Source organism: Leptopilina boulardi, unplaced genomic scaffold, assembly GCF_019393585.1.
Source record: "Leptopilina boulardi isolate dan_hultmark-lab unplaced genomic scaffold, ZJU_Lbou_2.1 LbouV2_248, whole genome shotgun sequence".
Classification (NCBI taxonomy): Eukaryota; Metazoa; Arthropoda; class Insecta; order Hymenoptera; family Figitidae; genus Leptopilina; species Leptopilina boulardi.
This window is the reverse complement of record NW_026137805.1, coordinates 295,057-423,863: the sequence shown is the minus strand read 5'-3', so window position 1 is coordinate 423,863 and position 128,807 is coordinate 295,057. Positions and strand designations below refer to the sequence as shown.

At 25.3% G+C, this 128,807-nt stretch overlaps 8 protein-coding genes across 18 annotated transcripts; 7 read left to right on the top strand and 1 right to left on the bottom strand.

Moving 5' to 3' along the window:
• The first annotated feature begins 13,712 nt into the window (after window positions 1-13,712).
• Window positions 13,713-48,595, top strand: LOC127280454 (follicle-stimulating hormone receptor). Of its 3 annotated transcripts, none has more exons than XM_051303431.1 (14): window positions 13,713-14,216; window positions 41,891-41,962; window positions 42,307-42,378; window positions 42,528-42,596; window positions 42,787-42,930; window positions 43,068-43,208; window positions 43,333-43,398; window positions 43,679-43,822; window positions 44,485-44,556; window positions 44,655-44,947; window positions 45,588-45,704; window positions 45,786-45,980; window positions 46,049-47,111; window positions 47,185-48,595. In XM_051303431.1, exons 1-14 carry the CDS (start codon window positions 14,002-14,004, stop codon window positions 47,537-47,539), a joined length of 3,018 nt encoding a protein of 1,005 aa, XP_051159388.1. In that variant the 5' UTR covers window positions 13,713-14,001; the 3' UTR covers window positions 47,540-48,595. The 3 variants fall into 3 exon arrangements, with proteins under 3 accessions (XP_051159388.1, XP_051159387.1, XP_051159386.1); XM_051303430.1 differs by having other exon boundaries at window positions 45,528-45,704; window positions 47,203-48,595; XM_051303429.1 differs by having other exon boundaries at window positions 45,528-45,704.
• Window positions 48,596-50,083: 1,488 nt separating this feature from the next.
• On the top strand, window positions 50,084-51,421 carry LOC127280458 (DNA-directed RNA polymerases I, II, and III subunit RPABC2). The gene is made up of 3 exons (XM_051303440.1): window positions 50,084-50,329; window positions 50,855-50,998; window positions 51,085-51,421. The coding sequence occupies exons 1-3, from the start codon at window positions 50,301-50,303 to the stop codon at window positions 51,293-51,295; spliced, it is 384 nt and encodes a 127-aa protein (XP_051159397.1). The 5' UTR covers window positions 50,084-50,300; the 3' UTR covers window positions 51,296-51,421.
• A 1,430-nt stretch (window positions 51,422-52,851) lies between these two features.
• Window positions 52,852-54,514, top strand: LOC127280457 (transmembrane protein 60). Its single transcript, XM_051303439.1, has 2 exons — window positions 52,852-53,181; window positions 54,318-54,514. The coding sequence occupies exons 1-2, from the start codon at window positions 52,963-52,965 to the stop codon at window positions 54,501-54,503; spliced, it is 405 nt and encodes a 134-aa protein (XP_051159396.1). The 5' UTR covers window positions 52,852-52,962; the 3' UTR covers window positions 54,504-54,514.
• LOC127280456 (uncharacterized) lies at window positions 54,399-56,974 on the top strand. 5 transcript variants are annotated; one of them, XM_051303437.1, is made up of 5 exons: window positions 54,399-54,547; window positions 55,713-55,958; window positions 56,151-56,279; window positions 56,352-56,457; window positions 56,546-56,974. In XM_051303437.1, exons 2-5 carry the CDS (start codon window positions 55,713-55,715, stop codon window positions 56,740-56,742), a joined length of 678 nt encoding a protein of 225 aa, XP_051159394.1. In that variant the 5' UTR covers window positions 54,399-54,547; the 3' UTR covers window positions 56,743-56,974. The 5 variants fall into 5 exon arrangements, with proteins under 5 accessions (XP_051159394.1, XP_051159395.1, XP_051159392.1 ...); XM_051303438.1 differs by lacking the exon at window positions 54,399-54,547 and adding an exon at window positions 55,040-55,204; XM_051303435.1 differs by lacking the exon at window positions 54,399-54,547 and adding an exon at window positions 55,140-55,255.
• On the bottom strand, window positions 56,747-62,450 carry LOC127280455 (anaphase-promoting complex subunit 4). The gene is made up of 7 exons (XM_051303432.1): window positions 62,232-62,450; window positions 61,244-61,620; window positions 60,910-61,110; window positions 60,500-60,781; window positions 58,239-58,462; window positions 57,554-58,131; window positions 56,747-57,480 (listed from the first exon to the last, which is right to left on the bottom strand). The coding sequence occupies exons 1-7, from the start codon at window positions 62,335-62,337 to the stop codon at window positions 57,083-57,085; spliced, it is 2,166 nt and encodes a 721-aa protein (XP_051159389.1). The 5' UTR covers window positions 62,338-62,450; the 3' UTR covers window positions 56,747-57,082.
• Window positions 62,451-63,080: 630 nt separating this feature from the next.
• LOC127280484 (uncharacterized) lies at window positions 63,081-74,781 on the top strand. Its single transcript, XM_051303498.1, has 7 exons — window positions 63,081-63,454; window positions 64,295-64,385; window positions 71,223-71,426; window positions 71,580-71,721; window positions 71,847-72,046; window positions 72,398-72,550; window positions 72,803-74,781. The coding sequence occupies exons 1-7, from the start codon at window positions 63,421-63,423 to the stop codon at window positions 74,460-74,462; spliced, it is 2,484 nt and encodes an 827-aa protein (XP_051159455.1). The 5' UTR covers window positions 63,081-63,420; the 3' UTR covers window positions 74,463-74,781.
• A 2,480-nt stretch (window positions 74,782-77,261) lies between these two features.
• LOC127280649 (U11/U12 small nuclear ribonucleoprotein 35 kDa protein-like) lies at window positions 77,262-81,152 on the top strand. Its single transcript, XM_051303803.1, has 4 exons — window positions 77,262-77,470; window positions 78,265-78,480; window positions 80,398-80,611; window positions 81,029-81,152. Exons 1-4 carry the CDS (start codon window positions 77,468-77,470, stop codon window positions 81,118-81,120), a joined length of 525 nt encoding a protein of 174 aa, XP_051159760.1. The 5' UTR covers window positions 77,262-77,467; the 3' UTR covers window positions 81,121-81,152.
• Window positions 81,153-85,430: 4,278 nt separating this feature from the next.
• On the top strand, window positions 85,431-109,380 carry LOC127280598 (troponin T, skeletal muscle). 5 transcript variants are annotated; one of them, XM_051303695.1, is made up of 14 exons: window positions 85,431-85,654; window positions 89,355-89,400; window positions 91,527-91,550; window positions 100,195-100,212; window positions 102,620-102,650; window positions 102,756-102,860; window positions 103,031-103,127; window positions 103,241-103,277; window positions 103,386-103,491; window positions 103,621-103,839; window positions 103,960-104,052; window positions 105,163-105,243; window positions 105,425-105,503; window positions 108,340-109,380. In XM_051303695.1, exons 2-14 carry the CDS (start codon window positions 89,375-89,377, stop codon window positions 108,591-108,593), a joined length of 1,170 nt encoding a protein of 389 aa, XP_051159652.1. In that variant the 5' UTR covers window positions 85,431-85,654; window positions 89,355-89,374; the 3' UTR covers window positions 108,594-109,380. The 5 variants fall into 5 exon arrangements, with proteins under 5 accessions (XP_051159652.1, XP_051159651.1, XP_051159653.1 ...); XM_051303694.1 differs by lacking the exon at window positions 105,425-105,503 and adding an exon at window positions 106,658-106,736 and having other exon boundaries at window positions 85,433-85,654; XM_051303696.1 differs by lacking the exons at window positions 91,527-91,550; window positions 100,195-100,212; window positions 105,425-105,503 and adding an exon at window positions 106,658-106,736 and having other exon boundaries at window positions 85,434-85,654.
• Window positions 109,381-128,807: the final 19,427 nt, after the last annotated feature.

Here is a 128,807-nt window from a genome sequence, read left to right as displayed (position 1 = left end):
TTTTTTTATTTCCCATCAGAAGCAAGATAAATGTCATGGATGATAGGAAAATTAAAGTGTTTTATTACCCATTTGTTTTTCTTTATTTCAAATATTTCAAAAAAAAAAAAAATTATTTCTTGTTTTTTTTCTTTTATATTCTCACAAAGTAAAATATAAAAAAAATTATTCTTTAATGCTTGGGGAAAAAGTTCTTATTTTTCCGGAAAAAAAAATTTTCAATTTAAGAAAATCATCAGAAATCATCAATTTTTGATGAAATGTTACAATTTTACAATTTTTGTTACAATTTCACTTTGAATATTATTGTAATTATTATCATATATTCAAATATTTGTAATAATAATAATATTGATAATAATAATAGAAAGAGATTGTTTTACAACTGCATCCTCAAATCATCAGAAATCATCAATTTTTATAAAAAAAGGTACAAAAATTTAAGACAAATAAAATTATAAATTGTTTATCAAAGAAGAAAATTATTTCTTTACAGAAAAAATGATTTTATTGATAATTTCCAATAATCCTCAAATCATCCGAAATCATCAATTTTTAAAAAAAAGTTACAAAAATTGATGATAAATAAAATTACAAATTCTTTATTAAGAGAAGAAAATTATTTTTTGTTAGAAAAAATATTTTTTGATATTTTTCAATAATTCTCAAATCATCAGAAATCATCAATTTTTATAAAAAGTTACAAAAATTGAAGATAAATAAAATTACAAATTCTTTATCAAAGAAGAAAATTAACAGAAAAATATATTTGATAATTTTCAATAATCCTCAAATCATCAGAAATCATCAATAAAATTCAGAAAATTAAAAAAAAATTTTTTAAAAATTGAAATTCATTTCAATAATTTATCTATGTATAAAAATACAATTTTTTTCAAGAAGAAAATAATTTTCTTCCTTGTTGAACACTTGAAAAATAAATAGTAAAGTTAAGAAAAGTTCGTCGAGTTTCCGGACTGACTCTACAATAAAGTTTTGAGTTTATTGTTGGTCACGAAAAAAAGTATCAGTCGCGCGATATAATGTTTAAGAGACAGAATTGTTTTTACAGTGTTCATGGGATGAAAAAAAAACAACCCCCGTAACTATTTTCTATATAGAAAAAGAAAGAAAGAAAAAAAAAATTCTCCACAAATACTGATAAGTTTACTGTCGTGAAAATGTCGTGTTACACATACTCAAAGAAGATGTCCCCTGGGGTTCGACACTTTCTCACATTCACATCTTTTTACGTTGCAAATCATTTCCACATGCGCTTGTGTTTGCCACTATACACGAATTCGCGCTTATCGGAGCAATTTTTCTACATCTTTTTACGTCCAGAAACATTTTACTCTTCTATACACACACACATAGACATATGCTCTTATATATATTCTTAAAAATATTATGTTATTAAAGTTGAGGTATCTCAAATCATCAGAAATCATCAATTTTTTGAAAAATTAGAAAAAAAAGATTTGTACGTTTTGCCAAAGGCGGAAATGTCATAATAATCTTTTTAAACATGAAAATAGTTAAGAAATTTTAATTTTACTTTGTAACCTCAAATCATCAGAAATCATCAATTTTTTGAAAAATTAGAAAAAAAAGATTTGTACGTTTTCCCAAAGACGAAAATGTCATAATAATCTTTTTAAACATGAAAATAGTTAAGAAATATTAATTCTACTTTGTAACCTCAAATCATCAGAAATCATCAATTTTTTGAAAAATTAGAAAAAAAAGATTTGTACGTTTTCCCAAAGACGGAAATGTCATAATAATCTTTTTAAACATGAAAATAGTTAAGAAATTTTAATTCTACTTTGTAACCTCAAATCATCAGAAATCATCAATTTTTTGAAAAATTAGAAAAAAAAGATTTGTACGTTTTCCCAATGTCGGAAATGTCATAATAATCTTTTTAAACATGAAAATAGTTAAGAAATATTAATTTTACTTTGTAACCTCAAATCATCAGAAATCATCAATTTTTTGAAAAATTAGAAAAAAAAGATTTGTACGTTTTCCCAATGTCGGAAATGTCATAATAATCTTTTTAAACATGAAAATAGTTAAGAAATATTAATTTTACTTTGTAACCTCAAATCATCAGAAATCATCAATTTTTTTTATTTATTTATAGATTATTGAAAAAATCAGAAAAAAATTATTGGCATGGCTTTCCAGAGCAGGAAATGACATAATTTTGTTTTTAAACATGAAAGTAATTAGGAAATATTACTTTTACTTTGTAACCTCAAATCATCAGAAATCATCAATTTTAAAAAAAACAAAAAAAATTATTTGCACGATTTTTCAGAGACGGAAATGGCATAATTTTGTTTTTAAACGTGAAAACAGTTAATAAATATAACCTCAAATCATCAAAAATCATCAATTTTTCAAAAAATTGAAATTAATATTATTTCTTAAAATAAATTTAAATCAGTAATGAAAGAGATTGATAAAAAGGTTTTTTTGAAAAAAATTTTGTGTTCAAGAAAAAATATGGAATTGCTTTTTTTGTACCATTCTTGTATCATCAAATCATCAGAAATCATCAATTCGGCAAAAAATTGAAATTAAAAAATATTAATAATTTACATGAATGTAAACTTTTTTTTCATAAATATTTAAAAATATATGTAAAAAAAATTTGTACCCTATTTATATATTGAGGCGAAAAGGAACGTAATGTTTAGTACACAAATTAAATTTTGTTGGGTGAAAATTAAGAAATATTTTTATTTTCTGAGATAACTTGGTTGGATCGATTTTGTATAGTGATGCAATCACTGTTTTTATAAGGAGGATCAAAGAAAAGGGTAAATATTATTTTAGCACCGCTCTAGGCTTTCAGTAAGATAAATTTGACGGGGACGAAAACATGGCTTTTGATAAAACGGGGAACATCCTCTTTTCTGAAATAAATCTTGTTGGGTTTTCTTTTCTTTTTTTTTTTTTTTTTTACTTGTCAAATATTCCATAAATTCTAAAAAGAAAAAAAAATGACCAACAATCTTTACATGATGTACTCCCTCCAATTTGTGACATTTATGTGAATAAATCACAATTTCTTTTCATGTTTCAATAAAAAAAATAATATTTTCACTACATTTCATTTAAAGTTATAAATTTTTTATTTATTCCAAACAAAAGGAATTATTCAATAGTAAGTTTTTTTTCTTTTATGATAAATTTTTAATTTTTTTGTCTGAGAAAATTGTATTGTTAATTTTTTTTTGCAAATAAAATTGATGATTTAAGGCTAAGAAGAAGTTTTAGATGATGTATCCTCAAATCATCAATTTCTTTAAAACACTTATATCCTCAATTTTAATGTAAGGAAAAAAATATAATTTGTCTTATAGGGGAAAATAATACTAAAAAATAAGTTTTTTGAATCGTATCCTCAAATCATCAAAAATCATCAATTTCTTCAAACTACTCAAAACAAATAAGCAAATCGTTCATTTTTCTTTTAAAATTACATATAGTTTTTGTAAGAAAAATTAACGATTTCAATATTTTGAAGAAATTGATGATTTTTGATGATTTAAGGATAACAAAGTGTTTGAGATGATGTATCCTCAAATCATCAATTTCTACAAAACACTGATATCCTCAATTTTAATGTAAAGAAAAGAATATAATTTGTCTTGTAAGGGAAAATAATACTAAAAAATAAGTTTTTTGAATCGTATCCTCAAATCATCAAAAATCATCAATTTCTTCAAACTACTCAAAACAAATAAACAAATCGTTCATTTTTCTTTTAAAATTACATATAGTTTTTGTAAGAAAAATTAACGATTTCAATATTTTAAAGAAATTGATGATTTTTGATGATTTGAGGATACAATTTAAAAATTTGGTTTTTACTATTCATTTCCCTTATAAAATAAATTCTACTATTCTTTTCATTAATTTGCCAAAAAAATCTGTCGTTTATAAATCATTCCCCAAAAAATTGATGATTTCTGATGATTTAAAAGGATAGAAAAAAAATTACAGAATTTCTTTCAGCAAAAATATATATTTGCTTTTTTTTTATATTTGATTGAGTTCAATGTGTGGCTATATTATATGCTATATATATATATATACAACTATTGCAACTCGTAAAAAGAAAAAGCTCGCTTACTGTATTTTTATCGTGGATCGTTTGTCGCGAAGAAATGTTTTCTTCCTTATCCATAAAAATTCGCATTATGCCTATAAAAATTTACGATAGCAAAATACACATCTTTTCTATAAATCTGCAATAAATTTATGCGCGCAGTTGCATATTATATAAACATCCTTTTAACGAAAAAAGCGAAGCGGATAGTCATAACAAAAGTTAATCAAAAACTTTTTATTTTCATGTTTTAAAAAGAAAAAGAAAAGTTTATTAAAAACAAAAAAAAAAAACTCTTTCTATATAAATATGTCGGCAATTTTATTTGTAGCTTTTTGAATTTTTTATTTTAATAATAACAATAATAATAATAAATAATAATATTAAAAATAATAATAATTATAATAATAATAATATTAATAATAAAAATAATAATATTAATAATAAAAATAATAATAATAATAATAATAATAATAATAATAAAAAATTATAATAATTTTAAATAAATAATTATTTATTTATTTATAACGTAGAAAGAATTTTTTTGTTTCCCAGTCTCGGTGAAACATCGTAAAAATGTAGAATATGAAAATTTTAGTACTAAAGAAGGACAAGAAAAACAGTTTCCCTATGAGACGTCTTTTTTTGCCCTGCACGAATCAATAAATTTTTTCTCTCCATTTTCACACATTATATCTTTAAAGGTTGAATAAACTATTCTGGTCGATAAAACGATACATCTCATACATATAAAGTGTCCATATATATATATATATTGAAATTTTTAAGGAATTTTAAGGGCTCTCTATATTTTTAAATCTATAGTTCAGAATTCTTTTTTTTTTGGGTAAAATTTTATATATTTTTTTTTTGCAAAATAATAATAGATATCAAGTTTATATATATTTTTTTTATGAATTTTCCACAATCGTGGGTGTGGTCGAAAGCTTTTCATGATACATACATATATATATATATATATATATATAAAAATACCAACACAATAAGTAACACTTGTGCGAAATGGAAGGAAGTGTTACTTGTCCGCACTATCGGATTACTTTCCCACGTGGAAAACCATTCCCCTTCTTTTTTTTCTGAATTATTGGACAACCCCTTCAACGTTGCGGATATTGGTACACTTGAGAAATTTTTACTCCATATATGATGTTGCAAAAAAAAGAAAAAAAAAAATTTCTATACTACTCATTCAGGATTGAAGATAAAAATAATAAATATATTAAAAAAATTGGATATAAAGTACAAAAAAAAAAAATTATCTTCTAATGTAATTACCAATTTTAAATGTAAAACGCAAAAATAGTTGTCTAGCGTATACACTCATATATTTAAAGAGCTTCATAAAATTATACGAACAAACGAAAATCACTTTTCAAATTTTAACTATAAAATTCTCATGATCTCATTTGAAAGTTGAAATAAAAATCCCAAACTCTTTTAAACTCCCTCCAAACAATTTTATGGTTCTTTCTTATAAAATTAAATAGCAGCTTATAAGCGAAAATGACGTATGGCAAATTTGTCAGTAAAATTTGAATAACAGTGTTATATTACCAGTGATAAAAGATCCATTGTGATTATAATTAAATTCTATTTTTCTGAAAGCCACACAAGTAGAAAACAGAGAGAGAGAGAGAGAGAGGGATTGTTAAATAGAATCCATTCTTTAGGATAATAATGATTATTATTCTTTTTTGTATTCCCTATTGAAAAAAAACACGTATAATTATACGTATAATAATATGTAAAATAATATGTATAATAATACGTATAATTATATGTATTATTATATGTATTATTATACGTATAATTATACGTATTATTATACGTATAATTATACGTATAATAAGACATACGAATTTGAAACAAGAATTATACGTATAATTATACGTATAATAATACGTATAATAATACGTATAATTTTTTTTTTTTTTTTTTTTCAATAGGGATATATTTTTGTTTATTAATATATACCTAAATATTATAAAATATAGACACGTATAATTATATGTATTATTATATGTATAATTATACGTATAATTATACGTATAATAATACGTATAATTATACGTATAATAATACATATAATAATACATATAATTATACGTATTATTATACGTATAATTATAATTCTATTAAAAATAGAATAATAGAATAGAATAATTAGTAGCAAAATTGCGCTGGAAATTTTTAGAAATTTTAAAATGCAAATTAAATTTCACGAAAAAAAATATCGTCGAATGTCAATTCAAGCAGTCACCCATCCAAGTACTAACCGCGTCCAACGTTGCTTAACTTCCGTGATCTGATGAGAACTTGTTCTTTCGCCTTGGTGTTTCCGCTGTCTTGTCTTGATTAATAACTTTGTCGTATAAGTATTGTATCGCACCTCACTTTTAGTGATACTTATACGACAAAGTTATTAATCAAGACAAGACAGCGGAAACACCAAGGCGAAGGAACAAGTTCTCATCAGATCACGGAAGTTAAGCAACGTTGGACGCGGTTAGTACTTGGATGGGTGACTGCTTGAATTGACATTAGACGATATTTTTTTTCGTGAAATTTAATTTGCATTTTAAAATTTCTAAAAATTTTCAGCGCAATTTTGCTACTAATTATTCTATTATTATTCTATTCTATTATTCTATTTTTAATAGAATTATAATTATACGTATAATAATACGTATAATTATACGTATTATTATACGTATAATTAATTATACGTATTATTATACGTATAATTATACGTATAATTCTTGTTTCAAATTCGTATGTCTTATTATACGTATAATTATACGTATAATTATGCGTATAATTATACGTATAATTATACGTATAATAATACGTATAATTACACGTATAATAATACGTATTATTATACGTACAATTATACGTGTTTTTTTTCAATAGGGTTGTTTCAAAATTTGGATTTGATAGACAAAAAACGAATAATAAACGAAGCGATAAACGTATTTTTAAAATCTGATGTCAAATTCGTAATCAGCGACCATAAAAACCCCCGAGTAACAAATTTCAATCGAATTTTTTCAATTAAAAAAAATGTCCGCCATATTGGATCAGCCATTTTGAATTTTTGAAATCTGATACCAGATTCGTAATCAGCGACCCCAAAAACCTCCCGAGTGACAAGTTTCAAGCGAATTTGATCAATTTTTAAAAAATTGCTATCACCATTTTGGATCCGCCATTTTGAATTTTTAAAATCTGTTATCGGATTCGTAATCAGCGACCCCAAAAACCCCCGAGTGACAAGTTTCAAGCGAATTTGATCAATTTTTAAAAAATTGCTACCACCATTTTTGATCCGCCATTTTGAATTTTTAAAATCTGATACCAGATTCGTAATCAGCGACCCCAAAAACCCCCCGAGTGACCAGATTTCATCGAATTTGATTGACTTTTAAAAAAATAATTGCCATATTCTGATAGAGCTAAAAATCATCTAACGAGATTTAAAAATATATATCTTCTGAATATTTGGTCTTAAGGAACCTTTCCTAAAGTCAACGTATTTCCTGGAACCCTCTAAGACTTTCTACTGATAAGTCTTCTAACTTCCTGGTCAAAAATATATCTTCAGAACGTCCTAAGGATAAGTCTCCTAATTTCCGGGATGCAACGTTTATGTCTACTACGTCCTAAGAATAAGGATAAGTCTCCTAATTCCTGGGATCCAACGTAGATTTTCAAAACGTCCTAAAGAGAAGTCTCCTAATTTTTGGGTTCCAAAAGTATATCTTCAGATCGTCTTAAGGATAAGTCTCCTAATTCCTGGGATCCAACGTAGATTTTCAAAACGTCCTAAAGAGAAGTCTCCTAATTTTTGGGATCCAAAAGTATATCTTCAGATCGTCTTAAGGATAAGTCTCCTAATTCCTTGGATCCAACGTGAATTTTTAAAACGTCCTAAAGAGAAGTCACCTAATTTTTGGGATCCAACCTAATTCTTCAGAACATCCTAAAAATAAATCTATTAATTCCTGGGATACAACGTAGATCTTCAAAACGTCCTAAAGAGAAGTCTCCTAATTTTTGGGATCCAAAAGTATATCTTCAGATCGTCCTAAGGATAAGTCTCCTAATTTCCAGAGTCCAATGAATGTCTTTACGACGTCCTAAGGATAAGGATAAGTCTAATAATTCCTGGGATCTAACGTAGATATTCAGAAAGTTTTAAAAAAAGTCTCCTAATTATTGGGATTCAACGTAGTTTTTCAGAATATCCTAAAGATAAATCTTCTAATTCCTAGGATCCAATGTACATCTTCAAAACGTCTTAAAGATAAGTCACCTAATTTCCGGCATTCAACGTAGATCTTCTGAGCGCCCCAAGTATAAGTCTCCGAATTTCTGGAATTCAACGTATATCTTTAGATCGTTCTAAGGATAAGTCTCCTAATTACCAGGAATTGATGGAAATCCTTAAGACGCCTGTAGCATATCTTGAATTATTATCAGATGCATCTAAAAATCATCTGCTAGCTTAACTTCTTCCTGAATAAATCAATCCAAATTGAGGATCTTAAGAGTTATTTTTTGAATCACTGGCTGCACTTCAGCAATGCTTCCAAACGCTTTGATGACTGCCGGAGTAATATTTTCTTTAAGACCTCCGATTTTCAATCTTTTGGTTCACGTTCTTCTGGACATTACAAGACTTTAGCTTCTTCTAAACCTTCTCTACGAAATTTTCTATCTCTACTACCTTGTTCCCTCTCAATTTTGTGCAGTTTGTTGAAGACCTCCGTGTTCATCTCCGAAGGTACCAGGCTAGTAGAACTTATGTCACTGCTGACACTCAAAAGACTTGATGTACTGCCTTTTTTTCGACTCCTCCTTTCACAATGATCTGTGGTACTGCAAAAACTATGCCACTCCCTCAATCCTTAGCGCTTCCTGATGCTTCTTCTTCCTCGCTAAAGGTTTCCCAAACCCTTTTTTTATTCTATTCGTTTCACATTCTTCTGGACACCTCCTATTCGAAGTTTCCTAGGTTCCCTCTTTTGACCTAATCACCTGTCGTCAATAACATTTTCTTCATCGTCCCTCGAATCTACTCCACACAAAACTCTCTCGACTGCATCGAATATTAAAAATTTAACAAATCCTGATTTGTTTTGTCATTGATGATTTAATCCCTAGTTAAATTTTAACCGACCTTGATTCTAATTCTCTATGAATTGAAAATACAAAAATTTAAATTCCAATTTCTTGTTATTTGAAAACACTTCTTTTTTCTTATATGGGTATACCCATCAGTAAAAATGCAATTTCGATTTTTAGAGGACATTATTCTTTTTCAATCGTTTGGCAAACGCTTGGGGAATAATTTCAGTTTGAGAGAAAGAGAGAAAGAAGTAGCAGAAGTAGTAGAGAGAAAGCTTTAAGAGAGGTCTTCTAATGTCAGGTTACCCCGAAGGAGAACTTTTTCCCTCGAATACGGTCCTGATCATGTAATATGGTATGAGGGGGCGATCGATGACGTCATACTGAGTATAAGATCGGAGCATGAGCACCAAAATCAACACGAGAATAAGAAGAGAGTGATCAAGAGGAAGAGAGAGAAAGAGAGAGAGTGAGAAAGTGAGTGAGTGGTCCCACTCGACATGTCTCGGCAGTCACTGGCAGCAAAAGCCAGGCGTCAGGTGACTAAAATGCTTTTCTTCTCTAGATCCTCATATATTTCTTACACTAAAAACAATTTTTTTCTTCTTCTAAACTAAAAGTATATTTAAAATTACTTTAAAAAAAAAATTTAATACCTTTTTTCAAAATTTATAAAAGTTTACATAAGTATAATATTATTAGCCTTAAATTTTTAGGTTATATTTGTTCCTTTTTTCGGTAACATAACCTAACTTTTAAAATTATTTAACCTTTACCATGTTCTTTTTTAAAATTATCATCGACCTTTATTATAATCCTTTTTTAAATGTTTGATGTGTTTTATAAGTTTTGAGATTATTTTAATATTCAGTATTATTTAAATTTTCAGGTTATGTTTTTCTCTATCTTCAGACCTATTAGCCAAAAATTTTAGTTATGTTTGTCCTGTTTTGTAAAACAGGTCACAGAAAAAATAACCATAAAATATAGGCTAGTGAAATTAAAAGGCGAACATAATTTCAAAAATTTAGAATATGGGGGAAGAAGCAACCATAATTTTAAAGAGACTTGAGATTCAAAAGGTAAAACATAACCTCCAGAAAAAGGTCACAGCTTCACTAAAAATTAAAAGGCATTAAAATAAGCGTTGCAGCTTATTTTATAATACCTTATAATTTTCTGTGTTAAAGATTAAAAGGGGAACATAACCTGAAAAATTAAGAATAAATCAACCCACGCAGTATCTAAACTTGCTGCAATATTGCCAACATTGCATTGATATTATCATATTATTTTCTACAATTTTTCAGCAAATATTAGAATATTGAGACAATGTTGCAAATATTGCAGCAAGTTTAGATGCTGTACGAGTCGAGTTCGTCTAAATTTTTGAGGTTATGTTCCCCTATTAATCTTTAACCTGTGACTTTTATTTGGAGGTTATGTTTGGCCCTTTGAATTTTGTTTTGTCCAAAATTTTAAAATTATATTCGCCTTCTTACCATATTCTCAATTTTTGAGGTTATGTTCGCCTTTTATTCATTCACTGCGCCTAAATTTTGAGATTATGTTGGGAGTCTTTTCCCTGTCGTTAGCTTTAAAGTTATGTTTGCTTTTTGCCACGTCCTAAATTTTTGAGGTTATATTCGCCTTTCAATAATTGAATTGGCCTTAATTTTGAGGTTATGTTTGACTTTTACTCATTGAATTGGCCTACATTTTGAGGTTATGTTCGCATTTTAATAATGCAATTGGCATTAATTTTCAGGTTATATTCACCTTTTAATCATTGAATTGACCTAAATTTTAAGATTATGTTCGCTTTTTAATCATTGAATTGGCCTGAATTTTGAGGTTATATTTGACTTTTAATTATTGAATTGGCCTACATTTTGAGGTTATGTTCGCATTTTAATAATTGAATTGGCCTTAATTTTGAGGTTATGTTCACCTTTCAATAATTGAATTGGCTTTAATTTTGAGTTTATGTTCGCCTTTTAATCATTGAATTGGCCTGAATTTTGAGGTTATGTTTACCCCTTGAGCTGCTTTCAATTTCAAGGTTATACCTAACCCTTTTCGTTCTAAATTTGGAGGTTATGTTTCTCCCTTAAACTATGCTTTGAGGTTATGTTCGTAAAATAATAATAATAATAATAATAATAATATAAAATATTATCAAACTTTCACTAAAATATCCACGAAACGAGCAAAATCATACTAAATTTAGCCCAAAAAAAAAACCACTAACTTGACAACACTGAAACCAGCTGATGGTTGGTTGCTTGTTGTCGAGTTGCCAGAAGACAAGAAGACAACATCAGAGAGAGAGAGAGAGAAATGAAGAGAAAAATTGAAGGTGGAAGAGGTGGTTTGATGGCAAACCAAATGGTAGAGGGGAAGATCAAAAGGAGCGGTGAGGGGAATGTCCTCCTCACTATAAGGGGTGGGAGTCACACCAAACGCTAGACAGAGAGGGAATAGGGGCAAAAGAGATAGCAAATCAGTGCAGACCCCACGTAGTAGGTACTTCAAGTCCAGTCGGTGAATGCTCCACCAGTGTGGAAGTCCGTCTCCTTCAGTGAAGGTGCGAGTCGGTCTCTTGCCAAAAAAAAAAATTATAATCATCCAATGATTCATCATTTATCGTGATTTAAAAGAAAAAAAAAAAAATTTTCCTCTCTCTTTAAAAAAAAAAATAAATTTTTTTTTTTCATTTAAAAATTTGTTCTATTCGATTTTTTTTCCAAATTTAGTGAATCATTAAATTGAATGATCGGTAAAATTTTTTTTATCTAGTACGAAAAAAATTTTTTCACTTAATATTAATTTAAAAAAATGATTTTAAATTATTTTTATTTTTCATTTAATAAATTTTTTAATTGAAAATTGTTAAATTAGTAAATTAACAAATTTAATTATTATTATTTACAATTTTATTAATAATTTTTTTTATATTTTATAATTAAAAATAAATTCCTAATTTTTAAATTCTACTTGGAATTTTTTTTAACAATTACAATTTAATAAAAAATTCACCAATTAGCAAAATTGGAAATGAAAAAAAAAAAAATTTTTTTTTTGCAGAATTTATAAATCATTAATCAGTGAAAAATGATTTTTTTTTACTGACTTGAAAGTTTTGAAGTTGAACAATTTATAGTGATTGGTGGCAATTCGTGTGGTTGACGTTTTGTCCCCCCAGCATCCGGATTTAAAGTGTGTGTGTGTATGTGAGATAGAGAAAGATGAATTAGAGGAGTCAATGAGGCATTTTAGAATATTTCAACGAGAATTTTAGTTCAGAGAAATTATAGTTTTTTTTTTTTGTCTAAGAAAAAAAAAAATTCAAAAAATGTGTTTTGTGTGGTGGTGATGCTTGTGGTGGTCCACAATGCGGGGTCAACCCCTTGTCATGAGGTGGAACTGGGGTCAAGTTCAGAGAAAAATCAACAGCAAAACCAATGAGAAGAAGGTGTCTCATATTATTCACGAGAAGAGAAAAAATTTACAAAATTTTCATTGGGATTATCGATTTTTTCGACAAGTGAAAAATCCACTAATTTTGAGAGGAATTTTTAACGTAAATTATTATTATCATCATCATCAAATAATTGAAAATAATTGGAGTCATCAAGTTTTAGTGAATAGAGAAAATCAAATTTTAGATAAAAGACTGTTTTTGAATAAAGTAATTTTTCAGAGGCGAAGAAAAAATTTAATCCTCAGAAATCATCAATTTTTGAAAAATTGCTCAAAACGAATGAATTTTTATTTTTTATTTGCAAGAGGAAGAGATAATTTGTGTAAAAAGAGAAAATATTAAAATTTCGATATTTGGGAAATTTTTTCATCATCAATTTTCTTGTATCCTCAAATCATCAATTTTTTTTTTTAAAGAACGACTGATAACGAATGTTATTTTATCACGAGATGACGAAATGAGAAGAGAAAGAGAAATTATTTGAAACTGGATACTTCTGATGTTTTATCCTCAAAAATCATCAGATTTTTATATCCTCAAATCATCAAAAATCATCAGAAATTGTTAATTTGAGTCTGATGATGAAGAAAAATATTTCTTTTAATTAGAGAATTAATAAACCTTCAAAAAAAAGAGATGCCGTGAATTTACATTGGATGACAATTTATCCTCAAAAAATCAACAATTTTTCTAAGAAAAATCATCAACTTTTATAAAAAATACAATTTTTATTTACTTTTTCAAGAAAAGAGTCAATTAAAATTAATTATCTCGAGAAAAAAAAATAGAAGAAGAAATTACGTTCTATCCTCAAATCATCAAATTTTCAAAAATCATCAATTTTTCCGAAAAAATTGAATTAAAATTTCTCAATTTTCACAAAACAAACTCAATGAATTCTCCCACATAGAAATAATAATAATAATCGAAATAACATTCTTCAATCTCTTCTTATCCTCAAATCATCAAAAATCATCAATTTTTTTGGAAAACAGTTTAAGAAACATAAATTTACACAATTTTCAAGAAAATTCAATTTGAGTTTGATCAAGCAAGTTTGATTAATTCTATAAGAAAAAAATACTGCAATAATTGATGCTACGATCCATATCTTCAAATCATCAAAAATCATCAATTTTGGCAAAAAAGAAGTAAAAATTCCTTTTTTTTACTTGATTTCAAAAAATTAAAATTCACTACTCAAAAAAATGCAGTAAATTGAAAAAACGGAAATTGAAGAATGACGGCAATGATCTTGATGACGTCATTTTTCGTGATAGTATTGACAAGCGATTGGTGGATTTTGGGACAAGCGAAAATAGTGGAAAATTTTGAAAAGTGCAATGTGACAAACGACGGAAGGGAATTTGTTTGTAGGGGGATGGGTTTTCAATCGATTGATGATATACTCAAAAACAATGAATTAAAATCGATGGAATTCAACATCACGAAAATGTAAGTTTCATATTAATTTTTTTAATATTTTTTATTGTTATAATTATAAATTTTTATTTAAATAATATAATTATAAATAAAATTATATTTAATATTATTTAATATTATTTAATATTTTTTAATAAAATAATTTAAAATAATTATTATAAAAAAAAAAAAATGATAATTAGGTGTAAATTTTATTTACAAGAAAAAAAAATCAGCTGTCAATTTTGTCAGTAAGACGTTCACCTCGTAGTCGTATAAATACTACGAGTCTCTCATTCATTGATTACGTTTCTCTCTATACACTTTTTTTTTCTTGTTTATTTTTCTTTTTTCTTAAACTACCATGTTTATCCCAAAAAGTCTCCATTAAAATTCCACAATTTCTCTCCTAATGGAATATAATTATTTTTAAATATTTTGTGAATTCACATTTAAAGTCATTAATCAAAAATTTAAAAATATGTTTTAGAAATATTTGCCCTTTCCCTCCTTATTTAAATCACATTAAAAAAAATATTACTTTACTAATTGTCATCAATTTTTTATAATTTGATGATTTTTCATAAAATTGATGATTTTATTTTATAAATAAAATTAGTAATTTCCTTGAAAATTGATGATAATTTTATATTTATTTTAATATTAGAAATTGAACAAATATGATACATTTCATCAAAAATCATCAATTTTCATCAATAATCATCAATTTTCATCAAAAATAATCAATTTTCATCAATAATCATCAATTTTCATCAAAAATCATCAAATAATGGTTAGACATCAATGACAGTCAATTAGTAAAGCTATAATACTACTAATTCGAATTTTAATTTGATTTTATTTTTATTAAATATCATTAAATAGTGAAAATTTGATGACACTCAAAAAATTCAATTCGTGTTTCGACATTTTTCTGAGTGTCATCAAATTTTTACTATTTAATGATATTTAATAAAAATGGAATCAAATTCAAATTCAAATTAGTAGAATTATTGCTTTACTAATTGAAAATCATTGATGTCTAATTATTATTTGATGATATTTGATGGAAATTGATGATTTCTGATGAAATCTATTAAAATTTATCATATGTATTTAATTTCTGATAATAAGGGAATTTTTTAATGAAATTAAAAAATTTCTATGAATTTGATGATAATTTTTCTCTGTCCCAATTAAATGAAAATATTATTTTACTAACTATCATCAATTTTTGATGATTTGATGATTTTTAGACAAAATTTATGATTTCTTAATAAAATTGAAAATTTATCATAATATACTATTTTTCTTATTATTTAAGAATTTTTCATAAAATAGAACAATTTTTAAATGAAATTGATGATATTCAATGAAAAATTAATTATTTCTGATGAAAATTAATGATTTCTAATGAAATTTTCCATATGTAATGAATTTGTAATAATTAGGGAAATTTTTGATGAACTTTAAAGAATTCCAATGAATTCAATAACAATTTTTCTCTTTCTTAAAACAGTCAAAATATTACTTTACTAATTGCCTGTCATCAATTTTTGATGATTTTATGATTTTTGGACAAAATTGATGATTTTTTTTAATGAAATTGAAAATTTTTCATCAAATTTATCATAATATACTATTTTTTTTTATTCGTTAATTATTTTTTAGGAAATAAGAAAAATTTGATGATTTTTGATGATATTGATGATAAGCATTTATCATATTATTTTTTATTCCTATCAATTATAAATGTTTTTACTAAAATAATTACTAATGGTAAAATCAAACTAGCTTATTATTTGTTTAAAAAAAATATTAAAAAATTAAAAAATATTTGTTAAAAAGATATTAATTACTATTAAAAAAAAACTAAATACATTACAAACGAAAAATCAATTTTCACGCGTTAATTTCTCGTCTGTCCCAGTGAGTATTTTACTACTCACAGAGCATCGCTTCTCTCACTTGTCAAGTAGATAAAGAACGTACTTAGTCAGCCAAGTAGAAGAAATTTTTTTTTTACTTTCTTATTTTTCTTTACAATTTTATTATTATTATTATGTTTATAAATATTTAACAAAAACGTTGAAAAAAAAGGTAATTAACAGTCTTTGTTTTTTTTTAAGACTATTTTCAACGTAAAAGATTTTTCAATTGAAAAAAAAATAATCGATAACTATATTGTATGTGGTAAATGATAATCGAATGAGGAAAAAAAAACACACTACGAAAAGCATGTAAAATCAAGTACAATGTCTGACCTAATATAGTGTTACTACTGGGACTCGTTGAAAGTTCCCCGTTTAATTATTCGACCACCGCCGCGCATGAATAATAGATGATGTTTAAATAATGTTAATGCAAGCGTGAATCACTTTATCTGGACCTCGTAATTTTATACGTGCAATGACTTACTTTTATTATATTACAAAAGAGATTATTGTCATAATAAATTTTCAGTTAAATTTAAATTTATTATGTCAAAAATTTATATACATATGCAAAATTTTCTCTCGACTATATGTACGTAAATTATTTTCATTTATTTTGTATATATACATATTATGCAAAATTGAAATAACAAATAAAAGTTTTTCAAATAAATTCAATTCAATTAAAATGCAATAAAACAAAATTTTATTTAAAAAAATTTTTTTATAGTAAAAATTTAAAAAATTTAAAAAAATTTTTTAAAATTCTTAAAAATTAAAAAAATAATTAAATTTTTTTTTTAAATTAAATAATTAAATAATAATAAAATAAAAAGAATTTTTATTTATTGAAATTTTTATTTAATCTTTGAGAAGCAAAAAAAAAAAAATTTAAAATCATTTGCATCCTCTTTTGCGGTACTTGGAAGAACATTTTTTACCCTCCTCGTGTAATTAGAAAATACAATGCGCGTCCGGAAAATGTGTTTCGCTTTAAAGGAAAAAAAAACTGTCATAAGGGAAATTCTCTACTGCCGTATATATATATAACTAATAAACTTTGTAAAAAATTGTTCACAACTTTTACTATAAAACTAAATTAAATTTTCATATTCTTTATATATATATATATCTCTCTAAAGTCTATATAAAACACTCTATAACAAAGTAGCACATATTAAATTCTCATAATTATATTTCCTCTTAAATTAAGAATAATTTTCTCAATATAAGAATAATTTTCTTATTTATAAATTTACTTTTTTAGATTATTAAAATAATTTAGAAATAAAAAAACTTGAAAGCCACGTTTTCCTCTTAATTTGAGAGTATAAATATATTCTTTAATTTAGTATATTTTTTCCAAGTAATATATTCTATTTATGATCAGGTTATTATTTTTAGAATAAAAAAAAAATTAAGAAACGAAGAAAAATAAAAATCCTCTTAATTTGAGAGTACATAATATATTTTTTAATTTGGAAAATCGTTTTTTTTTATTCATGATTAGGTTATTCTTTTTATAATAAAGTCGAATAATTTAGAAACAATAAAAATTAAGAGGCACGTTTCCTCTTAATTTGAGAGTATAATATATATTCTTAAATTTAGAATATCGTTTTTTTGAGGTGTTATACCTCACTTATGATTAGAGCTATTCTTTTTAGAATAAATTTTAATAAACTAAATTTAAATAATAGAAACATTAAAAATCGCGTGATTTCCTCTTAATTTGAGAGGTAGGTATATATTCCTAAAAGAATATATAGTTTTTTTTAAAAAAGTGATATACACTATTTAATGACTAGGCTATTTTTAGAATATGCCTAATTTAGAACAGAAAAAAAATGTGCAACTTTTCCTCTTAATTTTAAAGTATCCTCTCAGATTAAGAGGAAAAAAAAATTTCTTTTTAAAAGGTTTTTTTTCTCAAAAATAAGTGTACTACTTTTTGATTACTGTTACATAATTGTATTCGTATAAAAATAAAAGGATTTCTCTCAAATGAAGAATATTTTTTCTTTCATGTATATTCTTAGTATAACTGTAAAAAAATTCTATTTTTTCTATTATATAATTATGAAAAAAATAATAATTTAAAAAAAAAGTAAATTCTTTTCTGTTAAAAACGACACGTTTGCTTGAAAAAAAGAGGAAAAAAAAGAGTACATTAAAATGATTAGAGTATATTTGATTATACAGTGACAATGTCCCGTGAGAGAATATAATTTTCATCTAATTTTAGTATATAGGTGTAACTTTGCTCCCCTTTTTTTCTATCACACACACACCCCGTGATAATAATTGAGCGCGAAGAGACAAATGATGAGAGAGAGAGGTGAAATATGTGGATTATAATTTTATATTATATGTGATATATAAACAACAAGTGGCATTTATAATTGAAGTGTACGAGTGTATTAGCTTTTAGAGGTGTTTATTATCGCATATAAATTGCGTATATATCTATATGTATGTTTTCTACATATAATAGGATCTATTATCGTTTACAATGAAGCTCAAAGTACTCTCACATATAAAATATATATATAGTAAATTGCGTATATGTATACCATGCGGTTATATACCCCGGTAATGACTGTTGACGTTCTGTCGAATGAGAAATGATCTTATCGTGTTACGCCCATATACATATATATAATTATTATGTGTGAACTTCCCCTGACCGCGAAGGAAAGTCACGACTATCAATCAACGTTTAACATCCTGTTATTTTTCTAACACGCGCTCAATTATTATGAGATAATAGTTTTTCTAACGCTAATTGATTGGAACTTTTTTTTTTTTGGATACATATCTCTTTTTGTTTTTTAAAATCTAAAAAAAATATTTTCCAACGTAAAAAAAAAGATAAATTTTTTATTTCTTCGAGTATCTATAAATATTGATTTATTTGCGAGCCTGTTACGATTTTCGGATTAATTTTAAACCGAAAATTATCCCTCATAACAAAAGGATATCCCTAGGATATCCATATATATATCAATGGTCGATATCCTAGAATGGTCCCCAGGATATCTTGGGATATCCAAACCGCCGATTTTTTGGATATCCTTAAGAGATCCTTTTGATATCCATAGGACATCCCTAGGATATCTGCGGGATATTATCAATATATCCCAAGATATCTTGTGTTATTAGGGTATACTTTACGGCTATTGAAATAATTTTTATTTCATTTTTGTCAAAAGTGAAAAAATCGGGTTTCATTGTATAAAGATTTAATTGACAGTGACGACAAGCGTTAAAAATTAAAAATTTACGTTATACAAGTGTATTACGAGATTAGCGTCTGAAATGTTGATTGGTGTCAATGTTGATTAAAAACATTTGTAAGTACGCAGGCAAGTTTAAGTAGGATGTTCTGCCATTTACGTTTTGACTTGGCGAAATTACGAGCTCATATTATATATATGTATTGAACACTTGAAGTTACCGCTATTCACTCATAGTTCTTTCTCTCTCTCTCTTTGAGGCAAAGATAAAGATTGCAAGCACGTATTTTTCAAGTACGTGGTGTCTAGCCATATTGCTTTGCCATGATTGTATATATGATCTTTTTGCCATTCTTGGATTTGAGCTATCCACTTTTTTTTTCCATCCCAAAGACAAATCGTAAATCACGCAGACAAGATAGAAAGAGAGATCGACAAGTACTATTTTAAATTCAAATTTGTCAATAAATTCCTTTAAATGTTATTTAACTTCATGTGAAGTTACGCATCGTCAATATAAATAAAACAAGACGCAAGAAATTTTAATTAAAAAATACTGCCGTTAATAAAAAAAAAATTTCGTTTCCATTTTACTTTTTAATCTTAATTTGAATTTTTATTACAAAAGTAATCATTTTTGGAATTAAAATACTTTATACATCTATCTTTCAAAATAATAAATTATATATTTTTTGCAACATTATATAAAAAAAAATAAATAAATAAAATTTATTTTTGTCATCGTTAAATTGAAGAAAAGAAAAATGTAATTTCACCCTTCCTGCCGGCAGTCAGAATGACGCGCGCTCACGGTTCATGTTTCCAAAGTCTTTGGGATTACTTTTAACACAAAAGTTTTGCGCAAGTAGATTTAAAACTAACTTTTACACGCTTCAATTTTCTCTAAAACTTTTATGAAACCTTCAGTAAATTGAGAAGCGATTGTGCGAAAATTCGGGCATTTCATTATATGATCCTTTATTTTTTTTGGGGAGGAGGGGAGGGAAAACTATCCACCAACTGCAATATTCTTTAAAATGGACTTTTTTTGGAAATAACCACCTTTTCACTGAACTTTGCATATTTTATTAAAAAAAAGAATCTTATTTATTACACAGGGTTTGTCTACTTTTTTTTTAAATTTTAGTTACAGAGATTTGTAACATAAAACCTACTTTTTACTAACCCAATTATTGTTGGTAATAATATTTGTTGTACACAAATCAGTTTCGAAATTGATAAAATTGTCTTTTCTAGTTTTCGAAAATTCTTTCCCTTAAAACGGGATTAACTTACCTTGTTTTCTAACTCAATAGTTAGAATAGAAACTACCATTAACTACATATGTTACAAGATTGGTAACATGAAAAAAAATTCACCTCAACTCCTGCGCCATCTACCGACAGAAATTATAGTTACAAACGACTAATTTAGTAAAGTACTAAGTTTCGAAATTGGTAAAATTGTCTTTTCTAGTTTTCGAAAATTCTTTCCCTTAAAACGGGATTAACTTACCTTGCGCTGAAGTACCTATTTTTTACGTATATTAAAAAAATATATATATATTTTTGTTGCGATAATCTAAAATTTTTTTCCATCAAACTATTTGGTTTGAAATAATTCACTGATAAATGAAACAATTTTATTTTTATCCAATTTTTTTTTCTTTCTCGAGTAGGATTAATTTTCGATTCGTTTTTCAAATTCTAAATATGAGATATGTGCGTAAAAATTGGAAGTCAACTCCGGATTAGGCATTGGTAGAGTAAATCTTGTTTGGTGCGCGATTGAGGTCGATTTGCAGTTTAGGAGTTCTCTTAAGAAAATTGCGAAAAGAGCGAATATATGTGACCAAGTGGAAAGTTTTTCGGAACATGTATTCGTGTGTGTGTATGTATGTATATATATATAAATAAATATATATGTGTTAGCGTGGACTTTGACGAAATGACCTGATAAATTTTTCGACTAAATTCACACACACACACACATAGAATGCCAGAAGGGGGGACACAAATTCAATTTAGGTTAATTTTCTCCATGAATTTAGAGCTCGAAAATTTCACGTCTTCTCTATTAATGAAAAACCCAGATTTTTGAAAAGAAAAGCAAAAAAGGGACAAGAAACAAAAAAAAACGTGAAAAATAGCACATTCACGAGAGAATTTCAATTGCCCGGCGAAATAATCATGAATTTTTACGATCATTTGAGTTTATGAGAAAGAGTATATTTGTCGATTTGCTCCGATTATCGAATTCAATTATTTCGTGTTCATAAAAAACAAAACCTTTCGCTTTAGCGAGTCAAAAAAAATTAAATTATTGATAAAATTGTCTTTTCTAGTTTTCGAAAATTCTTTCCCTTAAAACGGGATTAAACTTTCTTTCTTAAAAATTATTTCAATGTGAAAGGAATTAATATAAATTCAAGGGGAAAAAAACTAATATGAAATTCTTATTAGGAAAAAATTAATTTTTTTTTCTCTCCTTCATTTTGTCTAGCGTCTTATATTATAATACTTGGATGATAAAAAATAAGTCTTTGAAATTGGATCGTAATTTTTTATGTCATTTTTCTCGACTCGTATTATATACGTCTGCGAATCACTTTCCGGGAGAAGAATTTCATTCAATTTCTTCTTTCTTTGTCATTCAGGCAGTCTTATACTTTTTTAAAGAAAAAAAAAGCCGCGTTCAAGTCATATACGAGATTGTCAGATGAAATGCATCAAATTTTTTTCCCTCTCAAAATTTTTCTGATCAAGAGAGAAACACATTGGAAACTTATTCAACTTCTTGATCCAGTGAAAATCATTTTTCTTCCCTGGTTTTTTTTTACATTTTAACTAAAAAAATTTTCCATTAATAAATACTATTTGTAAATGAAGAAAATTAATTTTTTTAAATTTAAATTAAAAAAAAAAGTGTTGCAAAATTTGTTTTTTAAAGAAAGTAAAGTTTATGTATATAATTAATTATATCTAGATAAGAAGTGAAAGGACAAAAGTAATTAACATTACTTTGGATTTTTTTTCGCAATTTCCATGTATATATATAATATACAGATGTTCATTTTACCAGAGCGAAAATTAAATATATAATACTATCATAATCGTTTTCGTTGATCTTTTTGTGCCACGACTTCTAACTCCTTTGATTAATAGTTTCGTACGTCAAAAGCTATTAACCGGCTGACAGAATCAAAAATGTTTGTCTTTACAGAAAAAAAAATCATCCAATGAGTTATACACTTTCTTCTAATGATATATACACATTTCGAAAAATTTAATTTTAATGTAAATAACCCTCATGTTTAAATTTGTTATTTGTATAAAGAAAATAAATTACTATAAATCATTCCAAGAGATAAAAATTTCCAATAAATAAAATCAAATATGTTTACCCATTAAAGATGTTTTAATAACTTAAAAATTTCTACACAAAAATAAAATTATTTAAAAATTATAAAAAAATAGAAAAATAAATTTTTTTTCCTTTTTAATTTAGGAAAGTATTTAAGAAAAAAAATTAAGCTCCAACATTTTGCGCTGCAATCCATCTCTCGGGGAAAACGATTCAATTTACTTGAGGCAATAACATAAAAACAAACATTCTAACCGAAACCGTCACTCCCGTATAAACGATCACTCTATTCTCCGGCATGAGAAAAAAGAAACTGTTCTCCATCACGCGATAATTGTCGGTCAGCATTTAAAAAAAAAGCGTGATATTTAATCGATAACTAAAAAGATGCTTATTTTTTTAAGATCACAAAATAAAATCAAAATCTATTATTGTTAAATACTATTGTTTAATTATTATTTTAGTTATACAGAGATTTGTAACAATAGAACCTAGGTTTAACCAACCCAATTATTATTGGTAACAATATTTGTTGTACACAAATCATTTTCGAAATTGGTAAAATTGTCTTTTCTAGTTTTCGAAAAATCTTTCCCTTAAAACGGGATTAACTCACCTTGTTTTTGAAACAACTGTTTTTTTCTAACTTAATAGTTAGAAACTACAGATTTGTAACAATAGAACCTAATTTTTACTAATCCAATTATTGTTGGTAACAATATTTGTTGTACACAAATCAGTTTCGAAATTGGTAAAATTGTCTTTTCTAGTTTTCGAAAATTCTTTCCCTTAAAACGGGATTAACTCACCTTGTTTTTGAAACAACTGTTTTTTTCTAACTTAATAGAAACTACCATTGACTATGTATGTTACAAGATAGGTAACATGAAAAAAAATTCACCTCAACTCCTGCGACGTCTACTGACAGAAACTATAATTTCAAACATCTAAGTTAGAGAAATGCAGCAATTTTTTTTCCTAGTACACGAAAAATTATAATTAGTTTGCTTATTTTTGATATTTTACTTTTAAAATGTCCATCAATAAACTGTTAAAAGTAAACCAGAAAAGGCAATTTCCTTTTCAATTTATTTGGTACTTCCCTCTTCTTTTATATATATATATATATATATATATATATATATATATATATATAGTAAAAGATGAGTGAAGTATGTCGGGAATTCTGAGCATGAAAAGCCAAAGTGCCAAATTGAACTGGGTCGATCTGCGTTGTCGAGAGGGGAAAAGTGTGGCAAAGAAAATTTGAATTTCAATGAAAATCTCCTTTGTATATTATTAAAGACTTCTGACTTGGCCCCAAAGAAGATTTCACGGTGTCAAAGATTTGTAGATCAATCAATGTATATATCAAACACACATTTTTGACATAACGCAAGAAAAAAGATTAATCGGCAAGCGTTGGAGGTGAAAATTTAATTTTTCGTCTCAACGAAGTTTCCTTACAAAAATAGTTTTCACATTTTTCTTTTGTCAGGAATTTTTTGCATCTAATTCTGGTCATCACACACACACACACAAAAAATAAACTCTCAACGAAAAGTTTAGATTGATTTTTAATTAGTTTTAGTGTCACTATTTTGTTAGTTTCTGAATAAATTAGTTTTTCGAATCTAAATTTTTAACAGAAATTTTTTTTTTTAATTAATCTGCTTTATTGCAAAATTTATTTTTATTATTTTAGACCACTTTTTTAATTCTAATGGATTAATTAAATTTTGAAATAAAATAAAAATGGGAATATTTTAAGTGAGAATTTGTTAATTATTTTGTTTCGGACAAAAAAAACTAATTTGACACATCAATACGAAACTTTCATCAAAGATCACATGCATTAACTAATATTTATTGAAACAATCACCTCATGCAACTACTATTTATTCTACCAATTACCCCATGCAATAATACTATCTACACAGTAATCATCGGTTGTAATAACCATTGTAAATAATTGAACATTCAGTTCGGAATTTCATAAAATTGTCTTTTCTAGTTTTCAACAAACCATTTTGTTTCCATGAGACCATTGTTGATAATAAAAAATTGTTGTTGATTCAATTCAAAATTCCTTATAGTTCATTAAGTTTCGAACTTTTTAAAATGTCTTTTCTAGTTTTCTAAAAATCCTTTAAAAAGTAATCTGTAAATAAAAAATAAAGTTTAGTTATATATTAAAAATCTAATAATTTATAAAATACAATATTCGAACCTTTTTTTCAATTTGAAATAAATATTTTTTTATGAAGAAAAATTTAATGGAAAAATAAATTTTTAAATTGAAAGAGACATCGTTTCAAGACCATTGAATTCAATTGGGAAGCGTCTCTCGGCTCACATATATACCAATATGTATGTATATAGTGTACAAAGAAGTGCGCCGCCCGCCTTTCAATGAATCGCTTTCCCTTTCGTCGTCGTTGGTTGAAAAGTGTCCATATGAACTTGGAAGTTTCAAAAGTTAAGAAATCGCAATATATATATATATATACGAGAATTTAAGAGTTTTCGTGTTCAAATCACGAGGGAGAAAAAAATTTGACTTCATTCCCCCTTTTTTTTATAATCGAAAGTGAAGATGTCGAATCTTCCCTTTTCGTTTCTCTTCTACAATCACAGGTTTTTCTAGTCAGTAAAATTTTTCCCTTTGTTTCAATGGTCCATATATCTTGCACTGAGGACCCGACAAGATTTTACTGCTCAGCGAGCACTAAAAAAACAATTGCTTAGTCAGCGGGAGAAATCTCGTTGGTGTACTAGTGCGCTCTTCGGTGACAAAACTTGAACGCAAAAATTTTCCCAGTAATTCTATACACACTCCCTCACTTAAGGGAAAGGAAAAATCAAATTCTTTTTTTTTTCGTTTAAAATCAAATCAAAAGCAACTCCAATCAGTTATTTCGAAAATTGGTTTTTTATGGACCATTTGACAAAAGTCGGTATACCATTTGAAAATCGATGGTTATTGAAGGTTGCGGACAATTCCGAAATGTAGTGTGTGTATATATATATATATGTAAGGATGTATAAAAAGGACAGTGTATCGAAATGAAGGCGGTATATTATGGAAAGAGGGGAGACACGCCAAAGGGTCATTTTATCGTAACGTGGGTTCTTGATTTAGGTATATGAAGTGGGCGGTGAGGGTCACTTAATCTTGGCATGAGTTCAGTGATTTAGGACGAGAGTTGTACACGGAGGGGTCGCTTAATCTTTGCTGAAAAGTCCTACAATAGTGGCAACCCGGAGATTTATTCAAATCTGAACTACTACTACATACCGTGTTTCGGATTAACTTATATATATATATATATATATATAAATTCCCAATATATTCTCTCCTATTACAAATCTGATTAATTGGACCATTAAACGCAGAATTTTCCTTCTCATCATCTACTTTATCTCCTATTGTCTATTCTCTATATTTAAATTTTTCAATTCTCAAAATATTATCACTCTATTAAAATATTTAAAAATAAGTATCGAAATTAATAAGGAACGTGAGCGAAAAAAATTAATTTACAAATAAAAATCGATGGTGATAATTATCTTGAAAACGACATGAACATGTGCTCAGTTGACAGATCGATATTGATCCAAAAGATAAAGGTGGCATTAAGTATGCATAAAAAGAGTACATATATACTTGTATATTTATAAGAAGCCACCCAGTAAGATGTGTAAAAGAAAAAAAAAATAACTTTGGGGTCTTTTAATTTACCTTCACGAGAGAGTGGCGATCACATAATTTTTCGCATGTGACGTGTCATGTTTCACAAAAAAAAAACCCAAAATTTAAGAACGTTAAAATCAGATTTATATATGTTCCCTGTCAAAAAGAATCGTTTGCGATCGTAATTAAAACTGATGCCTATCTGCGGTACAATTAATTTTTTTATATCTTGATTTACAAAATATTTCTCGTTTTATTATTTTTTTTTTTTTAATTAATAATAATTTTACTAATTTTATTAATACTTTTTTTTTGAAATATCTTTTGTGCCAAAAAGGGATTTTATGACGATAAAATTTATTAGACATTTTTTATTAGAAAAAAAAAAAAAAATTTTTTGATTAATATTGAATGAAACGATTAAGGTTAACGGTGAAAATTGTCACAAGACTTTTGTTTTTCTTTTTCCTCTCGCGCTCGCTCGCTTTCTCGCGGGAAGATGAGAGAACATGAGATCACATTTACCACAATCTTTTTGACACCACGTGCTCCGAATTCGTGCACAGTCGAAATGAAATGAACGCAGTTATATACGCTGCAGAAATATAAGCGAGAAATAAAAAAGACAAAAAAAAAACTTCAAGGAAATGGAAAAAGTCGAGCGGAAATGATTCGAGTTGCGACAGTTTTGAAATCTCGTTTTTGTAAAAGGGAAAAACGTTATGAATTTAAGTAAAAAGATTTCTAACATTAAATTATCAATTTAATTTATTAATTTATAAATAATAAATAAATTATTAAAACAGAATTATTTTTTTTTTTAATAATTTAGCTAAAAATGATTTATTTATATATAAATTAAAATGAAATTGACATTTATGAAGAGCAAAACCTCTTCTTGTGCGAATAGTGTGAAATCAAATAAACGTGGCACATCACGAGGTAATAAATCAGTGAAAGGCCAATTTCCTGAGTTTATTTGCATTACGAGTCGCGAATTATCGCCGCGCTTTGTAAACATTACTATACGAATACTCGCAACAAAATTTACAATCCCTAAGATGCAAATTGTAAATATAAGTGAAAGAGAAGCGCGCGGTTATTGTGGAGGTGGAGTAAGCGAGATGTGAGATTGTAACGACGCGCAAAGATGCTTTTTCGTCTCTCGAGAATATCACTGCGGACATTCCTGAAATGCATATTATTAGCCCGATCGTAATGAATCCGTTAAGTATAGCGCACCGACGACTTTGCAAGCGACGACTCCACTTTATATAGCGCGTCCCCCGACACTTCAAAGGCAAACAGTATTCCCGAGGGCATGTATTTTATAAATCAAAAAAAAAAAAAAAAAATCGAAAACTTTTTCAAAAAATCCGAATTTTATTCTTAAAACCTGTTTTTGCCGGCAATCAATCCCCACAGCACCAAAACTTTCCTAAAGATTTATTTGAAATGTTCGGAATATTTAATTGCAATGTTGAGTAAAAATTGTGTAAAGATTTAAATGTCCCGATTTTAATAAATGTTCAGAAAAGTTTCGCGCTAAACATTTATTCAAGTGGGACATTTTAATCTTTACACAATTTTCACTAAACATTGCATAATTAAATATTCCGAACATTTCAAATAAATCTTTAGGAAATCTTAAGAAAGTGGGGGAAAAATTAAAAGAAAAAAACCGTAAATCGATTATTAACTCATGCAATTTTATATATTTAGTAATTTTTGAAATTTATGCTACATAACCTTAAAATAAATTTAATTCACGTTTTTCCTTGCACGTATTCAAGTTTTGAGATTAATGAAATAAAATTATTTCTGTAATTTTTTTAATTTATGATTTACATAACCTTAAAATATATTTCATTCACGTTGTTCCTTGCACGTATTCAAGCAAGTTTTGAGATTGATAAAATAAAATTATTTCTATATTACATTTATATTATTTTGTAAAAATAAATAAAATATTGTTTAAATTAACATAACTTTGGTTAGGAAAAAATTTCACTATAACCACTTGTTAGAAGTTCAAAAGAAAAAAAACCGGTAAATTACGTTAAAATTTTCATATCATAGTTGACTTTTACACATTTCGTGTAATGAATTGAATTTTCAATTATATAGTAAGTTCACATATTTTTTTAGATTACACTTTCATTGAATTTTCAATCGTTGTGCTGTTGCAATTTTTCTGTCAATCGTTGTTCCATTGAAAATACAATAAATAATGAGAGTGGTCCGATATTACTCAGGTATTTCCCCTATATTGACAAATATAATATAATATTATATTAATATTTGTCGATAGTAATAATAATAATAATAACGTTCAAAAGCCGAAAGGTATATAAACTATGAATAATAATAATAATAATAATAATAATAATGTTTGTGAACTTATACAATAAATAATGGTAAAGTTGCAAGAAGTGACCACTGAGATATGTAAATAAACAGGGTTGGGAAAGAAGAACACAAACTATATTCATTTAAAGCAGAGATGGGTAGCTTTGAAATTTTGTCCAACAATAAGGCTACGACCACAACTCAGCTATTTAAATACGGTTGTCATGATAACGTATAAGAGTGAGTGAAATAAAAAACATTCTTTATTTCTCTCACTCCTATACGTTACCATGACGACCCTACTTAAATATAGCTAAGCTGTGGTCGTAATTCTCAGAACTGTTATAACTGTTTAGGCTGTATTTACAATAAAATTATACACCAGGGTTGGGAAATTAATATTAGCAAAAAATTTTTATCTAATAAGTTAATTTTTTTATGTTTTCATTTATTTTCATTGCGTGGCAAAATAATTTTTCTCTATATGAAAAAGTATAACGTTCTAATTATACACACACGAGAGAAAAAAATGCGAGGTTAATTTAAATCCGCGGCGACAAACTTGAGTGAATTTATACCATTGTTTTTTCTACGTTTTCGGCAATAATCGTATATTTCTAGAGTCGTGTCTTGACTATATGGCAATAAAATGGTGCCTTAAATAAAATTATTAGCCTCCATAGAGAGAGCCAAAATGCTTCCATTTCCTTTTCCGTATGGAAAATAATTAATTTCTTGATAATATTGCGTCTCTTTTCTGTTTCAGTAATTGTGATTTAATTTTTTTTTTGTTTTTCGTTTTCGAGAAATATTTCTCATTAATAAAAATTTAATTTCATTGATTATAAAGACATAACCTCAAAATTCTAATTGATCGCAAAATGAGGATGATATTTTATAGAAAAGTAGAAAAAAAATTTTATGAAACGATAAACTATTTTTGGGAATTTTTTTCTCCATTTGTGCAATTTAGCTTGATGTACAGAAAAGTCTGCGATTTTCACATAAATCTGAAAGAAAATAACAAAGTTGTCTGTTGTGTGGAAAAAAAAGTTGATGGGAGGGTGTTTTTTTTTATATGTATTTGTGTTTTGTTAACACATAGAGAGACTTTTTGGCGAGAAACATCTGTATCTTTGGGAATGAATACCTGTGGGAGGAAACACGCGAGACCGATAAGAGTCTTTAGGGGTTCTTGGGATAATTTATCAGCCGGGATCTTCAACATTGGGAGTAGTAACTTCTATATAGCAACTCGTGTATATGGCGTAAACATCGTATGACTTTTTATCTAAGATTTTGTAAAAAAAAAAGAAAATAAAACTTAATTATAACCCTCTCCTTTTTATATTACTTATAAAAACCAAATCATTTATTACTAAAATTCTTTTTTTTCATATTTTCATTTTTTAATAAAAATGAATAATTTTTGATATTCTTAAAATGAAAATTTTTATTCACGCATATACACTTCATTTAAATGCGGAATTTTCATTAAACTGTGCGGATTAAAATAAATGCTCTCTCGTTGTGCAAGAAAGAAAGAATTCGCCAGTTGATTAAAAACGAAATTTTCTAAAAATAATCTACATATTTCGAAACTTGACAAAGTTTATTTTTTTTTCTTTATATTTTAAAGAATTTTTTTTTAAATAGCTTTACTATTCTTTTTTATTTATAATTACGCGAAAATATAAAAAGTAAGTTTTAGGGAAAATTGATTTTAATTAAAACTCGAGGAACTCTTTGTTAATGGTTAAAATGGAAATTCTCATTTCGTTGAGCTGTAAACTTTGACAAAGTTCAACAATTTCCACCCTTGTAGAGTTTAACAAACTTTGACTAATCAACACAAACGAATACTGAATCCTCCAAAGTACTTCATCTAAGAGAAAGAGAAAGAGAGAAACGGAGGCTGTGTATTGGCTCTCTTTTACCAAATTGACATGTTCTGTGATAAATGAGCCAATTTCACAGATGAGAATTTTTTTTTTCTTCCATATATATTAATATTATTATATGGCAATGTAATTACTTAAAATTAATTGATTTTCGTTTTTGAAAGAAAAAATTCACTTTTTTTGGCAGAATACTCTCTCTCTCGTAAATTTTATAATCTGTGGATTTTGGAAACTTTTTGGGAAATTAAAGGAATATCTTAGTTTATATAGTCGTTATATATATATACTAAAGAGATGAGACAAGATAATAATTTATGCCCGATGAGCGCTAAGTCGTTATTGCATATCAGCTACAAAGTTTCCACGTCCTTGCTCGGAAATGCTTGCTCCGTTAAATTCGTGTCTCTGGTTTATGTCTTAGAATTAATTTCATTATTGTATGAAATTTACCACAATTCCATTAATTTTTTTTTTTTTTGAATTTCTTTGCCAGGTTCTTTTTTTTCCTTCATTTTCTTTCATTTATATTTCTTGAAGGAAAATGTTTTTTAATGAAAACTAAATCGTAAATCTTATTAGTGAAAGTAATACTTAAAAATGAAACAAGACGCAAACCTATATAATATTGCTAATCTAAATTAGTTTTACCTAACACTTTTTCTTATATTTTGCCGAAAGACAAAAGTTAGAAAAGGATTAGTTATATACAAAAGTGTGTTATTGGAAAACTAAATCGTAAACAAGTTATTTATAAATTAACTTTAGTTTTTTAAAGTTTCTTAAAAATTGTAATCTCTCTAAATTTGAATTAGTAAAAATGTTTACTAATTTGAATTAGTGACTCACTTTTTGATTCTGAATTAGTTAAATTTTACTAATTGTTAGTAAAAGTTACTAAAAATTAGTAAAATTTTACTAATTCAGAAGCAAAAAGTGAGTCACTAATTCAAATTAGTAAAAAATTTTACTAATTCAGATTTAGAGAGATGAAATCATTTTTTTTTCATGTTGGCGAAATATATTTTTCCGTTATTACACTTTATATATATATATTTTTTTTATTGTATTAAATTTTTTTTTTAAATTTGCAAAAATCTGTTAATAATTATTTTTTTATTTCAAATGTTAGTATTGTTTTCTTACGTGTATACCGTTAATTAACCTACTTCTTCTAATCAATTTTCTCATCTAAATAATATGTTGTCTCACGATTCTCGATACACGAACCGGATATCTTTCTCGTAGAATGAAAATGTGTAATAACAGAAAAATCTGATTTGCCATCGATTATTCGTTAATTAAGTTCCGAAATTAGTTATTTATTTTTTCTTAACTTCTGTTTTACAATTTCATTTATTATCCCTTCATCTATTTTTTCTTTTTCATTTTTTGTTTTTTACTTCTTATTTTTATCCTTTTTTATTTCCTTATTTATTTTTATTGGAAAATAAGTTTTCCTTTTTACCAAATTGGAACATATTTTTTTTTTTTGTAAATTTTACCATACGGAATAGTATAATAGAATAAAAATGAGGAGCGTAAAATCTGAGCTCACTCTATAATTCGCGCAGGTAGACAAACTATATCAAGAAAATATTTTTCTTGGTATCTCCTTCATATATATATTGTGAAAATTCCCGGGAGATCACCGAGCGCATTGGCTATAGTCCAATGTTATTGACATTAATTGAATTTATTGCGACCAATAAAAAAAAAATTTTCTCAACCTCCTTCAAAAAAAGATTCTTTTATTCTTAATATATAAACTAAAAATAATTTTTTGTATAATTTTTTTTTTTCAATCTTTTTGCAACGAGTCAAAAAATATTTTTTTCTATATTTTTCATTTGTCTATAATATTTTATTATTATTATTATTATTTTATTTCAATTTTTTTTATGTATTAAAAAAGAGAAAAAAAATGTAAATGTTTAAATTCTAGAGAAATTTTACAATATATATATATACTGTATATATTATGTATATGCTTCTGAAATAAACCTGTTAAAGATGAAAGATACGTTCCGTATAATTGAGTTCCAACAACGACCATTTTCTTATCCCTTTAGCATTAAGTGTGCACCTTCGAGAAGTGCACACGAGAGTTGCTTGCAAAATTAATTAAAGTCAAGAGAAATAAACAATGAAAACTTCATAATTAAATTATATTTTTTTCTCAATTATTTTTTTTTTTACTTATTTTTATTTTTTAAATATTTTCTTTCATTTTTAATGTTTATAATTAACACTTCTTCTCGGTATAGTAGTTTATGTATTTTTTTTCAAAATCGAATTTTAAATTTAATTTAATTTTGAATTTAAAATTAATTTTTGAAATATTTCTATTACACGAGAGAAATGATTTATTTGGAACAGTGAAACGTTTCACTGTAGTAGCAAAAGTTTTACTTGTTTCAGTTAAATCTTTTGCTATTCTAGTAAAATCTTTCGCTGTTTCAGGCAATTTTACTCTCTTGGGGAAATATGAATGCATTTTCAACCTTAGGGAGTAAAATGATTTTTTTAAACCCAAGATATTTAAAGTATGTTATATACACTATTTCGAGTATGTCAGATGGCATTTCTAAGACTAAAAAAAAAGAATTGACTATAATTACTACACGCATATACAATAATATGCATATATATATATGAAAGTCTTTTTCCTTTTATGCATTCACGTAAGATCAATTGTTCATTAAAATTTATGATACCAAGATCATTAATCACTGTCTTAATACAAGTTTAGCACGAACTTTTGCCGTCGTTTACAATCCTAACTGAAATAATTAATTTTTCTTTTCTTTTTTTTTTCTTTTCTTTTTAAGAGAGAAACTACAAATGAACGAGAGACGTGTCTTGAGTTCTTTTATTAATTAAAACTCTTTGCTATTTTCTTATTCTTTCTTTATTTTTCTTTCACCCTCTAAATCCGCGCGTTTACTCGTTTAGATAATGTCATAATTTTTTTTCACTTTATAAATAAAAGAAAAATTGAATTAAAATATTTTTAAAAAAATTTTTTTCTATCTTTTGGTACTTGAAAATATTCGCATTTTTCTATATATAATTATATTATATTAGAAGTATATTATTACATATACACTGCAAAAAGAAGTATCTTATTTTAAGATGTTTTGGTAGCGTTTTTAAGACATTAAGACATTTTAAACATCTAAATGCTACCAAAACATCTTAAAATAAGATACTTCTTTTTGCAGTGTAAGGGAGAGTGGGTAACAGTGGATCAGTGGTTTACAGTGGACCATTTCAGTTATTTGAAAAATGATATAAAAAAAAAACTCCACCAAACTCTAAATATAAGTGAAGTTTACCAATGTCCATTTATTTATATGAAAAGTTTGATAGAATTCTTTTTTTTTAATTCTTTTTCCAAAAAACTGAAATGACCCACTGTATAAACCAATGATTCACTGTATTGTCCACTTTCCCCTTTTTCCTTAAAATAAAATTAAGGTCCACTTTATCTGTAAATAAAAAATAAAAATAAATAATAATATTTGTCCCAATTACCCGTTAAAATCTGTGCAATTTAACACACAAGATTACACATTCGTTTATTATTATCATATATAATTGAAAAAAAAGAACTTTTTGATTTTATTGATAAATTATTGCCTCGTTTATTCGCCTTTCTTCATACTGTATACATATATACATATTACGCGCCTAACAATATATATATATATAGCATAAAATATCAAATGAAGGTATATTGGCAAATTTTTCAAAAGATTTACGCAATTTGAGAGCGCGCGCGCGCGCAATAGAACGCGCGTCGTTTATTGTCGTCTCTCTTTCTCGTAGAGAATGATATTCGGAGAATATAAATGAAATTGCTGGCAATTGAAATGGATTCATGTATATATGTATGTATATATATAGCAACTCTCGCAAAACTTGACAGCGATTAATAAACCAGAAGCATTATATGATTTTACCCGAAAAATTATGGGATCGTCGCTTTGCCGCATGTGATCAAGATTTGCTTCTCTCGTTGTGTTTTTCAGGTCGTTCAGTTTTTTTTTTATTTTTATTTTTATTTTATTTTAAAAGTAAAACTCTTTTATAATTTCATCAAAAATTGCCTCACTCGAAATTACACGCAATTTCTCAATTATTCATTAAATATATATGTGTGACTCGACGCAAAACTTTTACTAATATATATAATGCCGACAATTTTGTTCAATTTCATTTTTAGCGTTTTACGAAATTTGGTATCACATTTTTTTAATCTACGTAGCTAATATAAAAATAAATAATAACAACAATATTCTTATTATTATTGTTATTATATAATGTAACATTTATAATAATAATAATAATATAACAATGATAATATAATAACAATTAATTAAAATAGTGGAAGAAGTGAAACGAGCGTTTTCAAATTCTCGGGATTAAAATGGGCCTTTTTAACCCTATAGGGAGAAAATGGTTTGGGAAAAGAGTCATTAATAATTTTTAGTACTATATTTATTAAAATTAAAAACAAAATTTAATGTTTTATGTTAGGAAATAAATTACTAGAAAGCATTTCTTGCTTTTTGCTTAAAAGAAACAAAAAAAAAAGAAAAGAGGAAATGTGTTTATCCTCAAGTTTCCATGAGTCGCATAATTTTTCGACAATTGTCTCTTGTTTCTTCGCGAGAGACGACTCTACTACTACTTTTCTACCGCAAACATTTTATATATATATATATATATATTTAGAGAGATAGAGAAAATTTTCTCACCAAAGAAATTGTTTAACAAAAAAAGGTCACAAGCACTTTTACACATGTATATATATACAATTTCCTGCACGGATTCTTTGGAGAATGCAAGTTTCTGTGTTAAAGTGGCCCTGAATTCTAATTACCCGCACAATTCAGTACTTTTTACACACAAGTCATAAAATTCCACCCGCAAGGTATATATATATATTGTATTCCGCGCAGAAATTTAATAGGTTTACTTCAAGGATCCCTCGAAAAGAAACAATAGAAATTGTATAATTTTGCGCGAAAGTCTCTTTTACATTCTATAATAGTCAATATACAAAGTTGTCTCGTAAATTCGTTAAAAAATATAAAAAAATATTTTTTTTTTCTTTCTCAATTGAAATATTTTGAAAAAAAAAATTTCTATTTTCCATTTCGGAAAAATTTTTATTAAAAAAAAATTATTAATTTACAAAAAATACCTTTTTATTTTAAGAAAATTTGTTTAATTTGCATTTATCGGCTGTTTTTTGGGGAGATTTTCAAAACAGATATAGAGAGAGAGAGAATCCTCATGTTCGCCGTCAATAGTATTTTTATGGACATGACCTTATTACCTGATCCTCTGCATTCCATAAAAATGCGAAATGCAAGCGACCGAAAGACGACGATGAGTCTCGTTCTCTTTAAAAATCTCCGCAGTTTATATATATTATTTATTTTTGTATATATGTGGAATATGTTAACGTCTTTTAAGGATCCGAAAAAGATGTAAAACATAACACATATATATGTATATATGTTTTCAGTTGTAAATATCCCCTTTCCCTCCCCAACCAGTGTGGAATAAAGACGCTCGCGCGCAAAGAATGTCTAATCATTTTTCATGTAATACTGAAAAATTGAGTCGCCGCGAGCTTTTCTTTTATACTTTGCCATTATTATTATTTTTCATCATCGATAAATCACTTCAATTTTTGGACTATATTATTAAGAACGGTTATGGACTCTCACGCGTCTTGAATTTATTATATCCCTCGCAATTTTTCTTTTTTCCTCCCGGCGTCAGTACTATTTACTCATCGAAAAACCAAAGTGGTGCGGGAAAAAAAGTATATACTCAAAAATTTATATTTTTTTGTCCTTAGGGAAAGAGTTACTACGTAGAAAAGCGCAACATAACCTATGTAATATGTCATGGCTGCAACGACTTCGTACTTCATCGAAATTTGGAAAATTAAAAAAAAGGCAAACAAAGTCAAGAGTGGAAAAAGGATTAAAGAATAAACTTCCTTTTGGTTTAATTCCAGAAGACTGAAGAATCCCGGAATGTTTTGGAAAACTTGAGAAATTCAAAACCAACAATGTTACAGGATCAATAGTTTTTTTTTACAATCTTCTAAAAGGTTTTTTTGAAAACTAGAAAAGACATTTTTACAAAATGAACTAAATCAACAAGAATTATTTTTTATTACTAACAATGGTTTCATAGAAGTAAAAGGGTTTTTTGAAAACTAGAAAAGACAATTTCAAAATTCAGAACTAAATGTTCAACAATTATTTACAATAATGGTTATTTCAACCGATAATTACTGTGTAGATAGTAGTAGTATTGCATGGGGTAATTGGTAGAATAAATAGTAGTTGCATGAGGTGATTGTTTCAATAAATATTAGTTATTGCATGTGATCTTTGATCAAAGTTTCGGATTGATACAGTTCAATCAGTTTTTATCCGAATCTAAAAACCCGCATCAAAAAATTCTTTCCAAATTCAGAATTTTATTCCAATGACAAATTTTAATAAATCGGTTAAAATTATAGAAACTGTTTAAAATAACTTAAAAAAGGATTCTTTATTAAACCGCAGATTATAATAAGGAAAGAATTTTTTTAAATACAAAAATTTTAATTCGTATCGTAACTGATTAAATAAAGAAATGTTTCTTAAATATAACAAAATTGATTATCAATTGAAAAATTTTCATTAGGATTATTGCAACATTTTTAATATTTTTTTAAATATTGCACGAACAGAAATACATAAAATTTATTTTACTTTTTAGAAAATAATTTCGCGAGATTTAGAATCCTACCAACTTTTTTTGTAAAAAAAAATTACATTTTTTAGTAGAAAAAGAATTATTTATAAAAAAAAATCACTAACCTTTGAAGCAACCGTTGTCGCTGCTCTATAATGGCTGCTGTCAAAAAAAAAAAAAAAACACACGCAATTTAAAATATTTCGAACACTCCCGAAATCACGTTTTTTAAATTGAGAAACAAAATACTTTTCTAAAAATTTAAAACGATCGCGATTTTAAGAATTTCGAACACTTCCGGAACAAAAAAAAAATTACACAATCAAAGAAAGTTATCTAACACTTTTTCGTTCGCGAGCTAAAGGAATATCGAACACTACACGAAGCTATTCTCTATTCAAATATTACATAAAGGACGATAAAAAAAGCGTTTAATAAAACCAATTTTTTCTTTTAAGACACTCACGTTTATCCATCAGTAGATGAATTGCAACTAATTGAATGGGATTTTATATCTACATGCGGTTAACAGTTAAGGCACCTTTTGTATTTCAAAATGTAAACAAACAGCTCGGAATGTATGTATAAAGGCGGTAATAATTCCAAAATTATTATGGACAATTTTAAAATTGTGAAAATTGTTTTTAAATATTTCACTTACATTCAGGGGCGGATGTTGTGTTTAAATCGCCCTAGGCCAAATAATTATTTATAATTTTCTCTAATTTACAATTTTTATATTATTATTTATACATTATTTATAATTTTTTTACATTTTATCATTTTTATACAAGTTTGGGTAATTAATATTGCAAAATAAAAATTGACAAGAATTTTTTAGGTTCTAATATTTTAGATTTACGGATTAGGAATAAGTATATATAATAATGACTCTATGGACATTTTAAAGACCAACGAGGCACGATTATGAACTTCAGTGTATATAAAAAAACCCCCGGAAAGAATAAATTTCACCCCCTATATGCTACTTTGCTCTTGTACACGGTTTCAAATATGAAAATAAATGAGACCCGTTTGCACGATTATAGTACTCTTTTGAAACGTTTGTGTAAGTAGAAAAAGTATGTTCATGGGAGCCATTTGTGAATGCAATCACAGAAGTAGAGTGAACCACACGGGATAGAACAAGTTGAGAGTGAAATGTGCTTTCACTCTTTTGCTCCTTTTCTTTATAACCATGCGAGGACGGTCACCTACTTAAATTTTATAAAAAAGAAATGAATTTATATATAAAATAAATTTTATCTATTTCTGTTAGTGCAATATTAAAAAAAATATTTAAAAATTTTGCAATAATCCTGATGAAAATTTTTCAATTGATATTGAATCAATTTTGTTGTATTTAAGAAACATTTCTTTATTTAATCAGTTACGATACGAATTAAAATTTTTGTATTTAAAAAAATTCTTTCCTTATTATAATCTGCGGTTTAATAAAGAATCCTTTTTTAAGTTATTTCAAACAGTTTCTATAATTTTAACCGATTTATTAAAATTTGGCATTGGAATGTTAATTAAAACAATTAACAATTTAATGTTCAATTCTGAACTTGGAAAGAATTTTTTTGCAGTTTTTTAGATTCGGATAAAAACTGATTAAACTGTATCAATCGGAAACTTTCATCAAAGATCACATGCAATAACTAATATTTATTGAAACAATCACCTCATGCAACTACTATTTATTGTACCAATTACCCCATGCAATACTACTACAATCTACACAGTAATTATTGGTTGAAATAACCATTGTAAATAATTGAACATTTAGTTCTGAATTTCGAAATTGTCTTTTCTAGTTTTCAAAAAAACCCTTTTGCTTCTATGAAACTATTGTTGGTAATAAAAAATAATTCTTGTTGATTCAGTTCATTTTGTAAAAATGTCTTTTCTAGTTTTCAAAAAAACCTTTTAGAAGATTATTAAAAAAAAAAAATTATTGATACTGTAACATTGTTGATTTTGAATTCCTGAAGTTTTCCAAAACATTCCATAACGGGATTCTTCAGTCTTCTGGAACTGAATCAAATGGAAGTTGATTCTTTACTCCTTTTTCCACTTTTGACTTTGGTATTGCCATTTTCAATCTAAAAATCACAAACATAACTTTAAATTTTTTGCCCCTAAGCTCCCTTTTCTCGTGGAGCGTCATCTTCTCTTGACTTCTTTTTTAATTTCATTCAATTCACATAAGTAAGCCTCGGGGAAATTTGAGGGTCAAATTCTCTCTTTAACAAAAGAGTGATTCAAGAAAGAAAAAAAAATTACAATGTATATGTATATATATAAGACACTTTATGTCGCGATAAAAATTAACAATTTAAATTTCATCATGTCATTGACTTTTGAAATTTGATTCCGAAGATTGAATTGTGCCGTATCATTTCATGATTACTTCGATAATTATTTGATAGTTCCAAAGAAAACATTAATAATTCTATTCAAATATAATAACCATATATAATAATTATTATACTATGTAAATACTAATATTTACAATACAAATATTTATATAAAAATTTATAAATAAATAAATTATTTTTAATTAAAATTAAAAATATAATTCTTTTATCAAAAAAAAAATTTTAACAAATTTTTCTCTTTTTGAAAATATTTTAACGTAATTTTCCTAATTATGACAGAAATTTTTCCAACATTTCATATTATTTTGCGTGAATATAATTGATAGTTATGTTTCTGTAATAAAATGAAATTAGTGGCCATAATTCAGTTTGGTGGAGACTTTTTGATGATTTATATATAACACATTGAATTTCTTTAACGAATCTATAAATTCATCTTCACTGTCAGAGTAAACTTTCAGATTTCATTAAAATTGCGAGGGAAAAAAAGTTTTGTTTAAAAAAAAAAAAAAAAAAAAAGAAAGATCCTCTTTTTTTCTGTTATGTGAAGATAATTTCTCGTTTACGTTTTGTAGAGAGGATTTAAAATTCGCACATATTCGGCTAGGAGGCTATATAATAAATCTCGATGTTTATATAGAAGCTCTTTTGCTTTTTGGTATAAAGTCGAAGTTTTTTTTTTTATTTTTTTTTTTGTGAATTTTCATGAATAAAAATTTCTCTCTTTCGCGCGCACGCAGTCAGTGTGACATAGGGAATTATTTCAGATGGAATACACACGTTAAAACCAGCCAAGAAATTCGCCAGCACGTGTGTTATATATATATACAAAAATTGATGCTCATTCTTTATATCTACTTTAATATTACTTTTTCTTTTTTTTGTTTTTTTTTGTTTTTTCAAAAAAAGCAAAATCCGTATTGTCAGTAGTAAATGTATAAAGTAACTTGAAAATTTTGTTCTCTCGTACCATTTTTATTCTGTGCGGTAATTTATTTTTTCCCTTTCATCTTATTCTTAATTTTTTTTTCTTCCTTTTTGTTCCTAGTTTTCTTTTATTTTTTTCCCTTTTATATTTTATACACTCTTTATTTAGTTTTCTTTATTTTATCTTTATTTTTCTACTTTTTCCTACTTTTTCCTTCCTTTTTCCTATTTATTTTTATTTATCCAGTTTTTCTATAGTCTTTTTTATTTCTATATTATTTTTTATTAATTTTAATCTTATTATTTATTTATAATATTAAATTATTGTTATTATTATTAAATTAGTATTTTTTGGATAAAAAAAATGTTTCTGTTTTTGTTATAATTTGCAAAAATAGTTTATATATATATATTTTATAAACGCACGACACGACTGAATGATGTTTCAATTTAAGAAATGGAAATTAAAATAGGATAAGGAACTTTAATCTGGGTAAAATTAAATTAAAGAGCAATTACATTTAATTGAGTTGAAGAAGAGAATTAAAATTTTCACGTGTACGATCAGATTATCGGGGACTGTTTAAGGATTAAGTGTTTCTTATTCAGGAAGAGGAATTTTAAATTGACTCCTGGCCGGAGGCGATAAATTAACTGGCGCGATCTTGAGTGGAATTTCACGTTCCACGATCATTATGATCGGAAATTACGTATACATATATATATATATATATATAGCTTTGAATAAACTGCTCTGGATTACTTCTCACTTTCTCTTTCTTCTTCTATTGTTTTTTCTTCATTGATTGAATATGTATTATAATAATTTTAATAAATCGATTGTTACTCATTAAATATACATTCTTCTTTAAAATTATTATTATTATTATTATTATTATTATTATTATTATTATTATTATTATTATTATTATTATTATTATTATTATTATATTATTATATTAGCCATTAGGCCAAATACTGGTTAATATCATTTACCTACTAAATTAAATTATATGGCTTTTCAAAATTATTAAATTTATATTATTATATTATTATTATTATTGAAAATAATAAAAATTAATTAATTTTTTATATGCAATAATTTTAAGATAATGAAAAAATAGTTTAATTATTTTTATTTTCTGTTTCAGTGACTTAATGAACAACAATATAACGCACATTCCAATAAATGCTTTTCAACATTTTTCCAGTTTGGAAATTTTGTAAGTATTTTTTCCCTTTTTTTTCTACTTTTTTCCCCTATTATTTAATTTGATTTTTTTTTGTTTTTTTGTCGATGAGAGATATTTTCTGTTATCGAAAAAAAAAAATAAAATTAGAAGATTTATATAAATGGAGGCACGCGATTTGAATCTTTTGAAAGTTGGGAAAAAAAGAACAAATTTGATATAAATATAAAGAAGCGAAAAAAAAAATGGTTGAAATTGGAAAATTCGTGGAAAAGATTGATGATTGTGTATTACATAAGACGATAGCAATGTAGTTCTTAAAGTAAATAGGGACAAAAAAGGAAAAGACAATTTAATATGTATGAGAGGTATTTCAGGTTACTTCGACGCAACCATCTCAGATACATTGATGTCAATGCATTTACAAATCTAACAAATCTCAAAATCCTGTAAGTATTTTATTTTATTTCGCCCTTAAAGAAAAAAAAAAGAATTCTATTTTTTTTTTGGAAAATATTACACCAAAATTCAAGAGTTAGAAGAAATTTTTTTTTTTTTATATTCATTCGAAAAAGAAAAACGATGTTTCCTTTTGTAGAGAACTTGATGACAACGAGTTACTAGAGATTCCAAAGGCAATTGCATTACTGCCATTTTTAGAAGACTTGTAAGTAATCACTAAATTTACTTCACAAATAAAAAAAAAAAAAAAAAAAGAATTACAGTTTAAACAATTTTCCTAATCGATCGTATAAAGGAAAAAAAAGAAGAAAAAAAAAGATAAAATTACTAAAAGTGGATAAATTTTTCGGTATATGAAATTATATATAAAAAATTTTTTTGCCCTTAATTTTCAGATCGTTATCAAATAATAGGATACAGAGGCTGGAAGCGAATGATTTACAAAATACTTTGTACCTGGTGTCTCTGGATTTTCGTGGAAATCCCATAAGAGAAATTCATGAGCACACTTTCCAGAATCTTGCAAGACTTCGAAAATTGTAAGCAAAAAAGAATATATAAGACAAAAAAAAATAATAATAATGAAACACAAGCGATCTCTCTCGACATTGAGATTCGAAAATAAAATCTGTGACTCAAGATTATTTGTTATATATGTACTTGTTTTCTTTTTTAGAATTTTCTCCAATGTAAAGGAACTTATTGAATTCCCCGTTTTAAATGAAACAGCAGCCTTGGAAGTGTTGCGACTCGATCGTGCTCACATTCAATCTGTTCCGGAAAATCTTTGCCAACAATGTCCAAAACTTAAGAGTTTGTAAGTTAATTGAAATTTTTATTAAAAAAAAAAAAGAATAAAATTTTTATTTATTTAAATTCATAATAAATAAATTAAAAAAATAATTTTTCCGCAGTTTTTTCAAAATGTTTATTCATTCTAGAGACTTGAAATCAAATCGTTTAACGGAAGTGCCCAACTTAAAAAACTGCCATGACCTTCGGGTTTTGTAAGTATGTGAGATATTTACTGTTATATATATTATTTTTAACTTAATTTTTTCTTCGTTAGTCAATATTCAATTTACTTTCAATTTTTAATTAATTTATTATTATTATTATTATTATTATTATTATTATTATTATTATTATTATTATTATTATTATTTTCATAATTATTTTAATTATTTCTATTTTAATTATAAATAAAATATTATTTTTAAAGTTAGAATTAATTATAATTCTATTTTATAAAAAATTTAAATTAACGTTATTCAATTTTTTTTTTAGAGATTTAACGAGCAATATGATTTCATCTTTATATGAAAAACCTTTCGAAGGTCTCAGCGCTGTTCACGATTTGCTCTTATCAAATAATAATATAAAAATTATTCCACACGATGCATTCTCAGGCTTGACACGTTTACAAGTTTTGTAAGTTTTTTTTTTGCTTACAATTATTTTTAATTAATTCATTTTTAAATTAAATTATAAATTAAATTTAAAAAAATAATTGGTTGCCATATTGGATCCGCCATTTTGAATTTTTGAAAACTGACCTCAGATTCGTAATCAGCGACCCTAAAAACCCCTAAATACTCAGTTTTATTAAAATCCCTAATCATTTTACATTTACTTTCCGCCATATTGAATCCGCCATTTTGAATTTTTGAAAACTGACCTCAGATTCGTAATCAGCGACCCAAAAACCCCTATATACCCCTTTTTATTAAAATTCCCTATATTTTTACATTTACTTTCCGCCATATTGGATCCGCCATTTTGAATTTTTGAAAACTGACCTCAGATTCGTAATCAGCGACCCTAAAAACCCCTAAATACTCAGTTTTATTAAAATCCCTAATCATTTTACATTTACTTTCCGCCATATTGGATCCGCCATTTTGAATTTTTGAAAACTGACCTCAGATTCGTAATCAGCGACCCAAAAACCCCTATATACCCCTTTTTTATTAAAATTCCCTATATTTTTACATTTAATTTCCGCCATATTGGATTCGCCATTTTGAATTTTTAAAAACTAGATTCCTAATCTACTACCCCAGAAACCATTAATCGTCATCAACTTTTTTCAGAGACTTGGAAAGTAATTATATCGAATACATTCATCCCGATGCATTTAAGGAAATTAAACACTTAGAAGATTTGTAAGTAATTTTCTATAAAAAAAAAAAAAAAATGGCAAAATTTATCCCATTTATTAGAAATTGTAGCTAAAAAAAAAGTTTTTTGTTAAATTTTACAGAAACTTGGGAAATAATATATTTCCAACACTGCCAATAGCAGGTCTCGCGGGTTTATTGCATTTGAAAACATTTAATAATCCAGCGCTAAGGGAATTTCCATCACCGGAAAAATTTCCAAAAGTCAAGACAATGGTACTTTCTTATGCCTATCATTGTTGTTCATTTTTATCAATTGAATTAGAAGAAAGTATCACTAAAATTCCTGTCGAAGAATCAGTTCTATTTCCCACTGACAATGAATTTGATATGAGTCTTTGGAATTCAAGTTTAACCGACGTTTGGCCTCAATTACGTGAGTATATTGAATTTTTTCCCGCACGAGAAAGAGATTTAAATTTAAAATTTTTCTATATATAAAATTAAATTTTTTTTTTCTCTAAAAATTTTCCATTAAAAAAATTTCTCTATTTTTGCAATAATACTTTCTAATTATATATTTCATTTGAATTCAAATTAACAATTCAATAACTTATATTAACTGTATCATTAATCTCTATGAAATCGAAGATTAATAATTCCTCTATTGAAAATTTTAGCGATATAATATGAATGTGCTTTTCTCTTTTCTGTCGCTTCTCAATCGTGATTTATGATTCGCTCTTTTTTTCCGTGTGGTCTATAAACACTAAACTTGCTCTTTTGCTTTCACTCTTCCAAAACACTGAAATGCTGCAATAGCCCACTATTTAAAAAAACCAAGATAAAATTTCATTTTTACAAAAAAAAAAAACAATTTCTCAGAAAAAAGAGAAGACATTCATTAATATATATCTTTATAATTTGGTTTTGGGTTAGAAAAAGAAAGAAAAAGGTTTTGTTATCTTTTAGCAAGACTTTTTTTTAAGCAGCACTGAAGTGATAAACTTTTCTAGATAACTTGAGCAGCAAATTTGGATCACAAATAAATGAACTTCTGGATAACTTTGGTTCAGATTTTACCTATCCGGGAAATTTGCCCTCATACGTTGATGACTACTTTGAGGAACACGATGGACGAACACTAAGTCAAAATACCCATCCCCAGCAAATTCAATGTTTACCACAACCTGGTTTGTATTTTTTTTTTTTTCAAGTATATTTTTTTGATAATAATTTACGATTTAGTTTTCTTAAAAAAACATTTTTTCCAGGTCCATTTCTCCCCTGTGAAGACTTATTCGATTGGTGGACACTGCGATGTGGCGTTTGGGTTGTTTTTCTCTTTGCTCTACTTGGAAATGGAACCGTGGTGTTTGTGTTGATTTTTTCTAGGAGCAAAATGGATGTTCCTAGATTTCTCGTTTGTAATTTGGCAGCCGCTGATTTTTTTATGGGAATTTACCTTGGTGAATATCTGTAACATAAAAATTGGAGATTTGTGTTAAATTTATGGATAACTGAAAAATTGTTTCAGGTTTATTGGCTGTAGTCGATGCCTCGACACTTGGTGAATTTCGAAGATACGCAATTCCGTGGCAAATGTCCGCTGGTTGTCAATTGGCGGGATTTTTAGGAGTTCTAAGTTCTGAATTAAGTGTCTATACACTTGCAGTGATAACTTTAGAGCGAAACTATGCAATTACACATGCAATGCATTTGAATAAACGTCTTTCATTGAAACACGCGGGCTATATAATGACCGTTGGTTGGGGATTTGCATTATCAATGGCGACACTACCGCTTCTTGGTGTTTCGGATTATCGAAAATTTGCCATATGTCTTCCATTTGAAACAACTGGCACTGCATCACTCAGCTATGTTGTATTTTTAATGATGATCAACGGTGTTGCTTTTCTTATTCTCATGGGTTGTTATTTAAAAATGTACTGTGCAATTCGTGGTTCACAGGCATGGAATTCCAATGATTCGCGAATAGCAAAACGAATGGCTTTGTTGGTATTCACGGATTTTCTCTGTTGGTCGCCAATTGCATTTTTTTCACTAACAGCAGCATTTGGACTTCAACTTGTTTCATTGGGTCAGGCAAAGGTGTTTGCCGTCTTTGTATTACCATTGAATTCCTGTTGTAATCCATTTTTATATGCCATACTCACGAAACAATTTAAAAAAGATTGTGTCCTCATTTGTAAGGCTATTGAGGAATCAAGAGTAACACGTGGAATTGGAAGATGTAGACATAGTTCAAATTTTAGTAATCGTCAAACACCGGCTCATATGAATAATAGTCTTGTCGATAGACATTCAAGGGAAAATCAACAGCATCAACAATGCGTTTGTGGTTCGAGAATATTGAATCGTAATCAATGCAATGAAAGATGGTGGGGTGCTAAATTTTTTTTACCATGTTCAAGAAATCAACGACAACGTCACGTGAGAAGTGATCAGTATTCTTATCAAATTGCTGAAATTCAACAGAAACAACATAAACGAGCATGTTCCGTTTCGTCAAGTGAGAATTTCTCTTCATCAAGATCCGATTCATGGAGACAAGCACATCATTGTGGAATTCCTTTGAGGTAATTTATTACTTAGTATAAAATGATTTCTTAAATTCCTTGCGGGTTTTTTTTTTATTTTTTTTATCTTTAGGTTACTTGATCCTAACAGAAGAGCTTCGTCTTGGTTAATAACGAGGAAACCATCTCAGGATTCAAATTTGAGTTCATCACGTAATGATTCATCGGGATCGGGAACAACGGCAAGTACAAGCACATGGCGTATGTCCAGGTCAAGTGCATCACTCGAGTTAAATTGTCGAACAACTCAACGTCCACCAAGACCAAAACCACGATTGACAAGGCAATTAGCTTTTCAGGAACCTGATCCACCGGGTTCTCCTGGGAGACTTGCAGTACGACTTCTTGCCACTATTCCCTCGGCGGCTGAAATGAGCGATCAGCAAGAAGAGGAAAATGCTCTCACAAACGAGACACCTGAATCTTGAGTTTCTCTTCATTATAGAGATACGATATAACTTTGAAGACTGTTATTATATATCTATATTATATAAAATCGAAACTTTTAAAAAATAAATTTTTTTTGAGGTTAGAAAACAATATTTATTAATTTTTTTTTTTTTAAAGTTAGAAATAAGCTTACTAATCCAATTTGCATTGTAATTTATTTATAAATAAAAATTTAATATTTTGAGCTGAGAACAATTTTATTATAAAATATAAAAATTGAATTATATAGAACTTTTGCGATAAAAAATAGTTTAATTAAAATTACAGAAAAATTTAGTTTCGAGGTTATGTCAAAGTCGAATCTTTAGCGACAAATACGAATTCGACATATTGCCAAAAAAAAGTTAATTCATTTCAATTCATCTGAATTAGTTTTCTTTACTGGGTATAAAAACCTATTTTTAAAGGTTTAAAATTTTTATAAAAATTAATCATAATTTCAAATGTGAAAATATACAGAAATAATATAATATTTATAAATAACTTAATATATTGTATAATTTTTTTTAGTAAATTTTGCTATTATAAGTTCCTAATTACAAAAATAGGATAACAAACTTACCAAAGACAAAAAAAAAAAAAGCTAACCTATGTTACTTTTTTCACTGCCGCTAAAATACTCGCTTTTTAATATATAAGGCTACGTCCACAATAGTCTCCTTATATTAAGCCTTATGCACAGTAGTTTGTGAACAAATGAGATGGAAAAGGATAGAAATATATCTTGTGTCGTTTTCTATCTCATACATTAAATTCGCAAACTGTGCTAACGGTTTTAAACACATAAGGAGCCTATTGTGGAAACAGCCTAATATAGTAATTATTATTATTCATTATAATTAGAAAAAAAAATCTAATTTTTTGTTTCAAGTGACAATTTTTTTTTTTTTTTTAATAAATAAATAATGATAAGCATTTAGATTAAAATATATGCTCGATTATAAGATATATTGTAATATGTAAATGTATATAAAAAAATATTATAAATTTTTTACTGAGAATTGGTCCACCTCTCCATGTCTTCATATTATTTATATTAATTAACCAAAAAAAAAAAAAATTATAACTCAAATATAATTTTTAATTATTTATATTAATTTTAACTATTATTATTATTATTATTATTATCATAAAATTAATTTTTAAGCTCGTATATTATTTAAATAAAAAAAATTTTATCGCAAAATTTAAATTACAAGAATTTTTAAATTAAAAAAAATTTAATAATCACCTATTTTTTTGGAGGTGGATTTTTTTCAAAAATTGTTTATTTTTAAATTAATAATAATATATTATGCGTTTAGTAATATTTTATATATTTATTATGCGACTAGGGAAATTATTATAAAAACTTTTTATTGTTATAAATAAAATAAGAGGCTGTTAATGTAAATTTAGTAAATAGTATATATAAATATTTGCAATTAGTATACCTACAGTATGTATAAATGTTTATTTAGTCGAAAAAAATAATTAAAATAATTCGTCGCAGTATTTAGATAAAATAAAAATATATTAGTAGAATTTTATATAATATATATATGATTTTATGTAAATAATAATATATTGAAAATAATATTATAATATAGATATTTTTACGTGCCTTGTATCTAAAAAAAAAGCTGAAATCTAAAAATATTTATTTGTCGCTCAGTTATTGCACTAAATTTTTCCAATTTTTTTAATTTGGAAAAAAAATCATATTTATTTATATTGTACACAATTTTATTATTTATATATTAATTTATTATATTTATTGTTTAAAATAAAAATTTATCCACAAAAAAATAGTAATGGAATTTTAAACAAAAAAATTTATGTATTGCTAATAGTTAAAGAAATTTGGAACAATTTTATTATTTATAAAATAAAAAAATAATTCCATTACTTTTTTTTTTTAAATTATTTTATAAAGTAAAAATATAGAAATTTTTTTTTAATTAATTATAATTATTTTTTTGGATAATTAGATTAATTTTTAATAAAAAAAAATAAAGTGCAAAATTATATATTAAAGACGAGTGAAAATTGAGTATTATTATAATATATATGTACATAATAAGTAAATTAAAAAATTTTAAATCCCGTATGTATAACTTTTCCTGTTGTAAATTTCTAAGTCAAATTTAGCTGTACTTTTTATTATTATAAACATCTAATTGTAATATGTCAATAATTAAAAAAAAATTTTTATTTATCCTATTTTTCAAAATACAATAAAAGTGTCCCATTGTATAATTAAACCATATAACGTTCCTTTGAGATTTTTTATTGTACACACGTTTAATAAAAAGATTAAAAATATTATTATTTATTTATTTACATGTAAATGGAATTTAAAAAATAATTTTTATCTATTATTAGATTTTAATTCATTAGTTAAATCAAAGAATTTATCATTGTAATATTAAAAATAAAAAAATTATATTCGTTTTAGAAAAAAGTATAAATTTTGATTAATAAGAAATTTAAATTTTCCCGCTATGTCCCTGGGGCATGCGCAACGGCAAAGTTAGTTCGAAATTTCTCCGCTAGAGCGCGTAAGTTACTTGTCAAAAAAAAGGTTGTATTTGTGCTTGCGATAATTTTCATAATTTTTGTCAATAATCCGTGATTATTTGAATATAATAAATTGTAAATTTTACATTTCTTATTTCAATAATAAGTCATTAGTATTAATAAAGATTTTCCCATATTGAGAAATTTGTTTTTTGTTAATCACATTTTCTAACCTCAAAAATGTCTGACGAGGAGTTCGAAGCCGAAGAGTAAGTTTTCTTATTTTAACAATAATTAATATTGTATTATATTATATTATATTATATTATATTGAATCAGTCCACAAGTACGACAAGGATACTCATGCATTGTTCCATTACTATCTCACTCTCTAAATTTGAATTATTTAAAAATAACGTAAAAATAATTGTTAATAAAATTTTGCTTAACTTTTTGTTTCACCAATTAGTAAAAAATAACTAATTATTAGTAAAAAGTAACTATCAGTGGAAAAATAATCAAATTTGACTAACTAGTTATTAGAAATTTTAATTATTTTGACATAACCTAAAATTTAACTATAATATTTCGATAGCACCGTTGTTTTCTTCAAAAACTAGTTTCTTTTTTACTCTTTCTCAATAAAAACAAAAATAAATGAAAAATACAATTAAAAATAGAATATTAAATAAAATTACCGAAAAAGAAGGTCAGAAAAATTTATAAGATCCACTGATTGTATTTGTTCTGATTTTGTAATTTTAATAAAAAAATTATCTTTTTTTTTCCCTTAGAATCGCAGACGATTTCGAGGATGATATTGAATTGGAGAATAAAGAAGAGGAGGGGGAAAATTTTGAATTACTCACATCAAGAGGTGATGAAAATTCCGGCGGTGTTGAAACATCAAAACGAATAACAACAAAATATATGACAAAGTAATTTTTTTTTTCATTTAAATTTATAATTTTCTAATTTATTGAAAATAAAATAAAATTTTGTTTTTTCTTTTTGTTTGGAACAGGTATGAAAGAGCTCGAGTTTTAGGAACGCGAGCATTACAAATTGCAATGTGTGCACCAGTTATGGTCGAATTGGAAGGTGAAACTGATCCATTACAAATTGCAATGAAAGAATTGAAACAGCGTAAAATTCCAATTATTATTCGTCGCTTTTTACCTGATAACAGTTATGAAGATTGGGGTATTGACGAACTAATCATAACTGATCTTTAAATTTAAAAAAAAAAACAGACCAAGTGTATACTTTTAAGTTATAGATGTATAAATTTTTATATTAATTTCCTAAAGAATAATTATAAATTGCAAAATCTGCATATTATATTAAATTAAGATTCATTATTTGTCGTTATATTTTTTATTTATCCCAAAAAAAATCGTTGGGTTAACGCAACCTATTCAAAAATACACTATTGTTGGAAATTGTGCGATCTCTGCTTTTTCGATGACTATAAAATGGTTTAAATCTTCAAAAATATTATAAACTAAAATCGTGAAAGTTGGCTTAAAAAAAAGTCAAAAAATTAAACTTCAATTTTAAAATAAAATTTAATGTTTAAAAAATAATAAATAAAAATATAATGTAAAAAAAAATAAATTTTTTTAAAAATTAAATGCTTTTATTATGGCGTCGTAAAAAGTAATAAATAATAGAGAAAAATTGTAGAACTGTTTAAAATTCAAAGTTGAAATTTCACAATGGATGGATTCATTCAACTTTGAATGCTTTTAGAAATTAATTTTTCTTGAACCTTAAAAAAAAATCAATTTCAAAAAATACTCAGAACTGTCATGATCTTTTTGATTTGATTTGAATTAAAAAAAAACATTTGTAATAATGTAACTAATTTTGTCAAACATAAATTTTTTCACGTTTTTTCTTTTAATGAACTTTTAAACAATTCTATAAAATTTTTCTCTATTATTTATTACTTTTTACGACGCCATAATAAAAGCATTCTATTTTTAAAAAAATTTATTTTTTTTACATTATATTTTTATTTATTATTTTTTAGTTTATAATTTAAAAGATAGAACTTTAAATAAAAGCATTCTAAAAAAAAGTCTAGAAAATTTCTTGAAAGTTCTATAGATTTCTAGAAAATTCTATAATATTTTTAGAAAGTTCTTTAAATTAATCTATAGATTTCTAGAAAATTTATATAAATTTATAGAAAATTCTTTAAATTTCTAGAAAGTTATATAAATTTTGTATAAAACTCTTTAATTTTCTAAAAATTTCTATAAATTTTTAGGAAATTCTATAAATTTCTAGAAAGTTCTATAAAATTTCTATAAAGTTTTATAAATTTCTAGAAAATACTATAAATTTCTAAAAAGTTCTATAAATTTTGTATAAAATTCTTTAATTTTCTAAAAATTTCTATTAATTTTTAGAAAATTCTATAAATTTCTAGAAAGTTATATAAAATTTCTATAAATTTCTATGAATTTGGTAAAAAAATTCTATAAATTTCTACAAAATTCTATGTATTTCTAGAAAATTCTGTAAATTTTCTAGAAAGTTCTATAAATTTCTTGAAAATTCTATGAATTTCTGGAAAATTCTATAAATGTCCAGCTATTTCTGTAAAGTTTTTATAAACTTTCTTGAAAAATTTATGAAGTTTCTTAAAGTTTAGAGCAATATTATTCAGATAAAAAATAGAATTCGTTTTACAATTATATAGTAATGGGATAGATTTACAAAATTCAAAATTGGCGCCAATTTTTAAACACGCAATTTCGCCATCTATCGATGAAAAAATTGCTGATGAATTTAGGTTATGTTTGTGTAAAAAATGAGAGTGTGTAAATTTCTTTTATAATTTTTTGTTTTTATAAATACTTTACTAATAATATAAGTGTAATTACTTACTTCCATGGCTGTTTTACATCGAGCATTATTTACTTGGTTCAATTTTTTGATATTTCTAATATTACTCGTTCTTCGACTCGATCAAAGAATACAATGGAATTGGTTTATTGTTTTTATGCCAATGTGGATTCACGACAATATTTTACTGATATACATCATATTTCACATGATATCACATTGTAAAAATGGCCCTAATCGCATTATTCTCACACTTAGAATAAAGGTGAGTACAAAAGACGAAAAAAAACACACCCTTGGCCAATGAAATGTATTTAAATTTTTAGCCGACTATATATATATAGGGGTAACTGAATTGTAATCTGAATAGTCAAATGGGGTTTTTGAATTATTCTAACTTTTTACCCAAACAAAGAATATATAAATATTATTAAATATATAAACTTTAATAAAATAAAAAACATTCAGATAAGTTACATAAAATAACAGGCGCTGAATATATATTTTAGAATTAAGAAATTTTTGTATAACTTTAATGTACAACTCTCAATGATAAATAAATATGGTTTTCAAAGTCAAAAAGTAATCTGAATAGTTTAATAAATTAAAATTAAGAAGTAATTAATATAGAATTCTTGAAATTATTGAAGAAAAAAAAGTAAATTTTAAAATATAATTATCTTTTGTTAGAAATAATACAAATCAATAAAAATGCGAAAATACATTGAGTTATATCGTCAAAATTTGAGGTTAATTTAAGGTTATTGGCAATGTTTTCAAAAAATGCTAATATTTTATTATTAAAGTATATCGATTGATGTTTTCCATATATTTTTTATAAATAAATAAAATAAATTAAAATCTTATTGTATTTTTTTGTTATATGGGAAAATTAATTTATTCTTTTAATTTATTTAATTTTTTTTAATTTCGATGAATTTTTTTTAATCCATGCATTTTTTATAAATAAATTGAAATATTTTTTTTTTGTTATATGGGAAAATTAATTTATTCTTTTAATTTATTAAATTAATTTTTTTAATTTCGATGAATTTCTTTTAATTCATATATTTTTTTATAAATAAATTGAAATATTATTTATTTTTTGTTATATGGGAAAATTAATTTATTCTTTTAATAAAGATAAATAAAATAAATATTAATAATATTTTATTTAATTAATTTTTCCAATTTCGATGAATTTCTATTAATTCATATATTTTTTTTATTTTTATTATTATTTATTCTTGTATACTATGTACATAGTTAATTTAATTATAAACAATTAAAATATTTTTTGTTTTTTGTTCAGGAAAAAATTTTTTTTTTGTTTCATTCACAATTATTGTAAACAAATTGATTAAACAATGTAATTTAATTGAGTTATTTTAAATTTTTCAGCCTTGGTACATTGTTATTGCAGTACTTTTAAAAATGAGCGCACAGATATTAATCTGTTTGAAACTTGAAGTTCCACAGTGGCAAATTTCGGCAAAAGCAGTTTTGGCTCCATATTTAGTTTTATTTTCAGCGTTGGCCGTCGATGTCTTTTTTGATCTCATCATAAGTTCTCGTCTTACTTTATAAAAATAATAAAATGTCTTCCATTCGTAACATTCCATATTCATCAGGTAATTACAAAAAAAAATTGTATTTTTTTTTTATTTAATTTTAATATCCCTTTTTTTCTAAAAAAAATACAATTCCTTTTTCTTTTTTGAGAATTTAAAAAGAGCTGTTTTTAAAATTTTCAATTTAAAATAAAAATCAACTTTTTTAGCAGGATACAATATTACATAATTCAAGTTTCTTACATCTTTGACGATAAACGATCGAAGCGTGTCATCAGATCGAACAATTACTGAAACATTTCAATAGACTTTAATAGACAATAGAATGATAATAAAAGTTCGACCCGCGATAAATTAAATTCAACTCGCGAGTCTCGCGACGGAGAGAAAAAAAAATAACGCAACATCCAATTTGTGGCTTATTTTTTTTTTCTCTCTTTTATTTATTTTCATCATCAAGTAATTTTATGTGACGTAATTTATTTGCCAATATTTTTTTTTTCCAAGATGATGATTCTTTTGTGTTTTATTATTTTTCGCTGATTGATTATATGGGGGTCTCGATTGGAATTTCCTCGTGTTTAGTTTACTTTAGAAAAAATGATTGTGATGATGATGATGATGATGATGATGATGATGAGTGGCAGAGAGACAAAACTCTCGCTATAAATACTTGCGAATGAGCCAAGGATGAATAGGACAGAGAGATATAAATAAGTAAAACTAAAAGATCATTATTACCAAAGCATTCTCATTTATATTAGTTCAGTAAGCAAAATGTTATCAATTTTTTGAGAGTGAATTTAAAAAAAAAAATATATTTTTTTGAATTTATTTATTTATTCAATAGAATGAATGTAAAATTGCATTTCTTGAGGTAAATTACCAAGCGGACAATTCATCAAGTGCTAATTAAGTTTCCTCGGTGACATTAGAAAAAAAAACATGTGTTTTTCAAGAGAGGGAAAAAAAATTGTTTCTCCTCCCTTTTTTTGTTATTATAGTCTTACAGTTGAGAGCAAATAGATTCGTCAACGAGTTGCAAAAAAAAAAAATTGTTAGCAAGTGATTTTTATATTTATTAAAATTTTCCGTTTTCTATTCTTATGTAATAGATTTTAATTTTTAATAGCAATTTTTCCTTTGAAATTTTGTTTGGAAACAATTTTTTTCGGTTTATGTAAAATGAAAAATTTTTTTAAAATTATTGCTGTTTCGTTTGCAGATGAAGGAAAAATTAATTGCTTTATTATTATTGTCACTGATTGTGACGAATTATGAGGCTGAATCAGTGACAGTGACGGAAGTGAAGGCGGGAAATTTGGCTGAATTACCCTGCCCGAGTAATGATGATCATCATCGATTTATGTTTTGGCAATTGTCGGACGAAAAAATTATTGTCGGTCCCGGAAATCCGATCGATCAAGAAAAATATAATTACGAAGTTCTCACTGGTAAACTACTCATTAGGGTAAGAAATCTAATAATTCATTTTCAAAATGCAAATTCAATTTTTTGAATTCTAATAATAAAATTTTAATTGATTTTTATTACTTTTAATATAATAATAAAAATAGAAAAAAACGGATTTTGAATTCTTAAAAATTGAAAACAAAATCTAAATTAAATTTTAAATATTAAAACTATTTTTTTAAATCTTCAGGGAGTTTCGACATTGGAATCTGGTTTTTATAAATGTTTTTCACGGGGACTTAATGACGCCTCGTCAATTAATATCCGCGCGGTGGAATTAATTGTCACAAAGGAAATAAATCCAGAAAGTAATTTTGAGGTAAAAAGAAAAACGAATTTTCAATTTTCGGATAATAATTTAAAATAATTTTCTTTAATTCAATTTTTGCAGAGAAATCTTTTGAGAGGATTAACAACAGTTATGTTAATACTCGTGGCAATAGCAATTATTCTTCTTATAATTGTTTATCGGAAAAAGAAAACTCATCGATTTTTTGGTAAGAAAATTTTGCAATTTTTTTTCTTCCGATAATCGATATTTTTTTCCTAAATTACAATTTTTTTTCTACCCAAAAAAAAAAACAGAAATGGACGAGTCTCGTGAAAATTCACCGGCGAAATATAATGATAAAATATCCAATACAACAATAACGACGCCAACAACGAGAACAATGCCAATGCCAACAACTTCTTCGGGAAAAATTGGTGTCGATAATTCGGGTCTTGATGTGGATTTTCCAAAAGTTTTCGTTCACATGCAAAAGGAAGAGCCACTTTTTTGAGAGAGAGAGAGAGAAAGAGAGAGGCAAAAAAGAAAAAAAAGAGGGGAAAATATATTTCTAAATCGGAATAAAATTTTCTTTTCAGAAATTTTTTTTTTTCCGAATTAGTTTAAGAAAGCTAACAAGGCTGTGTAGTTAAAGTTATTAATTATTGATACTAAAAAAAAAATTGTAAATATAACTTTCGTATTTTAATTTTAATCAAAATAAAAATTTTACTTACAAAAAAAAATTGAAATTATTTACATTTTTTTTTTTTGTTTCTTAAATTATTTTACAAAAATTTTTTCTTTGATGAAAAATTATTATTAACGACAAAATTAATAATAATAATTTTTTTTCAATTTTCTTGTATACTTGCCGTTGTAATTTCCATCATACTATCGTCGTTAATTTCTTCATCATCATCTTCTTCCTCGTCATCGAGTTCAACTTCCGTTTCGAGTAGACGAATTTTACGACAATTATCACTTAATATTGCCGCAACTTTACGTGCACCACTTGTTGACAATTGTTTTGCATTAATACCATCAAATGCACGTGGCCACATATCAATTAAATCATTTAAATCAAAATTTTCCCTATCGCGATTAAATAATTTTGTATTTTTTAACGCGAGATTTATCAAATAACTCGATTCATTTTGTGAATCAAATATTAATAAACTCAAAAATTCCTGTGAATAAAATTGTAAATCATAAAATTTACAATCATTCGTTGATCTTGATGTTGAAAGACCTGGAAACAAAAAAATTGAAGAATAAATAAACCAAAAAAAATAAAAATAATTTTAATGAAAATCAAATTATACCTTGATCCTCATCAATATCGATGGAAATTTTTTTAAATGACAAATTTTGTTCCTCATTCTCATGGCGATTTATCATAAAAATATGAACAATTTTCATCTCTTCATCGCTAATGGCAACAAATAAATGATCATCAGTGTTGACAATTTGTGAAAATGATTGATAATTTAAAACATGATCAATTGTGACATGGGAAATGAGAAAATAATCCGTGAGTCCCTGATAGGATTTGGCAAAAAGTAAATTTATTGCCTCAACAACATTGTCGTGTGATTGTAATAGTGATGAATCAAGATCCTGTTTAATAATCAATGAATGATTGTGTAGACATAAATTTTCATTCAATAATGATGCCCATTCGCTACCTTCGGATTTTAAACAATTTTGCAATGGTTCACGACGTAAATATTGTCCTAATTTTTCTAAATTCACACCCTTACGTCCACTGCAATTACCAGCTTCGGTATTATCGAAACCGCGTAAAAATTCAGCAATATAAGTTAATTCCTGTTGACTTAATTTATTTATTTCCGGCGGTACTCTCTCGTCGGTTAATCGTAATATTACCACGTACAACCAACTGAAATTTTATTAATTAAATTATTATTTTTTTTGCTCCCATTTTAATTTTTTTTATTTTATTATTATAAAAAAATGGAAGCAAAAAATAAATAAATTTGATTTTACCGAAAGAATGCTTTGTAGTCGCGCATACTGTGATCGATAACTTGTTGTACCTCTGATGTTTTGGCGAGAAATGCTTGAATTGTATGCAATGCACCTGTAATTGGTGTTTCTTCAATTAATCCAAGTGATTCATAATCACCGCCAAGTCTTGCCATTCCAAGCATTTCGGATATTTGATAGGCCAACGCCATACCGGCGCTGTTTAGGTGTTTTAATACCAATTTCTGTGCGTTAAAAAAAAAAGAAGAAGAGAATTTTATGTAATTCAAATTATTTAATAACAAAAATTCCAATTCATCAAATTTTAATTTGTTCGAATTTTATTTTGTACGAATTTTTAAGGCTTTGAATTTTTATTTACACAAAAATTTTAATTGATAAAATTTTTAAAGCGCCGAATTTTAATTTGTACAAATTTTTAAGGCGCCGAATTTTAATTTGTCCGAATTTTATTTTGTACGAATTTTTAAGGCTTCGAATTTTTATTTACACGAAATTTTAATTGATAAAATTTTAAAGGCGCCGAATTTTAATTTGTCCGAATTTTATTTTGTACGAATTTTTAAGGCTTCGAATTTTTATTTACACGAAATTTTAATTGATAAAATTTTAAAGGCGCCGAATTTTAATTTGTACGAATTTTTAAAGCACCGAATTTTAATTGGTCCAAATTTTTAAGCCTCCGAATTTTTATTTGTACGAAATTTTAATTGATAAAATTTTAAAGGCGCCGAATTTTAATTTGTACGAATTTTTAAGGCACCGAATTTTAATTGGTCCAAATTTTAATTTTTAAGGCGCCGAATTTTAATTTGTACAAATTTTTAAGACTCCGAATTTTAATTTGTACGAATTTTTAAGGCGCCAAATTTAAATTTGTACGAATTTTTAAGGCACAGAATTTTAATTGGTCCAAATTTTAATTTGTACGAATTTTTAAGGCGCCGAATTTTAATTTGTCCGAATTTTATTTTGTACGAATTTTTAAGGCTTCGAATTTTTATTTACACGAAATTTTAATTGATAAAATTTTTAAGGCGCTGAATTTTAATTTGTACGAATTTTTAAGCCTCCGAATTTTAATTTTTACGAATTATTAATGCCCCGAATTTTTATTTGTACAAAATTTAAATTAAATTATTCTTAAGGCGACGAATTTTAATTTGTCCGAATTTTTAATTGATAAAATTTTAAAGGCGCCGTATTTTAATTTCTACGAATTTTTAAGGCGACGAATTTAAATTTATCAAAATTTTAATTTGTACGTATTTTTAAGGCGCCGAATTTTAATTTTTACGAATTATTAAGGCTCCGAATGTTTATTTGTACGAAATTTTAATTGATAAAATTTTTAAGGCGACGAATTTTAATTTGTCCGAATTTTTAATTGATAAAATTTTAAAGGCGCCGAATTTTAATTTCTACGAATTTTTACGTATTTTTAAGGCGACGAATTTTTATTTGTACGAAATTTTAATTGATAAAATTTTTAAGGCGCTGAATTTTAATTTCTACGAATTTTTAAGGTTTTGATTTTTTATTTTTATCAAATTATTTAATTTAAAATATATTTTTGAAGGCGCCGAATTTTAATTTGTACGAATTTTTTAGCCGCCGAATTTTAAATTGATAAAATTTTTAAAGCGTCGAATTTTATTGTGTCCAAATTTTTAATTGTAAAAATTTTTAAGGAGACAAATTTTAATTTGTCCGATTTTTTAATTGATAACACTTTTAAGGCGCCGAATTTTTATTTGTCCGTTATAACAAATGTCAGAACAAAACAGAAAGATTTCGGCGCAATTTTTAAAAATCGACCAATCACATATTTCTCGACAAATTTCTAATTGGTCGAATTTTGAAAATTGCCCCGAAATTTTTCTGTTCGTTCGGCGATTTGTTATTTCGAATAAATTAAAATTCATCGAAATTGGAATTTCTGTAATTTAAAAATTTGAATCACACAAAATTCGTTTTTGAATGGCAATTCTGTTAAATTAAAATTCTCTTAAATAAAAAAGTCAAGTAAATTAAATGACTGTGAAATAAAAAAAAAAAATTCTACCAAATAAAATTACCGTAAAATTCGGTATGTTTAATTTAAAAATTTTGTTCAGTAAAAATTTTTCAAAAAAAAAAATTCAAATCCTAATTCTAAAAATTGAAAATTCATTTATAAAAATAATTTCTAATTCTTTAAAATGAAAATTCTAATTAATGATTTTTATGGGATTAATTTATGGCATTTATTTTATAAATACCTGAATATTGCTGTAACACATTTCAATGCTGTGTCCCAATTTTTTTAAACCCTTTTCCGTTAAATCGCGCAATAAAAAACTCTCCAAATTCTCCGATGGAATTCCAATCATGAGAAGCTCGAGAAAATCGGCAGCAACACTACCCGGTGGATTATTTTCAGCGTAGCGTGTTAATTTTTCATCCATCTCAAGGAGTATTGTCTCCCATGCTTCGGTGATTGCCATTAAAGTTCGCGAGAGATAATCCATTAAATATTCCACATTTGCTTGAGCTTGAGCGACCTTAGAGAAAAAAAAAATAAATTTTGTTTTTTAAATATTTTGCATCAATTTTATCTCTTTTTTTGGAAAATTGAGAATTTATTTTCTTTTTTAATTCTTTTTTATTTGAAGAGAAAAGAAAATCGAACCTTGAGGAATGCGTCGCTACTCTCGAGTAATGTACAAGAAAGTTTATTGACAATAATTCCATTAGTGCCTTTCCAACTAGCCCATAAAGGTTTTCCAGAACCTCCGCTAATTTCTAAAATTGGTCCTTTTCCAACGCTCAATGTTCCACAGTAGAACATTCCAAAAATATACATTCCTATTTCCCCCGTCTCTTGACCTGTCTGAATTTTCAAAAATTCTACATATTTATTTCAATCAAATTTTTCTTGGAAATTAATTTTTGAAATAAAAAATATAAAAAATAGTAAAAAATTTTTTTCTGATTGAAAAAAAATTTTTCTTGCGACAACTCACAAAGAACATGTCGAGTTTCTGTAAGAGAAATTCCTTTTTCTCTGGTTCTTGACCAAAGCTACGATCAAGACTTGGCAATGTTGGTAAATAATTGCCAGTTGGCGATTGATTATTATCATTATTTGAATTGTGTCCTTTTAAATTTAATGGTAACCATGCCATACAAGTGATTGGTGAATTTTTTGACAATAAATTTGTTTTATGAACAATATTTTTATTTTCAACATCAACAAGATAGAGAATTTTTGATTCTCTATATGTGACGGCCAATAATTTTCCATCAGGTCGCCAACAAATATTTTCCACAAGGGCCGATTCATCCTGAGGTGGAAGTAACCATACTCTTTGAAATGTGAGCCTATGCAATGTTACTTCACCTGCCGAAAGAAAATTAGAAAAAAAAAATTTTTTTTTTACACAAAATTATAATTATACTATTAATACGTTAAAGAGGAAAAAAGAATAAATAATAATAATAATAGTAATAATAATATTAATAATAATAATAAAATTAAGTTAAATAATTAAAAATAAATTTTCAGTTAAACTGTTAATTTAAATAATTTTAAATTTCCCGCGCAAAACTTTGAAAGAAGGTGAGAGAAGGGGGACAACTTCCCGCGCTCTTTAGATAGCATAACCTTAAAAAATAGACGCAATAATCAAATTGACATTCAAGTATAACGACAATATATTATATGATTAGAAATCGAATTGATTAATATTCAACTGTTTCAAAGTAAAAAATGTACTATAAAAAGTTAAAAATACACAAAAATCGAGTTTATTCGAAAATCTCTCTAACGATTATTTTTTTTTTTTTCATCTTAGATTCAAATTACTCAGAAAATAATGTGGAATTAATATCTGAAGAGAGCCAAAATGGGCCAGTACTTTTGGGTTAAAGTTAGTCCAAGCCAACCGTTTATATTTAATAAATAAATGTCATTTGCATAGGCAAGTGAATATATATATGTAAAACGCTAACCTTTGACGTTGGCTAATGCCAAGAGGTCCATTTTCGGTGACCATCGCATTAACGTAACCTCCGTCGATAATTGACGTTCCTCTAATTGTCTCATAATTCCAGACATATTTAATTAATTTTTTTCAAGTAGAATATAAATATTTACAAGATTTACAATTTTATACGAATACATGACAATTAAGGTTATGTCGCCCCATAAAAATAGATTGTTGACATTTCTGATTGCTTTTTAAGGTTGGCAATATCTAATACTAATTTCGCGGGAAATTTAAAAGTATTACAAAAAATTTCCAAGGAAATTATAAAAAAAATTTAGATTCAAATTCAAGCGCAGTTATATTTATAACTTTTGAAACTTAGTATTAAAAAAAAACCTAACCTTAAAATACCTAAAAAATTTGGGAATAAAATAATTTAAAACCAAAAACTTTTTTTTATTAAAACATACTTCTATGAAAGGAATTGAAGAAAACAATTCTTAAATACTTTTTAAATGTAACAAGATAAAATTGAATAAAAAAAAAATTTTATTTATAGATGTGTGTTTTTAACAATTCAAAATGGTGATACTAAAAACACACACTATCCTTTTTTATCACCAGATGGCGTAACTATTAAATGTCTTCAAATTTTAAAAAGCGGAAACAATTTAATTTGCGCGCTACCGAATGCGTGGAAGAAAAAACAAAATATTTTTGTACGTAAGAAGAAGTTTATATTCAATTTTGTTTTTTTTTTTTTTGGGTGGGGGGAGAGAATGAAATTGAGGGGAGAATAACGCGCGGGGAACATAGATCCCACGTGATCGAGAGCAGAATTCGCGGCGTCCACCGAAAATCTAAATCCGTCCGAGAGCCAAGAAGAAGAAGAAGAAGAGAAGCGTCGATGGCTCCTTGAGCCTCGAAGGAGTTTTCGAGCGATAGTCAATAATCGTCTCCACATTGAATCGGATTCATTATCATTTTTATTATTAATATTATTATTATTATTATTTTATTACTAGGATAATTATTTTGTTATTATTAGTATTATTTTTATTATTAGTATTATAATTATTATTAATATCATCATCATCATTGTTGTCAGTAAAAATTAAAATCGTTTCGCGAATTTAGAAAAAGATAATATTTCGCGAGTGTTTGAAAAAAAAAAATTTATCATCAGTATTGTTGGTTTACGAAAAAAAAAAATGATTCGTGTCGACGAAACGGATCCGGTTGGTGGTAAGATTTTTTTTTTTTTCTTCTTTATTTCAGTGAGACGCAACACAGAAATAATAGTAGAAACATATCTCTTCCGTGTCTTTGGCAATAAGTGTCCGTGACCCGTGTGTGATTCTAGAACGACGCGCGCATCTTTTTTTTTTACTGTCAAAAAAAATAAATAAAAAATTTAGATCCACAATTGTTTGGCGAACAAAAAGAAAATGAATGAGAAATCAATAATTTTTTTTTTTGACTCTGAAATTAATTTTTACAGAATAAATATTTTTAAATAATTCTAAAATGTGAAGATTTTTGAAAAATTAAAATATTCTAAATTCTTTGAAAAAAGAGTTAAAACTCGTCTCTGTCTCTTTTTTTTTTTTATTAACGAAGCTCTTTATTTTTATCTAGGACAAGGTTTTCGAAGATTCTTGAGTATTAGCAAACGATTGAATTTAGTGACAAATATTTATAGCTATATATCTATTGGTTTTAATTTTTAAAATTTTTAAATTTTTAAATTATTTTAACAAGTTTCTTTGTTTATTAATTTTTAATTTAATATCAAATTTCTTTTTGTACCGTAATTTGCAAAAAATTCATTCTGTTAAATTAGATTAAAACATAAATAATTTAAATTATATCTCATTTATGAATTAATTTGAACCAATTTCAAAAAAATTCCCCAAATAACAGATTATAATTGCATATTTAATTTAAATGTTTAATTTGTAATTAAACTCCAATTTCCTCTGCCAAATTATATAGAGTGAAAGAAAAATTTTGACACCTAACAGTGACATACACATTATTACTATTATTATTAAACTTAATTTCATTTTTGAAATTTCATTTCAGAAATTGAGCCAAGTTTTCCATACAGAGCTGTGACTGTACGAAAAGGAGTTCAATTTAACGATTGCTATGATACAGAATCGGAAATTGGCAGGTAAATTTCCAATTATTATAAAAAAAAAAAATTAGAGAAAAAAAATAACATCAATTGCTTTTGTTGCAATGAATTTTTTTTTTTAAATTTTAAATGTATATGATGATCCATATTTGGCACACACGGATACATAACACACATTATATAGAGGTGCGAGAATAGAATAAATGTTTCAAAGCTTTTCCGAAGCGCGACAGGAAGCTGCGCAAAATTCTCCTCGTAATACTTTTCAAACCATCTGCGTTCATATATTTTATATTTAAAAACGTAAATACAAAACGATACACCTCAAATGCGTTTTGTAAATCAGATATATGACGAAGAATTATACGTTTGTATTCGCCACGAGGAAATGCGAATTTGAAAGAATGTCTGCGCGTCATGAATTAGGAGGATTGAATGGTTTGAAAATTCTCCCGTGGGCGTTGAGAAATAATTTTTGATTCATTTTGTTATTCTATTATTGAAATTTTACTTTGAAATTCCACATATATTAACGTGATATAAAATAATAGATTCCAAAAGCCAAAGATAATTTTTTGTTTAAATCGTAGGATTTAATAATTCTGCTAAAACCCTTCGAGGAAATTATGATTCTAGATATTCGGTTACCGCAGGGATTTGGTACTAGTTGCAAGAGATTGGAGTTCTGGATGTATTTCCCTTAATCCGGTATTTAGGCCTTATTCGGAGACATCAGGTTAACATTATTTATTATCTGATAGGGTAACAATTACTTGTGATCCAATTTATCTAGTCTCTGTACTAAAGTCTCCGAATCCTGAAGTTCAAGAAATTGGAGTTCTGGAAGTATTTCTTTCAATCTTCTAATTAGGCCTTATTCGGAGACATTATTAGCATCATTCATTTTATTTTGATAACCCTTTCTTGTGATCCAATTCATCTAGTCTGGCTCTTCCTGGCCGCTGACTACAACTGCGAACTACGTCTTGAAGTTTGGTCTTAAGGATTATCAGATTTCTACCTTCTGGTTTTTCGAATACTTCCAACTGTTCCTAGACTTCTACTTTTTGGATAAATACAAGTTCTTGTGAAGATAACTCAGAATTATGATTCTACCAGGGATCTGGTACTCCTTGCGAGAGATTTTTTTGGCTTTCTCAAGGGCTGTACTATAAAGTCTTCGAATCCTCCATTTTAGGCAATTGGAGTCCTCCTAGATGTATTAATCTTAATCCTCTATTTAGGCCTTATTCGGAGACATCAGGTTAGCATTATTTATTTTCTGATAGGGCAACACTTTTTTGTGATCCATTTTATCCAGCCTGTCCGCATCTTCTAGATCGGTGACTACAACTGTGAGCTCCATCCCTCGAGGGTTTGATTCTGAGAACCATCGTATTCCTACTTCCTAGCTTTTCTAACATTTCTTGCTGAAATTTTTCTCCCTGGGTTAGGCAATCCAAGTTGCGGATCTCAACACCGAAATCCAAACTTTTCAGCTTCTCGGTATCATCCGCAATAAAACTCTTTTTATTTGGAGTCGTTTCCGATGTTAATCAGAAATTGGATTTAACGTTTTGTTCTTGTAAAAATCTATTTTTGCTTTCTCTAGGGATTCATAGCAATTATTCCCTTTAATGATTATTAATTGAACAATTACTGTATTGTACCATTAAATCTACCAAAGATATTGTTATGATTTTTATCGTTTTGTTTTATCTACTGTTTTGATGGTACTAATAAATATTTATAAAAAGAAATATTTCAAATTAACAATTATTTTATTCCTTTTTTTTTAATAAGAAAACAATTTTTTTGTAAATTTTAACTATAGGGATAAGGAAATTCCAAACGATGATGTCCCATTTACCCGAATTGCATACAGCAAGATGCAGACGCGCATGACTCATGGAGTCTTTTTTAGATCCTTAGTGGGTCAAATCTTATATGACCCACCATTAGATTTTCTGTCCGTGGTCGTGGTATATTTCTTGTAAATAATTTTCAATATTAAATGAGAAATTGAAAATTAATATTTAAAAAAATAATTACTACTTTTTTAAAAATTTCAAACGTTGACAAAACTTTTCTTGTCTCACAGAAAAAAAATTTTTTTCACCAACAAAATGAATTAAAATTATATTTTTTCAATATTTAACCCCTGGGGCGATTCGTTGTTTTAATAAAATAACACATTGTTAAAGAATCTCTATACACGTGTAATTTAGAACACGCAATAATTAAATATCAACATGTATTGAATTTGTATCGACAGAAAAAATGTTGTAAATATAATATATTGAGTAACAAAAGTCTATAGAAACCTTTTTTTTTGGCTGTGTATCAAAGATCGAAATTGCTTTTTTGAAATTAAAAAAAATTCTTATATTATTTTTTTTAATTTACATTATCAAAAATTTTTTTTATTAATATTATTATAAACTTGAATAATATTCTAAAAATAATATAAATGTTGGAAGTTTGAAATTCGATTGGAATGTGAAACTAAATGTAATTATATACATTAGTGGAAAAATTAAATTTAGAAAAGCGAGTAATTTGACAGTAAAATATATAATTTACAAAAGCGAACGGGGTTTTACGACGCTCCATAAAGTAGATTCTCAACTGAAGTTTAAAGTAAACAATATTTATTCTATTTTTTTAAACCAAATTTTTTTTTTTTTTTTTTTTTGAGTTTAAAAATATTTTATCTATATTTTTTTTTGTTCATTTCGAAATACATTTATGTGTATTTATAATAAATTCCAAAATGAGTTTGAGAGTGAGAAGATGGAGAGTGAGGATGAAAGACGAAAGGAAAATGTTTGGGTAATCAAGGTCTTTGGGGATCTATAAATAATGTATTTCTGTTTTGTTGGGGGTGACGTTGTTATACGTGCCGGGGGTCGACGGGACCGATCGCACGCCACTGATGAAAGCGTCGCGACGCTCTTGACACGCGGGTTCAAAAGAACGCGAGCCACAAATCGACGAATGCTAATAACACACGTTCTTTCATTTCATTCAACTTCAATCTTTCCTTTTTTTACCAATTATTTAAGAAATGCATCATTTTTTTTACAATAGATGGAAAATTAATTACTTAAAAGTTAATAATTTAATTAATTAGTTTAATCGAATTAATTAATTACAATGATCGAAATAATTACAATAATCTAATCAACCAATTAATTACGTTACTTGAATTAATTAAATTCATTTATTGAATTCATTAATTGCATTATTCGAATTAATTAATTAGATTGCAAGACTTAATTATTTCGTTTATAGAATTAATTAATTACATTAATCGAAATAATTAATTACATTGTTCGAAATAATTTCACTAACCAAATTAATTAATTATATTACTCGAATTAATAAATTACATTAATTGAATTAATTAATTACATTATTCGAAATAATTACAATAATCTAATCAACCAATTAATTACGTTACTTGAATTAATTAAATTCATTTATTGAATTCATTAATTGCATTAATCGAATTAATTAATTAGATTGCAAGACTTAATTATTTCGTTTATAGAATTAATTAATTACATTAATCGAAATAATTAATTACATTGTTCGAAATAATTTCACTAACCAAATTAATTAATTATATTACTCGAATTAATTAATTACATTACTTGAATTAATTAATTACATTATTCGAAATAATTACAATAATCTAATCAACCAATTAATTACGTTACTTGAATTAATTAAATTTATTTATTGAATACATTAATTGCATTATTCGAATTAATTAATTAGATTGCAAGACTTAGTTATTTCGTTTATAGAATTAATTAATTACATTGTTCGAAATAATTTCACTAATCAAATTAATTAATTATATTACTCGAATTAATTTTAATATTCAAAATAATGACAGTAATCGAATTAATTAATTAATTACAGTGCTTGAAATAATTAATTATGTTTAACGAATTAATCAATCAATTATGCTATTTGAAATCATTAATTTCACTTATGAAATTAATTAATAATATTACTCTAATTAATTACGCTATGCAAAATAATACTAATCATATAAATTAATAACAATACTCGAATCAATTAATTACATTATTTGAATAAATTTATTACATTACTCGAATCCATCAATAATTTTTGTCAAAGTATTTAATTGCGATTGTAGAATTAATTACAATTATCGTAATAATTACACTAATTAAATTACTTAATTACGTTACTCGAATTAAATAATTATACACACTAATCGAATTAACTAATTTCTTTTGTTGAAATAATTAAATACTTTTAACGGATTAATCATTCAATTACATAATTTGAAATAATTGATTTCATTAATCAAATTAATTAATTAATTTGCTACCTCTAACTTATTAATTCGAGTACCATTATTAATTAATTAATTCGAGTAATGTAATTAATTAATTCGATAAATGAATTTAATCAATTCGAGTAACGTTATTAATTGGTTGATTTAATTAGTGCCATTATTTCGAATAATGTAATTAATTAATTTGTTAAGCGTAATTAATCAATTCGAGTTACGTAATTAATTATAATTAATTCAATAAAAAAAATTAATTAATTTTGAGTAATGTGATTAAATAATTTCAGAAATGCGTAATTAATTAATACAAGTATCGTAATTAATTGGTTGATTCGATTAATGTAATTATTTCAAATAATATAATTAATTAATTTGATAAACGTAATTAATCAATTTGATTACTGTAATTAATTAATTCAAGTAATATAATAATCAATTCATTCGTTATCACTTAATTCGATAAAGGAAATTAATTAATTCGATTAGTGTAATTACTTCAAATAACGTAATTAATTAATTAGAGTAATGTAATTAATATGATTAATGAAATTAATTATTTGAAGTAATGTAATTGATTGATTAATTCGTTAAACGTAATTAATTCTTTTGAGTAATATAATTCGAGTAACGCAATTATACTTAATTAATTCGATTAGTATAATTATTTCGAATATTAAAAATAGTTAATTTGAGTAACGTAATTAATCAATTACTTATACTAAGAATCACTTATTCTTTATTATTAAATTAGTCAATAATCATTTTTGATAATTAATTTTATACTTCACAGTAAAAACAAAATCTGAAACCGAATGTAAGCTTACTTTAATTTTTAACTTATTTTAAGCAAGAAACTTTATTTAATAATGAAAATTAGCTTAAAATAAGAGTTAGTGGTTCTCTTACTATAAATAAGCTTATAATTCGACTGATTTTTAATTCACTGGTCTTAAGTAAAAAAAAGACGACAGTGACTTTTTAAAAGTCTTTACTTGAGCTGGGTGTCAGTCCGCCGAGTCTTAAAGTGGTAGTTGTGACGTCACAGGCAAAACGTCTGTTGTGAAAACGCCATAGCGTACGCGTACAGTGAAGCGTGGTTGAGAAATGATTTTCTCGTGTTTTAATTTTGGTTTTATTCATTTATAATTCACAAGAATGGGTTTTTTTACTGGGTTTTTAATATCGGATATTCCAGCAAAGCACGCATATCTTTCACCTTTGTCTCAGCTATACTATTTAGAAAAAAAGTCGCTAAATATTACCAAAAGTACAAAACTGTGTGGAACTTGTTGGAAGAGCTTAAATTATTCTAAACTGTTAATTCCTAAGTTTATATATATATATATATATATTACGTATAATGTTATTTTTTAAATTTAGTTTGCAGAATTGAAAATGAAAATGACAAGATTTTTTTAAATATAAAAGTTCCTCGTCATTTTCATTTAAATAATGCAAATTTATAAATTAGAAAAAATTGTTATAAGTAATATAAATATATATATATATATATATATATATATCAAAATTCTAATATGCTTTTAAGTCATAATTTAGGATTATTATCACACCAGGTTAACGCTGAAAGACAGTCTGTAAGGAAGCTTAATTTCAGCCCTCTTTTAACATAAGACTAAATGATAGTCTAAAACCTAACTGAATTTCAGTTCTTCAACAAGCTTAGAGCTAAATTTCAGCTCGTATGACATCTTACTTATAGTAAGATAAGGGTATTCTTTTTAAACATTTTTTGAGTACTGATTTTCAGTCAATATGATCTACTTCCGTTTACATCTTGAAAAAAGACAACTTATAAGCTTAAAAGAAGATTTTGTTTTTACTGTGTTGATATTTTATATAATTGATATAATTGATAATGAATTAATTAATAAATGTATTGATTTTTAATCAATTAATTAATTTTGTAACAATAAATTAATGAACGTATGATTAATTAATTACTTGATATAAATAATTTAATTCGTTGTTTAAAAATTCATAATTAAATATTTTTACAACAATTTAAAATGAAGAATTTCTTAATTTTTATCATTTTTCTTATTAGAATTTTCTTGTGCTACTGATACGATATGACAGCTTTTTGGCCAAATGACAAATCACACACACACTCACATACACATTGAACTATTTTTGCCAATTCAAGTAGGAAGTTGTTTGTATATTATTTCCTCTATTTCATTTATGATTCATTTTACATCGTTCGTTGTCATTTTAATGTCAGAATAGTTTTTTTATAACATAAATTTGTTTCCTTTATTTCAAAATAAACGTAAATTAAATAGATTTTTGATGATTTTTAATATAATAACGGATTTTTAAATTCAAAATGGCGGCTCCAATATGGCGTCCATTTTTTTGTATTATTTACTCATAATTGTTTTAAAATAAATGTTTTGGAGGATTTTGATTATGAATTTTATATTTGATTTCAAAAATTATATAAATGTAATAATTTCAGTACTATATACAATGAAAAGTCTTTAATTTAACAAAAATTCTGTAATTATTTTTTTTTGTAGGGGAAAATTTGGCACAGTCTATCGATGTAAAGAAAAGAAAAGTCAATTGGCTTTGGCCGCCAAGGTGGTGAGTACCACGAGGAAGGAAGATAAACGTGCTGTGGAACGTGAGGTCGAAATCATGAGAAGGTTACAGCATCCACGTTTGATTCAACTCTACGATGCCATCGACACTGGGAAACAAATCTACGTTATTTTAGAACTGTAAAATCATAATTAATAATCATAATTGATAATAATAATAATAATAATAATAATAATAATATAATAAAAATCAATATTAATATAAATATTTTAAATAAATATACTGATAATTAAATATAGTTTTCAATTATATTTTCTGAAATTATTTTTTAGCATTCAAGGAGGCGAATTATTCGAGAGAGTTATCGATGACGATTTTTTATTGACAGAACGAAGCTGTGCAGTCTTTATGCGTCAAATTTGTGAGGGAATCGAATTTATTCACGGACAGCACATTCTACATCTTGACATGAAAGTAAAAAAAAAAGAAAAAAATTTGCATTTTATACACGATATTGAATATTGAAAAATTGATATTTAATAATTTTTTTTTTTTTTTGTAAAGAAGAAAATTAAAATTAAATTTCTTTTTTATTGCAGCCTGAAAATATTCTTTGTCTAACGAAGGAGGGTAATCGAATAAAAATAATTGATTTTGGCTTAGCAAGAGAATATGATCCAAAGAAAAAATTACAAGTTTTGTTTGGAACACCGGAATTTGTTGCGCCAGAAGTTGTGAATTTCGATCAAATTGGCTTTGGCACAGACATGTGGAGCATTGGTGTCATCTGCTATGTATTGTAAGTTTTAAAAAGAAGACAAATTACATTATAAAATCATGTTCCATTTGCCAGTGGGAATGAAAATAGATTTTTTTCTCTCTTCCCTTTCCTTTTCACCAATCCCCTCGGTTTTGAATGAAGTGGAAAATTGTACAAATCGACTTAAAGGAGATTACAAATTGTTGCGAACGATGAGAGAGAGACATATAGTTCACATTTCATCGAGGTTGAATTTAGTCGATTACATTTTGAAATATCAGATTTTCGTTTTAGCATTTAAATATTTAAATTTTCATTTCTATAATTTTGAATATATAATTTTTTCTTTTAAATTAGAAATAATTTTTGAATTTAATTAAATTCCTCTAGATTATCTGGTTTATCTCCATTTATGGGTGACACTGACATTGAAACAATGGCAAATGTGACAATTGCAAAATACGATTTCGATGATGAAGCCTTCTCTGGAATTTCAGACGATGCTAAAGATTTTATCAGATGTCTCCTCGTCAAAGATATCTCGTAAGTATTAAATATTTATCTCTTTCAAAAAAAAAAACCATTTTGCTGCTCGTTCGTCTTTGTTTCATATAGATCCGCTAACAAAGCTTTTCTCTCCCTTCAAAAAAAAAAAATTCTTTTTAAAAAAAATTAAAAAACAGATTCTTGTATCGCTCGCGAGCCAAAGAAAAAAGAAATCATCGACGAGCGATCATCAAAAAAATATTGAGAAAAAAAAAGGGATTATTTCGAATCGAAAAAACATCTTTCCAGAAAAAGGGTGAACGCATCCCAATGTCGTCAACATCGATGGCTTTCAAGGAAAATAAATTCATCAGCAAAAAATGGACCAATAGAGGAAATAAAACCAAAAGGAATTACAAGTGGTAAAGAGGAATTGGATGTAACTAAGGATAATTTACGTTTATTTGTTGAAAGATGGCGTGAACATCCAAATAGTCCTTATACAATTGAAGTACAAACAATAATTGAAGTCGCTGCCAATTTTAATGAGAGGAAAATTAATAGTGGAAATAATAACAATAATAATAATAATAATTTTGAATCCATTTCTCTTTGTTGTCACACACCATCATCGTGTGAGAGTCTTTCGAGTTCAATTTCCGAATCGACGACAAATTCAACACGTGATCATAGTTCCGGATCGTTGCTTGCAATTCCAAATTTTGGTTTAGCTCTTGAACGACGTGCATCTGAGGGTGCAAGAGCACGCGATGCAGCTGCACAAATTCTTCTCGCTGAAGAAATCATTAAATTATCCGAGCATCTTCGTCTCATTGCAATGGGATCATCTGACACGACAAAGAAGACAAATGAGAAATTAAAGACTGTCGAGGAGAGGAGGAAGAGGAAAAACTCCAAGGATGATGAGGAAGAAAAAGACGAGGCGAAAATTGGAGAAACAGAATCAGTGAAGAAAAGTGGCAAAGAATTAAAAAAGAATGGAGAAGTGACGAATGACACTAAACTCGATGCAAGTAAAAAAGATTTAAAGACACTTCAAACTTCGAATAGAGAAGATTTGAAAAATCAGATAAATTCAAGCACCAATGAAGATAAAAACAAAATATCGAATATACTGAAGAAAGATGGTAAAACAAAGAGACCGGAGCTAAAAGAATCAAAAAAATCAGAAACTAAATCAAAGAAATCGATTAATAATGCAAAAAAAGTAGAATCAACGATAGTGAAAAAATCCCCAATTGAAGAGAAATCAGACGCCACTAAATCGAACCAAAATGAAGAAACAAAAAAATCCGAATTAAAATCATCACAAGCACTGAATCAAAAGGACATATCTAAAAATCAATTTGAAACCGAAGAAAATGAAATATCGCTAAAACTATCAAATATTGCACGACAAAGAAAATTAAATGGAACCACATTCAATGGAAATCGATTTGAAAAATTAGCCGATACAAATTCGGGTAATTTTACCCTAAAGAAAACAAATAAATTTAATACTGTTGTATTCAACGATAGTTTTGCAACAAAAATCACTGATAATTTTACCATAAAACCATCGTCATCATCATCATCGTCATCAACAAACGATAATAAAGAAATGGATTTAATTCCACCGTGGCGTAAATCAAGACCAAAAAGAAGATTTAGTGAATCGTGTCGTGATGTACCGCGTATAACAAATCTTCAGGATTTACATAAAACATTAAATTTAAATGAACCAAAAAGCACAAAGGATTTATTATTACAATTATTGACTGAATGGGATGATGCGAGACCAAATAATTCAACAAATACAACAATTATTGGACGTAAATCAAGTGTTGATTTATGGTGTGGCGATGAATCAATTGCACGACGTTCCATTAATTCGCTGGCCGAATATTTTCAAGCGGAGCAAAAAAAAAGTGCAACAACATCTGATTTAACATCGTCGATACAGCGTTAAGGAAAAATTTTTTTTTTTTTAAAAGATATTTTTTTTTTCTTTGGCTCGAGACAAGTATTGAATGTGATTATGATATATATGGGTTAAAGAGTTTTTTTCGTTAGAGTGAATTTCTTTTTGGAGTCAGAAATATTCTTTTTGAAAAATGATATACTTTTTGCTCCCAAAAAATGAAAGATTGCAATAATTTTTATTAGGGAGAATATTTTGACTTACAATTATTTTTTTTTTTTTTAATATTGATAGAGACAAAAGAGCTGTTATTGTATCTTGATATTTATTTATTAATGTTTATATATGAATTGAAATAAACTGTTTTAATTAAAAACAATTTTCGAGAAATTTTTCCCTTTCTATAAATTATTTTCTCGACTTTTTAAAATTATTGAAATTGGAAATAAAAATTCTGTTTTCCCTTATTTTTGCATTACTTTTCGTTGACTCTTTTGAATATTTGAATTTATAACTTTAATGTTAAAAATTTTTTTAAAAAAAACATAACCTAAAAAATGTAATTCAATTTATTTTTCTGCTTCGCAATGAAAATTTTTTTTTTCCCACTAAAATTGTAGCAATTATTGCCGTTATTTCTGCAATTTTGATGCTATATTAGAATATTGAGGCAATTTTAAATATCAGATTTTAACTGACAGATATTTATAACCAACATTTTCTGATTTGAAATATGTTTACTTTGTATCATCATATTTCTCAAAAGTATATATACTACTATGAAAATAATAATTCTATTTAATTCTTTGTCATTTTTAAATGGTTAGAGATATTATTTAAATTAACAAAATTATAATTGAGAAAAATATTTCAAAAAAATATCATATTTGATTACACTGTGCAACAGATTTTCATTTTTTTTTTTATTTCTGAGACCGCATTGATTCTTATAGGTTTTTCGACGCTGAGCACGAATCCGTAATCAGAATTGCTCTATCACTCTAGGTTTTCGAGAAATTTGACCTTGAAAATTGAAAAAATGCCGTTTTTAGGGTACTTTTTGATTTTTTATTACGGTACCAAAATTTTTTCTGAGGTTTTCATGATATGCATATGAAAGCTGATATATTGTAACATGATCGATTTATTTTCAGCCTTTAATAAGATGGTTAAATTAACTTATCTCATTCTATCAGTGTATACATATGTATGTATGGTTTATGTGAAATAGAAGCAGAAGACAAAAGTAGGCAACAAGGTTGGGTAGTCAAGATTTTCTTATTCAGGATCTCTTATGTTTACAAAATAATTTGGCTGCTGTCCCCTGGTAGCGTTTGACTACACAACCTTCTTGTTTATAACAAATTTTTTTTTTTCTTATTGTAGGTAATAATTTTTCATTTAATAACTTAAAAAGTGTTGTAATTAATTAAAGATCAATTCAACAATTAATGAATACGTATGATATAAATTTATTTCGTATAGCAAATAGTAGAACTAGTTGAAATGAGTTTTTTTTAGGTTATGTTACCAAAGAATATATGATTTTATATTGACAATAAAATATGAAATTGGTTTTTTTAAAAGTAGGCATTGTTTTAGAAGCGAATTATTACTAATTATTAATAATAATTATTAATTATAATGATTCTAATTTATATATTTAATTTAAATTAAAAGAATTTAAGAAATGTTAATTTTTAATATTTATTAAATTAGCAAAAGACCACGAGCAGATGTGCTTTCGGAACATCGATGGCTTCAATCATCACTTGAGAGTCCAATTTCCAAAGTTCGACTCAAACGTTATGTGATCAAGAAAAGATGGGTGAAAGCTGTCAATACAATTTTGGCTCTAAAGAGAATGGGAGCACACATAGACTTAAATTTAATTTAAAATTCATTTCTCGTTATAAATCTTGTAGGAAATGTAATAACAAAGCAAAAAATGAAAAAAAACGATTGATCACAATAATATATCAATAACTATATATAGATAAATCCAAAATAAAAAAAATTTGTTTCATAAATTTTCAAATATCTTAAAAAATTATTCAATTTTTATTAAATATTAAAAAAAAATTAAATTTTCAATAAAAAAAATAATCACCCACTGCCTTGTATTTTAATAGCATTTCTATATAATATTATAATTTCTATATATTCTGTCGTTTTTCACATAAGTATTATTTATGTTAGTCTAGATATTTATTTATTAATATATTCGGTTAATATGATATATATATGCTTTATATATTAATATTTTTTAGGCTGTAATTAAAAGAGGTATTTTAAAAAATAAATATTTACTGCGCGAAAAAATTATAACATTGTTTTTCTGTCCAATCGATGTTTTATTAAATTTATTATTATTATTATTATTATTATTATTATTATTATTATTATTATTACCTAATTATTTTTCTATTCTATTCCTGATGAAACAATATTATTTATTTTTAACTATATTTAAAAAAAATCACTTTAAAATCAATTATTTAATATTTAACTTTGTAATTCCCGGTCTTTTTGAAACTTTCAATGAAGTACGCAAACTTGTTTGTTAGATGTCAGTACTGTGTTCAGCTGGCTAAGAAAATATTATAATTTTCGAATTTCAAATAAATTTTTTTTTTTAATTAAATATTTATTATCAATTCATAGAGCAAGCATTTTTTAGGTAAAAAAATATTCATGAATAAATATTTTACAAATAAATGAGAAAATTGAGTTTTACTGAGGAGAATACTTTTCAACCTTGAATTATCGATTCAATTGCCGCTACAGTGCAGCCAATATAATAGAAATTAATTTTACAGTTGGTACTACTTGATTCATTGATGTAAATCAGCTGTTTTCACAAACAAGATTTTTACTATCATTCATAATTTACTTAATTCAAAAAAAAGAAGAAAAAATACATTAAAGAATTAAATTTTTTTTTCTAATTTATCATAAAAAAAATATCTACTATTAATTTATTTAAATCAACAAAAGTTTACTTTTATTTTTTATATAAAACTTCCATAGTGTATCACTAGAATGAATTAATCATGGTAAGTGAAATTTTATTGTGCGTTTTAAAATATAAATTTAAAAAATTCAATTAATTAAAATAAATATAAATTTAATTTAAATTTACATAATAATTGTATGTAATATAAAAATTATTAAGTTGTTATTTCTAACATCTGAAAGAAAAGAATTAAAATAAATTATATTATCAATTTTAAATTGGATTATTGAGGTCCTTGTTTAGGAAACTTAAATTTCAAAATGGCGGTTCTAATATGGCGGAAGATTATTTAAAAATCTATTAAAATATATAATACAATGTAATATTCATATATATTATATTATATTATATTATATTATATTATATTATATTATATTATATTATATTATATTATATTATATTATATTATATTATATTATATTATATTATATTATATTATATTATATTATATTATATTATATTATATTATATTATATTATATTATATTATATTATATTATATTATATTATATTATATTATATTATATTATATTATATTATAATTTAATATAACACAATTCATTAATATTTAAGAAACCAATAATTTCAGTATAACTAATTAGTAAAAAAAAATGACTCAATAAAAAAATTTATGCAATAATAAATTTTTTATTCAAGGCGAGAGATAAAAGTGATAAAAAAAAGAAGTGTAAGTGAAGCTCTTTAAGCTTTATAGTATTTGAAGGTAAAATGTAACCTTATTTCAAGAAAACTATTTAGGTAAAGCCTTTTATCAACGAATATTGCGCGTAATATCAAAAAGCATTAATTTTCTGCATTTTCCTCCTATTTTTAGGATGCATTAAAAGACTGGAGCCCTTATACAACGAGGGAATACGATCCATTAAAAGCTGGAAGTATAGATGGCACTGATACAGAGCCTCACGATAAAGCTATTACTCGTGCAATTGAAGCACACTATGAGCCACCTCATGGATTAAAATCAAAACCAGAGAGAACTGTTTTTGTCGCGAGATTTGGCCCTCAAATCACTAAAGACGACTTAAAGAAAGTGAGTTATACACACGCCAACGAAAATTATTGTTTGTTTTTTCATTAATTTGAAAAAAAGTATTAGATTAGAAAATATTTAAAAAAAAAAATCCAATTTTCTTTTAAATAAAAAAAAATTGTTCTTAAAACCTATTAGATACCTGGTAGTCACTAATAATTACCTACTAGTCCCTACTAGTTACTTACTACACCTTACTAGTCCCTACAAGTTACTTAATAGTCCCTACTACTTCCACCTCCCTACTAGTTACCTACTAGACCCTAGTAATTACATATAAGTCCCTACTAGATACCTACTAGGTACGTACTGGTCCCTACTAATTACCTAATAGTCCCTAGTAATTACCTACTAGGTACCTACTGGTCCCCAATAATTACCTACTAGTAACTTACTACTCCCTACTAATTACTTACAGCTCCCTACTAGTTACCACTAGGTCCCTACTACGTATCCATTAGTTACCTAGTAGGTCCCTACTATGTACCTACTAGTACCCTACTAGGTAACTGGTAGTCACTAATAATTACCTACTAGTCCCCACTAGGTACTTACTCGTCTGTACTAGGTACCTACTAGGTACTTACTGGTGTGTACTAATAACCTACTAGTAACTTATACTCTCTACTTGTTCCTACTAGGTACTTACTAGTCCCTACTAATAACCTACTAGAAATTGATACACCCTACTAGTTCCTACTAGGTACTTACTAGTTACCTAGTAGGTCTCTACTATGTACCTACTAGGTACCAAATAGGTATTTACTAATCCGTACTAGGTCCCTACTAAGTACCTACTAGGTCCCTACTAAGTACCTACTAGGTACCTACTAGTCCCTACTAGGTACCTACTAGTCCCTACTAGTCCCTACTAGTTACCTACTAGTTCCTACTAGTTAACTACTAGTCCCTACTAGTTACCTACTAGTTCCTACTAGGTACCTACTAGTCCCTACTAGTTACCTACTAGTCCCTACTAGTTACCTACTAGTTCCTACTAGGTACCTACTAGTCCCTACTAGGTACCTGCTAGTCCCTACTAGCTACCTACTAGTCCCTACTAGTTACCTACTAGTCCCTACTAGTTACCTACTAGTCCCTACTAGTTACCTACAAGTCCCTACTAGTTACCTACTAGTCCCTACTAGTTACCTACTAGTCCCTACTAGTTACCTATTAGTTCGTACTAGTTACCTACTAGTCCCTACTAGTTACCTACTAGTCCCTACTAGTTACCTACTAGTCCCTACTAGTTACCTACTAGTCCCTAATAGTTACCTACTAGTCCATACTAGTTAACTACTAGTCCCTACTAGTTAACTACTAGTCCCTACTAGTTACCTACTAGTCCCTACTAGTTACCTACTAGTCCCTACTAGTTACCTACTAGTTACCTACTAGTCCCTACTAGTTACCTACTAGTCCCTACTAGTTACCTACTAGTCCATACTAGTTAACTACTAGTCCCTACTAGTTAACTTCTAGTCTATACTAGTTAACTACTAGTCCCTACTAGGTACCTACTAGTCCCTACTAGGTACCTACTAGTCCCTACTAGTTACCTACTAGTCCCTACTAGGTACCTACTAGTCCCTACTAAGTACCTACTAGGTACTTACTATGTACTTACTAGTCCTTACTTGTCCCTACTGATTAATTAATAGTCCCTACTAGTTACTTACTTGTCCCTCTAGTTACCTACTAGTCCCTAGTAATTACTTTCTAGTCCCTACTAGTTCCTTATAGATCCTCTTAAGAACTAGGGAAGTTAAAGTTATTTTTTGTTTAGAAATTTTTTTTAATTTTAAAATTTCTTCTGCAGCTAAAAAATAGAGTTTGGATAAAAAAATTGCTTCATCCAGTACAAATGAAAAATATTCTTTATTACTGTATTTTTTTCTTCTGTTTTGTGTGCAGCATTTCGACCGTATTGTAAACGTTAAATCAGCTACAGTAATAAAAGATGTCGTTACTGGTTGCTCACAATGTTATGGTTTTGTGGAATTGGAAAATATGGACGATGCAAGAAGAGTTGTACGACGTTTACATGGTTCTTCTTTAAAGGGACATACAATTTTTGTTGACTTTGAGTTTAGTCGATCGATGCAAGGCTGGAAGCCCAGAAGGCTAGGTCAGTTCTATTCATAATGAAACGAAAGAATGAAAAAGAATGTGCATGAGAAAAAGTTTTATAAATAGATAGATATATGTATATAAGGATTTATTATTAAATGCTAAATTATTCAAAAGTTTTTCTTAGGATCAAAAAAAACAAAAAAAAACAAAATATACTCTCTAAATCTGAATTAGTGAAAAGTGAGCTATTAATTTAAATTAGTAAGAATTTTTTACTAATTTTTAGTCACTTTTTACTAAAACTTTAGTAAAAAAAAATTGAATACTACTAAATCAAAAAGTAATAGTTTACTAAAAATTAGTGAAAATTCTTAATAACGTGAATTAGTAGCTCACTTTTCACTAATTCAAATTTAGAGAGTTGTTCTTATTATATTTTGAAAATAATTGTTTTCTATTTTTTTTTTTCAAGGTGGCGGTTTTGGTGGTAAAAAAGAATCCGGTCAATTGCGATTTGGAGGAAAGGAACGACCATTTAAAAAACCAATTGTCCCAATAAATTAATGTAAATATCAATAAAAATTTTATTATTTAAATTGCAATGGATTTTTTTATTTATATTTTTAGTTTAAAAATATTCAATACTACAGGGAAAAAAATATTTATCTGAAACAGCTATTTGTTTCTCTAAAATATAGCGACAACTTTCGCTAATGTAGTTAAATATATCCTTGTTCCAGTGAAACTTATCACTATTTCAGGAGAAAATTTTTTCCCACATAATTTATAAGTTGTAAAATATAAAGAATTTATTTCCGATTTGAGGAAAATTTTTTTTGTTTTAAATTTAGAGATTTAAATCCTAATAGTTAAATTTGTTATTTCCTTGTAGCAATGAATAATTTTGTTCTAAAAAATAATTTTTTATTATTAATTGAGAGATGTATTTATTTTTGTTTAATTTTTTGAATTTTTCGACTAGTCGAAAAAGACAACAAATTGAGTTGATCTGAATTATATATATATGTGATGTTAACGAGAGTTTGTCGATTACAAAAGTCGCGATAGACGCTTTACATATGAGCGTCGCGACGCCCTCTCCCGACGCGTCGCTCCCACCATATATGGAGGCACAGCAAGTCGTGGATTGCGCGTGCTCGCTTGCTTCAGTTAAGAAAATCCTCCACAAAGATTCATCTGTTCTTAGTGGGGTTTTGAAATTTTTTGGTAATATTTTAGGACCACTCGATAATTCTCAATTCACTGTGTATATATATATAAAAAGAAACCGAAAATTTATTTTAGAATTTTTTTTCTTTCTTTTTTTTGAAATAGAGAAAAATAGTATGTATATATATATATATATATATATATATATATAGGTATATATAGGTATATAAAAGTGGATAGAGGAAAATATTTAGAAATATATTTTGCATAATTCTCATCGCAAGTCGATATGCTATTTTGAAAATTCTATTTTCACACTATACATCTTGAGAAATTTAATAGTCTGCAAACAATGTCAACAGACAATTTTCAAACACGTTAATAGTCGTTCAAGTTATAATTTAATCTCTTCAAAGTTAATATAATCATTTTCAATTGTGAAGCATAAATTTTTACTCCATTTTAAGAGAAAAAAAAATGGTTTTTTCCTCATTAGGCTACAAAATTAATTTTGAAGTGTTTTTAAATAATAATTTATAATTAATCATTTTTTTTTTATTATTATTTTATTACCCAATTAACTGAACAATTTTGTAATTAATTATTAATAACATAATAACGTAAAATTAATAATATAATATTTAATATGAAATTGTTCAAAATGTATTGAAAAAAAAAATTAGATTTTAAAAAGTAATTTTTTTTAAACATTATTTAATAATTTAAAATAAATTAATAATAATATGCAATTTTAAGGAAGAATAAATAACATTTTTTTTTATTCTTGTTACGTTGTATTTTTTTTATTGAACTGAAAATGTGTGGAATTTGGCTATGAAAATTTCCCCACGAATTTTCTGGCAAAGAAACATTAAACTGTCTAGTTTACTAAAATCACACTTCTTATTGACATGTCAAATGGTACTTAATCACCGAAATTTTGCATTACTGTACGTACGTATGTACATACACATAAAATTAGTTTTATCAAGTACAATATTTATATGTTTATTTTTAATTTCCAATGTCAAAAAAATATAATTACATAATAATTTTGAAGCTTATAAAAAAAAATTTACTTCTAAAACTAAATTGAATTATTATTAACTATTACTAATTAGTAGGAATTATTATTATTATTATTATTATTACGAATTATTTAAAAATTTGATGAATTTGATGAAAGAAATAATACTTAATTAGAATATGATTGTTGTTATTATAAATATAATTTTGATTAATTAGAAAAGTTGACTTCAATTTTGATAATGTTTGGAATATCGCAAGGAGAATATAATTTGATTCTTGAAGATGATTTTAACTTGGAAAATGATTTAAACTTTAGAGAGAGAGAGATAATTTCATATCTCTCGCATCCTAATTCGAAGTTTGTCACTTCTAAACGATCAGAGGTATATGTGTATATGTAGTAGTACTACATGCATATGCGGCAAAATTGCTTTTCCATGCTTGATATTAACTTAGATTGAGTGCTGAAATTACACACATATATATATATATATATATATCTGTTTTTTTACTATTCATATATTTATTTGGATTGAGTTCAAAAAGAAATTAACGATATTTTACTTACTGTTAATACTATTACTATTAATATTAATTACTAATTAATTATTAATTATTATTAATAATTATTTTCATTTTATAATTAAAAAAAAATTTCGTTTTAATTACTACTTATTACCTACTAGTGACTACTAGCTACAACCTACTACTTACTAATTACCTACTACCTTCTACATATTATTTACCTACTACTTACTACTTACAACCTACTAGTTACTATTTACCTACTACCTTCTACTTATTATTTACTTACTACTTACTAGTTACAACCTACTATTTACTATATACCTACTAGTTACAACCTACTAGTAACTTTTTACCTACTACTTACTAGTAACAACCTACTAGTTACTATTTACTTACTACCTTCTACTTATTATTTACTTACTACTTACTAGTTACAACCTACTATTTACTATATACCTACTAGTTACAACCTACTATTTACTATATACCTACTAGTTACAACCTACTAGTAACTTTTTACCTACTACTTACTAGTAACAACCTACTAGTTACTATTTACTTACTACCTTCTACTTATTATTTACTTACTACTTACTAGTTACAACCTACTATTTACTATATACCTACTAGTTACAACCTACTAGTAACTATTTACCTACTACTTACTAGTTACAACCTACTAGTTACTATTTACTTACTACCTTCTACTTATTATTTACTTACTACTTACTAGTTACAACCTACTACTTACTAATTACCTACTACCTTCTACATATTATTTACCTACTACTTACTACTTACAACCTACTAGTTACTATTTACCTACTACGTTCAACTTATTATTTACTTACTACTTACTAGTTACAACCTACTATTTACTATATACCTACTAGTTACAACCTACTAGTAACTTTTTACCTACTACTTACTAGTTACAACCTACTAGTTACTATTTACTTACTACCTTCTACTTATTATTTACTTACTACTTACTAGTTACAACCTACTAGTTACTATTTACCTACTACCTTCTACTTATTATTTACCTACTACCTACTAGTTACAACTTACTAGTTAGTATATACATAATAGTTTCAACCTACCAGTTACTATATACCTACTAACTACTAGTTACTATTTACCTACTACATACTAGTTAGAACCTTATAGTTACTATATACCTACTACCTTCTACGTACTATTTACCTACTACCTACTAGTTAAAACCTACTAGTTATTACATACCTACTCGTTACTATTTACCTACTGCCTACTAGTTACTACCTATTAGTTACTATATACCTACTAGTTACAACCTACTGGTTACTATATACCTACTACCTACTAGTTACTATTTACCTACTACCTTCTACTTACTATTTACCTAGTTCCTACTAGTTACGATATACCTACTAGTTACTACTAGTTACTATATACCTACTAGTTACTACTAGTTACTATATATTTACTAGTTACAACCTACGAGTAACTTTTCACCTACTATTTACTAGTTACTTGAAAGATTAAGACTTGAAAAATTAAAAATTTCGGAACCTTGAGTTGAAAATTGAAAAAAAAATTCGAGTCAAGAAAATCACGTCTTCGAAAGCCTTCAAAAAGAAAATAAATGGGAGTTTCGAAGCAATATGCGCGAGGAGGTAAACGCCTACGCAATATTTCTGGAGAAGCGATGATCATCTAATTAGGCCGTAGATGATGCGCACGAGATGAATTTTTGGTCCCTCTATATATTCTGGAGTAAAATTTCAGATCTTAATACACGAAATTTTTATATAAATATAGTTTTCGTAACTTATGTATATATATATATGTGATGTGAGGGAAATGTATAAGAAGAAGTAGATTTTCTATATACTCAACACTGAAAAAAAAAAAAATAAAATAAAACGAATATACAACTTTGCTTGCGACCTGACAAAAATAGTAGCGCCAGCATGAATTTAAAACACACACAAATACGCTTGCGCTCTGGCTATTGAAGAAATATATATCTTAGAGGTTTCTCGGGGAGTGTCCAAAAAACCCATTGTCTATTAATAGGATACCGAACACCACGAAAAGGAATGATGATGATGATGATGATGATGAGGTGGATGGTGGAGTGTGTAGTAGGTGGTGAGAATGATATCCAAGTCTTGGTTTTGCCCAGGGCGAAGAGGTCGTACTTCAGAGCCGCTCTAGCTGTCGCGCGGACTCCACATTCCACCAAGAGAATCCTCTTGTGTTTTTTTAGTGACTGAAGAAACAACTCTTCACTCGGCTAAGGCCCGAGATACATTCAATTTTTTAGATTCTCTTTCTCAACCCTTATCCAAATAAAAAAAAAAAGAAAAAACCACCAAAAAAAAGTGTAAGTGTAAAAAATTAAAATTTTGAAGTGAGTGATTCGATTCGATCTCCGTTTATAAATATTTAAATATATATAGTGGAATTTTCAACAAGTGATTGCGTTTGTGGAATTAGTGCAATGATGTGATCTCTTCATTGGGTGATCGGAATTTTTTTTTTTTAACTATACAGAATGAAAAGAACTTCGATTTTGGTTTATTTATTTTTTGGGGAAATTGGTTTTAATTTTAGATTTTAGATAGGGTTTTTGAGAGGAATATGAAAACAGATTAGAGGAAGAAAAATTATTGTTTTAGGTTCAAAATTAGGTGATTTGGAAAAGAATTCGGATTTAGCATCCAAAAATTGGATTGTTTTGGAGAAAAAGAAGAATTAAGGAATGTCTAGATGTGTAGGAACCAAAATTTTTGGAAATCGTATACAAATTTTTGTTTGTATTAACATTATTTTTGGTGGAACAAACTGATTTTTGAATGTACTATTCCAAATTTTGGGTAGTAGGAATAATTTCTGAATATATGTTTGTGCAATTTTGAATAAATAAATTTTTTTAATGTTCTGACCAACGTTTTGGGTTGTGACAAACAAATTCTTGATTTTTACAACCAAAATTTTGGATATGGCAAGAAGAAAATTTTAAATGCAACAAACAAATTCTTGTGGGATAAAAAAATCAGAACATAGTAACTAAATTTTTGGACATAAGGAACAGGATTTTGAATATAAGAACCAAATTTTTGAAATGTGGAATCAAATTTTTGATCGTTAGAACCCAATTTTTGAACGTTGGCACATTTTTGAATATTAGAACCAAATTTTTGAATAGTAGAATCAAATTTTCGAATGTTAGAACCAAATTTTTGAATATAAGAACCAAATTTTGAATTGTATAATCAAAGTTTGGAAGGTTACAACCCAATTTTTGTATCTTAGCACACTTCCGAATATTAGAACCAAATTTTTGAACGCTAGAAACAAATTTTTTGTATATATGCCAACCAGATTTTTAGGTACTCTACAATTTTTCCACTGTATTAACCAACATTTTTGGATAGTACAAAGAAATTTTGAAATTCAAAATTTGAAACACATTTTTTAAAGTTCAAACATCCATTTTGTTCCGATGACGTTTTCTCAACGAAGATTATTTGAGTCATCATCTGTCAAGGACGACATTCCTTACAAATCTGCTTCACCTATCTTAAAATTTAATCTCTTCGTGTTACGTTTAAATTCCATTTTTAATTTTTTCATTTTAATTTTATAATAGCAATCAATTTTTAACGATGCGTTTAAAATGGATTTTCTCCAAAAATAGATTTTCCCTTGTATTTTCAAAAATTTCTGTTACCAAATTAAGAAAAAAAAATTGTATTCTTGGAATTGTATTTTTAGAACATTCGCTGAGATTCACTACGGTTTTAAATCAACAAAAAAAATTACATCGGTCTTTAGAAATAGAATTTGGGTTTTTCTTCCCGGAAATTATCAAATCTTTAGAAATTAAAAATTACTACTTTTAATTATTAATAATTTTTGAAAATTGATATAATCAAAAAATAGGATAGAATTATTTTTTTTCTTCAACAGTTTTTGTTGAGTAATTATAATTGCTTAATGATGCTCTAACAGATTTTGGGTATTCGTCTATTTTATCAGTTATCTAAAAACGAATTTTAGAGGCTATTGGGAAAACATTTTTTCGTTGATTCTTCGTCAATAGTTTTCTTTAGTGTCTTTTTTAAATTTTTTGTCTCTTTACATGTCACCGAAAATTTTATTTTCAGTTCACCGTCTTTTTTAGGGTTTGTTCATTGCCTTTTTTATAGGGTTTGTTCGTAGTCTTTTTTAGAGCGTCTGTACATCAGGTACAATTTTTGGAGATTTATTAATTCTTTTTGGTACTCCATTAATGGATGTTCCTTTTCAGAAGTTGATAATTGTCTCAATATTCTCTGTACAATATCTATTCATACAATAATTCAAATTTTATTGAATGATTTTTTAAACATCCATTTAATTGTTTCGTTATTTTCTGATTAGATGATATCCAAATGTTTTTCCGTCAAAATTTTTTTCAAACGATTTATAAATAAATATTTTTCTAAATATTCTTTACTAAAAATTTTATGGTACATCAGTACTGCCAATACTGGCACAGTACTACCCCAGTAGTAGTAGAATACAATAATTGTAAATTTTCAACTGGATTTTGATAATTTTAGTTCGTAGAAATAGTTTAAAATTTCCACAAATTGTACCTTTTAGATTAAATTTTCCAAAATCCATTACGGAAAAATAAATATTAGACAAAAAAAAATGGCCACTATTTTTTCGTAGTTTTTTCAAAATCTTTTCTCCTAATTCTTAATGTGAATAGAATTTAATTATAAAAAAATACAACTGCTGCTCTTTTTTTCTTTTTTTTTTTGCTCTTCTCCAAGGTACTTTTCTTTTAATGCCGGAAGGGAATTGTAAATCCGATTAGTCTTCAGGGACACGGAGAAAAGTGGTTCCCTTATTCTCCAGCTTGATTTTGTATTCCTTCTTCTTCTTCTTCCTCTTTTTTTTTCTTCTTGCTCCTTTTTTTTTGATAATTTTCATTTTTAGCTGTGAGACTTTATAAGACTCAGGGTCGGAACTCATGGTATAGTAAAAATCAAGAGACGAAAAGCAGTACGAGAGAAGTGTGGTCGGGTCTAAAATTAGTGATATGAAAGCGCAACAATGTATCTATGTGTGTGTGTGTGTGAGAGAGAGAAGGGGTCGGCTCCTTATAGAGCTTGCCTCGCATCGAAAGCTTTGGCCCAGGGTTAGCAAACTAATTCTCAGCTCGGATATCAAATTACCTTTTGGTATTTCTTTTTCTACATTTCGTCGACTGGATCCACTTTTCGATAATTTCATATGCATATTTTATTATTTTATTTATTATTTCAAAATATTTTCAAAATTCGGCTAATTATTTTAATATTGATCGTTAAATTCAATTTGGAATTTTATTTAAAAATTCTCAGCATACATAACCTCAAATTATTTATATATTATTATTATAACGAATAATTAAAATTAAATTTCATATTGTAAGTTCAGTTTTTTGAGAAATAAACCCCTTTTTCTATTTCTATTTTAGGTTATGTTTGATGAGAAATAATTCAATTCGCGATGGCAGACCGTTTTTTTCGTTGAAAGTGCGCATGCGTCAGAATTTTATTCCATAAGAGCAAAGGAAATAGATGACGTAGCCTCTCTCTTTTCCTCTTGTAAGAACGAAATATAAGTGGATCATGCGCAGAATGAATTCTTAGAAAGAATGTTTTCAAAAATTGGTATTTTCCTACATAACCTAAAAATACAAATTGTATTTACAGGGAAGATTTTTTCGATTTTTTGAGGTTATGTCAGTTGATAAAATATTCGAATATTAAGGTTAGAAATTTAGAATAAAAAAAACAATATTGGTAGCATTGTTTTTATTTTTGGCAAAAAATTTTATTTTATTTTCGAGGTTATGTTTTGTTGATGAAAAAGAATTTATAATAAAAAAAAAAATCAAATAAATTATTTTGAGAACGAATCGAATATTTTGGAGAAAATGATAAAATTTCTTATTTTTCCCGGCAAATTTGATAAAAAAAACTGAAATTTTCAAAAATTATAAAATTTAAAAAAAAATAATTCTCTCTTTTTTTTCTTTTTAGAACCCTAACTACCTACAAACATGTCTGACGACGAGGAACAATACTCGTGAGTATTAAAAAAAAAAAGAAAAAATTAAAATAATTTCAAGAAATTTCTAATTAAGAGAGGTTTTCAACCCTTGACTGTTGGAAAGTAGTGTAAGTCGAGCCAGAAAATCTATTTTAAATGTTCGAGAAAAGAATTACAACAGAGCTAAGTTTTAAAATCTATTAATAGCGCAGGAGACGAGATTTTCAATTCTAATTTTGATATATATATATCCATTAAGAATAATGTTTCTTTGAATCAGAGAAGTATTTTCTTTGATATAGAGGGGTTTTTTTTAATTTAAAGAAAATTTATTTGATTTAAAAAAAATTTTTGTTTAATTTAAAAAAACAATTTTTGAAATTTTAAACAAAGTTTTATTTAGAGTAAAACATATTTTTTTTTTGATTAAAGAAAACATTTTTTTAATTCAGGGAAAAAATTTTTTTGATTCAAAGAAATAATTCTTTTGATTCAAAGAAATATTTTTTTTTGATTCAAAGAAATAATTTTCTACCACTTTTTTTTTGGCGTTTTTTCCGCCTTTCGTTTGAAACGAAATTTATATTATTAATTAACTGAAAAAATGTGAAATTTCATTAAATAGTTGATGATTTTTGAATTTTGGCAAATGTCCATCTATTACCGTAATTGTGATTTATTTTCCAAGGGCAGAAATGGAATTTTGCCAATTGTCAGAATTATCTCAGAATGTTATTTAAAAGCAAGGCTTACCACTTTCCAACAGAATTTTTTTTTTTTTTATTCTTTTGTAAATTTATTACGAAATTTTTTTCTAGTAATTTTTTCTTTATAGAAAAATTAATTTTTTTTTTAGTGAATTTGTAAATTTTTTAATTATATTTAAGGAATATTTTTTAATCTAGTTATTTTTTTGGGGGGAAATTTGTAAAGTTTTTAGTTATTTTAATGGGATTTTTAATTAATTTTTTTTTAATCTAGTTATTTTTTTTTAGAAAAAATTTGTTTTCCTAGGGAAATGTGTAATTTTTATTTATATTAATAGGATAATTTTTGATCTAGTTATTTTTTTTTGGGAAATTTGTTATACTAGGGAAATTGAAGGTTTTTTTTTTATTCTTTTTTAAAAATTTATTTCTCTAGTAAGTTCTAGTTATCTTTATAGAAAAATTAGTTTTTCTAGTAAATTTCTAGGGAAATTAGATTTTTTCTATAATTTTTATAGGGAATTTTTGTTTCTGAACTATTTTTCTAGGAATATTTTTTTTTCTACTATTTTTTAAAGTAAAAATATTTCTTCTATTATTTTTATTCATTTATTTATTTTATTTTAAATTTCCATTAGAAGCTTTTTACTAATAAAAATCATATATAATAGAAAAATATGTATTTCATTTTCGCTGGGAGTATTTTTTTTCTAAATTGATATTTTAACGATAAAATTCTTTGTTTTATGTTTCAATAAGAATAAAAAAAAAAAAAATTCATTTTTCAAAGTCCATTTAGTGAGAGGAATATTTAGAATCAAATTTCCAGGTGGTTATTAAAAAAAAAAAAAAAAGAAAAAAAAAATTATTTTCTGCTCTTCTTTTCGTCAGGATTCAAATAACTCGAGATATTATATTCTCTAAACTGAAAGGTATTGAAAATCCTAAAAAAAAATATGTTCCACTTTTTTTTTTGTTTGCATCGTGTTTTTTTTTTATTGTTAAACTTAATTGTTAAAGAATGAATTCGAATTTTTCATTGATTAATTATTTGTTTTATTTCCATTTTATTTGTTACTTGTTTCAATTTAATTGTCAATGTGAAATAAAATTTTTTTTTTACAAATTTTCCATGTTTGTGAATTTAAAAAAAAAAAAATTTTTTTCTGTTTATCCCTATTTGTTTATTAATTTAAAAATCCTCCAATATGTTGATTAAAATTTAATTAAAATTTAATATAAATAAATTTTTTGTGTTCTTCCATAAAAAATTTTTTTTTTTTATTGTTTTTGTGAAATTTTTCATTATCCTGGAAAGAATTTATCCTTATTTTCTTTTTTTGAGCCCAGTTGATTTTTTTTTAAACATTGTAAAATTTAAAAATAGAAAAAATTGTTTACCTTAGGCATGTTTAAGAAATGACTAACACTTGTTATGTTCCTTTTTGTTTACAGCAGCGAGGAGGAGGTTGAGGAAGTGTAAGTGTCTCCTAAAATTAACTTTTTATTTTTTTACTCCACTATTTTTAACTAGAAAATGTTTAAACAAAAAAAAATTTATTTCGAAAAAAATTTATGAAATAAAAATAGAAAAAAATTAATTTAAAAAAAAAATTCTCAAATAAAAATATAAAAAATAATTTAAAAAATTTTTATGAAATTCTGAAATAAAAATATAAAAAATAATTTATTAAAAAAACTAAATAAATATAAAAATTATTTTAAAACATTTTTCTAATTAAATTTGGAGTAAAATTTAGTATCTACCATTTTTTTCTGTGTCTAACAATATTTCCAAATTGTTTTTGTGATTGCAGGAAGTAAGTTCCAGACACATCCACTAAAAATTAAAGGCAACCGGCCAACAATAATTATTTTCGAGGATTGTTCTCTTTTTTCTATATATTTTACTAAAAATTTAATAGAGTAGCGTGTTTACCTTCAATCGGGGTTTTAAAATTTAGAAAAAAAAAAGAAAATTATTTTTCCATCTCCTGCAAAAAAAAAAAAAAAAAAAATTTAATAAAAAAAATTCAAATTAAAAAAATTAAAAACAAAATTAAATTAAAATAGAAATATTTCATGTTTTGTAAATAAAAAAAAAAATTTATTTTGTAAATCTTTAATTTTTTTCCATTAAAAAAAAAACAAATTGAAATGTAAAAAGCTCTTTGTGAATATAATATTACAGGAGATGGAAAAATCAATCCTTGGCCGAAGTGTATTGAACTGCGTGCGTTGCAACCCCATGTCGCGATATCATCGGTAGCGCTCAGTAATTTTTTTTTTTTTTTTTTTTAATATACCCACGTTAAAATTCTTTAAAAAAAATGTTTTCTTTCAAATTAAAATTAAAAAATTAAAATATTAAAATTAAATTTTTTAAATTAAAATTTTTCTCAATATATAATTGAATATTTTTCCGGTTAAAAATTTATAAAAGAAAAAGATTAAATTAAAAAAAAAAAACAGTAAATTTATTTTATTTCAAAATTATTTACATTAAAAAAAAAATTTATATTCATCCAAAACAAAAAAAAATTAAATAATACATTTTCAAATAAAATGAAATTTCAATTTTTACAGAATTTTAACGAAGGTAAAAATTAATTTTTACAAAAAATTTTGTTCTTAAAAATTTCAATTTTATTTTTTTTTTTGAAAAGTAGAATTAAATTTTTTTTTTAGATTTATTTTCAAAAATAAAATTATGTAATAATATCGGATGAGCGCACACGGTCCACGATCCGAGAAGTATAATCTGCAAACGAAATGCCGGCCGGTTTAAAATTAGAGCGCGTATTTTCCTTAACAAAAATAGAGCGGCCGGATGGCGCTGTGCTTTATATCTACACCGGGACACAAATTTAGTAACACACGCAAGTTGCGAGGACAGTATTAAAAAAAAAAAAGAGAGAAAAAATTAAAAATAAAAAAAAAAAAAAAAAACAATCACAGATACAAGTCAATCTTTTGATGAGTGCATATAGGGACGTTTTACATGTATCGTATTTTTGTCCTCGGGCAAAAAAAAAAAAAAAAAAAAAAAAAATAATTTTCAATCATTTCAAAATACCTCGCCGCACTATATAAACGAATCTCGGGCCGTGCATTCCTCTATTTTTGTCATTAAAAACTGGAACAAAGTTTTTTTTTAACCACACAGTAACATAAATAATTTACAAACGTACTTGATTTTTTTTCGGGTTAATTAAATAATTGATGAAAATATTATAAAATTAAATACGATTTTTTTTTTATTAAAAAATTGTAATTCGTAAAAATTTAGTAATTTTATTAATAAATTAAATTAGAAATTAATTAATTACATTACAAATAATTAATTAATTAACTAATTATTTAATTTAGTTACAACCAAATTAGTTAATAAATAATTAATAAAATTATAAATTAATTAATAAAATTAGAAATTAATTAAATAAATTACAATTGTTCTTATAAAATTTATTAATAATTAATTAATAAATAAATTATAAATAATTAATTTAGTTAAAAAAATTAGTTATTAAATAATTAATAAAGTTAGAAATTAAAATTAAATAAATTTGAAATAATTTTCAAAGTTACAAAAGTAATTAATTTATAAATTATAAATAATTATTCAAGTTACAAAATTAATTTATAAATAATAAATAAATTCTTTATTAATATATTCAATTACAAATTAATTAATAAATAATTAATAAAATTATAAATTAATTTAATAAATTATAAACAATTATCGAAGTTACAAAATTAATTTATAATTAAAAAATAATTAATAGCTAATAAATAATTAATAATTAATTAATAATTAATAAATAAATTATAAATAATTATTCAAGTTTCAAAATTAATTTATAAATAATAAATAAATATTCATTAATATATTCAATTACAAATTAATTAATAAATAATTAATAAAATTATAAATTAATTTAATAAATTATAAACAATTATCGAAGTTACAAAATTAATTTATAATTAATAAATAAATAATAACTAATAAAGATATATATAACTAATAAATAATTAATAATTAATTAATAATTAATAAATAAATTATAAATAATTATTGAAAATACAAAATTAAATACTATTTAATTAATAAAATAACATGTTAATAAATTAAATTAAAAATGAACAAAAATAGTTATGCGATAAAATAATTTCTCCAATAATTTGAAATATTTAATAATATTAAATTTTTTTAATTGAATTACATTTTTAAAAAACCCTTTAGAAATTCAATGATGAATAAAATTTAAATTTTATTGCAATGGAATTTATTAAATTTATTGGTTATTAATAAACGTTGGTATTTGAATTTAATTGATTCAGTATGGAATATGAGAGTTTGATAATAATTATTGTTTTTTTTTTTAATCTCTTTTAATTTATCATTATCATTATTATTATTATTGTATACATATTTCGCAAATTCCAAATTTCAATTTCGGGATTATAATCTTGTGCATTGAAATGGAGAAAGCCGAGTTGTGTAAATTAATACGTCAGTAGTCATTGGGTAACCGCATCCCTCAACACAATGAAGTGAATTTCCCTTCAGCTTATCACAAAATACATTTTCCTTTGAAATTTTCATTTAACAATTTTGATATTATATACATATCTAAATTTATTATATTATTTGAAAATTTATTGATTGTATCATTATTTGTTTTATCATTTGTTCAACTATTGAATGACAAACTGATATTTAATATCGAATTAATTAAATTAACTATTTTTCTATTTCAATTAATTATTTTTTTAAATTATATATTTGTAATGATAATTTATTAAAATTAATTTGAATTTAAAAATTAATAATTTAAAACACAAAATTAATAATTACTAAAAAGAATATAAAGAAAAAGATAAAAGAAAAAGAAATTAGTTAATTATTTTTATTTATTTTATTATTAATTATTTGTAATTAATTAATTATTAATTAATTTTTTACTATTATAATTCATTTAATTGATGATTGAAGTTGCAATAAATGTCTCTAACCTCAAAATTGTAAATCGACCCCAATGGGATTCCCCGCTTTTCCTATTGGCTGACGTTCAAGGTCACGAAATGATATCCAATCAAATTTGACGTAATCTAAGCGGTTCTCATCTTAGAAAAATAAATTCGAACCTTTATGTTGCATTTTTTAATATAAAAACAAAAATTAATAAACAATTACTTAAAAAAAAGATTAAAAATTAAAAAAAAATAATTTTTACATTAAAAAAACTTGAAAATAATTTAAAATAAAAATTATTAATTTAAATAATCGATTAAAACATACAAAAATTAATAATAAAATTCTTTTTTTATTTTTCTTTTATTTCTTAATAAATATCAGATTTCAATTTTAATTGAAAAAAAAAATCGGGAAGTAAATAAAAAAAAAAAAATACATCAAACGATATTTAAAAAAAAAAGTGAAGGAAAAATAAATATTATTCCACAAAGCACAGCGTTTTTCGTTCAGCTCTATATAATCTACTTTCATATAAATTTCGTCATTTTTTTTTTTTTTGTTCAACGATATTGTTTTTCAAAATTGAATTTTGTAATTATTTTCAAATTTTTATTTCCCTTATTAAGTAAAAAAAAAAATGTCGTTTTGTTCGTTCTCTCTATTTCCCCCACCCCCCTACTATCACTATTCAAAAACCACCCCTTTTCACCCCACCCTCGCCCCCCCCACGAAACCCCCTTTTTTTATTAAATGTAATATGATAAAAAAAAGCCAATAACTGACTCTGGTTTTTATCTCTTTTTTCTCTCTCTCTCTCTCTTCATCACAAACTTCAACACACTCAAAAAACAAAAATACCAAAAAAAAAACCAAATAAAAAAAATCATCAATCAACCAATCGACGCACGCGACGCGATCATTTCCCGATATGACAAAAAAGGCAGCCGGAGAAGAAGTTCGAGTAAGTTCCATTAAGTAAAACTCAAAAAAAAAAAATAAATAATTTTTTTTTTTGCCTATTTTTGCCTTTATTTGTTTGTCTATTGTCCATATTATTGTCGGTCAGTTTGTCCGTCCGCTCATTAATAAGAAAAAAAAATTAATTAAATTTCTCTGTCGCAGACTTTTGTACAAAATGATTCCATTTTTTTTTGTTGATAATAATTTTTTATCTCCAATTTATTATTTTGGTGTAGAAAGTAGTTTTTGATATTTTTAGGTTAGGAAGATTGCGCGCGCATCTGGGAAATAGTGGGGGTAATGTGCTCTGATTGGTCGTTGCTCGTTACTTTCAAGAATTCTTGACGCGCAGTGTTCTCAACTTAAAAATACTAAAAAAAATTAATTAAAATTGAAAAAAAAAATTTTTAAAAAGGAAAATTTTTAAAAAATTGTTTCAAATATGATTCTAAAAATTTTATTTGCAATTTCTTTTTGTTACATAAATTGAAAATAATAATAATTTTCTTTTGTATTAAATAACATATATATTTATTTATTAGCTTAAATAATATTTGACTTTATTATATCTCATTATTGTTAAATAATCATTTATTCGCTATAATTAATTTAATAGAATTTAATATTGTAAAATTAAAACAATATAACTTATTTTTGGAAGGGTTTCATTTGTATAATAATAATTAACAATGTTTATTTAAATTATGAAAATAAATTGAAGTTAATTTTGCATAAATGTAAAATTGTGAACAACATTGATTTATTGATGAAACGTTGGAAATAAAATATTATTATCAAAATGGGTCAATCTTTGTGATTGTCGCTGTTGCCGATATGTTCAGTTGCCATAATAATAATAATAATTATTTTGTTATAAAATTTTTTTTTTTATACAATCATTACAGTTAAATATTTTTATATTTTCCTTTTTTTTTTGTTTAGAAATTTTTGCAATATTTACATTATTTTTTTAATTGCATTTTCTATTTTATTTGGCAATACAATATTATAATTATAAATAAATAAATGTTTATTGAAAAAAATTTATTAATTTTGAATTATGGCGCTAGAATTGGTTGAATTCGAAGTTGCGTGCGCAGCTTGCGGAGAGTGGGGGAAATGGTTAATGATTCGATCTCGGGAGTTACCCCCACTTTTGCGTACGCTGCGCAGCGCAGTGTTTTCAACGTAAACATTCAAAAACGACCATTATTCTAAGAGCTTTTTTATTATATTTTTTAGTATTTATTATTACTATTTTTATTATTATTAATTTTATTGTTATTTTTTTTAATATTATTTTTATTATTGTTATTATTATTATTATTACATAAAATAGTTTAAATTAAAATATTTTTAAAACCACATAATAATTGTTTATTCAACTGTAATCTCCATTCAAAAAAAGAACGAATCTTTACAAAAAGTAGAATTAAAAAAAACAAAAGCTTGACACTAAAGAAATGATACAATTAAAAAAAATATAAATATTGCAAAAAAAGCCAAGTATATATATATATATTTACAGACGAAAGCACTTTTGCATTATTAGCGCCAGGCGAGCTTTTCACGTGATTTTCCGTACGATTAATTGCTGTAATAATAATAATAATTTATCATTAATCGACCCACCGACTCTCTCGCCTATTAAAGACACTCGCTCTTATCCCATGTATTATAAATCCTTTTTTTGTTAACATATCCTCATCATCTTTTTTTTGTTTTTTTTTATTATTATTTTTTTTATTGACACTAAAGTGAAAACAATATTTTTCACTTAAAAAAAAAATTTTTTTTTTAAATAATTTTTTTTTCATCATTCCCCAAAAAGGAATTTTTATCATTCCATCAAATTTTCCTATATCAATATCAAATTTCTCTTGTTCAAAGATTGTATGTTTTTCCTTTTTTTTTTTGTTTTTAATTAAAATGTCGCTGTTGTGTCGATGGTGAAAAAAAAATTCTCACGTTTCTTTCCACCCGTACCCCTTCCCCAAACCCCACCCCTCAACCCACTCTCACTATTCCAACAATAATAAAAAATCGTCGTGTAAATAAAAAAAAAATATTTTTTTTTTCCGAAATCCTATATCTTTATTACATATACACTTAATCAACGCACGAGGCACATGCATTTCTCTTTTTTTTTGTTTTGTATGTAAATATTTTGTTTCTACTGAAAATTTTTAGGTGGGAAAATAAAGGTTCCTAATTTCTTAATTATGAAAGAGGAATTTTTTTTTGGAGTAAATTTTACAATTTTGATTCTTTAATTATTTTTTAAAATTGTTTTTTTTAAAAATGTATTTCTACATTTTTGGGAACGAATATTTTTATTATAGGTTATGTTTATGATTAGGAAACGTTATCTAGAGAGTTTGCTAGTTTGCAATGACTCTGGTTAGTTTCCATTGTCCCATTTGTCATAATTCTTGTTAACTACCGCACTCTGCTCTAGTAACAAAGTGACTTTATAGTTAAAATTAAAAGTTACTATAAAGTCACTAAATTTTCACTAAAACAGGGTTGACGAGAATTATGACAATAAGTTTTGTGAGTAGAAAAATAGTAGCCGAATTTAGATTATTATTAAGCAGTTAAGCTCATTATTATTCATCTTTAATATAAAACAAACCATTTTTTCTTCACTGCGACAACTTTTTTTATCTCCTTTCAAAATTGAAGTTATTATTCATCGTTAATATAAAACAAACCTTTTTCTTCTTTCTTCACTGCGATAACTTTTTTTATCTCCTTTCAAAATTTAAGTTATTATTCATCATTAATATAAAACAAACCTTTTTCTTCTTTCTTCACTGCGATAAATTTTTTTATCTCCTTTTAAAATTGAAGTTATTATTCATCATTAATATAAAACAAACCTTTTCTTCCTTCTTCACTGCGATAACTTAGTTTATCTCCTTTCAAAATTGAAATGCACCATGTCAGGATTATCTGGAAAAAATAAAAAAATAATTACTAATTTAAAATGAAAAAATATTTAAAAAATATTGAGAAAAATAATAATAAAGTATGTAAAAAAATAATAGTAAAATCAAGTAGGAACCTCGTATGAACCGCCTTTAAACTTTTAGTAAGAAACACTGTAAAAAAATGGTAAACATTTTGTCAACACGCAAACGCACTGCCGCAAGCATTTTTTCTTTTTTTTAATTTTCTTTTAACATTTTTTTTTTTTTTTTTTGAAAAAACAACGATCTCCTCTGTTTTTAATTCCACTTTTCTCGTTGTGCAAACGCTCTTTCTCTTTCTACTCTCTCTTTTTTTTTTGTCGCAACTCTTTATTTTTCTCTAATTTTTCTTTCTTTTTTTGTTCTCTGTTGCCAAAGCTCGGTTTTATGAAAATTCAATATTGCTGCCAAAAAAAGCAAAATGCCACTAAAATTTTGTCTATAATTACTTTTTTTTTAATTTGCTATATATATAATAGTGAAAAAGAAAAAAATTTATTTTTTTTTCTCTTTCACATATATATCAAAGCAGTTTGCCAATTGATAAAAATTTGTCTCCGTCATCAACAGGAGGGAATTATAAAATATTCATTTCTAGTCGATATTACATGAACATATTTGTCCAGTCATGAATATTGATAAGCCATTGGCAGGCTGTGACCTCGTTATAAATTTTTCTTTAACGCATAAAGCGCCGCTGGTTATATAATAATAAAACAATATAATTAAAGCACTAAATTGCCAAAAAAAAAACGAAAATTGCAGAAAAAATAAATGACGGGAGTAAATGCTTTTTTTTAAAAATAGAAAATGGCAAAAAAAAAGAAACGTACCTGGAAAAATTTAGAAAACATTTTTTTTCTTATTTTTTAAAAAATAATAAAAAATTAAATTTTTATTGTAATTTTGTTTTTTAATTAAATTAAAAATATTTATTTAGTCAAAAAATATTAATAATTTTTTTTTATTTTAAAAATAAAATTATTTAAATAAAAAAAAAATTGTTTTCTAGGTACGTGAAAAAAAAATTGCTTCACGAAAGGATTAAAAATGTTGAGAAATTTTTTTTTTTTTATTTTGTCTAAATTAAAAAAAAAATTTTTTTTTTTTGAAAGCAAAAATATAAAGCTTTGCGCAGTTCTTCGAAAAATGCGAGCGATCTTCTTATCGAATTTTCACTGTATTAACCGTTCTGTACTTTCTTTTTTTGTAGGGGTAGAACATCCCAAAAGTAAGTTGACTCTCTCGAGGTGTTGTTACACGTCAATAACACTTCTTGTTCACTGGCCACTCACCCCCACCCCTGCCAATTCTGATACCCCTCAAATTTAAGGAAGTAGATACGCCTTTACACTTTTCCAAAAAAAAAAACTCACTTTCCCCCACCATAAACATTACAAAAAAAAATTTTCAAATTATTTTCAAAATTAAAAATTTTGAAAAAGTTTTTTTTTAAAATTAATTAATAATAAAATTATTTTTATTTAATAATTTATTTATTATTTTCTAAATGAAAATTATCTGATATTTTGTTTAACCTGTTATTTTGTTAAATATTGTGTCCCTCTTGTTTTTTGGTTTAAAAAAAAAAATAGTTCCCTACATGTAATTTGTAAAATAATATCAATGTGATAATATTAATAATTTAAGGTATATCTACAACCTTGATTAATTGTCCAATTTTATAAAACAAAAATGACTCCCCCTAGCCCTTTCCTCGAAATGTCACTTACAAGCAACAATGGTTCAGAATTTTTGTTTATTAATAATTATTAACGAATGAAGATTTTGTACGTGTTGATATTATAAAAAAAAATATATATATATAAACGTGAGAGTTCCGTTCAAATTATCGTTATTCACGTGATTGTCCCAAGTGTTGTTACAAAAAAAAAAAATAATAATTACATGTCAAATTGTTTCTAATATTTTTTTTTAATTTAATTTTTTTTAATTATTGTAATCCTTTTTTTTTTGTTTTATGTTACTTTGTCTCCTTTTATGTCTGTAACTATTCATATTTATTATTTTTGAATTATTATTTTAATATTTATTTTTAATTTATATTTTCAATTTAATTATTTGCAAATTTAATTATTTTCATTTTTTTTTAAATATTTAATTATTTTCATTTTTATTTATTTAAACGCCCGAATTCAATAACTGATTTTCTGATCGAATTCCTATAAGAGTCGAAACTTGTCCAAATGGGATTCCCCCTTATTTCATTGGCTACTACTCAAGGTCACGGAACGACAGCCAATCGTCGTCCTTTGACCTTGAAGAAGAACCAATGAAATGAATGGGAGCCTAAGTGGGAGTTTTTGACTCTTATATTGACTTCGAGCATAAAGACAGTTACTGCATCCGGACTAGTAATTATTATTATTATTATTATTATTATTATTATTATTATTATTATTATTATTATTATTATTATTATTAATGGATTAATTAAATTTTTTTTATTGTTTGTTTCCTTTCCAAAGTTTTCATTTTCGATTAGTCCAAATATTTTCCAAGTAATTAATACTAAAGACAATTAAAAAAAAAGGGTATTTTTCGAGACAAAATGGCCCTTTTTTTCATCTCGATCCTGATTTGTCTTGAGTGCAAGATCTGTATGCATTTGAATCTGAAGAAAATAAAAAAAGTTTTTTTTAGAAAAAAAAAATTTATTGCTTTTAAACAAAATTTAAGAAAAATTGGAAACGAAAATTAATTAATAATAATTACAAATTCTTCATTAAAAAGAAAAGACAAAATTTTTTTTATGAATTTTGTAATAAAAAAATTCAAGAGAAAATTTGTTTTGAAAGCAATATATATTTTTTTTTTGTTGACAAAAAAACATTATTCTTTTCTAATACCTTGTGTCATCCCCATATAAAGGGAAACCATTTTAAAAAAAAATGGAAAAGGTCATCGTAAAAATTATCTTTTTCCTATATAATTATTATAATGCATTATTTTTTTTTTCTTGTAAGAAGAAAATATAATGTAATAATTTTAATAATTTAATTATTAAATAATCTATATATATTAATTAATAATTTATATTAATTAATTAATTTCATATTCAAAAGTAATTTATGTTATTTAATAATTAATATAAATTATTTATTATACATGAATCAGAATTAATTATGTATAGTAATTGAAAAAAAATAATTGTAACGAAAATAATGATAATTAAATTTAATAGAAAACAATTTTTTTGACGAAAAAAAGAAACATTTTCAAAAGAAATAAAAATTTATTTTTTTCTTACAAGAAAAAAAATTGTTTCCTTCTTTAAAAATTTTCTGAGCACGCCTATTTTTACAATTGCCACAGCGATCTAATTAAAAAATTGCCTTGAATGTTCTGAAGTATTCATTTTTTTTCAAATTTTTGGAGTGCTTGCTTGTTTATGTGTCGACTTTGCTTGTTTATGCGAGGGAAGAGCAAAAAAATTTAAATAAATTAAAATTTAACCAAAGAAGAAAGGGAAGGGAAAATATTTTTTTTGTGAAAAGTGGGAGGGAAATAAAAATGGATGACCAAATGGAGATTAATTGGGCGAAGATTAGAGTCTTCAATGATATCAACAAGTGGAACTAAACGACTACTTTTGTTTTCGTTCCGGCAATTAACAGGGAGTCCGGTGAAGGAGTCGAGTTTATGAAGGTAATAATAATTAATTATTTTATTTAAAAAAAAAAATTAATTATATAAAAAAAATATTGAATTAAATTTTATTAATCATGTAATTTAAAAAAAAAAAAATTTCAGAGACAAGAACAGAAGAGAAGCGATCTCGATGAACAACTCAAGGAATACATTTCGGAATGGAGAAAGCAGAGAGCCAAGGAAGAAGAGGAGCTCAAACGGCTTAAGGTAATTAATTAAATAAATTGGATAAATAATTTAATTTATTTTACAACTCCAGATTAATTACATTAATTACAATTAAGTAATTAAGTAATTTAGGCGTTTAATTAAATTTAATAATATAATTAATTAATGCAATTAATTAATTGGATAAATAATTAATTTTCCTTTTTCAGGAGAAACAAGCAAAGCGCAAGGTGACTCGCGCTGAAGAAGAGAAGAAATTGGCTCAAAAGAAGAAAGAAGAAGAAGAACGTCGTCAACGTGAAATTGGTAATTTTCATCATCAATTTTAAATTAATCGTGATATTTAATTTTATTTTTAATAATAATATTAATTTAATTCCACTTTCAATTAATGAGTAATTTCCCCTCCCTTGTTATAGAGGAGAAGAAACAACGGGATATGGAAGAAAAGAGAAGGTAAATTTTATTGAGTTTTCATTTTTTAATCAAATTTGAATTGTTAATTAATTTAATTTATTCAATTTAATTCAATTCAGTTTAATTTAATTTAATTTTAATTTGCAGACGTTTAGAAGAATCTGAGAAAAAACGTCAAGCAATGATGCAAGCAATGAAAGATCAAGCGAGCAAGAAAGGTCCCAATTTCACCATCACCAAGAGTAGTATAGCTGTGAGTTTAGAAAAATTTAATATAATTTTATAAATAATTAATTATATTTAATTTACTCAATAATTATTCTATTAATTTTTCGTTCCTTTTTTTTTTGTTAATTAATTTATTTTTTCTTTTCAATTAAAGGGAAACATGTCGTCGGCACAATTGGAACGTAACAAAACGAAAGAGCAATTGGAAGAGGAAAAGAAAATCTCGTTGAGCATTCGTATTAAGGCATTGGAAATTGATGGTTTGGGAATTGACAAATTAAGATTTAAGGCCCAAGAACTTTGGGACCAGATTGTCAAACTCGAGACTGAGAAATACGATCTTGAGGAACGTCAAAAACGTCAAGACTACGATGTAAGTTTTCATAGTTTTCATTTTCTTTTAGAGAGAGAAAAAAAAATTATTTTTTCATTGCAATATTAAATTTGGAAATTGTTTTAATAAATTAAAAAAAAAATATTTTCTTTTTTCCAGCTTAAAGAATTAAAGGAAAGACAAAAGCAACAGCTTAGACATAAGGCCCTTAAAAAGGGATTGGACCCAGAAGCCCTCACTGGCAAATACCCAGTAAGTATTCATTTTTTTATCCCTTAACATTTGTTGAATGAATATTAAATAATTAGATCAAATTAATTAGAATTACTTCAATTTAAATTAATAAGATTGAATTTGAATTAATTAATTGCATAAAATTATAATAAATTCATTAGATCTTATTAATTATAATTAATTTAATGAATTCGAATTATAATTGATTAATTATATCCTATTTAATATAATTAATTTATCGAATTCGAATTATAATTAATTAATTACATCAAATTTAATATAATTAATTTAATGAATAGAATTATAATTAATTCGAATTCAGAATAATTTACTATATATAATTAATTTAAATTAAACATAGGATTTAAATTATAATTAATTTGAATTAGCAATAATTAATTACACATAATTAATTTAAATGAAAAATATGAATTAAATTATAATAAATTTAAATTAGGAATAACTAATTTAAATGAAACATATGAATTGAATTATATTTAATTCGAATTCAGAATAATTTACTAGATATAATTAAATTAAATTAAACATAGGATTTAAATTATAATTAATTTGAATTAGGAATAACTAATTTAAATGAAACATATGAATTGAATTATATTTAATTCGAATTCAAAATAATTTACTAGATATAATTAATTTAAATTAAACATAGAATTTAAATTATAATTAATTTGAATTAGCAATAATTAATTACACATAATTAATTTAAATGAAAAATATGAATTAAATTATAATTAATTTGAATTAGGAATAACTAATTTAAATGAAACATATGAATTGAATTATAATTAATTACAATAAAACATATGAATTAAATTATAATTAGTTTGAATTAGGAGTAATTAATTACACATTACTAATTTAAATGAAACATATGAATTAAATTATAACTTATTCGAATTAGGAATTATGAATTCGAATGAAAATAAATTAATTAGATTGAATTTAAATTAATTAATTGAATTGAATTTGAATTAATTCCAATTAATTAAGTAAATTAAATTATATTAATCCGTTATTTAATTCTAATGCAAAATTAATGTCAATATTAAAATTTAATTTCTCCCTCTTATTACAAAAATTTAATTTCCTTTTTATTTTCAATAGCCTAAAATTCAAGTCGCCTCCAAATACGAGCGTCGTGTTGACACTAGGTCCTACGATGACAAAAAGAAACTCTTCGAGGGTGTAAGTATAATTTTTATTTAAAATAAACAAAACAATTTATTCAAAAATTTTAGAAAACGAGTAAAAATAAAAAAAATCACAAAACGAAGAACTTAAAAAAAAATTTAATATCGAGTTAAAAATTTTCAAAAAAAAAAAAAAAAAAATACGAAAAATGATCGCGTTTCTAAATGCATCACAGGGATATGACACTCTTCTCTCGGAGATCAACGAGAAATTGTGGAAACAGAAAACAGAGCAATTTATGAAACGCACCAAAAGTGAGTCGCTCCGATATTTCTCGAAAGAAAACCTCTGCCTGCTTGTCTTGTTAAGACCCTCGATTTGTATTAATTCCAATTGTTTAGAAATTCTTTTTTTTAATTCTACTTTCATAATCGAATTTCTTTAATAATTCTGAAAATTTTGTAATTTTATTAACTGGAATTATTTTGGAATTATAATCTAATTAATAATTACAATTATTTAGAATTTAATTAATAGTAATTATTCTTATTAATTACAATATTGTTTTCAAATTTAAAGCAAGAAAAGTTAACGTGTGATTTCGAGCCAGAGTGGGGGCAATGAGAGTGAAAGAGAAGTTCCAGTCGCACTTTCTTCCACTCATTGCCCCCACTCTGATTCAAGGTCACGGATTGGCTTTCTTTATTGAAGGATTCAATTAATTCCATTTGCTCTTAATTCTATTAATTGAATTGAAATATAATTAAATAATTGAAAATTGTAATAATTACATTAATTGAAAAGAACAATTCTATTAATTCTAACTATACAGAATTGAATTTATTGTAATTATTAAAAATTTCAATGTAATTACAATTCCTTAAAAATTCCATTAATTTCAAATTTTTAGAATTGTTTGACATTCAAATATTGTTCTAAATGTTTTAATTCCATTTTCAAAACTCGTGTTTAATCCTTTTATTTTTAATGAAATCACAATCCAAAGGGAAATATAAATAACTAAAAAGGAGATATACATAAAATATTCTTCCACAACGTTAATTAACTGGAGACGATATATATATATACATTCCTTCATTTCCGTAGTAACTATTTGTCCCTCTATATTTATGTTCATAAATTTGTTGATAACTATTTAAAGGAACGGTTCACCCACTTTATATCGATTTGGTGCCCGTTGATAATAGCATGAGTTATATAATAAAAAAAAGACAAGAAAATTGTTCTTCTTTTTCATATATATATATGAAGAACTATTTATCGTAATAATTTCTTTTCAAATTTTAATATATGTGTATTATATAATTGTTTCTCACAACAACCAATGAAAAATAATTTTAAAAAAATGAAATTAAAAAACAAAAAGAGAGCAAAAATCTATAAAAGGACAAGGCGACGAACCCTGTGTGAGAATCCCAGCATGCCATTCTTTCCTTTGGTGTTTCAGGGTCTCACCGACTTGATCAAGGATACCACGGAAAAACAATGGAACCTACAAAAAGAGCAGTTCCTTGGTCGCCAAAAGAGTATGTATTTAATGGCCTCCTTATTCAGTGGGCCAGGTGTTTTTCATTTTAATTTCCCTCCAAATATATATATCACTTTTTTAATTACCAAAATGTGTGGCTTCGATTTAAATTTAATAACATTTAATTACCCACTAGTTAGGATAAAAAGTTTCCTTGAGATAAATCTATAAAGTCAATAATCTAAATGAAAACTAATTCAGAATTAATTCTAATTCTAATTTATTAGATTAAATTAATAAATAAAAAATAATTCGAATTGGGAATTATATAAGTCGAATGAAAAATAATTATATTTATATTTGAAATAATTAATATTTATATTTAAAATTAATTCTAATTAGAAATAGGTTTTAAATTAAAAAATAATTCAAATTGGAAATTATTAATTAGAAATAATTAATTCTAATTAAATATCATTTGAATTACAACAAATCCAAATGAGAAAAATTAATTCGAATTATATATAATTACATTGAATTATGATTAAATGGAAATAAGTAATTAAAATTAAATATAATTTGAATTAGGAATAATTAATTTGAATTATATTTAATTAGAAATAGTTAATTCAATTTAAATGTAATATAGAATTATAATTAATTCAAATTCAATATAATTACATTAAATTATGATTAATTGGAAATACGTAATCAAAATTTAAATCTAATTTCAATGAGATATAATTAAATTTAATTATATTTAATTAGAAATAATTAATTCAATTCAAATGTAATCTTGAATTACAATTAATTCGAATTAGATATAATTACATTGAACTATGATTAAATGGAAATAAGTAATTGAAATTAAATATAATTTAAATTAAGAATAACTAATTTGAATTATATTTAATTATAGTTACGTATTTCTAATTAATCATAATTCAATGCAGTTATATCGAATTCGAATTAATTATAATTCTATATTACATTTAAATTGAATTAACTATTAAATTATAATTAATTCAAAATAGGTAATTAAAATTAAATATAATTTGAATTAGGAATTATTAATTACATATAGTTAATTGATTCAAATTCGAATTCATTAATTCGAATTACAATTAATTAGAAGCAATTAATTAAAAACTGAAATAATTCTTCGAAATCATGATTAATTATTTTTAATGAATTCTTATTTCAATTCATTTATTAATTTGAATATTCACAACTTGATGGAATTAATTCGCCAATCGCGATTAATTAATTTATTTTCAATTAATTATAATTTAATGTAATTAAATTATCGCGAGTTCTAATAATTTAATTCGAATGTCTATTAATAATTTAACTTATTTCGGTTTATTAAATTAATAATTTGATTAAATTTATAATTCGATTTAATTAATTTCCAATGATATTTAATTGAATTAATTATTGTACAATAATTGTTATTCGATCTAATTTGCAAAATAATATCTTATTCAAATTGTTACTTATTTCTAATTCAGTAATTTAAAATTGATATCGAATTAATTAGAATTATTTCTTTAATCTAATAAAATAATAATTATAGTCCTAATGATAATAGTAATTTACTGAATTGAATAAAAAGAAGAGAAATAATTAACAAATTAATTTTTTTTTTTAAATGTAAACAGCGAAGCTACCAAAATGGTTTGGCGAGAGGCCTGGAAAGAAAACTGGCGATCCCGAATCACCGGAAGGCGAGGAAGATGTGAAGGCATCGGGTGACGCCGATCTTGAGGAACCTCAATTCGATGAAGAAGAAGAGGAAGAGGAGGCAGAAGAGGGTGAGGCAGAGGAGGAGGAGGAGGAAGAAGAGGAGGAGGAAGAAGAAGAGGAGGAAGAAGAAGAGGAGGAGGAAGAAGAGGAAGAGGAGGAGGAAGAATAAAAAAAAAACTTCACTATCAATCGCAAATCACGATTATTCTCTCATCATTCGCGACCAAAAAAAAAAAAAATGTTCAAATTTTTTTTTCTCACAAGCGCAACCACAACAACTCGTTCCACGTTTTTTTTTCTCTCTTCTCTTCTTTTGCGTGTAAGCGAGAATGACGCCTAAAAAAAAATGTTTACCATAAAAATTTTTGTCTTTTTTTTTCACGAAAATAAAAATAAAAAAAAAAAAAATAAATAAGTTGCCATATAATAATATCAACTATATATATATATATATAGATATGAGAGCAGCTGAAAAATTCTTAATACGCGTCTCGCAATTTGTGAATCTCGCTATTACTACTTATTACTACTGTTATTATTATTATTATAATTATAATTATTATTATTATTATTATTATTATACAATTTACAATAATATTATACACAACCAACACACAAACATTATTAAAATAATAATAAAAAAAAAAAAAAAGAAAACGAAATCGTTTATAAATATATAATCATCGCTATGTTCACCTTTCACACATACTCACGAAACACATTTAAGATTGGACAGAAAAAAGAAAAAAATATATCTCATGTCTACTTTTTATTTGTTCTGAGTTACGCGATATTAAATTTTTATTTCCTGGGGGTTATACGACTTTTTTTTCGAACATATGTACATATAGATTCTGAATAGAATTTGTTAATTTTGATGAAACATATTTTTTTGACGCACTTTATGTCTTCATTTGTCTGATAATATATATATATATTTAATAATGCCTAAATAATTGCCTTTTTTTGTCTTTTATTTTAGTTTCTTTATTATTATTATTATTATTATTATTTAAAAAAAATTTATTCCAAGTAAAATTTCTTTTTTTTCAATTTTTATAATTAATATTATTTATTAGTGATGTAATTAATTTTTTTTATAGCAAAGTATTTTTTATATCCAGGTAAGTTAAAAAAAATTCTAATTATTTAAAAAAAAATTTGTTGCTAGAAAAAAATTCGTTAGCTTAAACTTTTTTTTTTTTAATTAAATAAAAACAATTAATAAAGATCAAAAAATTATTTTTCTTGAGTTAAGAATTATTTTTTTAAAAACTTCACTTTGTTTAAAAAGTATATATATATATATATATATATGCTGTGTTTGCAAAGAAGAGAAAAAAAAACGCCGTTCTTTTTGGAAGTGGAAAGAAAGATAGTTATATTGAGCATGAGAGGTACTTCAGTACTCTTTACACTCACTGCTATTTTCTTTCTTCGAATACTCGTCCTTGGCCTCATGTGCAAGTAGTATTCGCATATCGCAGCTCTCCTTTTCCTTTAATGTCATATTCCGTGAATTTTTTTTTTTTTTTTTTTTTTTGTGAATTACTCAGCGCATAGCTAGTATATATCTGCTCATAACGATTTATCTCTCTTTCAATTTTCGACGAATATTCAACTAAATTGAAAATTTTATTGAAGACTTTAGAAAAAAAAAATAATAATAATAAAAAGAAATTTTTTTTTTTATTTTTCTTATATTTTTTTTATTTATTTATTTCTATTTTGTTATTAATATTCATATTTTTATTATTTTTATTCTGAATATTCAATAATTACATTATTTTTATTGTTAAAATAATAGATTAACTAATCAAACTGAAAGGAGATATTTTTACTGTTTTTAAATTTGGCGCCATTATTTACGTGGCGTTACTGTAGTGGGGAATTTTTTATTATAAGATTGGTAACAATGTTTCGGTCATTCAAGGGGATTTGTTATCAATTTTTTTTTTAAAATGCTGTACTAACATAATAATTTTTTTTATTTTATTTATTATTATTAATATTAATATTTTTACTATTATTATTATTATTATTATTATTATTAAATAATTATGTTATGAAAATAATAATAATAATAGATTAATTAATCAAATTGAAAAGAGATACTTTTACTGTTTTTAAATTTCGCGCCATTATTTTAGTGGCGCTGCTATAGTGGGGGATTTTTTTATTATAAGGTTGGTAATCATGTTTCGGTCATTCAAGGGGATTTGTAATCGATTTTTTTCGATATTGCAATAATATATTTTAATAAATAAAAATATACTCAATTTTTGTTTAAATTACAAAAAATTTTAAAAAAGAAAAAAACAGACAAATCGTAAGAAAAAAAAGAGAGAGAGAGAAGAATAGATAAATAAAATATTAGAATGAAGAAAAGTCAGTTTTATGACAGAATTAAATAGAGGGAATTTTTAAAAAACAAAAAAATAAAAGAGAAAAAATATTTCATATAAAAAATTGAAAGGATGCAAAGCACATAAATCTGATTTAAAAAAAAAATAAATAAATAAAGTCAAGTAAAATATTAGAAAGGTAAAAAAAAAATTACTTCAAAGATTAAAATCAAAGAACTGACAAAAAAGAAAAGAGGAGAAACACACAAGAAAAGGGATTTTTAACATAGAATTGCGGGCGATTTTAAAAATTAAAAAAATAAAAGAATAATATATCAAACGAAAAAAAGGAGGGAAAATTTTTTTTTTTGAATAGAAATTATATGAATAGAAGGAAAATCGTTGTAAACGAGAATTTAAAATCGTGAGACAAATATATATATATATATAGATATAAGGGAAAATAGGAGAAAAATATGAGTACGCCGTATATAACAAAAAGACAGGAATTTATTTTAATGGAAAAAGTTCTTTTAATTTAAAGTGAAAGAGACACGAGAGTTATATATATATATATATATATATATATATATATATATATATATATATATATATATATATATATATATATATATGTATATAAATAAAAGGAAAAAAGTAATGTTAATTTAAAGAGAAAAAAATTCCACACAGAGAATTTTATAAAAGAAGAGATCTGAATTAAAGGGAAACAGAAATGTGTATACGTGCGGCTGTGATCGTAAAAAAAAGGGATATTGAATAAGAGCACTATTAAAAAAATGAGAGAAAAAAGACATTTTTTTTTTTTTGTTTAAAAAAATTGAATTCTACCTCAAAAAGAGGAAAGAAAACATTATATTTAAAAATATTACACTAAAAGAAGAAATAAAAAAAAGTACAAAAAAAATTGAAATAAAAAATATATAAATTTTTTTTATTAAAAAGGAAAAAATAAAAAAAAGTATAATAGAAAAATTATATTCAAGGCGCGAAGTTAAAAAAAAAAAATTTCTGGGAAGATTCGAACCAAGGTTTTACTATTTCACTTGACCTAGGACAATTAACGCACACGACCAACATGTAGTTTGAACTTTTACATAGCTTACTATTTATGAATTCCTTTTACTTTTTGTTAAAAAAAAAATTTGCTAAAGTAAAGTGTTGTCAATTTTTCAAAATTTTACCTTTTTTTTTGAAAAAAAATATAAAAATCGAAAATAAAAAAATATTAATGTTAGAAAATACAAAAATTGATCGTTTTTGTTTTGCCGTCTGTAGATTTAAGGCTAATTATACGTGAAGAGCAATCACCCGAATATACAATTACACGTTTGACATATTAACTTCATTCCCACGTCATTATTGAATAAAATCCGCGTTTTCGTTATGTATAGCGCATTACACCTCTAGGCAATATAATGGCTTAATTAGACAGCAATCGATAATTAGGTCACCAATTTTGGATTTCAAGTATTTGTCGAAATATTATACACGATGCAAAGCAACTTTGACATATATATATATATATCGTCATCATTAAAAAAAAAATAAATAAAAAATATTCCACAAAATTGACATTTTATATATAAATATACGCGAGTAAATAAATAAATAAAAAAAATATATATATGTGTGAATGTATGTAAACATTAATTACTCTAAATGTGAATAAAGTAACTTTTGTAATATATTATTTACTTTTATGACAAATGAAATTTTCATCAGTTTTGACCCGCAGTTGAGTCGAAAAAAAAAAATATATATATATAGAGTGAAATTTTTATTATGAAAATATGATGAAAAAAAAGGATATTGATATTGAAAAAAATAAAAAGAGAAAATTATTTGGTATTGTCGATCCCAAAGCTGTAAATATCGTCGTAAAAAATTTTTTTTTACCATCCCAGTATTTATTTGACCGATAAAATGATAGTAAAAACATGGTCGATTCTTCCTTAATGGATTGAAAATTCTCATATAAAACGTTTTGAGAGTAACAATAAGGATAAAAAAAAGTAAGTAAAATAAATAAATAGAAAAAAAAAAAATTCAACGCCATTGTCACTGTTTCAGAAAATTGTACGAACATAACCTCTTAGAAGGTTATAGGTCTCGAATTTCAGGGTCAAATGAAGAAACATAACCTTAAAAGTGATGAATAATTACAGAACCGTTTCTAAAAATTTTTTTTTTTTTTTTCTGCAAAAACCTTGGCTTTTGATTGAAAATCGGAAGAATTAAAAATAGAAAAATATATAATTAAAAAAATTTTTTAAGTTAATTAATGATTAATATCCGCACGTATTTAATATGGAGTAATTAGTTATTACATATAATCATTATTGCTAATGGAATTGTATATGTATTAAGTCAGACGAAAATTATCCAATAATTATTATTTATCAACATGATTTTTAGTCACCAAACAAACAAAAATAGATAAAATTCAATATTTGGAGAATTATTTATTTTTCTTTGAAATTTTTTGCGAGGTACAAAAAAATATTTCCAAATATAAATAATAAAAATTTATGTGTTTGTTTGTAAATATATATAGTGCAAAAAAAAAAAAAAATTGAGATGGCAATAAAAAGTATTTCACGTATGGAGACAAGTACACTAATCTTTAAGAAATGTGGACGTGCTCAGGAGGCAAAATTTTCTTCCGTTATCTATCTCGTTTCATCTTTTGCGATTCTGCAGTTTTCCCTCTCGATTTTGTCACCCAGAGTATCCACTATTTATAATGCTTGCTGACTCTGAAAGAGGCGGATTTCTCTCTAGAGAAACGACAGAGAGAGGGGGGGGGGCGTCAAAGCTCGAAAAAGGAGAAAAATTTTTGCAGAGAAAATATTTAAAAGAGTAGAGAGGAAAACTAGGAAAATAAAGATAAAGTAGAAGACTATATATATAGAGCAAAAAAAAAGAAAAGAAAATTGCTAAATAAAAATAAAAAAAAAATACCGAGGTTCAATTTTGAAAAATATCAAATTCTGATTGGCTAAAAAATCCCATTAAGAATGAATAATTTTTGTAGAATCAAAAAAATTCATCAAAATTTCAATATAAACAATTTTTTTTGACAAAAAAATTCATCAAAGTTTCAATAAAAAAATTTTTTTTCACAAGAAAATCATCAATTTTTAAAAAAATTATTCCTCTTACAAGAAAATCATCAAATTTTTAAAAAATTATTCTTCTTACAAGAAAATTATCAAATTTTAAAAAAATTATTCTTTTTACAAGAAAATCATCAAATTTTTAAAAAATTATTCTTGTTACAAGAAAATCATCAAATTTTTAAAAAATTATTCTTCTTACAAGAAAATCATCAAATTTTTAAAAAAATTATTCTTCTTACAAGAAAATCATCAAATTTTTAAAAAATTATTCTTCTTACAAGAAAATCATCAAATTTTTAAAAAATTATTCTTCTTACAAGAAAATCATCAAATTTTTAAAAAATTATTCTTCTTACAAGAAAATCATCAAATTTTAAAAAAATTATTCTTCTTACAAGAAAATCATCAAATTTTAAAAAAATTATTCTTCTTACAAAAAAATCATCAAATTTTTAAAAAATTATTCTTCTTACAAGAAAATTATTATCAAAATTTTTAAGAAATTATTCTTCTTACAAGAAAATCATCAAAGTTGTTCTAAACAAATAACAATTTTTTTTAGAATATAAATTTTTTCTTTTAATGTTTCGAAAAGAAAAATTTGTTAAGAAAATTTGAAAAGAAAATCAATTTCCCCCCAAAAAACATAAAGTATCGAATAATAATTTTATTACTTTCTAAATTAAAAAAAAGTTACTTTTTGAATCTTTGGACTTAAGCATCAAAAAAAAGAAAGATAATCATCAATTCCCCTCAAACCAAAAAAATAAATAAATAGATATTTTTGCTACAAGAAAATCATCAATTTTCCTCAAACAAAAAAAAATTGTTTTTACTACTGAAAAAAATATTTTTTCTACATTGTGAAATTACAAAACAATTGAATTTCTTTATTCACGGGACTTTAGTATTAAAAGCAAAATAATTTAATAATGAAAACTATGAAAAAAAATTTATAGCAAAATAATTTCTTGTTATTGTCGGTAATGTCGGTAATGTCAAATTCTACTCAAAAATTTTCTCATCAAATTCAATGAAAAATAGTTGTGTCATTTATCTTAACATCTTAAATAAATGAATATTGTATAAATTTGTGAAATTTATTTTATAATTTTCGAGAAAAATGACGGAAAAACGTTTAAAGTTGAAAAAATTTGATTAAAAAAAAAAAATAAAAAAAAAGAGGGGATGGAAAAAACGCCTCTTGGGAGAAGGGAAGGCATTTACACTCGGTTTAAATATTGTCACCAAGAGTAGTCCGGGCCATGAGATTCTACTCCCACTTTTAACTCTTTAGTTACTATTATAGATTCACGCCGAAAATAACGCGAGACAAGACTGTCGGTTTTCTCTCTCTCTCTTTCTCTTGTGCAAAATAAATGAAAATAAATGCAAAAAATAATTCTAAATTTTCTGATTTCAAAATTATATATATTAAAATACAAAAAAAAATTCTCAATTATTTCTCTCCTTATAATGAGTGAAATTTTTTACATCACCAAAAAAAAAATATTGATCAACCTGTTGCTGAAAAACTGATTTAGTGCGTCGTGTGTGAAATGTCCTCGAAAAATTTTTATGTTTACATGTAATATATTTTTTCTTATTTTTTCGATCACTTTTTATTTTTCTTTTTTTTTTACACACATATATAAAAAGGCAAAACTTTCGCTTCAACGAACTTGTGTCATATTTTTGCGCGTGTTGGAAAGGTCATCCCACTCTCGACTACTGATGGTGGTGGGTATTAAGGCAATGTCAGTGATGTGAGTTAATTACTTTCGTGAAAATTACTACGGGCTACTTCTCACAAAGCTTCCAACTCGATTATGCTTCAGTTACTTTACAAAGTTCAAAAGACGGTTCACGTTTATTACATCTTTCCTGGAGGTAAATGACTACTTCAAGATCTTTTTGCAAAGAAAGGAGAAAAAAAAAAATTTTTAGGAAAAAAGAATAAAAAAAAAAAAAAAAAAATTATACCACACAAGTTACATTGACATGTCTTATAGAGAGAAGTTGGAAAATGAAAAAAGTTTTTTGAAAAATAGAAGTAATAATTTCAAGTATTTTAAAAATTAATTTCCTGTTTGAGGAAAATTGATGATTTTCTTGCTTTTAATATTTTAGTTCAAAGGTTAAATATTTGTCCATTGCGAATAAAAAACAGTACAATTATTTTTCATTAAAAAGTTAATTTCTCTTTGTTTAAACAAAATTGATGATTTTCTTATTTCTGAGTGAAAAGATGTAAATATTTTTTTTTTTGAGGAAAATTGATGATTTTCTTATTCTTATCATTCTTTAATCTAAACATTAAATGTTTGTTCAAAGATTGAAATAAAAATTTAAAATTTTTCCCAATTTCAAAAATAATATTTGATTATGGAAAAATTGAATTTTTTTTGTTTGTAGAAAATTGATGATTTTCTGTTTGAAGAAAATTGATGATTTTCTTATATTTAATGCTTAGGATAAAAGAATTAAAAAAATTGTGATTATTTATAATTATTAAAGTCGCAAAATTATTTTTTCATTTAAAAAGTGGATTTCTTTGAGGAAAATTGATGATTTCTCTTTTAAAATTGATGAATTTTCTCACAAAACATAATTATTAATATTATTTCTGTAATAATTGGATAATTAAAAAAAGTACATATATGACTTTTGCAAACGTTAATTAATAATTGTTACATTTATGATAATATTATCATAAATTATCGTGTTGAATTACAATAATACAAGAGTATTTATTAATTATTCGTGAAATGAATATTAAAGCATAAAATGGAAAATATTATAAATTTACACACTAACACACACACACACACACACACACACAATTTTCAATTTAGAAATTGTGTCCTTTCGCGCTGTTAAATTTATAGTGTATCATGAGACTCGAAGCCTTTATGTTTATAAATGTATCCGATTAAATTACAGTAGTAAAATGTGATTTATATTCTCTGATGTTATTTCAAATATTTCAATCAGCCTCAAAGACATTTCAATGTTGCCGTGGAAAATTGGAATATGGTAACAAAAGAGAGATGAAGTACTTAATCAACGTAATTGCCATGAAAAATGTTTCATTTTCCTTTTTGAAATCAAAGATTAGGCGCCATTAGGGTATTAAACGATTCGATATACATGAGGGAAAAATTTTATTTAAAAATTCAATTTAAAATTGCAAAAATTTTATATTTTTCGATTTAAATATAATTAGAGAAAAAATATAAATTAAAAATTAATAGAATTTTATTTTAATAATTTTTAATTCTATTTTTTTAAATTTAATTAATTTTTAATTTAATTTTAAATTTAAAACCAATTTTCATTGATTTATTTTTTTAAGTTTTTTTTTTTTTTTTTTTATTTATATGTGTATATAATGTGTCGACCAGAAAATCTGACATTGTCCAACGTTAAATTCTCATATATTTTGAAACATATTCAACAAATAGAGAACAGGATGTAGGAGGACAGTGGCAAGTTGAACTTTACATATAGTGTGTTTATATAGTAGTGTATTAGTCGTTGTGAGACTCGAATAGAAGTAGCATGAAGAAGACAGTTCACAATGAACATTTAGTATTCCACTCGTTCTTCAACGGTGAGACTCATGTATCACTGTGACTTCAAAAATTTTTGACAAAAAAAAAATAAAATAAAATGTGCGGTTTACCAATCAAGAGAATGAAATTTTTGGCAAAAATTCCAAGAAATATTTATTATTACTATTATTTATTAGAACATTTTTAATTTAATTTTGTTAACTAATTTTTAAAATCACTATTATCAATTAATTTTTATAAATTTTAATTTATTATTTTTGTTGTAATTTTTATTTTATTATTATTATTATTATTATTATAATTGTGGAAGTGTCATGGCGGTTATGTCGTCAGAGGAGCGGAACCAGGAAAGTGAAAAAGTAATAACGAGACATCGTCATCGACGTGTTGTTGTCCAACTTCCTGGTTCCATGCTTGTCACTAAGGAACGAAAACGTGGTAGAATGAAAAGTTGACTACGGAGATCTTTACCGATTAAGAAGATACTTTCGATGCGGTAAGTGATTTTTTATTATTTTGAAATATTAAAAAAAATATTCAAATAATATAAATTATTATTATTATTAATAATTAATAAATAATAAATATTTTCAGAAAAAATTTATGTATATTACTTTTTTATTCTATGATATTAATATACTTTTAATTATTATTAATAATATGCTAAAATGGTACTAAGTTACTAAAATGATTTTAATAGGGAGGGCCAAGTTAAGACGAGATTAGGAAATATCGTTTACTGCCAAGATAGGACCAATTATCATTTTTGTCATACTTTGGGGATATTTCTATTCGGGGTTTATTAACGTTATTTGTTATTCATCATTAATATAAAACAAACCTTTTTTTTAACCGCTTCACTTTTTCTTTGTTATTCATCATTAATATAAAACAAACCTTTTTTCCGAAAACCGTTTCACTTTTTCTTTTATCCTCTTTCGGGTCCATATATAGTTATCTGAAACAAAAAGAAAAGAATAAATTAAAAAATATAGCTGATAATTTGTAACGTTTCCATTAAATTGTTAATAAAAATGAAATTTTTGAATAATTATTCCTGTAATTGGTGAGGTTTAGTTAAAATTGATGATTTTCTTGTAAATTTGATGATCAAGAAAATATTATAGTATTTGACAAAGAATTACCAATACTAATGTAATATTGACGATTTTCTTGTGAATAAGTTGATACAAAATTTTAAAAAAAATTTTCCAGTCAAATTGAGATTTTTGATAAAATTGATGATTTTCTTGAAAAGTTGATGATAAAATGCCATAAATAATACTTGACATTAATTTGAGAAAAAATTGATGATTTTCTTGCTAGAAAAGTTAATAAAACTGGAATTTTTTTAAAATAATTATTCCTGTAAGTGGTCAGGAATAGTTAAAATTGATGATTTTCTTGCCAATTTGATAAACCAAATAATATTATAATATTTGACAAAGAATTGTCAAAACTAAAGTAAAATTAATGATTTTCTTGTAAATAAGTTTGATGCAAAAATTTTTTTATAATATTTTCTAGTCAAATTGATATTTTTGGTAAAATTGATGATTTTCTTGCAAAGTCGATAAAATGCCATAGACAGTATTTGACAATAATTTAAGTAAAATTGATGATTCTCTTGCTAATAAGCTATAATAAAAATGAAATTTTTTTTTTAAACAATATTCCCGTACTTAGTGAGCTTTAGTAAAAATTGATGATTTTCTTGCAATTTTGAAAGTTTTTTTTTTAAAAATTGAAAGATATAAAAATATTTCAAAGATAATCCTATAAAATTGTTTTCATAATGGATTATTCCAATCTTTATGTTAAGACAAGAAAATCAAAAATTGATGATTTTCTTAACTTTTACAAGATATTATATTTCAGTGCGAAAATATAATGAAACAAATATTTATTTTCAATTTCTCATGTATGTATAAAATCTAAAATCATATTTTATTTAACAGAATGTACCGTTTGAAAACAGTTTTATTTAAAAAAAAAACATGTTTCAAAAAACACATTGTAAGATACTATATAAAGTTGAAAAATAATAAAATTAAATTAATAGTAATAAAATAAAAATAAAATAAAAATAAAAATTTTAAATTAAAATTTAGTTCATAAAATTCTAGAAAAATTTGATGAAATAAAATTTTTTATTTCTTACAAGTAATGCCGAGTTTTTCTTTATGTCATATCACGAAAATGGAACAACGCGCGGTTTTGGATTTTCAAGTCTTGTACATATGCAAGTCAGCAATTTAATTAAAAGCTCTTGGGCTAAGCTGAGCTTTATTCACTTTATTCTCCATTTTCTCCTATTGTTCTATATATATATGTATATATGGTATATTCAATTAACCCTCCTCAGTTCAAGTTTACGAAGGCTTTCCTAACTTTTCATTCCACCCTTTCATCTCTAGTTTGGTATCCAAGAATTTGCAGAAAATAAACTTTCTCTTCACTCTATATATATATATATATATAAAGAAAACCTCAACTTCCTTTTTAACTCACCTGGAACTTCATTTCCTTTTACCATAGACAAATCAAATTTTCTTCCTCATCTTTCCTTTATTATTCTCTACGAAACTAGAATTGTCAATTTATTCGTGAATAATGCGAATTTATTATTATTAATTTCACTGCTCTCTCTCTTCTATTTTGATTTCATCAACAAAAATACAAAGGGAAAGTATTTATTATTTTTTCATCTATTTATTTTTATTATAACTTTGGTAATAATAATTTTATTAAATTTAAAAAATATTTGAAAAGTAAAATTGAAGAAATCCTATTAAAATCCATAAAAAAAATTTTTTTAAAATTGCCTTCTAAAATTAAAAAAAATAAAATTTTACATCCTCATATATTGTTTTTGATTAAAAGTTAATAACAAGACATAAAAGTAAACAGAGGTAGTAAACAATGTACCAATATCATTATATATATATATGAAGAAGATGAAGTCGTAATAATGGATGATAGCCTCGAATATGCTCTAGACAGTTTTGAAATATATATACGTATATTGAGAGACGTGTGGTTCTTATATATGCCATATATGAGAAAATTGAATGAGGGGATTTGAAGCTATCTTGCCTGAAGCACGTGTTTACGTGACGCCATAGACACACGTTACAATAGCTTCTATATACAATTAACCGAGAGGTGATCGCGTGAGTGTACTCACACATATATTTATGTATTAACTATACGTGTGACTATACACACACACTAGAGATGCGCTTCTCAATGGACTTTCATGCGGTAAAGGAACTCAATAGAAGTTTGCAAGGGTTTGCACCGATTTTACATTATCATGCGCTCTCACTCCTCCATACATGATGCAATTCAAAGAAACGTCTTCACACTCGATGGAGAAAAGGAACATGAGGTCTAAATATACTAAAACCCTCTTATCTCCAAAGTGTCACTTTTATATATATATATATACATTTTCTAAACCGACTATTACCTCACGTGCTTCATGTATTTCATTCATTATTACATTCTCGATCCTACAACTAAAAGAACAATACCCAGATGCTTAAACTATTTTTTTATTAATCTCATTTTAAGATTATTTTCATTTTTAAAATTGAAGAAATTTTTACCAGGAGGATTTTTAGTTTCTAACAATAAAGTTAATAATATAAATAGTTACTAATTTATTTTTTTTTTTTGAATTTCTGTATTTTAAAATTAATATGCTAATAACTACTATACTGTCACTAAAATGGCTTTACCGGAGGGTTAAGTTAGGACCAGATTAGAAAATATCGTTTACTGCCATGATAGGACCAATTATCATTTTTGGCATACTTTGGAGACTACTATCCGGGGTTTATTAACGTTATTTTTTATTCATCATTAATATAAAACAAACCTTTTTTCAAAAACTGCTTCACTTTTTCTAACATCCTCTTTCAGGTCCACATATAGCTATCTGAAACAAAACAAAAAACAATATATTAAAAAATATAGCTGATATAATTTGTATAAAGTTTATGATTTATGTGCGAGAGAGTTCTTTACAAAAAAAATGTAAGAGGCACTTTTTGATGGGACCATTATCCTCTGACCTGCGATCGTGTATGAAAAAAGAATTTCTTTTAATTGTTGAAAAAGGCGAGGATTTTATATATATATATATAAATGGATCGTTCATTAAATAAAAATTAGAAAAAAAAGAAGCTAAGTCTCGTTTTTATTCTAAAAATATGCTTTCGACATAATTAAGAATGCTTAGCGGTTAGTGATTGATGTAATTATTAAAGTTCTACTTGACCATGTAGGTCACAGGTGCTTGAAGAAAACTCTGAAAAGCGAGATAAAAAACTTGCAAGCATAGTTGGAAAACCTCATCAGGGATAATTTTTTTTTCTCTCTCTCAAACGTACAAATATAGTACTTTTTTATATATAAACAATTCTCAATACAAAGTGAATTCTACTTGCATTGTACTTTAATGTCGTTTACGATATATATATTTTTTTTTCTTTTTAATATTTCCTCCCCAAGGAAACAAAATGCCATCTGTTAGGTTTGGAAAAAATCGTTTGAATTGCAAATATTTTTCTGCCTAGGGCTAAAAAGGTAAATTTTACTCCCTAGGGTAAGAAAAGAACTTTCTAGATTAGGAAAAAAGTTATTTTACCTTTTTTTAAATTAATTTTTTTGTTGGTACAATTTTTTAATTATTTTGCGTAAAAAAAATTGATAAGTGAAATGTATTGGCAGAAGAGATATTCGCGGCGGCATGCGAACTGCACAGTTGCAAAGTCAACGAGAGTGCTTCGCATTGGTTATGAAACGAGGTCGTGTCACTAGAGTATATTTTCTTTATATATATATATATATATATATATATATTTATATTTATATACATGGGAAACAATACGTTTCAAACAATGGCAAATTAGACGTCACTGAGAATTCTAGTATAGGTGATTGTCGATATAATTGACCGTGACAAAAGGTCAATAGGGAAAAATAAAAGTCACACTCGAAAGACATAAATATATTTATGACTGTACATTATGAAAATCAGTAAATTTTTTTTATTGATTAGAAATTTTTGAACAAAAAGAATTCCAAAGCATAATTTAATTATCTCAATTTTGAATAATTTAACTGTATATTTTGAAAAAAAATTATCACTCAACAGTATAGTAAAAGTAGTTAATAAAATTTACCATACTTTCGTGCAATTTTTTTTATTTTTTATATAAATATATCTATATTTAATTTTGTTTTTGAATTCGTGAACAAAGTAGACCATGAAAAATTTCACTATAGTAAATAATTAAAGTACGAGTCATTTTTATGGCTTCATTTCTTGTCGTTAGGAAAAACAAATACGATTCTTTATTAATATTCTTTGTTGGACATTTAGAATGCAATCTTCATTTTCCATGGTGGATTTTTTCCCCTGAAGTTTATTTATTCAAAAACTCATTTACATTATGAGGAAAAGTGCAATATATATTCTCTCTCTGTCTGTCTCTCGTTCTCTCTCTCTCTCTCTCTCTCTCTCTCTCTCTCTCTCTCTACTTGATCATTGAAAAGTCCGTTTTTGAAATAATTATTATATTCCAGGCATATGACGTAATAATAACTAAACTTTATTCATTTCACAAATGGATTATTAATAGTAACTTTATTTTAATTTTAAAAATTCTGATATTGAACATTTTTTCAATAATTAAATTATAATTTATAAAATTTAAGTATAGAATTGAAATAAATTTTCACGAATATCAAAGGGATAGAATATTTTGCTTTCGAGTTTATTAAAAAAAATTGTTTATTTTTATACACTAATAAAAACGCAATATTCGCTCTGTTTGATGAAAATAAATTAATCGCAAGTATTTTTTCAAGAAAAAAGTAATTTAAATTCAATTATTCTTTACAGATTGGGTTAAAAAATACTTTTTTATATTAATTACATTTATATAGAATCCAAAATTATTTAATATTTATTATATTTTTAATAATATAATTTTTAAATTATAATTAGAAAAAAATTTTTTAGTAAAAATGTTTAAATAAATAATTTTAAATTAATATTTGAAAATTAATATTAATATTTGAACAACGGAAAAAAACTACTCTAGAACTATTTAAAAATTGGAACAAGAAAGTGTACTGCCAAGATAGAATCAACTTAGGACCAATTATCATTTTCGGCATACTTTGGGGATATTTCTATTCGGGGTTTATTAACGTTATTTGTTATTCATCTTTAATATAAAACAACCTTTTTTTAACCGCTTCACTTTTTCTTTGTTATTCATCATTAATATAAAACAATCCTTTTTTCCGAAAACTGCTTCACTTTTTCTTTTATCCTCTTTCGGGTCCATATATAGTTATCTGAAACAAAAAGAAAACAATAAGTTAAAAAATATAGCTGATAATTTGCATAAAGTTTATGATACGTATGTTTTTTTTGTCACAAAAATAAAATGATAAATTGTAAATAAAAATGTAAATATCGAAAGAAAGTTAGTTTAAATATTGAACAACGAAAGGAAAAAAAAATATATTAACAACACTAGAACTATGTAAAAAATGGAACAAGGGAGAAATGTGAATTAAAATATTAAAAAAATGAAATCAGGTCGGCCTCCGCAAAGAAGCCTAGTGAAAATACATTGACAAAATCTGTGTATGTCTTTTTCGTTGGTCACTCGGCTATCTCCGACGATAATGGTATTAGGGCATTAAACAAAATAGACTTGAAAAAAGGCTTCTTTGAAGCCGTAGGCTATTTCCATTTGCTTCAGGCCTCAACAGTTGTGAAAAAAAATTTGCATCAGTTAGTGCCACTGTCCTTAGTGTTCGGTAAAAAAAATAAAAAAATTTTTAAAATTATTTTTTATAATTTTTTTTTTATTTAGTGAAATTTTGCATAAATAAAATTTAGAGGCAAAAAAAATCTTTGGATTTACATTTAGCGTGCGGATCACATAAAAATGGCAGACGAGGAAATTGAACATGACGAAGAAGACGAGGGGTAAGAGCAAAGAATAAAATAATTTAAAAATTTAATACAAAGCAAAAAAAAAAATTTATTTCTAAATATATTTTACTTTTTTGTATAAAAAAGGGGATAAATGAGAATTTTCAGAATACTTTTCAAAGCCGTGAAATTGTTATATGAAACTGTTAAAAATAGAATTCCAAGATTCTTTTATTGTTTGGCCCAATTTGATAAAACACTTCATTACATTTCTGTCATTCTCCTAGGCTTCTCTTTCGCTTTTTTATATTATATGTATATATATATATATTTTTTTTTTTTCTTCCTTTTTGCCGAGAGTTAGATTCCTCAGTTTTTCATTCGTGACGAGGTCGCGTATCTGAGCGGAAGTTCTTAAGAGGAAAATCGAAAAAGACATATAAAAGAGAAGGCCGTGAGAGAGTTTTGGCTCACAAGAGAGATGAAGGAAGATACAATTCGCATTTTTATATTTGGGGGACTTTATCTCGGATTTGCGAGAAAAAGAAGTCGAATTTTTCACAACCCCGAGGATTTATATTTTTGTTGTTATTTTCCCACGATTTCTTTCATTTTTTTCTCTTTTTTTTTGTAACTCTAGGAAAAAAGTACGAAAAATAAGAAATTATTTTTTTCATTAATATTAGTTAATTTTTTAAAATTAATTTAATTTTTTAATTACAAAATTATTTATTCAGATCTTATTTCTATAAAACATTATTTTTATCAACATTTTTTTTTATTTTATAATTATTTTAAAAAGTGGTTAAAAAATACAAAATTATAAAATAGTTTAATTTGGGTGCGTGGTTTTGTACCTTGTGTTTTTAAAAATAAAATCTAGGGTTCGATCCTTCCCACAAATGAGAATATTTTATTTTTCTCAAACGCTTTTGGTATTAATTTTTTGATATTATTTAAAAAAAACAATTAAAAAATTCAAATTGATTGTTAATAAAAAAAATGGAAAAATAATTTTTTTTACTGTCATAATTTATTGTTATTGTTATAATTTTGTGAAAAGAAAAATTTCATCGCAATAGAAGATGAATATATCCCCTTCTCTCTCTCTTTCCCATGAGTGTAATAAAAATATGTATTGAAATTTCGTGAAATAAATTTGACATTATGAAAGCCAGCTAGATCGTTGAAATCACATTTTTGTGAAAAATGGGTGCAGCCTCGAAGCCAGGGAAAATTGTTGAATTGTTTGCCTCGTAAAAATGGGAATTTTTTTTTCTTTTTTTTTGTCCACTCGCCCGCATTTCAATTTTTGACGAGTGCGTAGGCAATGTGTAATGTTTGTAATCGATAAAGTTGGATTCAACATTTGTCGTACATTTTTATTTTATTTTATATTTTTTAATTTTTTATTTATCGAGATATCGACTTTTTTTCGATACTATCGCAATTATTATTGATATATCGATTTTCTTTTCGATACTATCGCAATTTTTATCGATATATCGATTTTCTTTTCGATACTATCGCAATTATTATCGATATATCGACTTTTTTCGACAGTATCATAATTATTATTGCGACTTTTTTTCGATACATTCGCAATTTTTAACGATATATCGATTTTCTTTTCGATACTATCGCAATTATTATCGATATATCGACTTTTTTCGAGAGTTTCGTTAATACATTTTTAGAAAATTTTTTTTTTTTTTTTTTTTAATTACACTAATTCCTTCAAGCGAACAGCAATTAAATTTACTTGAAAACAAAAAAATAAAACGCTCGTTTAACATTGATGCTGCACGATTTGAAGGCCAAATCGAATGAATAGTTTCATTAACTTTTTTTTTCTTCTTTCTTTTTTGGCAACGACCCAGTTTAAGACGTAAAAAGAAAATACCTAATGAGCGAATTGAATTATAATTATACGAGCCAATTATAAAATTCGGCCAATAAAAGTTCATTTACTCTATAAAATTTTTATCTAAAAATCTAAAATTATTTTTCTAGTACAATAGGCGCATATATATTATAATACATATATTTCTGGTTTTCGTCGTTTTACTAATAAAAAAAAATTTGTCACACATTATAAGGTCATTTGAAAATAGGAATTTCTTTTTAAAAAATAAAAATGCGAACCAATTATTCTTTTTTGCAAAAAAAAAAAGAAAATCATATTTCTTGACTTTTATAATTATTATTAATCATATAAAATATCGTTTTAATAACACACGCAAGTTTTTTTTTTATGAAAAATGAAAAACAAAATTTGTTATTTAACACGATATTCACTTACAAAAAAAAATTGTTTTTTGATAAGTAAAACATTATAAAAGTTACAATTATAAATGTGCATATTTAATTCCATACTTGAAGGTCACGCGAAGCCTTTCAGCATGCAATGTATTTTATTTGATGCGAAATTTAAAAGATATTTTATGATTCGGGAATAAAATAAAATTAAAAAAAGGGTATTTAAAATATGTAAAAATTTGATAGTAAATTAATTTTTTTTTTTACTAATTAAATTTTATTTTTCTTAAATTTCTTACAAATAAAATAAATTTTCTATTATATTTTTAATAAAAAAAAAAATTTTCAGTTAAAATTTTGTCCAAATAAGACAAATGAATCATTTGTGTGGAAAAGTGAAACTGAAAAACGAGAATAGAATTTTAAAAATAAATAGAAGAAAAAAAGACAAAAAAAAATTGATAAAACTTGTTAATGAGGTGAAAGCAATTAATGTAATGTTTATAATAAAGTACACATGATGAGAGGAACTTGAAGATCATTTTACAATTATAACGAGGCAAAGTCGTGCAACGCAAAACCGGTTGTCCCCGCCGTCAGATCTCATTTTCATTTATAACATATAACTGAGTTTCGTTCGAGTATCGTGCGGGTGTCGTAACTTCAGTTAACCGGTAGAGACACACGGCAAAACGTAATTTTTGATATTCAAACTAAAATCCTCGCGAACTATAAATGACCTTGATATATTCGCAAAAAAAAAAAATCATCTCTAAATCGTGAGAAATTTTTTTTTTTTTAATAGTTCGTAATAAGAATAAATTTTTTTACGTCATCTTTATAAAAAAAAATTATTTCATCATTTGTTATATTTTCCATTGCATTTTAAATTTGTTCTTAAACTATTTTTTTAAGTGTTAAAATTTTCTGTTCAAAATTGAATTTTAAATTAAAAACTAAAATTGTTAATTTATAATTAAAATAAAAATTTTTTTTATAGAAAAAGAATATAAATATATTATATATAAATAAATTTTATTATTATTACATTAGCACAATAATAACAGTAATTTAAAATAATTATTTCTCGGATATATTATTTGACCTTGCTTCTACATAAAAGAAAAATAATAAAAATTAAATAAAACGAATAAGGAATAATCTTCCAACAAAATAGGAATGGCAGAGCAAAAATAATTAAATAAAAACTAAACAAAACTTATAAGGAAATATAAAAAGTAGATGACATAAACTTGTATAACGTGAAAAATTTACAACAAAATATCTTTATTTTATTTCTCTGAAAATTTAATATATATTACTGTGTAAAATATTTTTTTTTAAATAAATATATATAAAATATAAAAGAAAATTTTTTTTGTATTAAAAAAAAACTTAAAAGAATAGAAAAATAAAATAAATGACGAAATATAATTATACGTAAAATAAAGAGTGTTTTGTTTTTAAATTAACATTCGATAAGATATATTTGTCTAGAAGAAAAGCAAAATAAATATGCTAAATGTTGACGTGAACAAAAAAAAAGAAAAGAAAAAAAATTGATTCTTTTTGAACGATCATGGAAACTACTTGGTTTTTCGTGCAACGTCTGTGAATAGAGAAGCACTTACGTGATTGTGCGGTTAATTATTGTTTAAAAGTGCTGACGGATATATTCTTCATATACGATGTGAAGATGCATTTTTATTGTTTGCCCACGTCGCTCCAATAACTTCAATTATTACATAAGAAAGTGAGAAGAAAAAAAATTTTTTAAAACTTAAAAATAACAAAAAATAATTTAATAATTTGGTTCCATCAAGTTCTTTATTACCCTTTAGTTATTAATCCCCCACAAAAAAATTTTTTTAAAAATTATTTAACCTACATTTTTTTGCAAATTAAAAACAAATAAAACCCCTAGGGGTAAATTGTCATTTTCTAATAAAAATTTGTAGAAAATTCAAAGAATCGTAGAAATAACTTTAAAACAATTATAAAATTTAAATTAATACGAAAAAAATATTGCAAATAATAAATAAATATCAAAAAAGTGGATTTTATAATACAACGGTTGACTACACACAAGATTGTGTC

Coding starts and splice junctions, on each gene's coding strand:
- LOC127280456 (XM_051303437.1), top strand. CDS start 55,713: ATGAAGGAAAAATTAATTGCTTTATTATTATTGTCACTGATTGTGACG. Junction 55,959..56,150: donor CTGGTAAACTACTCATTAGG/GTAAGAAATCTA, acceptor TTAAATCTTCAG/GGAGTTTCGACATTGGAATC. Junction 56,280..56,351: donor ATCCAGAAAGTAATTTTGAG/GTAAAAAGAAAA, acceptor CAATTTTTGCAG/AGAAATCTTTTGAGAGGATT.
- LOC127280649 (XM_051303803.1), top strand. Junction 78,481..80,397: donor CTAAAGACGACTTAAAGAAA/GTGAGTTATACA, acceptor TTTTGTGTGCAG/CATTTCGACCGTATTGTAAA. Junction 80,612..81,028: donor CTGGAAGCCCAGAAGGCTAG/GTCAGTTCTATT, acceptor TTTTTTTTCAAG/GTGGCGGTTTTGGTGGTAAA.
- LOC127280458 (XM_051303440.1), top strand. CDS start 50,301: ATGTCTGACGAGGAGTTCGAAGCCGAAGA. Junction 50,330..50,854: donor GAGGAGTTCGAAGCCGAAGA/GTAAGTTTTCTT, acceptor TTTTTCCCTTAG/AATCGCAGACGATTTCGAGG. Junction 50,999..51,084: donor ACAACAAAATATATGACAAA/GTAATTTTTTTT, acceptor TGTTTGGAACAG/GTATGAAAGAGCTCGAGTTT.
- LOC127280598 (XM_051303695.1), top strand. CDS start 89,375: ATGTCTGACGACGAGGAACAATACTC. Junction 103,840..103,959: donor AAAAACGTCAAGACTACGAT/GTAAGTTTTCAT, acceptor TCTTTTTTCCAG/CTTAAAGAATTAAAGGAAAG. Junction 105,504..108,339: donor ATTTATGAAACGCACCAAAA/GTGAGTCGCTCC, acceptor AAATGTAAACAG/CGAAGCTACCAAAATGGTTT.
- LOC127280454 (XM_051303429.1), top strand. CDS start 14,002: ATGACGGCAATGATCTTGATGACGTCATTTTTCGTGATAGTATTGACA. Junction 43,399..43,678: donor TGCCATGACCTTCGGGTTTT/GTAAGTATGTGA, acceptor TTTTTTTTTTAG/AGATTTAACGAGCAATATGA. Junction 44,948..45,527: donor CGACGTTTGGCCTCAATTAC/GTGAGTATATTG, acceptor AAACTTTTCTAG/ATAACTTGAGCAGCAAATTT.
- LOC127280457 (XM_051303439.1), top strand. CDS start 52,963: ATGGCTGTTTTACATCGAGCATTATTTACTTGGTTCAATTTTTTGATA. Junction 53,182..54,317: donor TTCTCACACTTAGAATAAAG/GTGAGTACAAAA, acceptor TAAATTTTTCAG/CCTTGGTACATTGTTATTGC.
- LOC127280484 (XM_051303498.1), top strand. CDS start 63,421: ATGATTCGTGTCGACGAAACGGATCCGGTTGGTG. Junction 64,386..71,222: donor ACAGAATCGGAAATTGGCAG/GTAAATTTCCAA, acceptor TTTTTTTTGTAG/GGGAAAATTTGGCACAGTCT. Junction 71,722..71,846: donor TTCTACATCTTGACATGAAA/GTAAAAAAAAAA, acceptor TTTTTATTGCAG/CCTGAAAATATTCTTTGTCT.
- LOC127280455 (XM_051303432.1), bottom strand. CDS start 62,337: ATGTCTGGAATTATGAGACAATTAGAGGAACGTCAATTATCGACGGAG. Junction 58,132..58,238: donor GACTACAAAGCATTCTTTCG/GTAAAATCAAAT, acceptor ATAAAATTTCAG/TTGGTTGTACGTGGTAATAT. Junction 57,481..57,553: donor CGATATTGATGAGGATCAAG/GTATAATTTGAT, acceptor TTTTGTTTCCAG/GTCTTTCAACATCAAGATCA.